Raw genomic sequence first — 144,179 nt, forward strand, 5'->3', positions numbered from 1 at the left:
AAAAAAAAAAAAAAAAAAGAAGGAGAGAGAAGAAAAAGAGTCTGTGTAACATAAACGGTCTTGGCAGTTTCCAGAGATCTACTTTTGCACAATGAACCCAAGTATCAGGACACTTCTCTGGTTCTAGTTTTCACTAAATTTTAATGAGAGGATTGAGATAATTTTATCTGAAAAGCAGCACTGACCTCTCTAAAAATCCTTTTCCATATATTTACCAAGTTTTCCTTAACAATAACATTTTTTAGGGGCGCCTGGGTGGCTCAGTGGGTTAAGCCGCTGCCTTCGGCTCAGGTCATGATCCCAGAGTCCTGGGATCGAGTCCCGCATCGGGCTTGCTGCTCAGCAGGAAGCCTGCTTCCCTTCCTCTCTCTCTGCCTGCCTCTCTGCCTACTTGTGATCTCTCTCTGTCAAATAAATAAATAAAATCTTTAAAAAAAAACAATAACATTTTTTAAAAGAAATAGAAATAAAATAAATATCTTCTAAAAGATTCTATAGTAAATAAGATATATTTGTGTGTGTCAGAGGGACAAATGTTTATACGATACCCCACTTATTATGTCTCACTTAAAAATTTACAGTACAAGTTTCACATAAGAATTTGAAAACATTTTAATTTGTTTAAATGATTTACTCAAACTACATTATTTCAGAGGGAAAGAGATAAGGTAGCCAACCTCAGCCTCCATGGGAAGATACATCATTCTTTTGCAATGTAGCAGATCTAAACATCCTATTTTCAGTATGTATTAGTTTCCTTACTTTAGTTTTTCCATCGAAATCATATACTAAAATTCTATATTCTCCTTTCAAATAAAGCAAATTCCCTGTTGTCTTGAAGAAAGTTGTTCTTAGCCACATTGAATTTAAAGAGGAAAACTGCAACAGCAGTCAACAAATAAGAAACGCACTAGGTACTTAAAAATTCTCTCTTGGGTATTGTCCAAGAGACTCTAGGGACCCAGGAAAATAGAGTATTTTAAGAGAAACAAAAACATACTTCAAAGAAAGAGGTATTGAATTTCTTCCTGAATGTTTTTATGTCTTTCCTCTGTTGAACTAGGGAGTAGGGATTTTAACAGCCTGCATCTTTTCATGGTGGATCTTGGTTGCAAAGCTTTCAAATGATAAAATCACAGGAATATTGGACATTCTATTTGATTCTTGAAAAATAGGACAATGAACAAACTAAAAACAAAGGGCTTATGAGGGGAATGTCTTAACTGGAAGCAGAGTTCTCAGTAACAGTTCATCAGGTGGGATTCAGGTCCAAACTTATTTTGTTTGACAAGGAATTATTGAGTATACACTATATGCTATGATGCTGCAGAGGAAAATTAGAAAATTTTATTCCTGATCCAGAATAATATAGATTCAAATGGTGGATGAAAGAGTGAGAAATGATCTTAAAGAACCAGAGATTCTAATGTATTAATAATACCAAAAAGAGAGAGGTTAAGAGATTTCTCAAAACTGTTATACAAGAAACAACCCCTAAAACAAACTCCCCAAACCAATTAGTATCTTTGATAATAACTTAATAGATCATACAAACAACATATTCATTACAGAAATATCACTATAGAAAACCAAAAAAGGAAAATAGAATATAGGTACACAGAGAACCACTCAAACATTAGCATATTTTCTTTCATTCTCATTTCTGTGTCTTTTCATGAATGGAATAATGAAAAATTGCTTCTCCCCATCCTTCATTATCACTATTATCCCATATCACCATTCAGACAGCAGAGTTACTTTAAATATACACTGCACCAAGTGTGAGGTTATATCATAGTTCAAAAATACTATGTTAACTTAAGTGAAAAATGGGATTTTCGAGTGTATTAAAATCTTGAGAAGAGAGCTTTTAATTGAAAGTACCAGGCTTTCATGGGACAGGACCAGATTCCAAGTTTTCAAGAAGTCAAAGCCTGGAAGCCTGGAAGTGAAAATTTATAATATAGACTTCAGAGTAATTTCCTGAAGAGAACTTTCCCTTCCCAAATCATGTAAGTACAATTAATTGACAAGGGATGTAATATCAGAGAGCATGACAATAGGGCAAACAATGTTGTTGTAGCTCCCTTCTAATACTAAACTCTGGATGTGAAGGTGATGGGGCTCTGAATAGAAGCCTTTGCAGAGTTGAATGGTGGAGGCTGCAGAGCTATGAGTTTTCACATAGGAGCCAGTACTTAAATGCAGTATAAGCCATGGCAAGAGAGGGGTCTATGTTGAAAGTCTTGAATATTCAACATGGTACAGGTGACTGAGGCTCCCAGAGTGTCAGGTTAGGAAGGGATTAGAAAATGGCAAGAAGGTCTCAGTAGAGAACTGGCATTGTGACGAGGCAATCTCAGAGAATGAAGCTTTAGGGTAAGAAGGTATGATGGAACCATGGATACAAGTGATAGATGCAATGGATACAGTGGATACCAGGCACACCAAAGATCAGACCAGGCAAGGAAGTAGGACAGAGGATTGTGTGTAAAACATAATATTATCTGTTGAATCAGGGACATTAAGAAAGCCACCTGGGAACTTAGACCATTCTGGCAGTGAAAAATAAAGAATGAGGAGAAAGAGAATCTTGATTTAACTTGGTTGAAATAATAAATTGATCAGAAATAAACTGAAATAATAATAGTTATTGTCCACCTTAATTTGAATTATCTTTTTCTGTGCTTCCAAATTGAAATGCATACTTATGAGCTAAGTTACTTTCAGTTTTCATCAAATAAAAATTGTATGACATCCCAATATTATCAGTTATTAATTTTCTAATGTAAGACATTTTAGATTATTTTTGTTTTAATTAATCTACAATAAATATCTCATATACATTTTAGTGTGTCTCACCTATTTATAATGGTTAATTTCTAGAAGTGCAATTACTGGATAAAAAATCTGATTATTTGAAAAATTTTTTTAAATTAAAAAATTATTTTGAAGTTTTCATTTTAATTCCAATTAGCAAACAGTGTAATATTAGTTTCAGGTGTACAATATAGTGGTTCAACACTACCATATGACAACTTCCATACATCCCAAATGTACTCCTTAAGCCCCATCTCCTATTTTGCCCATGACCCCACCAACTTTCCCTCTGGTAACTATCAGGTCGTTCTCTATAGAAATATTTTACTACATATTTTAAATTTTCTTTCAGAATGGACATGCCAATTTATTCTCCAATTAGCATTGCATAAGAATTTCTATTTCTCTTAACACAGGACAGTAGCAGTTAAAATTATTTAAGAATGTGGATGGCTATGACATGGTAGTTTTAATTTCATTTCTTGATTGCTAAACGATGCCAAAGCCTCTAAAATCACTGAGAATATGCTATTGACTTTCTAATGTTTTCTTCTGTTTCTTGAAGTAAAGTGAAAATATTTCACGGGGAAACATTTATTTTGATTCTCATATTGGTCCCTGCTCATGTGTCTCTTTCTGCTCATTTTAATGGGATAGGGAGGCTTATCTTCAGAAGTGGAGCTAAAACAAGTTGGCTCCAAAAGTATGTGAGTCCTCATTCAAATGTGTCCATAATGAAAAGAGAAGGGAAAGTCAAGATTTGCTGGAGTCTTAATTTGCTGCACTATAGGTCAATTTGCCCAAAGGAAGCAAGGAAGGAACTTTAGTTATATGTGCCTTTCTGGAAGGGATCTTCATTGCTGTTCTGAAAATTTTCTTTTCCATTTATGTTGCAGCAATCTGAAGTTAGTTAGAATACTGTGTGCGCCCCTTTCTAATTAGCATTTTGGTGACAAAGGGAAGAGAGTTTAACACATGGATTCAAACTCCCAGTTGGGCCAGAAGTCAGTATGCACATATTAAGGCTTTGCCTCAGAGGATTTTATGGTTTATATTCCCATAAACAATGCATAAAACTGCTTATTTATCTACACCTTCACATATTCCAATGTGCAATGTCATAGACAAAAATTTTGTCTATTTTGTCTTATATAAATTTGGATTTTATAGAATGAGTGTGATTAATATTTTATATGCTTTTTAAATTATCTCTTTCTTTTTGTATTAACCTACTTGAAAGGTGTATAACAAATTGTCTCCAAATTTAGAAGCTTAAAACAACAAACATTTATGAGCTCAGTGTTTCTGTGGGTAGGGAATTCAGAGGTAGCTTATTTGGGTTGTTCTGGATCAAGAAGTTGAAGTCAAGATATTGCCTGGTTTATAGTTTTCTGAAGGATTCAGTCTCAAGATGGCTCATTCATATGACTGTTGGCAGGTAGTGTTAGTTCTATGTTGGTTCTTGTTGGGAAGCCTTAGTTTTTCTCAATGTGAGTTTCTCCATAGGATGGTTTTAGGTGTCCTCACAGTATTGATGTTGGTTTGTCCTAGAGCAAGTAATCCAAAATAACAAGATAGAAGCTTCAATGTCTTTTGTGATCCAGCTTCAGATATCACACTCCGTCACTTCTGCAATATCATATTGGTAATAGAAGTTATCACTATTCATTGCAGAGGAGGACTCTAAAAGGATTCTGAAAGTCAGTATCTTGATCCCTTCACACATGGATGCTATTCTCACCCTACTTGTGGTACCCCATAACCTAGCTGTTCTATGTGGATAGCTTCCTCACCGCCATATGGGTTTCAATACCCTGAAGAGGTCCACCCCCTTGAGAAGGTTCTCTACTCACCCTTATTGGGCTCTAAAACCCAATTCCAGGATTACCTAGTGTGGACCCCCTTCTCACTATGGTAGAACTCTGGCAGTCCACTTTGGCCTACTGGGCCAAATCCCCCACCCTTCACCCACTTTGTTCTCTCTCACCAAGAAGGAAAAAGAAATAAATGGGAGAATTACCAATAGCATTCCCTGAACAATCAGGAAAACAAAGTTCCAAATAGCTGTATTATTACCTAACACTATACTAGGCATTACAATAAGATGAAAATGTAAAGCTTGGGGCGCCTGGGTGGCTCAGTGGGTTAAGCCGCTGCCTTCGGCTCAGGTCATGATCTCAGAGTCCTGGGATCGAGCCCCGCATCGGGCTCTCTGCTCAGCGGGGAGCCTGCTTCCTCCTCTCTCTCTGCCTGCCTCTCTGCCTGCTTGTGATCTCTCTGTCAAATAAATAAATAAAATCTTTAAAAAAAAAAAGAAAATGTAAAGCTTAAGGATTAGAAAGAACAAATCAGAGTTATTATTTAGGAATGGTATAACTCTACATAGAGAAGACCAAATAATTTATAAAATGGAATAATTTACAAACAAATTGTTAGACATACTGGAGTTTAGACAAATTGTTAGCTATAATACCAGTACATCAGTACATACAAACACATTATTACATCTCTACCCTCCAGCAACAACCAAAAGAAACAAACAGAAATTATTGAACATAATTAAACAAAACCCACAATTTATAATAGTGACAAAATTTCATCTTGAAAAATAAACCAAAAACCATGTGCAAGACCAAAAGATAATAGTTATACTAAAAGATATTAAAGGAGACTTTAATAACAAGTGATATCTCATGTTCATGGAAAGAAGACTCAATAACAAAAATTTTATAACTTCCTGTTTTGACCTCTAGAGTTGATGAAACTGTTAAAAGAGTACTTATGGGGGACACCTGGGTGGCTCAGTTGGTTAAGAGGCTGCCTTTGGCTCAGGTCATGATCCCAGCATCCTGGGATCGAGTCCCAAATTGGGCTCCTTGCTCAGCAGGGAGCCTGCTTCTCCCTCTGCCTCTGCCTGCCACTCTGTATGCCTGTGCTCTCTCTCTCTGACAAATAAATACATGAAATCTTAAAAAAAAAAGTACTTATGGATTGTTAAGAAGAATAAGGGAAAGCTTGCTTTATCTGATATCAAGACATTTTATAGAACTAGTATAGAGTAACATTAGGTCCAATGGACAGACTGACCAATAAAACAGATTATAGGACCCAGAACATATAAGCTCAATTGAAATTGACATGCAATACCTAAAAATTTTAGAATTAGGAAACTTTCTTTTTAAATAAGTTATAAAGAGCAATAACCATAGAAACATAAATTATTAATTTGATTCCATTAAAATGAAGAATGTTTCATTATAAAGAAATGAAAAGATAAGTTGTGAAATAGAAAATGTAGCAAACTAAGTAACTGACAGCATAAAAACATGCCAATTGCTAAGAAGAAAAATAACTAATAGAAAAATGGGCTAATGGCATAAATAGATGTGGTAGACAGGTGTAGCTCTCCACCAGGATTCTTGCCTCCTGGTGTTCAAGCATTTGTGTCCCTAATAGGTGGGGCAAGTAACTTCTAACCAGTAGAATTTGGCAAAGGTGATAGAATGTCACTCCCAGGATTATGTTACATTACGTGAGACTCTTTTGTTAGCATACTTGTGCTAAAGACTCTTCTTGTATGTTTAATACAGTAAACTGCCATTTTGAGAAAGTCCTTATGGCAAAGAACTCTTGACAGCATTAAGGAACTGGGGTAACTTCTAGGTATTGAGGGTATCTTCCAGGTGTGAGTCATTAAGAAGCCCAGATCCTCAGATCTACAGTCAAACAAAACAAGTCTGCCAACAACCTGTATGAGCTTGAAAATGGATTATTTTCCAATTTTGAATGTCCCAGGTGAAAATGAAGTCTATCACCTTGATTGTAGCTTTTTGAGACTCAAAGCAAAGGACCCAGTTAAGCTATGCTTAGAGTCCTGGTTCATGGAAATTCGGACATAATGATGTTTTTCTTTTAAAATACTGAATTTGTGGTAAGCTGTTTCACAGCAATAGATTACTGATACAGCATGTACTTCATGGAAACTTGAAAGACATATGGACAAGAGAAATATACTTGATCTCATTAATCATTAGGAAAATGCAAATCGATACCACAGTTAGATGTTTTTTGCCTATCTAATATATTGGAAAAATGTAAACATCTGTAAATAAAAAGTGCTAATATACTGGTGGGTAAAGTAGAACTCATTTCATTTTCTTATAAATGCAAACTGGCTCAACAGCTTTGCAAGTTAGCTTGAAATTATCTTGGAAAGGTGTGCTGTGGACTTCTTCCTAGGGTGGAGGATCAGGAGTCTGGAATAGGGAAGGAATACATGGGTAATCAAAGTTCATGGTAATGTTCTCATTCTTGTTTTGGGTGATGTTTGACAAATGTTCATTTTGTTATTGTACTTCATATATTACTTATAAATATTCTTTTGAATGTTTGATGAGTGTTTTAAATGTTATATGATTAAAAGATAATGAAGGGAAATAATAAGAAAGCTTAAACTATTTTAAATATTTAAATAGAAAAAGAGGGCACCTGGGTGGCTCAGTGGGTTAAAGCCTCTGCCTTCGGCTCAGGTCATGATCCCAGGGTCCTGGGATCGAGCCCCACATCAGGCTCTCTGCTCAGTGGGGAGCCTGCTTCCTCCTCTCTCTGCCTGCCTCTCTGCCTACTTCTGTCAAATAAATAAAAATCTTAAATAAATAAATAAATAGAAAAAGAGACAAACTTAGTTCTTGGGAAAATATCAAAACAAAATACTGACTCCTGCTATCAGTGTGTGCATGTGTGTACATGTTGGGATGGGGGAAGGAGGAGGAGAGGGGGAGAGCAAAAAAAGAGAAAAATATAAGAAATCTATAAAACATAATGAGGCATAAATAATATCATTAAAATATTCTAATACCACCTTTCTAAGAGAAAACATTTATACAATAAAATAATAAATTAATAATAATAGATAATGTTCACTTTCCTATATCTAAAACTTGATGTTTCATTGGGTTCTTTCCATCTCAACATTATATGCTAATACTCCTTCCTTGGAGATAAATACCAGGGCCTTAATACAGGACCTGAAAAGGTATAATATCCCCAAATTACTTTATTTTGTCAGATAGCTTATGGAAAACACATTAATTTGCCTCTTTCTTTTTTTAAAAGGTTTTATTTATTTATTTGACAGAGATCACAAGTAGGCAGAGAGGCAGGCAGAGAGGGAGGGAGGAAACAGGCTCCCCACTGAGCAGAGAGCCCAATGCGGGGCTCGATCCCAGGACCTGGGATCATGACCCGAGCCGAAGGCAGAGGCTTTAACCCACTGAGCCACTCAGATGCCCCAATTTGCCTCTTTTGCATAAGAATGTTCAATGCTATTCAGAATTAGATTCCATAAACCATGGCGTTATTGTTGTCAAGTAGTAACTAGAATGAAATTACTAGAGTGAACTATGGCATGACCAGAAATGATATATCAAATCTGTACCAAATTAATCTCTTTATTTTAGTTTTATTTTCTATATGTAGTGTAAGATAATGAGATCCCTCAAAATTCCAAAAATCCAGTATCACAGAGTACCTTAGATATTAGAGCACAATAAATATTAAAATTGAGTTTTTGATACTTTAGAAATGTGAGAATAGCATATTTGTTACTTGAAGTCAACTCCACTGATTCAACAACTCTATTTCTCCACCCATTTTTACAATTAAGAAAATGATATTTCAAAGAAATGCTTTATAAATGAATAGCAGAGAATTTTTTATTTGTCTATGTTTTCCATAAGTCTCCAAATTTATTCATGCACACACACATACATAACAGACAAATATGTATATGTGCTTGTTAATTTTTTTCCTGCCAGGTGGTTTTAAATAAGACATGACCGCTAAAGTAGGTAACTGTAACATTTTTTTAACCTTAAAAATAAAGAACAAACTAGAAGTGTCCTTGTGTAACTTCAAGATCTGTTTGACTTTCAGGTAAAATCAAAGACTTATCTATAGTTTATTCCCATTTTTATATTGAGCTTATTTTAGTCTCAGTAGAACTATGATATACTGTTCTCAGTGGAATAAGAAACAAGTAACATGGATGGCTTAATAGGGAATTTGACTTTGAATTTATTTCCTATTTAAGCTTCAAGAAATTTTCACAAAGACTGAAATGTTTTGGACTATTTTTAAAAGAACAAACAGAATTCTCCCTGCTCATACACTACCTACAGGCTAAAAAGCTCTGAGAGCTAAAAAAAAAAAAAAAAAAAATCCCTTTGAGATGGCAGAATGGAACCCCAAGTACAGTACTTCCCCTAGCATAATGTCATTGAACAGTTCCAAGTCCTTTGTTCTTTCTAAGCCTACTTTGAAAATGGAAAAGTTAAAGATGTGCATACGATATAATGGAATTCTTTGTGCCCTCTTTTATGAGAATAGGATATTTCATGATTGAAAGAATCCATGAAATTTTGCTATTACAGGTCCATCCTTTTCTTTGAGCTTGAACATGGAACTAGGTTACTTTTTTGTTCTTCCATGTATTTACAAATCCATTATCAATTCTCTTTGTGATGACTATTTCTCTTTCATTTAATGTCTCTATCAAGATAGATGCAACTTCTGAGCCTCACATATACAAGGTGACCTTCTGTATAACAAAAGAAAATAGATTAAATAAGAACTGATTTGTCCTATAACATACTTTTCACGTTTTAGCAAATAACAGCAGAATAATTTGTATCAATGGTCCTTAACTCTAGAATGATATAATAACATTATTAAAGTGCTTATTAAATATACTTTTATTATCTAGTTATTTATTGCAAAAGAAGAGATTCTTCACATGTCAATTCATAAAATGATATATTTTTGACCATTCTCAAATATAACATTTAACAGACACTGTGCAGAATGTAATACAACACACTTTTTAAAATTATTTTAAGTGGCAGTTTAATCGTGGTTTCTGTCAATTTGTAGAATCTGACTGTGAATGTAATGAAAATTTTTTTTTAAAAATAAAGACCCTTTACATTTCTCCCAGTTCCAAGTATAAAATAATTTTACTTTGTATATTATTCAAAAGAGCATAGCTAATTACATTAATTTTCTTACTCTTTTTAAAAAGATTTCACTTTATTATTTTAATAGTCTCAATATACCATAATATCAAGCAAAAGAACACCTTACAGCCATTTCTAAACTTGATTTTTACATTTAACTCCCTGGAAAATGTACTGCCATGCAAGGACATAGTTCAATTGCGGCCTGGCATCTAAAATAAAATATAATAAATATTTAATAAATATAATTATATATATAATATATATTATATATAATAATATATATAATATATATACATAATAAATATAATAAATAAATAAAAATAAAAAATAAAAGTAATTTTTATTTGAGATTTACATACTATGTTTCCATTTTTATAGAAGACAATTATACAAAAAGTATACTCTATTCTTACAGGTTTAACAAACAAACTCTATTTTGCTTTTCTTCTCTAATAGTTCAATATATCTGAAAGAGACTACAAAAATAAAACTAATGTTTAAGGTATAATTGATATGTGTTCTTGGCTGGTGTAGCTTGGAGGACTTATGGTATTAATTTGAGCTAAGACTAGATGGGAAGCAACTTAATTTGTTGGTAATGATTTACTACAGCAGCTCATTTACCATAGTAAATAGCAAATATTCTAATATAGGGGATAGAAATATAATTTCATTACAAGATGAAGTTATTTTTTAACATATCATCCATAGCTTGACATGATGTGAATTTATTTCATGAGGACAATGTGTCACCATTTGAATTTCCATGAGATATTAACTAGATCAAAGAGTAGCATAATGTAAATTAAATTCTATCTTGGTAGGCAATAGACATAACTAAACTGGGATAAAATATAAAAGGTCCTCCAGGATTAAGAGCAATTTAAAATGGTAGAAAAATAGTGAGAATCTAATATGGTCTTGGATTAGATAAGCTGGTAAAATAATTTGTTTGTTTGTTTGATTTTGTCCAATTCCTTATTACCTTTCAATATATCAATTGTATTTATAAATCTGAAATTCCAGTATATCTTAGTTCTGTTGCTTAAGATTATCTGTAAATGCCCCTTAGTCATATGGACCTTTTGAAGTTTCTCTGGACATGACTAATCTCTTTTCCTCAAGAGTTATTAAACTGTCATTCATAGTTTGTTTATCAAATCAGCTGGAGTTGAAATGATGAAAAAGTTCTTTTGATCCTCTATTGCATATTAACTAAATACATATTCCTAATAATTGATCTTATAATTAATATTTTAAGACAATTATGATTCACTTGGACTTTGTTGGCATTTGTTAGATGCTGCATAAATCACAAATAAACAGAAATATTCCTGGGATTATATGTAAACCTTGATTAATACATTGAAAATACTAGCAACTTTAATATAACCCCAGGATGATAACATTAAATTACTTTTAATGAGTGATTTAAAAGTTAATTGACTACTTTTACAACAGTAACAAATGGAAAAAGATATTATATCCCCAAGCATTTTTCAAAAAATTAATGAGGCAATAAGAGCTATATAAAGCAGGTAATCACTTGTTAATTGATCTATTATTAGGATTATATTAAACCTGGAATAATATATTCCCTTCCAGATTTCTTTAAAATAGACAAGGTAGTCACGCCCTTCCTGAAAAATCTTTTTTTTTGTCTGTTGCTTAGGTAACCAGTTAGCCATTTATAACAATAGGGAGAGTAGTTGACAGATCATTAGTGAAATAAATATATGATCTCTATGAACTCATATCTATCTACATGCACTAACTGTCTTGTGATGTGAGAATACATCACAGCCCTCAAAAGACATTCCTCCAAAGTGTTTGATGGGGAGAGTGTTATGCTGGGGAAAATGAATGCAAAGAAAAATTACCACCCTATGAGAATTAATTTGCTTTGATTTCATTTGAAAACTTCTAGATATATTCAGCAATATTCCTTAGTGAAGCCCATATGTGAGTTAGCTAGCAGGATAAATGGAATAATTCACCTTTCAACATTACTTTGTTGGCATCCTTCAAACATTAAAAATTATTAGGATCCATTATAGTGCTTTTACCCCCTCCCACCTCTCTTCCATATTTCAGCCCTAATTATTTCTACAAATAGGGATATGTTTTCAGATATTGCAATTTAATAGGCTCATTCTTATCTACATACCAATATCACTTTCCTTTCATCATATAATTTGTGGAAGATATCTAACTTAAGTTCTTTCTTCTCCATCTACACTTGAAATCTGAAATGCTTTTTATGATTTGTCTCCCTTTCATACACTTTCAGAAGTACTTTCTCCATAGTTTTTCACATAAAATAAAGCAAAGCCTTTTTATTGGTTTATTTTAAAGCTTGAAAGAGCCACAAGATCTGACCTGTCCAAACCAGGAATGTTGTTTTTTTCCACCCTAACAAACAAGATCATATTAATCATATAAATAACCAATAAAAATGAATGCCTGATTAACTCCCTGGCCAGAATTAGTTACAGCAGGAGCAGTTGTTCTTACAACCTAAATTAGAGCTTGTAAATGACACGGGTAGTCAGTGAATTACTGTTTTTGATATGGTGTTCAAAATTGGCTTTGGTTGTATCTTACTCACATCAATAACAGGTTATCCATTGGTGATGATATTCAAATTTGTAAAGTACATTAGTCTATAAATACAATAGCCATTTTTAAAAATTACAGTTGAAATAAGTCAGAGTTTATTTTACTTCCTGTGGCAAGCTGGCTATATTGTTAATTCTTAATGTTCTTTGTCCCTAATTATTTTATTTAAAGCCTGGGATTGTTAGTGTCAGACTGAACAAGCAGTATTAGAGTATTTCATAAAAGGCATCATAAAATAAAAGGCATAGGTCATTTGGCATAATTATTTTTGCATTCCTACAACTGCTTATTTTAATTTTCTTTTCCAGTAGATTCTTCTCTGTATCCTTTTTTATGAGGTTATTTCTTAGTTCAAAATAACAAAGCCTTTGCTATTGCTTTTCTGGACATTTATCATTGTATTCTCCTCAGAAAAAGTGAAGAAAATTTCTCACCAGTTCTTTCATTTAAAAACTTTTTTTTTTAGTTTATTATGATTGTTTTTGTGCTGTTGTATCATTTTTGGCTGTCCTCAAACTCAGCAACAATTATTTTCCCTCTAACCTACTTCTGACAATATACCATCAAAATTATTGAGATTTTATAAATTCTTTTTGTGTTTTTATTATTTATTTTTCCTTATGCCAAGTGATCTATGGCTCCTTAGAGTATTATTATTTTTTAAAGATTTTATTTATTTATTTGACAGAGAGAGAGAAAGAGATCATAAATAGGCAGAGACAGGTGGCAGGGGATGGGGGGGAAGCAGGCTCCCTGCTGAGCAGAGAGGCCAATGTGGGGCTCATCCCAGGACCCTGAGATCATGACCTGAGCTGAAGGCAAAGGCTTAACCTACTGAGCCACCCAGGCACCCTGATTATTTGTTGTGTAATATGACTATTGTGGTTTTGATTATACCTATTTTATTGCATGATTTTTTTCCTCTTTCTAAACGTTTTAAAAAAAAGTAAAAAAAATCCCTTTCAATACTTTGGCAACCTTGGAATTCTAAAAAAAAAAATCACATAATTAGTAGTTTGTAATACTAGTTAATGATTGGGAGAATTTGAAAGGAACAGTCATTTATGTTTAAGAATTTATGGAGAAGGGAGTTGAGGGAAATTGGAAGGGGAGGTGAACCATGAGAGTCTATGGACTCTTAAAAACAGTCTGAGGGTTTTGAAGGGGTGGGGGGTGGGAGGTTGGGGGAACCAGGTGGTGGGTATTGGAGAGGGCATGGATTGCATGGAGCACTGGGTATGGTGCAAAAACAATGAATACTGTTACGCTGAAAATAAATTTAAAAAATTAACAAAAAAGAATTTATGGAGATCAGTAAAATTTGCTGTGAGTTGTAATGTGCTGCACATAGGTATTCTAACTTTATTTTGTAACTTTAAAAACTTCCCAATCAAAGATATTTTAAAGTTGAAATTTAAAAATCTTTTTTTTTTTTAGAGAACTTTAAATTTTATTTTTTTATAAACATATATTTTTATCCCCAGGGGTACAGGACTGCAAATCGCCAGGTTTACACACTTCACAGCACTCACCATAGCACATACCCTCCCCAATATCCATAAACCCACCCCCCCTTGCAACCCCCCTCCCCGCATCAACCCTCAGTTTGTTTTGTGAGATTAAGAGTCACTTATGGTTTGTCTCCCTCCCAATCCCATCTTGTTTCATTTACTCTTCTCCTACCCCCTTAACCCCCCATGTTGCATTTCCACTTCCTCATATCAGGGAGATCATATGATAGTTGTCTTTCTCCGATTGACTTATTTCGCTAAGCATGATACCCTCTAGTTCCATCCACGTCGTCGCAAATGGCAAGATTTCATTTCTTTTGATGGATGCATAGTATTCCATTGTGTATAGATACCACATCTTCTTTATCCATTCGTCTGTTGATGGACATCTAGGTTCTTTCCATAGTTTGGCTATTGTAGACATTGCTGCTATAAACATTCGGGTGCACATGCCCCTTCGGATCACCATGTTTGTATCTTTAGGGTAAATACCCAGCAGTGCAATTGCTGGGTCATAGGGTAGTTCTATTTTCAACATTTTGAGGAACCTCCATGCTGTTTCCAGAGTGGTTGCACCAGCTTGCATTCCCACCAACAGTGTAGGAGGGTTCCCCTTTCTCCGCATCCTCGCCAGCATCTGTCATTTCCTGACTTGTTAATTTTAGCCATTCTGACTGGTGTGAGGTGATATCTCATGGTGGTTTTGATTTGTATTTCCCTGATGCCGAGTGATATGGAGCACTTTTTCATGTGTCTGCTGGCCATCTGGATGTCTTCTTTGCAGAAATGTCTGTTCATGTCCTCTGCCCATTTCTTGATTGGATTATTTGTTCTTTGGGTGTTGAGTTTGCTAAGTTCTTTATAGATTTTGGACACTAGCCCTTTATCTGATATGTCATTTGCAAATATCTTCTCCCATTCTGTCAGTTGTCTTTTGGTTTTGTTAACTGTTTCCTTTGCTGTGCAAAAGCTTTTGATCTTGATAAAATCCCAATAGTTCATTTTTGCCCTTGCTTCCTTTGCCTTTGGTGATGTTCCTAGGGAGATGTTGCTGCGGCTGAGGTCGAAGAGGTTGCTGCCTGTGTTCTCCTCAAGGATTTTGATGGATTCCTTTCTCACATTGAGATCCTTCATCCATTTTGAGTCTATTTTCGTGTGTGGTGTAAGGAAATGATCCAATTTCATTTTTCTGCATGTGGCTGTCCAATTTTCCCCAACACCATTTATTGAAGAGGCTGTCTTTTTTCCATTGGACATTCTTTCCTGCTTTGTCGAACATTAGTTGAACATAGAGTTGAGGGTCTATTTCTGGGCTCTTTATTCTGTTCCATTGATCTATGTGTCTGTTTTTGTGCCAGTACCATGCTGTCTTGATGATGACAGCTTTGTAATAGAGCTTGAAGTCCGGAATTGTGATGCCACCAACTTTGGCTTTCTTTTTCAATATTCCTTTGGCTATTTGAGGTCTTTTCTGGTTCCATATCAATTTTAGGATTATTTGTTCCATTTCTTTGAAAAAAATGGATGGTACTTTGATAGGAATTGCATTAAATGTGTAGATTGCTTTAGGTAGCATAGACATTTTCACAATATTTATTCTTCCAATCCAGGAGCATGGAACAATTTTTCCATTTCTTTGTGTCTTCCTCAATTTCTTTCATGAGTACTTTATAGTTTTCTGTGTTAGATTCTTAGTCTCTTTGGTTAGGTTTATTCCTAGGTATCTTATAGTTTTGGGTGCAATTGTAAATGGGATTCACTCCTTAATTTCTCTTTCTTCTGTCTTGTTGTTGGTGTAGAGAAACGCAACTCATTTCTGTGCATTGCTTTTATATCCTGACACTTTACTGAATTCCTGTACAAGTTCTAGCAGTTTTGGAGTGGAGTCTTTTGGGTTTTCCACATATAGTATCATATCATCTGCAAAGAGTGATAGTTTGACTTCTTCTTTGCTGATTTGGATGCCTTTAATTTCCTTTTGTTATCTGATTGCTGAGGCTAGGACTTCTAGTACTATGTTGAATAGCAGTGGTGATAACGGACATCCCTGCCGTGTTCCTGACCTTAGCGGAAAAGCTTTCAGTTTTTCTCCATTGAGAATGATATTTGCAGTGGATTTTTCATAGATGGCTTTGATAATATTGAGGTATGTGCCATCTATCCCTACACTTTGAAGAGTTTTGATCAGGAAGGTATGCTGTACTTTGTCAAATGCTTTTTCCGCATCTATGGAGAGTATCATATGGTTCTTGTTCTTTCTTTTATTAATGTGTTGTATCACATTGATTGATTTGTGGATGTTGAACCAGCCTTGCAGCCCTGGAATAAATCCCACTTGGTCGTGGTGAATAATCCTTTTAATGTACTGTTGAATCCTATTGGCTAGTATTTTGGTGAGAATTTTTGCATCTGTGTTCATCAAGGATATTGGTCTGTAGTTCTCTTTTTTGTTGGGATCCTTGTCTGGTTTTGGGATCAAGGTGATGCTGGCCTCATAAAATGAGTTTGGAAGTTTTCCTTCTATTTCTATTTTTTGGAACAGTTTCAGGAGAATAGGAATTAGTTCTTCTTTAAATGTTTGGTAGAATTCCTCCGGGAAGCCATCTGGCCCCGGGCTTTTGTTTGTTTGGAGATTTTTGATGACTGTTTCAATCTCCTAACTGGTTATGGGTCTGTTCAGGCTTTCTATTTCTTCCTGGTTCAGTTGTGGTAGTTTATATGTCTCTAGGAATGCATCCATTTCTTCCAGATTGTCAAATTTGTTGGCGTAGAGTTGCTCATAGTATGTTCTTATAATTGTCTGTATTTCTTTGGTGTTCGTTGTGATCTCTCCTCTTTCATTCATGATTTTATTTATTTGTGTCCTTTCTCTTTTCTTTTTGATAAGTCTGGCCAGGGGGTTATCAATCTTATCAATTCTTTCAAAGAACCAGCTCCTAGTTTCGTTGATTTGTTCTATTGTTTTTTTGGTTTCTATTTCATTGATTTCTGCTCTGATCTTTATGATTTCTCTTCTCCTGCTGGGTTTAGGGTTTCTTTCTTGTTCTTTCTCCAGCTCCGTTAGGTTGTGTACCTGAGACCTTTCTTGTTTCTTGAGAAAGGCTTGTACCGCTATATATTTTCCTTTCAGGACTGCCTTTGTTGTGTCCCACAGATTCTGAACCGTTGTGTTTTCATTATCATTTGTTTCCATAAATTTTTTCAATTCTTCTTTAATTTCCTGGTTGACCCATTCATTCTTTAGAAGGATGCTGTTTAGTCTCCATGTATTTGGGTTCTTTCAAATTTCCTCTTGTGATTGAGTTCTAGCTTCAGAGCATTGTGTTCTGAAAATATGCAGGGAATGATCCCAATCCTTTGATACTGGTTGAGACTTGATTTAGGACCAAGAATGTGATCTATTCTGGAGAATGTTCCATGTGCACTAGAGAAGAATGTGTTCTGTTGCTTTGGGATGAAATGTTCTGAATAGATCTGTGATGTCCATCTGGTCCAGTGTGTCATTTAAGGCCTTGATTTCCTTGTTGATCTTTTGCTTGGATGATCTGTCCATTTCAGTGAGGGGAGTGTTAAAATCCCCTACTATTATTATATTCTTGTCGATGTGTTTCTTTGATTTTGTTATTAATTGGTTTATATAGTTGGCTGCTCCCACGTTAGGGGCATAGGTATTTAAAATTGTTAGATCTTCTTGTTGGACAGTTCCCTTGAGTATGATATAGTGTCCTTCCTCATCTCTTATTATAGTCTTTGGCTTAAAATCTAATTGATCTGATATAAGGATTGCCACTCCCGCTTTCTCCTGATATCCATTAGCATGGTAAATTCTTTTCCACCCCCTCACTTTAAACCTGGAGGTGTCTTCAGGTTTAAGATGAGTTTCTTGTAGACAACATATAGATGGGTTTTGTTTTTTTATCCATTCGGATACCCTGTGTCTTTTGATTGGGGGCATTTAGCCCATTAACATTCAGGGTAAGTATTGAGAGATATGAATTTAGTGCCATTGTGTTGCCTGTAAGGTGACTGTTATTGTATATTGTCTCTGTTTCTTTCTGATCTACTACTTTTAGGGTCTCTCTTTGCTTAGAGGACCCCTTTCAATATATCCTGTAGAGCTGGTTTGGTATTTGCAAATTCTTTCAGTTTTTGTTTGTCCTGGAAGCTTTTAATCTCTCCTTTTATTTTCAATGATAGCCTAGCTGGATATAGTATTCTTGGCTGCATGTTTTTCTCATTTAGTACTCTGAATATATCATGCCAGCTCTTTCTGGCCTGCCAGGTCTCTGTGGATAAGTCTGCTGCCAATCTAATATTTTTACCATTGTACATTACAGACTTCTTTTCCTGGGCTGCTTTCAGGATCTTTTCTTTGTCACTAAGACTTGTAAATTTTACTATTAGGTGATGGGATGTGGACCTATTCTTATTGATTTTGAGGGGGGTTCTCTGAACCTCCTGGATTTTGATGCTTGTTCCCTTTGGCATATTGGGGAATTTCTCTCCAATAATTCTCTCCAACATACCTTCTGCTCCCCTCTCTGTTTCCTCTTCTTCTGGAATCCTAATTATTCTAATGTTGTTTTGTCTTATGGTGTCACTTATCTCTTGAATTCTGCCCTCATGGTCCAGTAGCTCTTTGTCCCTCTTTTGCTCAGCTTCTTTATTCTCTGTCATTTGGTCTTCTATATCGCTAATTCTTTCTTCTGCCTCATTTATCCTAGCAGTGAGAGCCTCCATTTTTGATTGCATCTCATCAATAGCTTTTGTGATTTCAACTTGGTTATATTTTAGTTCTTTTATTTCTCCAGAAAGGGCTTTTATATCTCCCGAGAGGGTTGCTTTAATATCTTCCATGCCTTTTTCAAGCCCGTCTAGAACCTTGAGAATCGTCATTCTGAACTCTATATCTGACATATTACCAATGTCTATATTGATTAGGTCCCTAGCCTTTGGTACTTCTTGTTCTTTTTTTTGTTGTGAATTTTTCCACCTTGTCATTTTGTCCAGATAAGAGTATATGAAGGAGTAAGTAAAATATTAAAAGGGTGGCAACAACCCCAGGAAAATATGCTTTAGCCAAATCAGAAGAGATCCCAAATCGTGAGGGGGGAGAAAGGGGATAAAAAAGGGTTCAGAGGAGGGCGCCTGGGTGGCTCAGTGGGTTAGGCCACTGCCTTCGGCTCGGGTCATGGTCTCAGGGTCCTGGGATCGAGTCCCGCATCGGGCTCTCTGCTCAGCAGGGAGCCTGCTTCCCTTCCTCTCTCTCTGCTTGCCTCTCTGCCTACTTGTGATCTCTGTCTGTCAAATAAATAAATAAAATCTTTAAAAAAAAAAAAAAGGGTTCAGAGGAAAAAAAAAAAGAAACTACTAAAAAAAAGAAAGCCAATAAAGAAAAAATATAAAAGGGAAAAAATATATATATATATATATATATATATATATATATATTAGATAAACTATTTAAAAAACATTAAAAAAGAAAACGGTAAAAGTTAAAAAAATTTAGCAGAAGAAGAGAAAAAAATTGAAAAAGAAAAAAAAATTAAATTAACTGCAAGGCTAAAGAATCATGGGGAGAAAGCCATGAGTTCCGTGCTTTGCTTTCTTCTCCTCTAGAATTCCGCTGCTCTCCTTGGTATTGAAACTGCACTCCTTGGTAGGTGAACTTGGTCCTGGCTGGGTTTCTTGTTGATCTTCTGGGGGAGGGGCCTGTTGTAGTGATTCTCAAGCATCTTTTCCCCAGGCGGAGTTGCACCACCCTTACCTGGGGCCGGGCTGAGTAATCCGCTTGGGTTTACTTTCGGGAGCTTTTGTTCCCTGAGCACTTTCTGTAGAGTTCTGGAAGACGGGAATGAAGATGGCGGCCTCCCGGTCTCCGGCCCAGCGGAGCCGAGAGCCTGGGGCCCCACTCCTCAGTGCGCCCTCAGAGCACAGCGCCCAATTACTCCCGCCACCCTGGCCTACGGCCGCGCTCTGAGCTGACCGAGCCTGCGACCGGTTCAAGGTAACCCTGAGCTGGGAGTCACTCCTCTGCTCTGTCTCTGTAGCTGGCATCCCCATTCTAATACCGGTAAGCTCTGCGACACTCAGACACCCACGATCCTTCTGTGACCCTGTGGGACCTGAGGCCGCACTGACACTGCCTGGGCTTCACCCCAGTTAAGCCTCTGGAGCGATGTCCCTCAGCGGAACAGACTTTTAAAAGTCCCAATTTTGTGCTCCGTTGCTCCGCCGCTCGCCGGGAGCCGGCACCCTCCCCCCGCGGTCTATCTCCCAGTCACTTTGGATTCACTTCTCCGCCAGTCCTACCTTTCAGATAGTGGTTGATTTTCTGTTTCTAGGATTGCTGTTCTTCTTCTCTTCAATCTCCCGTTGGATTTGTAGATGTTTGCAATCTTTAGATAAGCTATCTAGCTGATCTCCCGCTACCTGAAGTAGTCTCAGCCTGCCACTTCTCCGCCATCTTGACTCCTCTGAAATTTTAAAATTTTTAAATAATAAAGTTTTTCAGTGATTTCTTCTGGTGATAGAGAATGAAATAACTAGGACTAATTCCCCACAGGGATCAATTAGAAATTGGACAAAATGTTTATTAAAACAATTTATTTGCAGACATATTATTTACATTTTGGTGTATAGCAAATGAACCCCAAATCTAATGGCTTAAAGCAGCTTCAATTTATTTAACTCACAATTCTGTTGGTTTGGAATTTAGGCTGTCATTCTGGTATGAGCCACGGTTAGGTGATCATGGTGAAACTCATGTCTTTCAGATATTTTGTTACTTGAAGCTTCTTGGCTTATTTACCTCATCTGGAATGGGTGGGATGACTGGAGTTTCTTTCCATGTTTTTCATTCCTCAGCAGGATAGTCTGAGCTTGCTTCCATATTCATTATAAGGTTCCCATGGACAGCAAGACTATATTGCATGGGATGACTGAGTCTTGGGCATTGAACTTGTACAGTACCATTTCTCCAATACCATTTGATTAGCCTAAGCAAGGCAAAAAGCCAGATAAGATTCAAGAGGTGGGGGGCATTGAATTTGTGATTCCATCTCTTGATTAGAGGAGCTGTAAAATATTGTGACCACTGTTCACCTGGCATAGAAAGATCTCACAAAGCAGTGGAGAATTACAAGGCTAAGTTCCAGGGAAAGAAGGAAATACAAAATGATTAAATTGACATTTGGATTTGCCCTTTTCCTTGTTATCGGGTAATTCCAGAAAGGATATGGAGAGTCCAATATTCTAAGATTTATTTTTGACACCTTTGTGGGGATAGTGAGACAAAAGTGAAAATCCAGGGCCCACTGGGGAAAAAAACCTCCATAATCACCCCATGCTATGGATTGGGATTTTGACAGGCTACACTATAGCAATACTCCTGGTAGAAAATGAAATTCAGCTTAAATTTAAATTCTCTTTGGAAAGTACACCATCATGCTAGGACACAAATAATTTTGTAACTTTTCACATATAATGGCTAGCATTTAGTTTAAAATCACCAACCAAAAAAACAAAACAAACAACAATGAACACAATCAAAAACAAAGAGAAAAATTGATAGTAGAAGGGATTCAGATAAAATCCAAGGACTTAAAGAAATCTCTGTTTAATGTGTTCAGAGAAATACACTTCAAGGTTGAATATTTTAAGAAAGAACTAGAAAATATCGACAATGAAGAATAAAAAGGAGAAAAGAAGTAATTGAGAATGACAGAAAAAATGAGAGATATAGGGGATAAATTGAGAAGCTGTGACTTTTTTTAAATGACTCTCCCAAGGGGCTGTTATTATTTGTGCTGAAGCAATATTTGAAGAAATAACCACTGAAAAATTTCCAAAACTGATAGACATTAAGTCTATCAAAATTTATGCAGAATAAATAAGGATAAACACAAAACTGTATCCAGTTATATAAGAGCAAACAAATGATAACCAAAGACATACAAAAATATTAAGATAGCTAAAATAAAAAGAAAAATTATCTTTAAAGAATTGAAATCCTACAGAGTATGCTTTCTGACTGTAGTTTAATTAAGCTGGTAATGTACAATGAAGTAGAATTAGAAATTTTCATATGATTAGAAATTAAGCAATGTACTTCTAAGTTATGTATAGATCAAGAAATAACAATAAAGTAACAAATATTTGAACTGAATGATAATGGATAAAAATTAAAATATGTGACATGCAACTAAAACTTCATTGAAAAGAAAATGTATAGTTTCAGGGGTGCCTGGGTGGCTAAGTCATTCAGCATCTGCCTTAGGCTCAGGTCATGATCCCAGAGTCCTGGGATTGAGCCCCGCATCAGGCTCCCTGTTCGGTGGGAAGCCTGCTTCTCCCTCTCCTACTCCCCCTGTTTGTATTCCCTCTCACACTGTCTCACTTTCTGCCAAATAAATAAATAAAATCTTAAAAAAAAAGAAAATGTGCAGTTTGAAATGCATATATTAGAAAATAGCAAAAGAGAAAAATTGATAATTTAATAATCCATTCTATATTAAGGAATGCAAAATAGAATGAAATAAAATTATAGCAGAAAGAAATGAAATATAAATAAAATAGCAAACATACAAAAGGGAATGTGAACAGGTGAAAATGCAGTTCATTTTAAAAGTCTAATAAAATTAAGCCCAGGTGAAACTGATTGAGAAGAATTAAAATATATGAAACAATAAAAATGTGGAAAATATTTATGTAAATATTTTGAAAAAGAAAGTAGCCAATAAATATATAAAAATGTTCAATTCTATTAGTAGTTAAGTAGTCAAGAAGGCCTATACTTCTATAACAAGATGATTGTGGAAATCTCCATTACAACTGTCAACTATTCCTTTTTTCAACTCAGAAAATCAAGGGCATCCAAATAATAATCCCACTGGATGTTCTTCTACATCTCTGACCACTCTTAGTTGCATTTGGAATTCTTATCAGTCAGGATAGCTAAATTATGCTGCAGTAACAAATAATTCCCAAATCTCAGTGCCCTAAACAATAAGGTTTATTTCTTTTTCCCACAGCATGTCTATTATGGGTACTTGGTAGCTTTGCTGCATGTATTCCTCAATCCAGGAACTATCTGATACAGCAGCCATCATCTGCACTACCATGTTTATAGAAGATGTCATGGACAGAAAAAGAAAGGCAGGTTAAAGACAAAATGGCTCCTAATGCTTTGCTTTTATTTAATTTCCTAAAGGAAATTATGGTAATATCTACTGTAGAGGCAGGAAAGTGCTCTGAAAAAGAACTTTGAATATTGGTAGACACCACAAATAATTCATAATTATTCAAACTCAAAACTTGCCTCATTTTTTTTTACAGTATTTTCTTCCTCTGCTATCTGTTTAGACCTCTTTTCCTTTATAGGCTTTGTCCTTCATCTTTTTCCTCCTCATTTTTCTAGGACTTGATTTTATCAATCTTTCTCTTTTATTATTTTCTCTATATTGGCTATGTCCTTTAAAATAAAATTTTCTTATCTTAAACACAAAACAAAACAACACAAAAAATGCTGTCATTGACACTTGTACCTTTTGATATTCCTTCATCTTTTTTCTTTCCTTTCATATCCAAGACAATTTTTTTTAAATTTGATGGCTTTATTTCCTCAATATATACTAGCCCTTTAATTCTACCCTTTCACAAAGACATCACTAAAATCTTTCTAATAAAAGCCATCAGTGTTTCCTCATATATAAAAATTAATGATTTCTTCATTTTTTAATTCTGTTTAAGTTTTATTTACTGTAATTGGTGACAGTTTTTTCTTTCTTTTTTTTTGACAGTTTGTTTCTTATGCTCATGTTTAACTGTATACTATTCAGTAGCTCTTCTTATATGTCTATCTAATGGTCATTGTCTCCAATGATCAGTTTTTAAAATTTACCTTTACATTTATCTGTTCCTTGCTTTCTCATTTATTCTCTATCAACTAACATCTAATCTGAATAACAGTCTTTCCCCATTTTTCTCATATTTGTTCTATTATTTCTAATTATCTGATTGCTAACTCCAAGTTTATCTCTAGCATCTCAAACTCAAAATGCCAAAATATGGGTTTATCATCTACTTGTATTTATTTGATTTTTCTCCTGAAGTCCATATTTTAGTGAGTGGCATAAAAATAAATTATCCCAGCTTGAAAACCATGGAATTATGTTTGAATTCTCTTTTCTATTTTTTCATGAGTCCAGTTGAGTGTTGTTGGGTTATGGACATTGGGGAGAGTATGTGCTATGGTGAGTGCTGTGAATTGTGTAAGACTGATGATTCATAGACCTGTATCCCTGAAACAAATAATACATTATATGTTAATTTTAAAAAAAAGACCTAAGTCCAGTTGAATCTTCTGGTAAAATGCTATTCTAATCATTATTCTTCATTTTAACTCCTTGTTAAATTTTTGTTTATAGTTTCTCTGCCTACCTTCCTTTTTCTCTATTCCAAATGTACTTCAAGATACTCAGTACTTTTTGTAGAAATAAGGTAACACTTCTTTATTCATGGGTACTAATATTATGAATAATCTGGGGATTAACATGGGAAGCTATCCCTTTGTCCATAATAACTAATTTAGTTAGAGATATTTGAGAACTTAAACCAAATATATACCAAACCTACAGAGTTTGAAGTGCAGTTCAAAGCTTCTTTTTTTTCCCTCTGAATCATTTGAGATTAAGTTGTTGATAATGCACTATTATGCTTTAAATCTATAGCATGTAATTCATAAAACAAGAACATTCTCCTTCACAGAATCAGTACAACTATCAAGATCAAGAAATAAACATCAGTGCATTAACACCACTTATATTAGACTGCTATAGTTGCTAGATGAATTTCACACATTCATTATGTAAGAGTTCTGGAGATTGGAAGCCAAATGGGTCTCACTGGGCCAAAATGAAGGTATTGGTAAGGTTGCATTTCTTCTGGAAGGTCTAGAAGTGAATCTTATTCCTTGATTTTTCTGACTATAGAGTTGGCCAACGTTCCTTGACTTGTGGTTCCCTTCCTCCATTCTTGCAGACAGGAACAGAGCATCTTTTAATCTTCCTTTGACTCTGATTCTCCTGTGTCCCTTTTTCAATTACAAGTATTATAATGGGCCTACTTGAATAATCTGGGGTAATCTCTCATTTTAATATCCTTAATTTACTCACATCTGCAAAGTTCCTTTTACCATGCAAAGTAACGTAATCATGGGTTCTGGGGATTCAAAGTGTACATCTATAAGGGAATAGTTTCTAATCTCTAGATCCTTCTTAACTTTTATCAATTGTCCCACCCAATAACACCATTTAGAGCAAAATAATAAGTCCTGAATCATGCATTCCATTTAGTTTTCACATTTCTTTGGTTTCTTTTCATCTGGGAGAGTTCCTCAGTCTTTCCTTAATTTTCATGTCCTTGACAATTCTGAAGACTGAGTCTAGTTATTTGAAATGTGTTCCTCAATTTGGCTTTGCCTGTAAATCTTTATGAGGACATTTTCATTTGCATCCTCTCAGGTAACAATTTATTTTACTCATGTTGCTGATAATATTTACTTTGATCACTTGGTTAAAGTGGTATCTTCTAGAATTCTCTACTTTAGAGTTACTCCTTTTCCTTTTGGTATTAATAATCATTCTGTGTGGAGGCATTTTGGGAGTATATAAATATTCCTTCCTCATCAAACTTTCAATTTATTAATGTCTTTTTATCAACAGGGATATAATGGTAGAGAGTTAATTACTATTTAATTTAATCGGTTAACAATCTGTTACTGTAATTATTTTGAAGCTCACTTTTTCTCTGAGTTATCCAGTGGAAATGCCTTTAAAGGGTTAGTATCTTCATGACCCTATTGTGCTTTGAGTACCTCTGTGTTTTCTAGCTGTGCTGTCACATCAGTCATTTTTCCAACTGGCACTAGTTCATTTTATTAGAAAATGATAATCAGAGACCAATTATCTGAATGTTAAGTGTGTTTATTGCTCTTAGGGTTACATTACTTTTAGAATCTCTCAGTGAACAGAAATAAGGAATACACACACACACACACACACACACACACACACACACACACACCCTGCTATCAAAAATTATGTGTTGATACTGACCTATCATTTCAAGCTCAGTACCACATTTTAGTTTTTTTAGGACTGAACTTTTGGAGAAGGATGAGGAGAGGGGAAAGAAAAAGGGAAATCTCAGGAATAATTTTCCCTCACATTTATTGAGGTAAAATATAAGTACAAGAAAATTTCTCCATTTTAAGTTCAAGATAACATTTTCTTCATCTTCAGATGTTCCTTCATCTTTATTGCAGTAATAGCCTTTCCTGACCTCTGGTCCCAGGTAATTAATAATCTGCTTTTTTTCACTTTAGTTTTGTTTTACCAGAATTATACACAAGGAGAATGCTACAGCATGTAGATTATTGTGTTTGACCTTTTCACTTAGTATAATTCAATTTACATTTATCCATGTTTTTGCATCTATCAATAGTTCTATTCCTGAGTGGTATTCCACAGCATGGATACATCACAATTTGTTTATCTATTCATCAATTGTTAACTCTTTGAGGGCTTCTTATGTTTTGTTTTTATGAATAATTCTGTTATAAACATTTATATACAAGTCTTTGTGAGAACATATGTTCTTTCTGTTGGGCAAGTAATTAGAGGTATGATTTCTAGGGTGTATCATAAGTGTATACTTAAATTATAAGATGCTGGCAAAGAGTGGTTGTACTATTTTGATTTTGCCTATACTGTCTGAGAGTCCTGTGCTTTTCATCCTCTCCAGCACTTGGTAATGTTGGCCTTTTTAATTTCAGTCATTCTGATGAGTATATAATGATATCTTATTATGACATTTCTTTGTATTTCCTGCCTAGTAGTAATGTTAAACATCTTTCATGTGATTGTTGTCTTTTTGGGTGTTTTCTTTTAGTAAAGTATCTTTTCAAATCTTTTGCTACTTACTAATTGGGTTGTCTTATTATTGAATCATAGGAGTTCTTAATGTATTCTGGACACACACACCTTTCCAGATATGTTTTGAAAACATGTCTTCCAGGCTATAGTTTGTGTTTTGTATTCTTAACTGCATCTTTCAAAAAGTAAAGTTGTTTTTTTTTTTAATTTTGATGAAATCCAATTTATCATTTCCTTCTTCTTATGATTTATGCTCCTTATGTCTTATTCATAAAGTTGTTGCCTAATCTAATGTCATAGAGATTTTTAAATTTTTTTCAGACATTATATTGTTTCAGTTTTTATATTTAGAATAAGATATACTTTGGGGTAATTTTTGTATATATGGTGAGGTAAAATTTGAGGTTCGTTTTTTCTCCATATAGATATTCAGTTCCAATTCCACTTGTTAAAAAGACTATTCCTTCTCCCTTGAATTATTTTGGTAACATGACTTTATAAACATAGATTTAGTTTTAGACTATTTTATTACACTGACCTCCAGGTCTATCCTTTATCCTATATCACTTTTTCTTGATTACTATTATGTAGTTAAGTTATTCAACTCTGTTCTTCCTTTCAACATTAAAAAAAAATCCTTTTCCTTTTTTATACAAACATTGGAATAGGCTTTTCAATTTTCTGAAAAAAATTTCTATGTTTTATTCAACCATCTATAGGTCATGAATCTGAGATGATGTATACCTGGACCTATTATTGATACCTCATAATCATATAGAAGTTGAGAATCAAGTGAACATTGACAAATATAAAGATATGGAGAGAAATTGTGTCCAGGTGATAACTTTTGAGCCTCTAAATAAAGCAGTTGTTTGATTTTCAGTTTCTTGATGCAATAAATTCTACTTGCAAATAGTAGTCCTAAATTTTACATTACCATCACTGTTATTCTATTTCAGGAACTAGAAATATTGTTGCATAAAGTTATACATTCACAGCTATGAGATCATATAATTTTAAGAAGCTTCTCATCACTCATAGAAAAATCACAAACTTTTAACCATGAGACTTAAGACTTCTGATTATTGGACATTATTATAATTTTTACCTTTATTTTTTAACCTTTTAATTTAAATTCAATTAATTAATATGTAATGCATTATTGGTTTCAGAGATACAGTCTGTGATTCACCAGTCTTATAGAATACCCAGTGCTCATTGCATCACATGTCCTCCTTAACATCCATCAACCAGTTATCCCATCCCTCCACCACTTTTCCTTCCAGCAACCTTGTTTGTTTCCTCTGATTGAGAGTTTCTAATGGTTTATATCCCTCTCTGGTTTTGCCTGGTTTATTTTTTCCTCCCTTCTTCTATTGATCCTCTGTTTTGTTTCTTAAATTCCACATATCAGTGAGATCATATGATAATTGTCTTTCTCTGATTGACTTATGTTGCTTAGCATAATACCCTCTAATTCCATCCATGTCATTACAAATGACAACATTTAATATTTTATGGATGTGTAATATTCTGTTGTATATATACATCACATCTTTTTTATCCATTCATCTGTTTATGGACATCTGGGCTCTTTCCATAGTTTGGTTATTGTGGACGTTGCTGCTATAAACACGAGTGCAGGTACCCCTTTTGATCACTGCCTTTGTATCTTTGGGGTAAATACCATAGTGCAATTGCTGGGTTGTAGTGTAGCTCTATTTTTAACTTTTTGAGGAACCTCTATACTGTTTTCCAGAGTGGCTGCGCCAGCATTCATTCCCACCAAGAGCGTAGGAGGTGTTCCCTTTCTATACAACCTTGCCAAAATTTGTTGTTTCCTGATTTGTTAATTTTAGCCATTCTTATGGTATTGATTTATATTTCTCTGATGCCAAGTGATGCTGAGCACTTTTTCATGTGTCTGTTGACCATTTGGATGTCTTCTTTGGGGAAATGTCTGTTCATGTCTTCTGCCCATTTCTTGATTGAATTATTTTTCTTGGGGCATTGAGTTTGATAAGTCCTTTATAAATGTTGGATCCTAGCCCTTTATCTGATATATCATTTACAAATATCTTCTCCCATTCTGTTGGCTGTCTTTTGGTTTTCTTGATCATATCCTTTGTTGTGCCAAAGCTTTTTATCTTGATGAATAGTTGTTTTTGCCTTGTTTCTCTTGTCTTTGGAGACATCTCTTCTAAGAAGTTGCTGCAGCCAAGGTTGAAGAAGTTGTTGCCTATGTTCTTCTCTAGGATTTGGATGGATTCCTGTCTTACATTTAGATCTTCCATCCATTTTGATTCTATTTTCCATCAGGAAATGGTCCAATTCCATTCTTCTGCATGTGGCTGTTTAATTTTCCTGACACCATTTGTTGAAGAGACTGTCTTTTTTCCATTGGATATTCTTTCCTGCTTTGTCAAAGATTCCATACAAATTTTAGGATTATTAGTTCCAGTTCTGTGAAAAAAGTTGATGGTGTTTTGATAGGGATTACATTGAATGTGTAGATAGCTCTAGACAGATTAGATTTTTTAACAATATTTTTCCTTCCAACCCATGAGCATGGAATGTTTTTTCATTTCTTTGTGTCTTCCTCAATTTCTTTCGTGAATGTTCTATAGTTGTCTGAGTACAAATTCTTTGACTCTTTGGTTAGATTTATTCCTAGGTATCTTATAGTTTTGGAAACAATTGTAAAGGGTATCAACTCCTTCTTCTGTCTTGTTGTTGGTGTATAGAAATGTAACTGATTTCTGTGCATTGATTTTATATTCTGACACTTAACTGAATTTCTCCATGAGTTCTAGCAATTTTGGGGTGAAGTCTTTTGGGTTTTCTACATAAAGTATCATATTATCTGCAAAGAGTGAAAGTTTGACTTCTTTGCCAATTTGGGTTTTATTTATTTATTTATTTATTTTTGTTGTTGTTGTTGTCTGATTGCTGAAGCTAGGACTCCTAGTACTATGTGGAACAACAATGGTGATAGTGGATATCCTTGTTTCATTCCTGACCTTAGGGGAAAGCTCTCAGTTTTTCCCCATTGAGAATGATATTCATTGCGGGTTTTTCATAGATGGTTTTTATGATGTTGAGGTATGTTCCCTCTATCCCTACACTGGGAAGAGTTTTAATCAAAAACGGATGCTGCACTTTGTCAAATGCTTTTTTCTGCATTCATTAAGAAGATCACAAGATTCTTGTCCTTTCCTTTATTTTTGTAGTATATCACATTAATTGATTTGTGGTTATTGAACTGCCCTTGCAGCCCAAGAATAAATCCCACTTGGTCATGATGAATAATATTGTTGGATCCTATTGGCTAGCATTTTGGAGAGAGTTGTTGCATCCATGTTCATCAGGGACCTTGGTCTGTAATTCTCCTTTTTGGTGGGGTCTTTGTCTGGTTTTGGGATCATGGTATAGCTGGCCTCATAGAGTTTGGATGTTTCCTTCCATTTCTACTTTTTGAAACAGATTCAGAAGATTAGGTATTAATTCTTCTTTAAATGTTTGGTTGAATTCCCCTGGAAAGCCATCTGGCCTTGGGCTCTTGTTTGTTGGGATATTTTTGATGACTGCTTTAATTTCCTTGCTGGTGATGGGTCTCTTCAACTTTTATTTCTTCCTGATTCAGTTTTGGTAATTTATACATCTCTAGGAATGCCTCCATTTTTTCTAGATTGCCTAACTTGTTGGCATATAGTTGCTCTTAATATGTGCTTATAATTGTATTTTTTCAGTGTTGATCATAATCTCTCCTCTTTCATTCATGATTTTATTTTTGTGGGTCCTTTCTCTTTTCTTTCTGACAAGTCTGTCCATGGGTTTATCAATATTATTAATTCTTTCAAGAACCAACTCCTGGTTTTGTTGATTTGTTCTACTATTCTTTTGATTTCCATTTCATTGAGTTAGGCTCTAATCTTTATTATTTCTCTTCTCTTGCTGGGTTTAGGCTTTATTTGACTGTTATTTCTCCAGCTTCTTTAGGTATAAGGTTAGGTTGTATATTTTCTTTTTTATAAAACTTATTTTTAAAAATTTTAACATATAATGTATTATTTGCTTCAGGAGTACAGGTCTGTGAATCATCAGTCTTACACAATTCATAGCACTCACAATAGCACATACTCTCTCCAATGTCCATAACCCAGTCACCCTAGCTCTCCTTTCCATTCACCCCTCAGCAACCCTCAGTTTGTTTCCTGAGATTAAGAATGCCTTATGGTTTGTCTCCCTCCCTGGTCCCATCTTGTTTGATTTTTTTCCCTCCCTTCCCCTCCACCCCAGACCCCTCTGTCCTGGCTCTCAAATTCCTCGTATTAGAGAGATCATATGGTAATTGTCTTTCTCTGATTGACTTATTTCACTTAGCATAATACCCTCTAGATCTATCCATGTCATTGCAAATAGCAAGATTTCATTTTTTACAGCTGCATAGTATTTGTGTGTGTGTGTGTGTTTGTGTGTGTGTGTGTGTGTGTGTGTGTGTATCACATCTTCTTTACCCATCCATCTGTTGATGGACATCAGGTTCTTTCCATAGTTTGGCTACTGTGGACATTGCTGCTATAAACATTTGGGTGCACATGCCCCTTTGGATCACTACGTTTTATAATTTTAGGGTAAATACCCAGTAGTGCAATTGCTGGGTCATAGGGTAGGTCTATTTTCAACTTTTTGAGGAACCTCAATGCTGTTTTCCAGAGTGGCTGCACCAGCTTGCATTTCCACCAACATGAAGGATTCCCTCTTCTCTGCAGCCTCACCAACATCTGCCATGTCCTGACTTGTTAATTTTATCCATTCTGACTCATGTGAGGTAGTATCTCACTGTGGTTTTGATTTGTATTTCCCTGACACCAAGTGATGTTGGGCACTTTTCTACACATGAAATAGGTTGTTTATTTGAGACCTTTCTTGTTTCTTGAGAAAGACTTGCATTGCTGTATACTTCCCTCCTAGGACTGCCTTTGCTGGATCCCAAAGATTTTGAAAATTGTGTTTTCATTTTCATTAGTTTCCATGAATTTTTTAAGTTCTTCTTCAATTTCTTGGTTGACCCATTCGTTCTTTCATAGGATGTTCTTTAGCCTCCATGTCTTTGAGTTCTTTCCAAATTTCCTTTTGTGACTAAGTTCTATTTTCAAAGCATTGTGGTCTGAAAATGTACAAAGAATGATCCCAATCTTTGGTACCAGTTGAGACCTAATTTGTGACCCAGAATATGATGCATTTTGGAGAATATTCCATGTGCACTTGAGAAGAATGTGTATTCTGTTGCTTTAGGATGGAATGTTCTGAATATATCTGTGATGTCCATCTGGTCCAGTGTGTCATTCAAAGTTTTTATTTCCTTGTTGATATTCTGCTTAGATGATTGTCCATTGTAGTGAGGATGGTGTTAAAGTCCCCTGTTAGTATTATTATTGATGTGTTTCTTTAATATTTTTATTAACTGGTTTATATAATTGGCTGCTCCCATATTAGGGGCATAAATATTTATAATTGTTAGATTTTCTTGTTGGATAGGCTTCTTAATTATGATATGTCTTTCCTTATCTCATTACAGTATTTGGTTTAAAATCTAATCTGTCTGATCTAAAGGTTGCCATCCCACCTTTCTTTTGATGTCCATTAACATGATAAATAGTTTTCCATCCCCTCACTTCAAATCTGGAGGTGTTTTTGGGTCTAAGATGTGTCTCTTAGAGATAACATATTGATGGGTCTTGCTTTTTTTTCCAGTCTGATACCCTGTGTCTTTTGATTGGGACATTTAGCCCATTTACATTCAGAGTAACTATTGAAAGATAAGAATTTAGTGCCATTGTAATACTTGTAAAATGATTGTTACTGTATATTGTCTCTCTTTCTTTCTGGTCTGTCTGTCTTAATTTGTCTGTACACAAATTCTTTTAGTTTCTATTTGTCCTGGAAGCTTTTTAATCAATCCTTCTATTTTGAATGTCATCCTAGCTGGATAAAATATTCTTGGCTGCATATTTTTCTCACTTAGCACCCTAAGTATATCTTGCCAATCCTTTCTGGACAGGTTAGGTCTCTGTGGATAGGTCTGCAGCCAGTCTAATGTTTCTACCCTTGTAGGTTACAGACCTCTTGTCCCGAGCTGCTTTCAGGATTTTCCCTTTGTCTCTGAGATTTTTAAGTTTCACTATTTTAATGTCAGGGTGTTGACATATTTTTATTGATTTTAAGTGGGTTCTCTTGGCCTCCTGGATTGTTGATGCCTGTTTCCTTCCCCAGATTAGGTAAGTTTTCAGCTATAATTTGCTCCAATATACCTTCTGCTCCTCTCTCTCTCTTCTTCTGGGATCCCAGTTATTCTAATATTGTTTCAGTTTATGGTATCACTTATCTCTTGAGTTCTCCCTTTGTGATCCCATAGTTGTTTATCTTTCTTTTTCTCAGCTTCTTTATAATTTTTAGAGCACATCTCTTTTACCGTCCCCTACCTCCTTTTACACAATCTTTGGGATAATTATATTGCCTTTCTCATTTTTTTCTCTGTTATAACCTGAACTAGCACTCCTCTGTTATTATTGTTGCTGCTTTAGAAAAAGGGCAGTATCTTTAGTCAAGATAATTGTCTCTGTCTTGCTTCTTTTATTACCGTTAGGTTATATTAGCACCATAGCAGAGATGCCTTGTGCATTGCTCCAGCTCTCAGGATCAAGTGTTAAATATTCAGAATATTTTTACATACTTACTTCACCTACATAATTGACCTTGATGTAAGTAATCACACAATGAATATTGACAAATGTTAAAAACTAGGGTTCCCACTCTCTTGGTCTGTTTGGATATCTATAACACAAATACCAGAGACTAGGTGATTTTAACAATAAACAAACAAACAAAAAAGTTCTTTTCTCACAGTTTTGGAGGCTGGGGAGTTGAAGATCAAGGCACATAATCAGCATCTGGTGAGAACTTGCTTTCTGTTTTATAGATGGCCATCTTCTTGCTGTACCCTTACAGCATTGATGTGATAAGGGAGGTTTCTATAGTCTCTTTTATAAGGGCACTAGATACATTCATGAGGGCTCCACTCACTCTTATAATCTAATCACCCACCAAAGTCCACATCTCCAAATTCTATCACATTAGGGTTTAAGTTGTACATACGAATTTGGTGTGGATGATATAAAAATTCAGTCTATAGCACTCATTCATATAGTAAAGTGGTTCACTATTAGTGATGCCACTAACTGTAATAGTTATGTGTACTCTTAGTTTTGTTTTATGCTGTTCTTGTACATCCATTGAAGTCTGTCTGGAGAACCTGCTTCTTTACATAATGTAAATGCTATTAAGCACTAACTTATCTCAAGGGTCTTTTCAGTGTAATTAACATCGTGGGTGCAGGGAACTATCTTCTTTAACAGGTGGGTGTTCAGGAAGCAACCGCACACCTTTGAGAATCTATGTGACCTTGGGAAGTTAGGGGTTGTTATCCAAAACTGATTAATGTTAAGCAAAGCTTAGCAGACCTGATGGGCTTTGCTCGTGCAATTTAGACAACCAATAAAATGTTTATGCAGACAGTTTCAATTGAGCTTAGCTGACTGGGACTAAGTTTTCTAAAGCTCTTGGCAGAAGAACAGTTTATCAGGTTCCTTGTTATTAATTGATTATTGATAACCGGCTCTATTCTACCTATTCCTTTCCCATGCTAATCTAAGCTTCTTCCTCTGTTTGTGGTTCTAAAACAAAACCTAAAATGGTCTTTCCATATATTTGCAATTGCTGAACAGCTCGTAATTTCATTGAGTTAAATTCTTTCTCACAGTTAAATATTTTCCAGTGTAATATGCTGAATATGACTTATCTAAGGATTCTCTTTCTAAATCTGCAGCATAGACTTTATGAGCCAAATTCTCTGATACCTCAGTTATCAGTGCTCAGCCACCATTGGGTTACATTTGTTGGGGTTGAGAAGCAGCATGTAGGAGAACTAGAGCTGGAAGTGTGATTAGAGCTATGACCCTTGGTCATCACTGTGGGCAAAGGTCCTCCTGCCATCCAGCCTCTGTGGTAAGCAGGGTTGGTCAGAGAGAGCATTTATTTTGAGGCAGAGGAAGGAAAGAGTGAATGCCCATTCTTCAAAAGTACTCTGACCTGGGCGCCTGGGTGGCTCAGTGGGTTAAGCCGCTGCCTTCGGCTCGGGTCGTGATCTCAGGGTCCTGGGATCGAGTCCCACATCGGGCTCTCTGCTCTGCAGGAAGCCTGCTTCCCTCTCTCTCTCTCTCTCTCTCTCTCTGCCTGCCTCTCCATCTACTTGTGATCTCTCTCTGTCAAATAAATAAATAAAATCTTAAAAAAAAAAAAAAAAAGTACTCTGACCTGAATTCCTAACCCCAGCAAAACCATACAGAGTCTGGCTTAGTGTGCTGCCTGGGGTGAAGTAGTCTGTTCAACTGATGTTTGCATGAAACTTCTGCCTTGAAGGAATTGCATCACTTGCTTTTTCATTACTGCTGAGGATGGGGGACTGAGTCAGGGAGATCTCAGAATATGGAGGAGTTAGTTACCTTTTCTGGGCAGTATAGAGTTTAACATTTAGCTTAATCTTGTTGCAATTCTTTTTTTTTTTTTAAGACTTTATTTATTTATTTATTATGGAGAAAGAGAGTACATGAGCAAGCATGAATGAGGGAGGGCAAAGGGCGAAGCAGACTTCCCACTGAGCAGGGAGCCCACTGGGGCTCCATTCAAGAGTCCTGGGATTGTGACCTGAGCTGAGGACAAACATATAATGTATTGAGTCACCCAGGCACCCCAGTGTTGTTACAACTCTTAAGGGCAGGGATCATCTTCACCTAGCTGTTCTTCTATTGAGGGATGGTTTTATCTATCTATCTATCTATAGGTAGATAGATAGATAGATATAAATATAGTCTTTGTGAGTTATTTTACATAGAAACCTCCTAGGGAAAACAAAACAAAACAGAGAGTGGGCTCTGCCTTTCTCAGCTTTCCCCATTTTTTTCTTGTATATTCTTTTTCCTCCATTACCATTTTGCATTTATTGGTATTTATGGGAAATTTTGTTTTAAAATAAAAATTAGTTAAATTTTAATTTAAAAATTAATTATTTTAAAATAGAAGAGAAGGAAGAAGTTTGTATGGGGATGGAGGGAATTAACTAGAATGGATTTTAAAAATTTAGACAGGATGATATTATGTCTATTTTTGTCTGACCCTTTGTAATGGATTTAAGGACTAGAATTGGATGGATCTTTTTTTTTTTTTTTAATATGGGAAGCTTTAAGTCTTTCAAGTACAATCACTGTCAAACCCTTGCAGCTTCTAGACTCTTTAGAAGATAGCAAAACATAAAGATATATTCAGGTAATTTATCTGACTTCATGAAATTAGGGGGGTCATGTGAGAATGGTTTTAGAATGGTATAAAGAATGCATCATCTATCACAGGATATGGATCCTGAACCCATATATACTCAGACATTTAACTTAGAATTCAGAAAACTTAAGTTTCTGAATGAGAAACCTCTACTTCCTTTTTTCCCACCTTCCTATTTAGCTTTTCTTAGCCCAGAGAGTCCTCTCATAAGGCCTAAAAGCTATAGAAGCTAATCTAAGAAAACATTTTTCATAGAAAAAGGAAACATTTATAAAAAAAATCAATCTATTATTCTACTTAAAACTTTGTTATATTCCATACAGATATATTTTAAGTCCTAATAATGAGTGGAGTGGGATTTTCTAATTTTAAATACTTAAATGTTTGGGAATATGAGTGAAAACATACTAATTAATAAAAAAATGAAACAGATTCACTCACATTTCTTGCAGAATTCATATTGTCTTCATAGGTAGAGCTCTGTTCTTTGGTTCTTCACTCATAAAAAACAAAGACATTTAAAAAAAAGCATTTTACTCTAGGGTAGAAGGTCTTTTTTCTATAGATTAGAGGGGTTATCTGTAAACTAAAGTTTACTCTTGGTCAGATATAACACACTTTTAAAAAGTAGTTTAGGATGGATAGGTTATCCTTTAAACAAATTCAGCATCTGGAGACAGATATATAGATGTAAGAAATTAGGAGTTTATCACTTCAGTGAAAAGTTTCCGCCAAGTGATTTATAGAGAATGCTATGGTGTGTCAACTAGAAAACCTTCAGGGATCAATTCCTCTGCTATTTTAAGAGTTACTTGCTTACTGTTCATAGTTAATTCCACATTTAAGGGTTGCTCTCAGCTGAAGAGAGTTGTGTCACTCATGTTTATGCTCTTTTCCCTTGGGTGGTTTATTTGTATTGACTGACTCATGTTGGGAATAAATATGTGCTGCTCCCCTCTCCTTTTTTTTGGTGGTGGTGGGGGAGACAATTATGGACCACTACAAATTCAGAAGTCTCCATGGAACTGGCTGAGTTTTTGTTAGAATAGCACTGTAGCTCAGTTTATTCCTCTGTCCATTCTTGCTGCCCTCATTCCTCCACAGGTGTTAATCCTAAGCAAATTAAACTTTTTGCATTCAAATCTTTGTTCCAGACTCTGCTCTCCAGTAAATGAAGACTGATGTAAGAGAGTTGGTACCAGAATTGGGGTGGTTCAAGGCAACTGATTCTGAAAGAGATATTGAAGTTTGGTCACCTACCAGTCAGAGGGCAATGCATACTTCATTATGAATGATGAATGGAGTGCAGATATTCTGGGCATACTAAAGCAGCACAATTGTTAAAAAGTTTTACTAGTGGTAAACTGAGATAACATACCAGTAGAAGGAAACACACAAGTGGGCACAGTAACTTCAATGTGTGAGAGGCTTAGGACACGCAGTAAATACAGGGCAATACAATTGGAAGTCTACAGCCAACTGGCAAGAATTTACTGGGAAACACAAAGGCTTAGGTTATTAGTCACCAATTTAAAGTGAAACATGAAAACCAGAGGGTGGGTCTTGGCAAAATGTGAAGAAACTCTCATTTCTTACAGCTAAATATAAAAAACAGAGGATCAGATTCAATTTTAAGGGTAGCAGAGCTCTAGAGAAAACTGAATTTTCCATCTCAGCAAATAATCTATTGCAAGCTTGGGGTCCCAATTAGGGAAGAGTGGAAACTGTCTCCCCACCCCTCCCAGGTTTAGTGAGCTAGAATTATATATAACATTGTTAGATTTAAAATGCACAACATGATGATTTGTTATACATATGTATTACTAGATTATTACCACAATAAAGTTAGTTAATGCACTCATCACCTCATATAGTTTTTTTTCATTTTGTGATTAAAACTTTTAAGATCTACTTCTTAGCAACTTCCAGTAAATAATATTGTTAACTCTAGTCATTGTGCTGTATATTAGAACCTCTGAACTTGTTCCTTTTATAGTTAGAAGTTAGTACACTTTGGCCAACCTCTCCTCATTGCCCTTATCCCTACCAGCCCTAGACAATCACCAATTTCTCAGTTTTTATGATTTCTTTAGGAGTCTACATGTAAGTGAGATTATAGAGTATTCATCATTCTTTGTCTGATTTATTTCACTTAGCATAATACCCTCCAGGTTCAATTATGTAGTTGCAAATGTCAGGATTTCCTTTGTATTATGGCTGAGTAATATTCCATTGATATATATACCCTATGTTTTTTTATTATTATTATTTTTAATTTTTTAATTTATTTTCAGCGTAACAGTATTCATTGTTTTTGAACCAGACCCAGTGCTCCATGCAATCCGTGCCCTCTCCAATACCCACCACCTGGTTCCCCCCAACCTCCCACCCCTCGCCCCTTCAAAACCCTCAGGTTGTTTTTCAGAGTCCATAGTCACTCATGGTTCACCTCCCCTTCCATTTCCCTCAACTCCCTTCTCCTCTCCATCTCCCCATGTCCTCCATGTTATTTGTTATGCTCCACAAATAAGTGAAACCATATGATAATTGACTCTCTATGCTTGACTTATTTCACTCAGCATAATCTCTTCCAGTCCCGTGCATGTTGCTACAAAAGTTGGGTATTCATCCTTTCTGATGAAGGCATAATACTCCATAGTGCATATGGACCACATCTTCCTTATCCATTCGTCCGTTGAAGGGCATCTTTTCTATCCACAGTTTGACGACCATGGCCATTGCTGCTATGAACATGGGGGTACAGATGACCCTTCTTTTCAATACATCTGTATCTTTGGGGTAAATACCCAGTAGTGCAATTTCAGGGTCATAGGGAAGCTCTATTTTTAATTTATTGAGGAATCTCCACACTGTTCTCCAAAGTGGCTGCACCAACTTGCATTCCCACCAACAGTGTAAGAGTGTTCCCCTTTCTCCACATCCTCTCCAACACATGTTGTTTCCTGTCTTGCTAATTTTGGCCTTCTAACTGGTGTAAGGTGGTATCTCAATGTGGTTTTAATTTGAATCTCCCTAATGGCTAGTGATGATGAACATTTTTTCATGTGTCTGATAGCCATTTGTATGTCTTCATTGGAGAAGTATCTGTTCATATCTTCTGCCCATTTTTTGATATGATTGTCTGTTTTGTGTGTGTTGAGTTTGAGGAGTTCTTTATAGATCCTGGATATCAACCTTTTGTCTGTACTGTCCTTTGCAAATATCTTCTTCCATTCTGTGGGTAGCCTCTTTGTTTTCTTGACTGTTTCCTTTGCTGTGCAGAAGCTTTTGATCTTGATGAAGTCCCAAAAGTTTATTTTGGCTTTTGTTTCCTTTGCCTTTGGAGATATATCTTGAAAGAAGTTGCTGTGGCTGATATCGAAGAGGTTACTGCCTATATTCTCCTCTAGGATTCTGATGGATTCCTGTTTCACGTTGAGGTCTTTTATCCATTTTGAGTTTATTTTTGTGTACAGTGTAAGAGAATGGTCGAGTTTCATTCTTCTACATATAGCTGTCGAGTTTTCCCAGCACCATTTATTGAAGAGACTGTCTTTTTTCCACTGTATATTTTTTCCTGTTTTGTCAAAGATTATTTGTCCATACAGTTGAGGGTCCATATCTGGGCTCTCTACTCTGTTCCACTGGTCTGTGTGTCTGTTTTTATGCCAGTACCATGCTGTCTTAGTGATCACAGCTTTGTAGTAAAGCTTGAAATCAGGTAACGTGATGCCACCAGTTTTATTTTTGTTTTTCAACATTTCCTTAGTGATTCGGGGGTCTCTTCTGATTCCATACAAATTTTAGGATTAATTGCTCCAGCTCTTTGAAAAATACTGGTGGAATTTTGATCGGAATGGCATTAAAAGTATAGATTGCTCTAGGCAGTAGAGACATTTTAACAATGTTTATTCTTCCAATCCAAGAGCATGGAATGGTCTTCCATCTTTTTGTGTCTTCTTCAATTTCTTTCATGAGTGTTCTGTAGTTCCTTGAGTACAGATCCTTTACCTCTTTGGTTAGGTTTATTCCCAGGTATCTTATGGTTCTTGGTGCTATAGTAAATGGAATCGATTCTCTAATTTCCCTTTCTGTAATTTCATTCTTAGTGTATAAGAAAGCCACTGATTTCTGTACATTGACTTTGTATCCTGCCACGTTGCTGAATTGTTGTATGAGTTCTAGTAGTTTGGGGGTGGAGTCTTTTGGGTTTTCCATACAAAGAATCATGTCATCTGCTAAGAGAGAGAGTTTGACTTCTTCCTTGCCAATTTGGGTACCTTTTATTTCTCTTTGTTGTCTGATTGCTCTTGCTAGGACTTCTAATACTATGTTGAACAAGAGTGGTGAGAGTGGGAATCCTTGTCATGTTCCTGATCTCAATGGGAAGGCTGCAAGCTTTTTCCCATTGAGGATGATATTTGCTGTGGGTCTTTCATAGATAGATTTGATGAAGTTCAGGAATGTTCCCTCTATCCCAACACTTTGAAGTGTTTTAATCAGGAACGGATGCTGGATTTTGTCAAATGCTTTTTCTGCACCAATTGAGAGGACCATGTGGTTCTTCTCTCTTCTCTTATTGATTTGTTCTATCACATTGATTGATTTGCGAATGTTGAACCATCCTTGTAGCCCAGGGATGAATCCCACCTGGTCATGGTGGATAATCTTTTTAATGTGCTGTTGGATTCTGTTTGCTAGGATCTTGTTGAGAATCTTAGCATCCATATTCATCAGTGATATTGGTCTGAAATTCTCCTTATTGGTAGGGTCTTTGCCTGGTTTGGGGAACAAGGTAATGCTGCCTTCATAGAAAGAGTCTGGAAGTTTTCCTTCTGCTTCAATTTTTTGAAACAGCTTCAGGAGAATAGGTGTTATTTCTTCTTTGAAAGTTTGGTAGAATTCCCCAGGGAATCCATCAGGTCCTGGGCTCTTGTTTTTTGGGAGGTTTTTGATCACTGCTTCAATCTTGTTACTAGATATCGGTCTATTCAGGTTGTCAATTTCTTCCTGGTTCAATTTTGGGAGTTTATAGTTTTCCAGGAATGCATCCATTTCATCTAGGTTGCTTAGCTTATTGGCATATAACTGTTGATAATAACTTCTGATGATTGTTTCTACTTCCTTGGTGTTAGTTGTGATCTCTCACTTTTCATTCATAATTTTATTAATTTGGGCTTTCTGTCTTTTGTTTTGGATTAGTGTGGCCAATGGTTTATTGATCTTATTGATTCTTTCAAAAAACCAGCTTCTAGTTTCATTGATACGTTCTACTGTATCTCTGGTTTCTACCTCATTGATCTCAGCTCTAATCTTGATTATTTCCCTTCTTATGTGTGGAGTTGGTTTGATTTGTTGTTGATTCTCCAGTTCTTTAAGATGTAGAGACAGCTGGTGTATTCTGGATTTTTCAATTTTTTTGAGGGAGGCTTGGATGCCTATGTATTTCCCCCTTAGGACTGCCTTTGCTGTATCCCATAGGTTTTGGACCAAAGTGTCTTCATTCTCATTGGTTTCCATGAATTGTTTCAGTTCTTCTTTGATCTCCTGGTTGATCCAAGCATTCTTAAGCAAGGTGGTCTTTAGCTTCCAGGTGTTTGAGTTCCTTCTGAACTTTTCCTTGTGATTGAGCTCCAGTTTCAAAGCACTGTGATCTGAGAATGTGCAGGGAATAATCTCGGTCTTTTGGTATTGGTTGAGTCCTGATTTGTGACCCCGTATGTGATCTATTCTTGAGAAGATTCCATGTGCAGTTGAGAAGAATGAGTGTTCTGTTGTTTTAGGGTGGAATGTTCTGTATATATCTATGAGGTCCATCTGGTCCAATGTGTCATTAAATGCTCTTGTTTCTTTACTGATTTTCTGCTTCGATGATCTGTCTATTTCTGAGAGAGGCGTGTTAAGATCTCCTACTATTAATGTATTCATATCAATATGACTCTTTATCTTGATTAACAGTTTTCTTATGTAATTGGCTGCTCCCATATTGGGGGCATAGATATTTACAATTGTTAGATCATCTTGGTGGATAGTCCCTTTAAGAATGATGTAGTGTCCTTCTATATCTCTGAATACAGTCTTTTTACACTATATTTTTGTTACCCATTCATCCATAGACACTTAGGTTGTATCTAGTTTTTGGATATTGGAAACAATGCTGCAATGAACGGGAGGGTGCTGATAACTGTTCCAGAAAGTAATTCTTTTTCATTCTGATATATCCAGAAGAGTGTGTGTATGGGTGTGTATGTCTATATATTTTTGATATTAACCTCTTTTGAGATATATAATTTTTTTTAAGATTTTATTTATTTATTTGACAGAGAGATCACAAGCAGGCAGAGAGGCAGGCAGAGAGAGAGGAGGAAGCAGGCTCCCTGCTGAGCAGAGAGCCCGATGCGGGGCTCGATCCCAGGACTCCGAGATCATGACCTGAGCCGCAGGCAGCGGCTTAACCCACTGAGCCACCCAGGCGCCCCTGAGATATATAATTTGCAATTATTTCTTGTATTCTATAGGTTGACTTTTCAATTTATTGATCCTTTCTTTTTTTCTGTAGAGAAATTATTTGCTTGGTGTAATCCCACAGATTTTTTGGCTTCCTGTGATTGTGGTGTCCTACCCAAAAATTCATTGCCCATACAATGTCAAGGAGCTTATTCCCTATGCTTTCTTCTAGGAGTTTTATTTCAGGTTTTACATTCATGTCTTTAATCTGTTTTGAATTAATTTTGGTTATAGTCTAAAATATTGGACCAGTTTTGTCCTTTTGCATGTAGGTGTCCAGTTTTTTCCAACACCATTTTATGAGGAGACTATCATTCCCCCCTGCATGTTCTTGGACTTTTTGTCAGAAATTAATTGATTATATGTGCATGGGTTTATTTTTGGGCTTCCTATTCTTTCCATTGGTATGTGGATCTGTTTTTATGCCAGTATTTTATTTTGATTAGTACAGTTTTGTAGTTTAATTTGAAATCAGGAATTTTGAACCCTCCCATTTTGTTCTTTTTCCTTAGGAATGTTTTGGATATTTGAGTTCTTTTGTGGTTCCATATATATTTTAGGATTGCGTTCTATTTTTGTGGAAAATGCCATTGGAATTTTGATAAGGATTGCCCTGAATCCATAGATCACTTTGGGTATTATGGACATTTTATCAATATTAACTCTTCTGATATATGAACACAGAATAACTTCTCATTTATTTGTATCTTTTAAAATTTCTTTCATTAATGTCTTACAGTTTTCAGTTACAGAGGTTTCACCTCCTTGGTTAAATTAGTCTCTAAGTATTATATTGGTTTTGATGCAATTATAAGTGGGATTGTTTTCTTTATTCCTTTTTCAGATAGTTCTTTGTTAGTGTATATAAACACAACTAATTTTTGTATTTGATTTTGTATCCTGCAACTTTACTGAATTAACTTATTATAACAGGGTGGGTTTTTTTTTTTTTTTTTTGGTAGAGATTTTAGGTTTTTCTACATGTAAGTTTATCTCATCTGCAAACAGAGACAATTTTTTATATATGTAAATAATTTGGATGTCTTTTATTTCTTTTTCTAGCCTGATTGCTCTGACTAGGACTTCCAACACTGTGTAGAAGAGGGGTGGTAAAGAGCATCTTTGCCTTGTTCTTGATCTTAGAGGAAAGGTTTTCAAAAAGTTGAGTATGATGTTAGCTATGGGCTTGTTATATGTGGATTTTATTATGTTGAGGTACATTCTGTGCAAAACTTGTTGAGGGTTTATATCATGAAGGATGTTGAATTTTGTCATGCTTTTCCTGTATCTATTAAAATGGTCTCATGATTTTTAACTTTCACACTATCAGTGTGATGTATCACATTGATTTGTGAGCCTCCTTGTATCCCAGGGACAAATCCCACTTGATAATGGTGTATTTTTTTAATATGCTATTAAATTTGGTTTACCAGTATATTTAGAACTTTTTGCATTTATGTTTATCAGAGATATGGACATATAATTTTCTTTCTTATAGTGTTCTTTTATATTTGGAATCAGGATAATGCTGGCCTCATAAAATGTTTGGGTGTGTTCTCTTCTGGTTTTTGTGTGTGTTTTTTTAATAGTTTGAGAAAAATGGTATTAATTTTTCTTTAAATGTTTGGTAGAAACATTTAAATGAAGTCATCTTATCTTGGGCTTTTTTGTTGCTGTTGTTAGGAAGGTTTTGATCACTCTTCTATTTTCTTAGTCATTATTGATATGTTCATGTTTTCTATTTTTTCATTACTTAGTCTTGGTAGGTTGTTACATTTCTAGGTATTCATTTCTCGTAGGTTGTCCAATTTGTTAGTGTATAATTGTTCATAGTAGTCTCATGATCATTTGTATTTCTGTGGTATCATTTTTAATGTTTCCTCTTTAACTTATAATTTTGTTTTAAGTCTTCTCTTATTTCCTTGGTTAGTCTAGTTAAAGGTTTGTCAATTTTGTTTATTTAAAAAACTGTCAATGTTTTTAAAATATTTTTTGTTTTCTTATTCTCTATTTCATTTATTTATAATCTAATCTTCATTCCCCCCTCCTACTGATTTTGAACTTAATTTGTTTTTCATTTTCTAGTTCATTTTCATTCATTCTAGCTTTAGATGTAATGTTAGGTTGTTTGGGATTTTTTTCTTATTGTATGTATTTATAACTATAAAATTTCCTCCAAGAATTGCTTTCATTGCATTCTATAAGTTTGGTATGCTGTGTTTTCATTTCTGTTTGTTTCAAGATATTTTCTTTATTTTCCTTATGATACTTTTTCTTTGATCCTGTGGGTTTTGGGAGACTTTCTAATTTCCATTTTTATTTTATTTATTTATTTATTTTTTTAAAGACTTTATTTATTTATTTGACAGAGAGAAATCACAAGTAGGCAGAGAGGCAGGCAGAGAGAGAGGAGGAAGCAGGCTCCCCGCTGAGCAGAAAGCCCGATGTGGGGCTCGAACCCAGGACCTGGGATCATGACCTGAGCTGAAGGCAGCGGCTTAACCCACTGAGCCACCCAGGCGCCCCTAATTTCCATTTTTAAAGAAAAATTTCCAGCTTTCTTCCAGCAATTGATTTCTAATTTCACACCATTGTGATTGGAAAAAGTACTTGATATAATTTTTATATTTTTGAATTTATTGAGACCTGTTTTATGTCCTAACAGAAGATCTATCCTATAGAATGTTTCACGTACACCTGAAAAGAATATGTATTCTGTTGCTGCAAATGGAATGTTCTATTTATGTCTGTTAGGTCCGTTTGGCTTACAGTGTTTTCCAAATAAATTGTTTTCTTATTGATTTTATATCTGGAGAATACATTCATTGTTGATAGTGGGCCTCAAATATTATGTTTATTTCTTCTTTTAGTTTTGTTAGTATTTTCATTATATAATTATGTGGTCTGATGTTGGGTGCATAAATATGTACAATTGGACATAAATATGTACAATATGGAGCTCTTTATCATTATGTAATTAATTTTTTATTTCTTTTGACCATGTTTAGCTTAAAGTTTATTTTGTCTTATATGAGTATAGCTATGCTTGCTTTATTTTGGTTACCATTTGCTTGGAGTATCTTTTTCCATCTCTTCATTCTCAGCCTATCTGTATTAAAGCTGAAGTGAGTCTGTCTGAGGTAGCGTTTCTTTGGCTCTTGGTTTTGTTGTTTTAAATCCAATTAGACTGTCTATATCTTTTGATTGAGGAGTTTTATTCATTTATGTTTAAAGTAATTATTGGTAGGTAAGAACTTATTATTGCCATTTTTTTATTTGTTTTCTGATTGTTTTGTAGTTCCTGTCTTCTTCTCCCTCTCTTGTTGTCTTCCTTTATGATTCGATTTTTTTTTCATGGTGGTGTGATTTGACTCCTTTTTTGTAATCTTTTGTGTATCTACTAGAGATGTTTCCTTCTTGTGAAATAGAGTTATGACATCCTATTTTATACTGGTAACAACTTAACATTGATAGAATATAGAAACTATACTTTTAATATTCTGGGCTTTACATTTTAGGTTATTGTTATAATTTTTTATATTGTGTAGCTAATAAGTTATTTATAACTGCTTTTATTAAGTTTGTTAGCTTTTAAACTAGAGGTGCAAGTGATTAATGCAGTGCCAATATAATACCAGAAAATCTGTTTATATATTTACATTTACCTTTCACATGTTCATATAGTTTTGGGATGTTAATGATCCTTTCATTTCAGGTTGAAGAACACCTGTTAGCAAGTTTAGCAGTGATGAACTCTCAGCTTTTCTGTTTGGGAAATTCTTTATCTCTCCTTCATTTCTGATGGACAGTTTTGCCATATGGTGTATTTTGGTTTACAGTTTTATTCTTTCAACATTTTGACTGTACTATCCCATTCTCTTTCAGCCTGCAAAATTTTTGCTGGGACGTCTCCTGATAATCTTATGAAGGTTCCCTTGTATGTGATGAGTTGATTTTTTTCTTGTTGCTTTCAAAATTCTTTCTCTTTGGCTTTTGACAATTTAATTATGTGTCTTGTGGCCCTTTACAGGTTCAAACTATCTGGGGTCTTTTGGACATCATGAATCTGGGTATATATTTTATCCCCAAGTTTTTGATATATTTAGCCATTATTTCTTTAAATAGAATTTCTGTCCTTTCTTCTTTCTCTTCCTATACAACTCCCATAATGTGTATTTTATTTCCTTTTATGGCGTCCATAGGCATTCTACTTTCCTTTCCATTTTTTTTTCTTTTGCTTCTCTGACTGGTTAATTTCAAATGATCTATCTTTGAGTTCACTGATTCTTCTACTTATTGGATCTGGCACTGAATATCTCTATTGAATTCTTCAGTTTAGTCATTGTATTTTCCAGCTCTTAGATTTTTTTTTTTTAATGACAGTTTCTTTTTCTTCTTTGAATTTATCACATTTTCCATTCATTATTTTAATATTTTGTTTAGCTGTGTGTTATTGTAGTTTATTGAACTTTAAAATATTAATCTGAATTCTTTGCCAGACAGTTCACTGTTCTCCATTTCTGTAGTGTCAGTATTGGGGTTTTATTAGTTTCTTTTCTTGATTTCATGTTTAGATGATTCTTCATGATTCTTGGATTCTTGCACTGATATCTGTGCATTTGAAGAAGTAGTTCTTTCTTCCAGACTTTATAGGTTTGCTTTGGTGGGGAAAGACCTTCACCACTCAGATCAGCTTGGTGTTCTGGACAGTTCAGCTGGTAGCATCTGGTTGACGTTTTCTAACAGGGTCTTTAATTGGACAAGTCTACCACCTGGGTTCTGAGGTTAGTAGAGGGTGCCACTGGATGGGAGAGACTGCTGGCTGTGTTCTGTTGTTAGGTGGACCCTTGAACTGGTCTCAGCAATCAAGTCTGTTTGGGCAGTGCAAACTTGTTGGATTCTGTAATCAGGCAGGCCTGTGGGCTGGGCTCAAAAATTGCTCCTGGCCAGGTGGAGCTCCAGGCTGTGTTTTCTGTCTGGAAATTGCCACTGGTTGGACTCCATGGAGGGGCTTCATGGTCAGACAAGGACTGAGGTTGAACTTTGTGAATGGGGGCTGCAAACTGTGCTATGAATTTGAGTATTTGAATTAATATAGAGCATGAAATCCAGTCATAATATCTGGCTTGGTAAAATGTAACACAGAGGCCACTGAAGGCAGGGAAAGTTTTGGAGAAGGGTGTAAGCCTTTGGAATACCAAGGCCTACACACCACTCTGCCATTACAATGCCTTGGGGAATTGCTTTCATCCAAGCTTTCTTAGCCCAAATAGCTACCCTGTGATCTAAGAGATGTATGCTTTGTCTCTTAGGCTATGTTTAGCAGAACTGTAGAACACACAGATTAACATATCATATTTTTCCCATAAATGGATCCTCCTAGTTCTGATAAGACCCCTTGTCACACATCCTGTGTTTGAGAAACAGTGATAAGGATTTGTGATTGTCCTGAAGGACCAATAAAAGTGGGATCAATACAGGCTCCCATGCCTGAGGGTTAATGCCTTTGCCTTCTCTCCTTCATATCAAAGTATGGAGTAATCTTTCATCTGTTGGCACAGGGATTGCTGGCCATTCCCAGTGTTTTGGTGGGGCTGGTGGAGGTGCTTCATAATCAGACTGTCTGATGAATGTATTCTGCTGTTAGGTGAGCTTGCTGACCTGGCTCTCTGTTTAGCCCTTCCTATATCCTTCAGTTAGATGGAGTTGGAGACTGCTCCTGATTGAGTGGGATTACTGTCCAGGCTTTTTGATTGAGCAGGGCTGCAGGCTAAGTTCTGTAATTGGATGAGGTCACCAACCGGGCTTTTTGCTTAGATTAGGCTTCAGGTTATGTTCTGCAATATATTATGGCCATAGCTGGGCTCTGCTGTTGGGTGAAACTTTCAGTGGGGCTCTGTAACTGGGTGTAAATGGTGCTCCAAGGCTGCCTGAGGTCACTGTTCTGACTCCTACGTCATGTAAAACCAGAACTATGCTCAGTCTTTGGTTAGGGCAACTGATTTTATGCCTTACCTAAGCAGAACTGTAGGATGAAACTTCACTATGTGGGCTCTCTGGCCAGTCTTCCTAGTCAGGTGGGACTGGAGGCTATGCTCAGCAATTGGGTGAGGCTGTTGACTTACCCCCCCTGTTCAGGCAGGCCATAGGGTGTACTCTTTGGGTGCTGGGTGTCTATGGTCAAGTTTTCCAGCAGGGGAAGACTGGAATCAATGATTAGCAGTTGGACAATGCTTTGAACTTGCTTCCTTGCCCAGTTGGGGCCACAGAATGGGCTCTACAGCTGCTTATGGCCTATTGTCTGGACACCCAAATCAGGCAGAACTATAGCTCAAGCACCCTAGGCAGATGGGGCCACTGACTTGGCTCTGAAAATAAGAAGAGCTACTGGCTGAGATCTCTGTTTGGGTGCAACTGCAAGCAGTAATGTGACCCACAAACATCTGAATGCTGGTTGCTGAAAGCCTTGTCTCCATCTTCATCTGTATCTGATCATTAGTGATTGAGTCCTGCACATTCCCCCAGTGATCCCTGGGATGTGAGACCCAAGTGAGCTCCCAGAAAGCATCCTTCAAAGCGAGGGAAACTGAACATCCACTTTGGTCTTTCTTTTTCCTACCAGAGAAACTGCATGTCCAAGGAGATTCTCTCAGTGTGGTACTGTATTCGACTGAGGAGAGATGATGTGGTTAAAGTGCAAACTCTCTTTTTATCCTACTAAAGTAGTCCTTCTCAGTCTCTGTGGTCCAGGGTGAATGTTTCAGCCTCCCCCTTGGGTTTGGGGATTTTCACAATGGTGTTTTGTCTGTGGATAGTCGCTAGTTGTTGTTCTTATGAGGAGAGCCAAAATTGGGAATGGCCTATTTTGTCATCCATTAGCTATCACTGTTCCACCTCCTCACAAAATCTTAAGATGAAGCAATCTAGGTGAATGCACTTGGAAAATTTTCACATCCATAAATTCATCTGTATTGCCTGAGTCGTCAAAAGTAGTTACTCTTCCATATTAAATGTCAGTCTTTCCCCTTTGCTTAAAGAGAGTGCAAGGCTCTGTCTTATAAGAAAATGCATATCCCATCCCCTCAGGATGTATTCTACCTCCAGTCCTGACCAAATACTAAAAATTAGGGCTAAATACAATATAATGTACCGAGATATGTGTTGGACTTGATGAAAAAAAGAAGGGATGACATATCAAAGGAACTGTAGGATTTAGCTAACGAACTAGCTTAAGTTAACTAATTTAATAGTACTGGCAGGAATATATGGAAGTGGATCTTAAAAGAGCTAGATGAATGGCAAGCACTCTCCCATGACACAGGTAATGCATTTTGAGAAGGATGAGAGAAGATACAGCTAACATGCTAGGTGGGCTCTTGAAGGTTGAAAGAAATTGATAGCTCTCAGTGAGATGCATAGTCCAAAACTAAGATGGCAGATGGTAGAATAAAGGATAAAAGGAGTCAAAGAAGTTGGCCCCTTAGACTGGATAAACTGCATAAGGCTGACAAACTCACCAGCTATATTCTGCAAGAGTCTGGAGGACAGTGTTTTCCACAGTGGTAAGAGGAGAGATACTTTCCAATCGTTGTGAAGATCAGTGGTGACTATCTTCTGAAGACCAAGATTGATGGCAGAAGATGTTGGTACCTAACACTGGAAAGAGAGCAGAGTTGATGTTGATAGCTGGGGATTTGAAACACCCCTGATAAAATAAGAAATACAGAATCTTGAAATAATACAAGTTAGGTGGCAGTACTACAACGTCAGAGTGGCAGCCTGGGAGTTTGAGTCACATGGAAATATAGAGATGTTTGATTGAACATGGGTAGGCTTAAGGAAGCCATGAAGGAGTAACTGGCAAGGATATTGCTCAACTTATAAAAAACAAAGGAATTCAAAAATGAATGATCAGGAGGTTGAGGGTAACATGTCATAACATGTCATAATCTCCTGCCCAGTTTTATATGAGCCAATTTTAAGTTCCACATTACACAGTGAAAGAAAGGCCAGTTGCCCAGAAGGAAGGGATTTATAAGATTGAAGCAAATGTACTGTGCTATAATGATTCAGAGTCCTTATTCAAAGGGACCTAAATCCATTTACTTGGATAACCATACATTGAGGAAAGGGAAATAACCAGACGTTTAGAGAACAGTAAGGCATAAGTTTTGAGTTGATGTTAATACACAAGTGCCTGATCTCCTTGTTAGAGTAGAGCATATAGAAGTCAGATAATAAACAGAATCTCGAGTATACTAAGTACATCAGCTCACCTACTAGACATTTCTCTGGTCTTCAAATGTATAATTAAAATGCAAAGACTACATTTAACTTCATTGTCTTGTGGAATAAGAACTACTAGAATGAAGAATACCGAGTAGAAACTTCTGAAACTATTCCTGAAGATGTCCAAGATGGTCAAAAGTAAGGTAATGGTAGATGACCATAAACTACCACAAAAGCAACAGCCCCAGTTGCAGGTTCTTTACCAGATATAATGAAATTTTAAATTAGAATAAAATCAGAAACAGGACGATGCCAAGGCAAAAGGATATAAGTAATATTGATTCTGTCTTTACTAAAAAAAATGATACTTTGTTCATGGATTTTTTGATTGATGATTTTTTATTTGCATTGAAATATTATTTATCTTGATTGTTGAATTTTTAATGTTCCCTTAAATTTTGCTACTGATGCAAGTGTCTTACTCACCTCACTCTGTTTTATTTTTGTATAACAGGGTTTCAGGAACTTGGTAAGCAGCCATTGTTCTGACGAATGCATTATTTCTCAGTTCTAATGGGAAGGAGAACTAGAAGTTAACATTCACGTGTGATAGGCAAAAATAAACATTTATATTTCTTTCCCAGTGCTATATTAATAGTTTCTTACCCTACATCATAAATAGAGCCTGAGGCAATTGGATAATTTTGGCAATCCATATGATATCACATTGGTCCTCTCTTTCAATGTCATTATATTAAGCAGACTACAAGAAGCAGAAATGTTTGTGTTGGTGGCCTTGCTGAGACTCATGTATTCCAGAGTGTGGGAAATAAACCTAGTGGAGATTCAGGGACTTCTTATATCAATGAAGTTTGTATTCAGTGACCTCATATATATGCCAGATCATTTCCACAGTAAAAGACAATTTATTGTGTCTTTTATCTTACACCACTAAGAAGGAAGATACAGTCCTGGTAAACAAATGACATGGAAGGCTAACAGCTTTGAGTTGAACATGGAAACAGGAAAACATTCTGCTGGAGTTTCTGGCTAGAGTATAAGTAGCCCTGCTACATGAACCCCTTCCTTGAAGATCATACAGAAGGCTCTATGGTATTAAAGTTGTCTATAGTAGGCATGAATCACCATGTAGAGTTATGGCATGACTTAAGTGGATAGTTCTAATGTACACCCTTTAGTGTTCTGGAGCAAGGCTTTGCCATCTGCAAAAGAAAATTAACTTCTATTAGATTAACCGTTGTGACATGCTGGGGATCTTGAAGAGACAGAGAATGTAAATAGAAATCAAATAACCTGTGAAACTCATCTAGTCCTAGGTTGATTAAGCATCATCTACCACTTTTGCATTGGAGTGTTTCATTTAGCATGCACCTATGGTGTATGGGGAATTCATTATGAATAGCTCATAAAAGAGGTAAAGGCTGAGCTTAAGTCATAGATGGGTTGGTTTTGTATGTTAGCTAAAAATCAATGTGCTGTTCTATAAACCAACATAAGGGTGGGCCTGAAAGACAAAGGTGAGGAGAAATCCTCCCAGGGGGTATAAGTTTGAGCAGTACCCATATAAGTGGAAGAAAAAAGTGGCTTGATATTAAAATATATGTGGGTTCATGGGCAGTGATGAATGAATGAGGATTGATTAGGGGCTTGGAAGGAGGGAAAAAATGAGGATTGGGAGAAATGATTTTTTGATGGGATGAGGTATATAAATGGGCCTATGGGAGGCACAAAGTATAGGAAAATAAAAACTGTAATACATGATAATTCCTGCCATAAGTGATCCATCATAGAAGAAACACTACAAAAAATAATCAAATTTACAGGATATCTTGGCAGTGGACATCAGTCACCTAATTTGGCAAAGGAGGAGCATAAATGGAATAGTCATGAGTGGCAGGGATTTTGATCAAGCCTGGGTTCAGCTGAATGAGCTTCCATTCACTGAGGCTGATACAGTGACTGCTGCTGCAGAATATACTACTTTCCAGCAACAAAGAATGATGCTGAACCATTAACAAGGCACCTTCTCTCAGGAGGCCAACAAGCTATTTGGTAGCAAAGTGATTTCACTGGACCCCTAGTTCTGTAGGGCACCAATTCAACTTAATTACAGGAAAACATGCTCCAGATATTGGGGTTTCCTTATCAACAAGCCCTCATCCAGCTCCACATTCCAAAGGTTTATAGATTATTTGTTTCACCAGCAAAGAATTCTTCTTAATATTGTTTTGGATCAATGAACCCACTGTATAGCATGCAGAATGTGACTGTGGGCATATGGCCACTGGGTCATTTGTCTTATCATATACTATACCATTCAATTTTTTCAGCATGACTAAGCAGCGGAATAGACATTTGAAAGTGTATCTGAGGCACCAGCTTAGAGATGAGGTCATCTAATACTGGTATTCCATCCTCCAAAGTTCAGCAAAGAATTTAAATCAGTTGCCATTATATGATGCTATATATCCAATAATAATTCATGCATTTGAGAATAAAGGAGAAGGAATGGCTCCGTATAACTTATTCCCAATAACCCACATGGGGAATTTGTATTTTCCATCCTCTCATCCTCATAACTTTGGACTCTGAAGGTCTAGAGGTCCTGATTTCCAAAGGGGAATGCCTCTACTAGGGAAACAGTAAGTGTCCCATTACACTTTAACCTATGGCTGTTACCTCATTGCTTTGAGGTTCTTTTACTAAAAGACCAGAAGCATAGAAAGAGGCCCTAGGGAAAGGGGGAAATTGATGCTCAACACCAGGAGAAGATAAAATTGGTGACATACAATGGATAGAGTTGGGGAGGATATGTTTCATATTCTGGTGATATAGTAGGCCATCTCTTAGTACTCCTTTGCTCAATTTTGAGAGCAAATGGGCAACTGCCTGAGCACATATAAGGCTAGGGACTCTTTCTCATAAGGGCTGAGGGTCTAGATCACCAAATAAGCTACTCTTATTGGAAGGAATTAATCTAAAATGGGTAATAGAAGAGGGAAATAATGAATATCAGCTATAGTTCCCTATAGCAGCAGGAACTGGAATTATTTCCACTAGCTTTGTTACCACAAAATTTCCTAGAAGAGACAAAAAAGAGACAAACTTGAATCTTGGAGTAGCTTTACCCAGGTGGGGTACATTTACCCAGGTGGGGTACATGACTTAAGTGACTCTGAGGGGCATAAGGAGAGGACAGTAGTGGATAGTATGGGGCATTATTCAGATTCCTTTTCAGGAATGAGACATACTATATCTGTTGCCAAGAAGAACTGCTGCTGAAGGCAAATGAATATCTCAAAATTTCCCTCAGCTTAGTCCATTCATTGGTTGAAGTGGGAGTACAAAGCCTAGTCCCCTTGCCTTAAATGGGAACAGTTCTGAAGGGACATCCAAGCTCCATAACATCCAATCCAATTAAATGAATCTGTTGCAACTGTGTGACAGCTTAATTTTTCCCTCTGCCCAATCTGATGCTTTTCAAATATTCCCAGATATTGCTCTGAGACCACACCCCAATAAACTTCCTACCTACAAATCTCTGATGTTCAAAGTCCATTCTCTGGGGAAGTTGAGTTAAGATAGGATTTCTTCAAATTGCAGGATTCATTTAATGTAAAATAATTTAAAAAGAAGTTTCGCGCATAAATGTTGAAAAGTAAATCGATTGTATAAAGTAAACTTCTCTTCTGATGTAGTTTTTACTCTGGGTTTTTCTGTGTTATTTTCCTGCTTCTATTTTCCTTTTGCCAATTCAATTAACTTCAAACATCTTGGAAAAAGGTAAAATTTAGAAGGTTGTTTTGGTTTTTTGTTTTTCCCTTGGCCTCATCACTAACCAGTCATGTGAACTTGGATGAGTTAAGTTTCCCTGGGCAAGAGTTGATTCACTTATTCATTGAGAGGATTGTATTAGGTGATTGATCTTTAAAGCATCTTGGAACTTTGCAGGCTAAATATTCTCCTTTTCACTATGTTTTTATACTTTAAATGTCATTACAGTTCAGATTACAGAGTTACTGAATACAAAGGGAAAATACTAAAGAAATGTTTGAATCCTATGGGGTACGGGTTTGGTCATCCTAAAAATAGGTGCAATTAGTATGAACAATGTTCACTAATGCTAATGAGACAAAAGAAAGATTTCTCTATGGAAGATGACTTGCTATATAGGCCATGTAACAATAATGCAAATAATTTATTATATTCTTCAAGCATCTGTAGTATTTGTGATGTGAAAATTTATAGATATGATTGAATTCATGATTCCTTCAGCAACTATTCACTGAGTGCCTATTTTGTGGCCAGAGTACACTAGGCCCTGGGGATATAGAAATTAATAAAATAATATCCTAATTCTTGAACAGCTCAGACTCTAGTGGGAGAAACTGACATATACAGAAATATTATGGTATGAAATATATGCTATAATAGAGTATAAACAATGTAGCTGACGAATTTTGTAATAATTTTATGTGGACAAGATACATTCTTTCTATAAAGATTGACTGTCAATCAGTTTGAGTACCTCTGGATTATAATAAAGGCAAACCTGATTACCCTAGCATAAATTCATAAATCGGCAAGGCACCTCCTCCCTACAAGTAACAATTGCTAGGGCAAGTAACAATGCTACAACAATTATGGTAGCTATTTACATCACCTCTGTAGGACATTTTCTTCCTCTTTCTCTAAATCAGTGCACAATGTGGTCTCTCTGTTAACTAAAAAATAGAAGCTGCCTGAAGTCAACAATTCTACCATTTTATGAATCCAAAACTTTCTGGAGAGGTAATGCTAGGGGACCTGAAGGGGTGGTAGTTGATGGGGCTGAGTATGTGAGGAAGGAGACAGTGTAGCAAACTGGGGAGTACTTTTGAGATAAGAGAAGGAATAGAGGGAGGATTATCCTGTACTAAAGTGTAATAGAAGTCAGTGTACCCTAGAGTAGGAAAAAACCTTTATAGGTCATCCAGACTGAGACAATTTTGACAGTGAAAGCTGGTGTAACAATAATAATAATAAATTCAAGTTTAGAAATATTTACTTAGCAATTGATCAATTGGCTCATAATATTGGTTGGCTCTTAAATAATTTTATTAAAAATTGCCTATACCTTTCTAAAAGATAAAAATAATATATACTGGATATATTAAATCCAAGTTAAAAATCTTTATATTGATTATATATGTATTAAAAATAAGCAGAATATCCTTTTTTAAAAATATTTTATTTATTTATTTGAGAGAGAATGAGTGAAAGAGACCATGAGAGAGGAGAAGGTCAGAGGGAGAAGAGGACTCCCCAAGGAGCTGGGAGCCTGATGCGGGACTCAATCCTGGAAGTCTGGGATCATGACCTGAGCCGAAGGCAGTCGCTCAACCAACTGAGCCACGCAGGTGCCCTAAACAGAATATTCTTAGAACATAATCATATACTTTCATTCATTTTATTCTCAAATCCTAAATTTTTGGCATTTTTCTGAAAATACAGGTTTAATTATTATTAATTACTTAATTAAAATTCCCAGTCGTCATACCTTCAAGTGACTTCTCTCTGAACTATGATATGCTTAATTGAAGAAATATTCTTTCTGTGAGTACTGAGGTACACATAAGTTTGATGAGCATTCTGCTAAATGGAGGCTATTCTCAAATTCTAAGTCTTCTCACACTGAAATTTGTGATTATTTCAGACTAAATATTTTCAAAGTTAGTGTCTTTTTACCACCAATCAAAAGCCCTTTCTTCAAAATATATTTTAGGTAATCTCAATTTTATTTCACTTAGGTTGAGCATATCAATTTTCAAATGAAAAAATGAAGCTCCATCAAAAAGTCATTTTTATGAATTGATATATTCTGAAGCACAAAAACAGAATTTTCAAAATTAAATTATATATACTTTTTGTATTCTCATTATTTAATGTGTTTGGCACCTCCAAACACATTAAATAATGGGGATTTTAAAAATGTGGGGATAAATTTTAACGTCGTTCTGCCTGCAAGCTTTTGTTCAGTAATTTTAGTTTGCAAAAGATTTAAAGTTGGAGATTTTTAGTGATGTATTGTCTAAGTCCATTTGAGCTTCTATAACAAAAATAGTGTAGACCTTAAACAACAAATATTTATTTCTCACAGTTCTGGAGGCTGGGAAGTCCACAATTAAGACAACAACAGACTTAGTGCCTGGTGAGAACCTGCTTTATATTTCATTGATGGCTGTCTTCTCAGTGTATCCTCACATGGCAGAAAGGGTAAGAGAGCTCCTTTACAAGGGCACTAATTCCATTCATGAAGGTTCCACCTTCATGATCTAATTACCGCCCCCAATTTTTGCCTCAAAATATTATCACAATGGGGCTTAAGATTTCAACATATGGATTTTGAGGGGACCCTAACATTTATTACATAGTTAGGAGTAAGAATTGACAGCTAACCTTAAAGAAAGTACAACTAAAATCCATTGCCATTGTAGGAAAATTAGAGTGAATTATAAAGTCATTGTTAAAATGTTCAAACATTCTAAAATCTGATTGATACTGGGCAACAGACAGAGAGCACACAATTCCTTCTAAGTTCATTTCTGCTCTATAGGTTTACTTATTTAGCAAGAATATTTTCCCCCAATGAGCTATGGTCATCTTAAATTTGAATTCACATAATAATCACAAAAGTAATAAATGGATATTCAATTTGAGGTTTTTAAATGATTTTATAACATTAAAATAATATAGTATTTTAATCTTTGCGTGAATGTTCAAAAGCTATCCAAGTACTCCTTTACTCTCTCCATCCACGAGTCATGTTAGAATCTGTAAAGTTTAAGTGGGCCAACAGAAAAAGGACGAACTTCTAATATCTAGTCTAGAGTACTCATTGATGGTATCCTTAGAATCCAGTCATACGTGACTCTTCCTCCATTCCTTGTTTGTGTGGTTCCAGAGACAGCTAGGGGTGTGCTACAGTCAGCTCTTACCTACTTGCTGAAACAGATATGTACATCTCTTCCTAACTCCACATTCACTGATTTCAATTTGATAGCCTGAATTTGTCCTTGGTGGGACTATTTACGCCACAGAAATTGGCAAATAGTACAAGTCCAATTTCCCCACCCATGCACCCTATCAGTAGAGCTGGTTGTTAAATGTTCATCAGCACATGACTGCAAGAAACCCTAACGTGAATTGTTTCTGGGCACAGCATGTTTCTCTGCCTTGCTGAAAAGTCTCCACTTGAAAAGGATTCTTCATTAGAGTCATTCATGGTCAGGGTGAACAACTCATGCTGGTTTGGCCAGGACAATCCTAGTAAATAACCCAATATGCCAGTATCCTGTGCTGTTGAGCACTTAAACCTGAAAAAGTCACCTTGAAATAAAATATAAATTACAAATAAAATTAATGGTTGCATTAAAATTAGGATGGGTTTGGTAGAACTTCAATTTTTTTTTAAAGACTTTATTTATTTATTTGACAGAGAGAGAGAGATCACAAGCAGGCAGAAAGAGAAGGGGAAGCAGATTCCCCACTGAGCAGAAAGCCTGATGCAGGTCTTGATCCCAGGACCCTGAGATCATGAGCTGAGCCAAAGGCAGAGGCTTAACCCACTGAGCCACCCAGGAGAGAACTTCAACTTTTACTTGCAGCTTCTACCTTGATTTTGCCTAATAGTGTGTAAAGCACATATGCTGCAATCAGCATTCTCTCTGGATATGTGATTAAATTAAAAAAAAAAAAAGATGACCAGCAACACCCAATGTTCTCTTCCTGTACCCTCCCCCACACACCATAATTTATACTTCTCTTTCAAGGATGGCATGCTGAGTGCTCTTTGATAGTAAAATCAATGTACTCACATGTGAGCAGGTTTAGATTTAGCTAACTTCAGGTGGGTATGTGTGGTAGGGAAGAAATAATTCCATATTGCTGATCCTGCTGGACACTTGGTACATTAGAGTCCTGTGTTACAAATACCAGTTTAGGCAGGAAGTGAAGCAGACTACAGTATCAATTTCTTATAAATTACCACAGTTGAAAAAATATTTTGTAGTCTCACTGAACTGAATTTATTAGAGGGCTGAAACTCAGCTTTTGAGTGATTAGGTACAAGCAGTATTTGCACTACAATTAAATGTTATGTGCATAATTTATAAATGCTATGTTCTGTAGCCAAATGTTTTTATATCCTACTAACCAGGGAGGATGGACTCAAAATAATATTTCCATAAAATACACACTAGTTAATTGAAGTTTATATAGCACATCTAAGGAATAATCAGGAATTTAGAAATAAGGTATTGACCAAGGTATATTAGTTTCCTATAATATTATTTATAATAATATTATAGGAAACTTATAGGAAACTTATAAGTTCCTATAAACTAAACTTATAGGAAAATTATAATATAATATTAGTTTCCTATAATTTCTTATAATAAATTATAAATATAGTGGAAGAAAACAATATTAAATTATTATTTCATAGCTCTATAAATCAGAAGGTCTTACATAGGTCCCAATGGGCTAAAAATCAAGGTGTTTGCAAGGCTGCAGTATTTTCTGCAGGCTTCTAGGAAAAATTCTTACCTTGTTTTTTGAAGCTTCTAGAGGCCACCTGCATTTCTAGGCCCATGGTCTCTTCCTCCAGGCTCAGAGCCAGCAATGTGGTATCTTTCTGACCAGACTTCTACAGTCACATCTCTCTTTCTCTCTCAGTCTCTACCTTTCAAATATTTTTTTCTGATTTTATAGAACTATTCTAAGGACACATCTGGATAATTCAGGATAGTCACCCTATGTCTACATCTCAATCTAATCACAACTGCAAAGTCCTTTTCTCATATAGGTACCAGTATTCACAGGTTACTGGTATTAAGATGTTCATTGTCTCAAGTGGGGGTTGCCTTAGTCTACTTACCACACTGAGTGATACTTTCAGCAAAGAATATATTGTGCTCTTGAGGCACCTGGCTGGCTCAGTTGGTGGAACATGTGACTTTTGATCTTGGGATGGTGAGCTCGAGTGCTACTTTAGGTATAGAGATTACTTTAAAAAAATAAAATCTTAAAAAAAAGGTTATGCCATGTTCTTAAATGATCTAGAGCTTATTCTTCTTTCATTACTTGAAGAAATAAAAAAAATTATCTAAATTTAGAATAATTTCTCAGAGCAATTAATCACAAATGAAAGTATCAGTTATTTTTTTGCATGCATCAAGTACTAATTTCTTACATAAAATCAAGAGGAGTCTAGCTAGCTAGTTAAAAGATTCAAAACTGGATAATTCCTTCATTTCTGCAATTCTTTGAAACTCGTGTTCCTGGTGGTCAGATGTCTATTATTTGGTTAGGAATTAATAGTGTAATCGTTTAAAAAAAAAGTTTGCTGTCCAAGCCCACACATGTGGTTCAGGTGCATTTTAACAGCTCTGCCTTTAGTGTCTTTAATTGGAGCTAGGATTCTGAATGTGAACATATTCCCACCATCCCCTACCCCCAAAAGAAGCCTGCATGCCCACTCAAGTAAATGACAGAGATAATCATTAAATGGAGCTCAATCTATTTTTTAAAAAAGATTTTATTTATTTATTTATTTATTTTGAGAGTGAGAGAGAGAACATGTGTAAAAGCAAGGGGGAGGGGCACGGGGAGGGGAGAGAGAGAAGCAGACTCCCCACTGTTTAGGAAGCCAATGAGGGGCTTGATTCCAGGAACTTGGGATACTTTTTTTGGTGGGGGCCAGAGTTCAACATGTAACAGTCCTATTGTATAAAAAGTTTGGTTCTCTTTTAAGGCTTAAAGAAATGATCATTTAAAAAAATCTCATTCTTTAATGGATCAAGAATTACTCTAAATTATTAAATGTATGTTTACACTGATTTACCATTCAATTTTCTGATTATTACATTTTTTTTAACAAGCTTGGATATGGTTTTAGAGAACTGATAAAGTTGAACATATTTTAAAGTCTGTGTTAAGAGGGAGTAGTATATATATTCGATAAAAGAATGAAGATGCTGACAAATGGGTCAGATTGTATATTTTATCTTTTAATCTCAATTCCAATTCAAAATAAGTAACTATCATCTCTTCTCTTCTACTTACTTAAGGAATTAAAAAAAAGTCATGGTTTAATGTTGTTCAGCCTGTTCCATGAACCTGATAATATGCTAATCCTATGAAAATTATATACATGCATATGATTACCTCAAATAGTTTATGGAACAAGGCAAGATATGAATGGATAAATAGTAAAAGTCATGTACATGTTGAAAAATCATATTTCTTAAGCAATGCACAAGGTATGATAGATTCCTATTAGAGAAAACTAGGCTAAGATGTGACACTTAAAATTGACCATGGATTCTATTTTATGGAAATGAACACATGCAGCAAAGCAACCATTAAGAAGTTGCCTGTGCAAAAATATTCTAAATCATCACGAAGCAAACTTTATAAAGAGCTTGAGAGAAAGAAAAACCCATACAGTTTTCTCACTTGACCAGAGAACTTTGTATTATGTTAGAAAAATAGATTCATTATTTATATTGTAAAAATTTCTACTTCTATATAAATGTGTTTTTTCTTCAAGCTGCCACAGATCATTTTTAAAGTGAGACAATGATCAAATTAAATAAATAAATAGGCTTCCTGTCCAGCATAATCTCCAGGATTATATGACAAGACAAGCAAGCCTAGTAGCCAGCATTCTTAGTACACCATGCAACTATTTCTGAGTCTTACCTGTTGCCAAGGCACTATCATAGAATAAACTAAATATCCTGCTTTGCCTGGGACAATCCTGTCAACACTTGTATTCATTTGTATTGTACGTTCCTGAAATGTTAATTTTGTAATGAAGTATGACTTATAAATAAATAAATTAAAATAAGACAGAATAGGTTTGGTAGACTTTCAGGCAACTTCTGCCAAGTTTTATCTACTTGCATGTGAAGCAACAGTCAGTGTTCTTCTTTAACATGTAATTGAATAGAAAACATGATCAACAATAATTCATTATTCTTTCCTGACTCCTCCCAAACATAAAACACTGTCTTCAAGGGCATAATATGAGGTTCTTGCTGATGCTAAAACAAAATTCACTTTGACATTGTGGGCCTCAGTCAGTTAACTCCTTCTGACTATGAGTGGTGGTAGGAAAAAAAAAAAAAGAATTACACACCATTGCAGTAACAGTGAGATATTTATATTTATGGTCAATAGTCTTAGAATTTTTTTCTTACCAGAGTATCAGGATGTTACATAAAAAATCACATGCATACTAAATCAGTCCTACATTTCAGTAAGAATACATTCCCCAAACTATTTTTCATTAAGAGGAAAGGAATACTTTTTAATTTAAAAACTCAGAGCAAAACCCTCTTGGTTATGACTAATTTGTCTAGATGTTCAATCATCCAAAAAAAAAAAAAAAAGAGAGAGAAACAAGGGACCATATAAAATAGCATTCAATAACATATCAGCAGAATTTGAAAAAAATCAGACAGAATAAGGCCCCCCCCCAAGGGAAATGAAAGCTATTTAACTCCTTGACTAATTATATGCACTAATAGATTTTCCACTGGGTCCTCTGGTTTTTAAGAGTCCACTTAATTGTAGGATCAAATTAGAAGTATTTCTCAACTCTTCTAATGGCCAGGTATATATGCAGAAATACAACAAAATCAGGAATCAAAAAACTTAAATTCAGATTCTTCACTTTCTAGTTTCCTTTAAATATTCTGAGTTTCACTTTTATTAACCTATAAAATGGAAATGATAATAATAACCAAAAAAGAATCTGTTCTGAGTATGATCATGGGAAAAACAATTACAAAATGTAAAGAATTATATAATACAAATATAATTAATCTGAATTAATTTGAACTATATATTCAAATCAGTGACAGTGTTTTAATTTACTCTAATATGTGAATAAGTTTCATTCTATTGTGGATTATAAAAAACTATCACGTTTAGTGCTATGGTGAGTGCTGTGAATTGTATAAGACTGCTGATTCACAGACCCATACCCTTGAAACAAATAATACATTATATGTTAATAAAAAAGTTTAAAAAATTTAAAAAATACAAGTATCATCCCTCACCAAGATTTTTTGTCAACTTTATTGTTTAGAGCCCTTTTAGGTTCATTGTAAAATTGAGCAGAAGGCATAGATATTTCCCATAAACCACCTGCCCTTCAACATGCATGTTCTCCCCAATTATCAACATCCCCCACCAGAATGGTATATTTGTTAGAATCAATAACCCTACAATGACACATCATCATGATTCAAATTCCATAGTTTACATTGGGGTTCACTCTTGGTGTTATATTCTATCAGTTTGCATGAATTTATAGTGATGCATCTTTACTATTATAGTATCATACAGAAAAATTTTATTGCTTTAAAAATCTGTGCACCACTTATTCATCCTTTCTTTCCCTCTAACTCCTTGTGATCACTGATCTTTTAATTGTCTCCATAGTTTTGCCTTTTACAGACTGTCATAGGATTTTAATGACAGTATGTAGATTTTTCAGAATTGGCTTCTTTTATTTAGTAATGTGCATTTAAGTTTCTTCCATGGGATCAAGCCCCCCATCAGGCTCCCTGCTCAGTGGAAAGCCTGCTTCTCCCTCTGCCACTCTCTCTGCTCGTTCCCTCTCTTGCTGTGTCTCTCTCTCTGTTAAATAAATAAATAAAAATCTTTAAAAAAGAATTATTTCAAAGATTAGTACAGTTGTAGGATGCAAAACAACATGCAGAAATCAGTGTTAGCTCATTTCTTTTTATTGCTGAATAATATTCCATTGTCTGCATATACCACACTTTATTCAGTTACCTACTGAAGTATATTTTGTTCCTTCTAAGTTTTGGCAGATATAAATAAAATTGCTATAAACATCCGGGTGCAGGTTTTTGTGAGGACATAAGATTTCACTAGTCTTGGGTAAATGCTAAATAGTGTGATTGCTGGCTTCTATAAAAGTATATTTAGTTTCATAGGAAATTGCCAAACTGCATTCCAGACTGACTATACATATGGCATTTCGAGCAATAATAAATGACAGTTTCTGTTGCTCCATATTCTCACCAGCATTTGGTGTTGTCAGCGTTCATTGATTTTGGTCATTCTAATAGGTGTATAGTAGTATCTTGTTGTTTTAATTTGTATTTTCCTGATGACATATGATGTGGAGATTCATTTCATATGCCTGTTTGCCAATTTGTCCATCTTCTTTAGTGGGGTGTTTGTTAATGTCTTTGACTAATTTTTTTTAATTAATTAATTTATTTTTTATTTTTTATAAACATATATTTTTATCCCCAGGGGTACAGGTCTGTGAATCACCTGGTTTACACACTTCACAGCACTCCCCATAGCACAAACCCTCCCAAATGTCCATAACCCCACCCCCCTTCTCCCAACCCCCCTGCCCCCAGCAACCCTCAGTTTGTTTTGTGAGATTAAGAGTCACTTATGGTTTGTCTCCTTCCCAATCCCAGCTTTTTTCATTTATTCTTCTCCTACCTCCTTAACCCCCCATGTTGCATCTCCACTTCCTCATATCAGGGAGATCATATGATAGTTGTCTTTCTCCGATTGACTTATTTCGCTAAGCATGATACCCTCTAGTTCCATCCACGTCGTCGCAAATGGCAAGATTTCAATTTTTGATGGCTGCATAGTATTCCATTGTGTATAGATACCACATCTTCTTTATCCATTCATCTGTTGATGGACATCTAGGTTTTTTCCATAGTTTGGCTACTGTAGACATTGTTGCTATAAACATTCGGGTGCATGTGCCCCTTTGGATCACTACGTTTGTATCTTTAGGGTAAATACCCAGCAGTGCAATTGCTGGGTCATAGGGTAGTTCTATTTTCAACATTTTGAGGAACCTCCATGCCGTTTTCCAGAGTGGTTGCACCAGCTTGCATTCCCACCAACAGTGTAGGAGGGTGCCCCTTTCTCCGCATCCTCGCCAGCATCTGTCATTTCCTGACTTGTTCATTTTAGCCATTCTGACTGGTGTGAGGTGATATCTCATGGTGGTTTTGATTTGTATTTCCCTGGTGCCGAGTGATATGGAGCACTTTTTCATGTGTCTGCTGGCCATCTGGATGTCTTCTTTGCAGAAACGTCTGTTCATGTCCTCTGCCCATTTCTTGATTGGATTATTTGTTCTTTGGGTGTTGAGTTTGCTAAGTTCTTTATAGATTTTGGACACTAGCCCTTTATCTGATATGTCATTTGCAAATATCTTCTCCCATTCTGTCAGTTGTCTTTTGGTTTTGTTCACTGTTTCCTTTGCTGTGCAAAAGCTTTTGATCTTGATAAAATCCCAATAGTTCATTTTTGCCCTTGCTTCCTTTGCCTTTGGTGATGTTCCTAGGAAGATGTTGCTGTGGCTGACGTCGAAGAGGTTGCTGCCTGTGTTCTCCTCGAGGATTTTGATGGATTCCTTTCTCACATTGAGATCCTTCATCCATTTTGAGTCTATTTTCGTGTGTGGTGTAAGGAAATGATCCAATTTCATTTTTCTGCATGTGGCTGTCCAATTTTCCCAACACCATTTATTGAAGAGGCTGTCTTTTTTCCATTGGACATTCTTTCCTGCTTTGTCGAAGATGAGTTGACCATAGAGTTGAGGGTCTATTTCTGGGCTCTTTATTCTGTTCCATTGATCTATGTGTCTGTTTTTGTGCCAGTACCATGCTGTCTTGATGATGACAGCTTTGTAATAGAGCTTGAAGTCCGGAATTGTGATGCCACCAACTTTGGCTTTCTTTTTCAATATTCCTTTGGCTATTCGAGGTCTTTTCTGGTTCCATATCAATTTTAGGATTATTTGTTCCATTTCTTTGAACAAAATGGATGGGATTTTGATAGAAATTGCATTAAATGTGTAGATTGCTTTAGGTAGCATAGACATTTTCACAATATTTATTCTTCAAATCCAGGAGCATGGAACAATTTTTCCATTTCTTTGTGTCTTCCTCAATTTCTTTCATGAGTACTTTATAGTTTTCTGTGTTAGATTCTTAGTCTCTTTGGTTAGGTTTATTCCTAGGTATCTTATACTTTTGGGTGCAAATGTAAATGGGATGGACTCCTTAATTTCTTTCTTCTGTCTTGTTGTTGGTGTAGAGAAACGCAACTCATTTCTGTGCATTGCTTTTATATCCTGACACTTTACTGAATTCCTGTACAAGTTCTAGCAGTTTTGGAGTGGAGTCTTTTGGGTTTTCCACATATAGTATCCTATCATCTGTGAGGAGTGATAGTTTGACTTCTTCTTTGCTGATTTGGATGCCTTTAATTTCCTTTTGTTGTCTGATTGCTGAGGCTAGGACTTCTAGTACTAGGTTGAATAGCAGTGGTGATAATGAACATCCCTGCCATGTTCCTGACCTTAGCGGAAAAGCTTTCAGTTTTTCTCCATTGAGAATGATATTTGCAGTGGGTTTTTCATAGATGGCTTTGATAATATTGAGGTATGTGCCCTCTATCCCTACACTTTGAAGAGTTTTGATCAGGAAGGGATGCTGTACTTTGTCAAATGCTTTTTCAGCATCTATGGAGAGTATCATATGGTTCTTGTTCTTTCTTTTATTAATGTGTTGTATCACATTGATTGATTTGCGGATGTTGAACCAACCTTGCAGCCCTGGAATAAATCTCACTTGGTCGTGGTGAATAATCCTTTTAATGTACTGTTGAATCCTATTGGCTAGTATTTTGATGAGAATTTTTGCATCTGTGTTCATCAAGGATATTGGTCTGTAGTTCTCTTTTTTGATGGGATCCTTGTCTGGTTTTGGGATCAAGGTGATGCTGGCCTCATAAAATGAGTTTGGAAGTTTTCCTTCCATTTCTTTTTTTTTGGAACAGTTTCAGGAGAATAGGAATTAGTTCTTCTTTAAATGTTTGGTAGAATTCCCCCAGGAAGCCATGTGGCCCCGGGCTTTTGTTTGTTTGGAGATTTTTGATGACTGTTTCAATCTCCTTACTGGTTATGGGTCTGTTCAGGTTTTCTGTTTCTTCCTGGTTCAGCTGGGTAGTTTATATGTCTTTAGGAATGCATCCATTTCTTCTAGATTGTCAAATTTGTTGGCGTGGAGTTGCTATTAATATGTTCTTATAATTGTCTGTATTTCTTTGGTGTTAGTTGTGATCTCTCCTCTTTCATTCATGATTTTATTTATTTGGGTCCTTTCTCTTTTCTTTTTGATAAGTCTGGCCAGGGGTTTATCAATCTTATTAATTCTTTCAAAGAACCAGCTCCTAGTTTCGTTGATTTGGTCTATTGTGTTTTTTTGGTTTCTATTTCACTGATTTCTGCTCTGATCTTTATGTTTTGCTTCTCCTGCTGGGTTTAGCGTTTCTATCTTGTTCTTTCTCCAGCTCCTTTAGGTGTAGGGTTTTGTTGTGTACCTGAGACCTTTCTTGTTTCTTGAGAAAGGCTTGTACTGCTATATATTTTCCTCTCAGGACTGCTTTTGTAGTGTCCCACAGATTTTGTACTGTTTTGTTTTCATTATCATTTGTTTCCATGAATTTTTTCAATTCTTCTTTAATTTCCTGGTTGACCCATTCATTCTTTAGAAGGATGCTGTTTAGTCTCCATGTATTTGGGTTCTTTCCAAATTTCTTCTTGTGATTGAGTTCTAGCTTCAGAGCATTGTGGTCTGAAAATATGCAGGGAATGATCCCAAATTTTTGATACTGGTTGCGACCTAACTTAGGACCCAGGATGTGATCTATTCTGGAGAATGTTCCCTGTGCACTAGAGAAGAATGTGTATTCTGTTGCTTTGGGATGAAATGTTCTGAATATATCTGTGATGTCCATCTGGTCCAGTGTGTCATTCAAGGCCTTTATTTCCGTATTGATCTTTTGCTTGGATGATCTGTCCATTTCAGTGAGGGGAGTGTTAAAGTCCCCAACTATTATTGTCTTATTGTTGATGTGTTTCTTTGATTTTGTTATTAATTGGTTCATATAGTTGGCTGCTCCCACGTTAGGGGCATAGACATTTAAAATTGTTAGATCTTCTTGTTGGAAAGATCCTTTGAGTATGATATAGTGTCCTTCTTCATCTCTTATTATAGTCTTTGGCTTAAAATCTAATTGATCTGATATAAGGATCGCCACTCCTGCTTTCTTCTGCTGTCCATTAGCATGGTAAATTGTTTTCCACGCCCTCAGTTTAAATCTGGAGGTGTCTTCGGGTTTAAAATGAGTTTCTTGTAGGCAACATATAGATGGGTTTTGTTTTTTTTATCCATTCTGATACCCTGTGTCTTTTGATTGGGGCATTTAGCCCATTACCATTCAGGGTAAGTATTGAGAGATATGAATTTAGTGCCATTGTATTGCCTGTAAGGTGACTGTTATTGTATATTGTCTCTGTTTCTTTCTGATCTACTACTTTTAGGGTCTCTTTTTGCTTAGAGGACCCCTTTCAATATTTCCTGTAGAGCTGGTTTGGTGTTTGCAAATTCTTTCAGTTTTTGTTTGTCCTGGAAGCTTTTAATCTCTCCTTCTATTTTCAATTATAGCCTAGCTGGATATAGTATTCTTGGCTGCATGTTTTTCTCATTTAGTGCTCTGAATATTGATATATTCAGATGATATATTCAGATGATGATTGCTAGCTCTTTCTGGCCAGGTCTCTGTGGATAAGTCTGCTGCCAATCTAATATTTTTACCATGGTATGTTATAGACTTCTTCTCCCGGGATGCTTTCAGGATTTTCTCTTTGTCACTAAGACTTGTAAATTTTACTATTACGTGAGAGGGTGTGGACCTATTCTTATTGATTTTGAGGGGGATTTTCTACACCTCCTGGATTTTGGTGCTTGTTCCCTTTGCCATATTGGGGAAATTCTCTCCAATAATTCTCTCCAGTATACCTTCTGCTCCCCTCTCTGTTTCCTCTTCTTCTGGAATCCCAATTATTCTAATGTTGTTTCGTCTTATGGTGTCACTTATCTCTCGAATTCTCCCCTCGTGGTCCAGTAGCTCTTTGTCCCTCTTTTGCTCAGCTTCTTTATTCTCTGTCATTTGGTCTTCTATATCGCTAATTCTTTCTTCTGCCTCATTTATCCTAGCAGTGAGAGCCTCCATTTTTTATTGCACCTCATTAATAGCTTTTTTGATTTCAACTTGGTTAGATTTTAGTTCTTTTATTTCTCCAGAAAGGGCTTTTATATCTCCCGAGAGGGTTTCTCTAATATCTTCCATGCCTTTTTCGAGCCCGGCTAGAACCTTGAGAATCGTCATTCTGAACTCTAGATCTGACCTGTTACCAATGTTTGTATTGATTAGGTCCCTAGCCTTTGGTACTGTCTCTTGTTCTTTTTTTTGTGGTGAATTTTTCCACCTTGTCTTTTTGTCCAGATAAGAGTACATGAGGGAGCAAATAAAATACTAAAAGGGTGGCAAAGACCCCAGGAAAATATGCTTTAACCAAATCAGAAGAGATCCCAAATCGTGAGGGGGGAGAAAGGGGATAAAAAGAGGTTCAGAAAAAAAAAAAGAAAGAAAAAAAAATTAAAAAAAGAAAACGAATAAAGAAAAAATATAAAAAAGAAAATAATATATATATATATTAGATAAACTAGTTAAAAACGTTAAAAAAGAGGGGCACCTGGGTGGCTCAGTGGGTTAAAGCCTATGCCTTCGGCTCAGGTCATGATCCCAGGATCCTGGGATCGAGCCCCACATTGGGCTCTCTGCTTGGCAGGGAGCCTGCTTCCCTCTCTCTCTCTCTGCCTGCCTCTCTGCCCACTTGTGATCTCTCTGTCAAATAAATAAAATATTAAAAAAAAAAACGTTAAAAAAGAAAAGGGTAAAAGTTAAAAAAATTAGCAGAAGAATAGAGAAAAAAAGTTGAAAAAGAAAAAAAAATTAAAGTAACTGCAAGACTAAAGAATCATGGGGAGAAGAAAGCCATGAGTTCTGTGCTTTGCTTTCTCCTCCTCTGGAATTTCGCCACTCTCCTTGGTATTGAAACTGCACTCTTTGGTAGGTGAAGTTGGTCCTGGCTGGATTTCTTGTTGATCTTCTGGGGGAGGGGCCTGTTGTAGTGATTCTCAAGTGTCTTTGCCCCAGGTGGAATTGAACTGCCCTTACCAGGGGCCGGGCTGAGTCATCCACTAGGGTTTGCTTTTGGGAGCTTTTGTTCACTGAGCACTTTCCGTAGAGTTCCGGAGGACAGTAATGAAAATGGCAGCCTCCCAGTCTCTGGCCTGGAGGAGCCGAGAGCTTGGGGCCCCACTCCTCAGTGCGCCCTCAGAGAATAGCACCCAATTACTCCCGTCTGCATGGCCTCTGGCCGTTCTCCAAGCTCACTGAGCCTGCAACCGGTTCAAGGTAATCCCGAGCTGTGAGCTCACTCCTTGGCTCTGTCTCTGTAGCCGGCTTCCCCATTCTAATACCGGCAAGCTCTGCGACACTCAGACATCCCCAATCCTTCTGTGACCCTGCGAGACCTGAGGCCACGCTAACCCCATCTGGGCTTCACCCCAGTTTAGCCTCTGGAGTGATGTCCCTCAGTGGAACAGACTTTCAAAAGTCCTGATTTTGTGCTCCGTTGCTCTGCTGCTTGCTGGGAGCTGGCCCTCTCCCCCAGCGGTCTATCTTCCCATCGCTTTGGATTTACTTCTCCACCAATCCTACCTTTCAGAAAGTGGTTGATTTTCTGTTTCTAGAATTGCTGTTCTTCTCTATGATCTCCCATTGGATTTGTAGGTGTTTGCAATATTTAGATAAGCTATCTAGCTGATCTCCTGCTACCTAAAGTAGTCTCAGCCTGCTACTTCTCTGCCATCTTGACTCCTCCCCCTCTGACTAATTTTTTAATCAGGCTGCTTTTTTTTATTGTTGAGTTTTAAGAATTCTTTGTATATTTTGGATAACATCGTATTATCATATGTCTTTTGCAAGTATTTTCTCTTGAATTTATCTTTTCATTCTCTTAATAATGTTTCTCACAAAGCAGAAATGTCTAATTTTAAAGAAATTCAGCTTATGAAATGATTTCCTTTATGTATTATGTCTTTATTGATGTTTCTTAAAAGTCATCACCATACCCAAGGTCATTTGATTTTCTCCTATGTTATCTTGTAGGAGTTTTATAGTTTTCCTTTTTACATTTACATTTGTGATGTATTTGAATTAATTTTTGGAAAGGGTGTAAGGTTTGTCTCTAGATTCATTTTTTAAAAACTTCTCAACAAGTTTTAATTAGACTAATTATGTACAAGTGGAACATTTTAATTACTTTCCTACATAATCTGACCTAACATGAAGTAATATATATAACTATATAGAGATAATTATAATTAAAACCCTAAAACATAGGAAACATTTATTTCAAAGATATTACCATGATATAACTCTAAAAATGAAATTATGACAATTCATAATAATATGTGAGATATTTGAAAATGACATTAACGGTCCATGTTAATAACTGCAACATTTCCAACAATAATATAATTTAAAACATACAATTAGTTTTTTCTAACAAATGAGGAAAATAACTGTCCACTAATCCTCCTAGAATATTTTCCATGTTTCTAAAATCATTTAGAGATATCAAAACATCCTTAATGAGAGAATGCAAACAAAGGGACTAAACAAAGCTCATTAATGTCATCTGTACATTTCACAGATGTATAAGCCCTTTCATGCAAAAGAACTCTAAGTTTCTATAAGATAGAGACTATTTCTTTTTTATCATTATATGTTGAACACAGTACTATTTGTTAAAAGAATCAATTAAGAATTAAGAAAACTGATTATCAATGTTAACTATTACCAACTAACTATTCTATGTGATTCTATAATGGTGGTACATGTCATTATACATTTGTCCAAAACCAAAGAATGCACAATATCAAGACCGTATTTGTTCCATTGTGTTGTCTTTGCTCTTTTATTAAAGGTCAATTAACTATATTCATATGGATCTATTTCGTGTTCTTTAGTTTGTTCCATGAATCTGTTTATTTATTCTTTTATCAATATTGTCTTCATTACTATGCCTTTATAATAAGCCTAGAGTTTGGAGGGTGTCAGTCTTTTAATTTTGTTCTTTCCTTTTAATATTGCATTGGCCAGTCTGGAGCTTATGTCTCTCCCTATAAACTTTAGAATCAGTTTGTTGTTCACAAAATAACTTACTGGGATTTTGAATGGGATTGTTTTGAATTTATAAATAAAGTTGAAAAGAACTTCCATATTAACAATTTTGAGTCTTTCTTTCCATGAACATAAAATATCTCTCTTTTTATTTAATTCTTTGATTTCTTTTACTAAAGTTTTGCAGTTTTCTTCATATAGGCCATACAGATACTTCGTTAGATTTAAATCTAAGAATGTCTTTTTTTGCAATGCTAATGTAATTGGCATTATGGTTTTCATTTCAAATTAACCTGTTCGTTGCTGATATATAAGCCAAGAAATGGATTTTTCTATATTAACCTTATATCTTGCAACACTGTTATGATCACTTTTTTTTAAGATTTTATTTATTTATTTGACAGAGATTACAAGTAGGCAGAGAGGCAGGCAGAGAGAGAGGAGGAAGCAGGCTCCCTGCTGAGCAGAGAGCCCGATGTGGGCTCTATCCCAGGACTCTGAGATCATGACCTGAGCCGAAGGCAGAGGTTTTAACCCACTGAGCCACCCAGGCGCCCCTGTTATGATCACTTTTTAACTCTGGAGTTTTAAATATCATTTCTTTTGGATTTTCTACATAGATAATAATATCACCTGCAAACAAAGAGAGTTTTATTTTTTCCTTTCCAGTCTGCTCACATTTTATTTCCTTTTCTTATTGCATTCCCTCATACTTAGAGTATGACATTGAAAAGCAGTAGTGACAGGGTATATTTTTGCCTTGCTTGTGACCTTAATGGGAAAGTTTCTATTTTATAAAATTACGTATTAGGTTTTCCTAGCTATTCTTTATCAAGTAGAAGTTTTCCTCTATTCCTAGCTTACTGAGAGTTTTTATCCTGAATGGGTGTTGAATTTTATCAAATGCTTTTTCTGCATATTGATATAATCATACAATTTTTCTTCTTTAGCCTGATGATGTGATGGTTCACATTAGTTGATTTTCAAATGTTGAATCAGCCTTGCATATCTGAAATAAGTCTTACTTGATTATGGTGTATAATTATTTTATACATTGTTGCATTTGATTTGCTAATATTTTGGTTAAGATCCCTGCTTCTGTATTAATGAGAGATATTGGCCTGTAGATTTCTTTTCTTGTAATGTTTTTGTCTGAGTTGGCGTTAGGATATTGCTGGTTTCATAGAATGAATTAGGAAGTAATCTCTCTCCTTTTGTCCTATGAAAGATTATAGAAAATTGGTTTACATTTTATCTTTAAATATTTAGTAGAATTCACTAGTGAGAACATTTGAACCTAGTGCTTTCTGTTTTGGAGGTGTTATTTATTTAAATCAATTTATTTAATAGATATAAGCCTATTCAGATTGTCTATTCTTTTAAAAAATTAATTAATTTTAGAGAGAGTGGGAGGGGGCAGAGGGAGAGAAATAGGGAAAAGAAGTTTTTAAAAATATTTTGTTTATTTACTTGATAGAGATAGCACAAGTCAAGGGAGAGGTAGAAGGAGAAGTGGACTTCTTGCTGAACAGGAAGCCAGATAATGGGCTGGATCCCAGGACTCCCGATATCATGACCTAAGCCAAAGGTAGAAGCTTAGTGGACTGAGCCACCCAGGAACCCTCAGACTGTTTATTTTTGTGTGAGTTTTAGCAAATTGTGTTTTTCAAGGAATTGGTCCATTTCACCTAGGTTATCAAATTTGTGGACCTATAGTATTCATAGTATTCCTTTATTATCCTTTTTATGTCCATGCGATATATAAGCATGTTCCACTTTCATTTCTGATACTAGTAATTTGTGTCCTCTTTCTTTTTTTTCTTATTTAGCCTAGCTAGGGGATTATTGTTTTTTGTATCTTTTCATAGAACCAGCTCTTTATTTCATTGATTTTCTTTACTAATTTTGTATTTTCTGTTTCATTGATTTCTAATTTCTTCTTTTTTTAAAAAATTAAATTTAATTTTTTCCCAGTGTTGCAAGATTCATTGTTTATGCACTTCACCCAGTGATCCATGCAATACGTGCCCTCCTTAATACCCACCACCAGGCTCACTCAACTCCTCACTCCCCTTCCCTCCAAAACCCTCAGTTTGTTTCTCAGAGTCCACAGTCTCTCATGGTTTGTCTCCCATGCCATGGGGTTGCCTCTTTGTTTTGTTGACTGTTTCCTTTGAAGTACAGAAGCTTTTGATCTTGATGAAGTCCCACAAGTTCATTTTCACATTTGTTTCCTTTCCTTTTGGAGACATGTCTTGAAAGAAGCTGCTGTGGCTGGTGTTGAAGAGGTTACTGCCTATGTTCTCCTCTAGGATTTTGATAGATTCCTGCCTCACGTTGAGGTCTTTTATCCATTTCAAGTTTATCTTTGTGGATGGTGTAAGAGAATGGTTGAATTTCATTCTTCTACACATAGCTGTCCAATTTTCCCAGCACCATTTATTGAAGAGACTGCCTTTTTTCCATTGTATAATTTTTCCTGCTTTGTCAAAGATTATTTGACCATAGAGTTGTGGGTCTATATCTGGGTTCTCTACTCTGTTCCACTGATCTATTTGTCTGTTTTTGTGCCAGTACCATGCTGTCTTGGTGATCACAGCTTTGTAGTAATTCTTGAAATCGGGCAACGTGATGCCTCCAATGGACCCAAATTAATAAAATTATGAATGAAAAGGGAGAGATCATGACTAACACCAAGGAAATAGAAACAATCATCAGAAATTATTAACAACAGTTATATGCCAATAAGTTAAGCAACCTAAAAGAAATGGATGCATTCCTGGAAACCTATACACTTCCAAAACTGAGTCAGGAAGAAATTGACAACCTGGATAGACCAATATCTAGTAATGAGATTGAAGCAGTGACCAAAACCCTCCTAATTTCTTCTCAGTTCTTTTCTTCTGCTTACTTTGGATTTAATATGTTCTTCTTTTTCTAGTTTTTAAAGTGGATGATTAGCTTATTGATTTTAGATCTTTCTTCTTTACATATACATTTAGTGCTAAAAATATCCCTCTATACAGTACTTTTGCAGCATCCCACAAATTATAAGTTGTGTTTCTACTCTCATTTAAAGTACTTTAAATTTTTTCTTGGATTTTTTTTTTTTTTACCTCTTGCTTTAAAATGTGTTGTTTAATCTCCACTTATTTGATTATCTTCCAGCTGTCTTTCTGTTATTGATTTCTGGTTCAATTCCATTGTGGTCTGTTAGCAGACACTGTATAATTGCTATTCTTTTAAATTTGTTAAAATGTGCTTTATGGCTCAGAATGTGGTGTATCTTTGTGGATGTTCTGTGAGCTTCAGAAGAATTTGTGTTCTGCTGGTCTTTGCTGAAAGAGTCTATAGATGTCCATTATATTCAGCTGGTTGGTGGTGTTATTGAGTCCAGTGTATCTTGACTGATTTTTTTGACCACTGGATATGTGCATTTCTGAGAGAGGGGTGTTGTAGTCTCCAGCCATGATAGTAGATTCATCTATTTCTCTTTGCAATTTTATTAGTTTTTGCCTCACATAATTTGATGCTTCATTGTTGGGCATATACATCTAAAGATTTTTTTATAGCTGTTTGGGGAATTGATTCTTTTTACAACTGTGTAATTCTCTTCTTTATTTCTCCATAAACTCTCCTTGCTTTGGAGTTCACTCTGCCTGTAATTAATATAGCCCCTCCCACTTTCTTATGATTAATGTTTAGCATAGTTTTTCTTTCTCCATCCACTTATTTTTATTTTCTTATTTTTATTTAAGTTACCACATATCGCAATATTGTTTTCTGGAGTAGAATTAAGTAATTCATCACATACATATAATTCCCAGTGCTCATCACAAGTGCCTTCTTTAATACCCATCATCAGCCTAGCCCATCTCTTACCCACTTCCCTCCATTAACTCTCTATTTGTTCTCTGTCATTAAGAATCAATTATGGATTCTTTCCCTCTCCTTTTTTTCTTTTCCCACTTCCCCTATGTTCATCTCTTTTCTTTCTTAAATTCCACATATGAATGAGATCATACGGTATTTGTCTTTGACTGACTGGCTTATTTCACTTAGCATAATACACTCTAGCTCCATCCTTCCATTTGCTTTTAGTCTATATATGTCCGTATATGTTTTTTTTTTTAATCTACCCTAGCAATCCCTTTTACTTAATGCATTCAGACCATTGATGTTCTAAGTAATTATTGATATCATATTTGTTACTTTTTCCTGTATGCTCTTCTTTGTTTCTATTTTTGTCTTCCACTTTCTTTTTTGCCTTTTGTGATTTTAATTAAGCATTTTATATGATTGCACTTTCTCTCCTCTCTTAGTATTTCATTTGTAATTCTCTTTTTACTGTTTTTAGTTGTTGCCCTGGAATTTTCAATTTACATTTATGAATAATCCAAGTCCACTTTCAAATGTACTGTATTACTGCATAGGTAGTGTGAGTACATTGTAACAAAATAATCCTAACTTTTCCCTTGTATCATTACTGTCACTCATGTTCCTTTTACATAAACACACATAAGGATATCTATATACATAATCATACATAACTGAATACCTTGTCACTATTATTATTTTGGACAAATTATTGTCAGATCAATTAAGAAAAATAAGTTTTTGTTTTATCTTCACTTATTTCTTCTCCAATGCTCTTTTAATTTTAATTTTATTTTTTTAAAGATTTTATTTATTTATTTATTTGACAGAGAGAGAGGGAAAGAGAGTGAGCACATGCAGGGGGAGCAGGATGAGGGAAAAGCAGGGTCTTGACTGAGCAGGGACTCTAATGTGGGGCTTGATTTCAGGACCCTGGGATCACAACCTGAGCTGAAGGCAGACACAACAAAGGAGCCATGCAGGTGCCCCTGCAGTGCTCTTCTTTATTTTATGTAGATGTGAGTTTCTGACCTATTTTATTTATCTTCTCTCTAAATAACTTTTTTTTTTTCTTAAAATGTTTTACAAGCAAGGGTGCCTGGGTGGCTCAGTCAATTAGGCACCTGACTGACTCTTGATTTCAACTCAGGTCATGATTTCAGGTTGTGAATTGAGCCCCTTGATTTTCTCCCTCCCTCTGCCGCTCCCCACCTCTAATTCTTTTTTCTTTTCTTTTCTTTTTTTTTTTTTTTTTGCAAGCCAGACCTGCTGGCAACAGATACCCTCAATTTTCATTTGTCTGAGGAAGACTTTATTTTTTTCATCATTTTTAAAGGATGATTTCATAATTTTAAAAGGGTATAGGATGTAGGTAGTATTTTTTTTTCCCTTTCAACACTAAATATTTCATCTCACTCTCTTCACTTGCATGGTTTCTGAGGTTCATATATAATTCCTGTATTTTCTTCTTTCTAGGTAAAGTGTTTTTTACCTCTGGATTTTTCTTTAACTTTGACTTTCTGTGGCTTCAAAATAATATATATATATCATGGGTGAAAGGAGTCAAAAAGTACAAACTTTTTTTTTTGTTGTTGTTGTAAAATAAATAAATCATAGGGGTGTAATGTACAGCATGTCAACTATAATTAACAATATTGTATTGTTTATTTAAAAATTTCTAACAGAGTAGATCTTGAGGGTTCTTATCACAAGAAAAACAAAAGTTCTGTAACTGTGCATGATGACAGATGTTAACTAGAGTTGTTATGGTGATTATTTCACATTGTATACAAATACAGAATCATTATGTTGTACATCTGAAACCAGCGTTATATGTCAGTTATAACTTAAATTGAAGAAAAAGCCCTGATTTTTCTACTGCACAACACTACATATAACATGTATGTATGTATATGTGTATATACATGTGTAGATTTGTATATGTGTGTGCATGTATGACAAATGACCATTTCCTATTGATCCTAGAGCCTAATTTTAAAAAATCCACCTTTAGTTAAGTATAATTGACAAATAAAACTATAAGATATTGGGGAACCTGGGTGGATCAATTGGTTAAGCAACTGCCTTCAGCTTAGGTCATGATCCTGAGGTTCCAGGATTGAGTCCCATGTCAGGCTCCCTGCTCAGTAGGTAGTCTGCTTCTCCCTCTGACCCTTCCCCTTCTCATGCTCTTTCTCTCTCAAATAAATAAAATCTTAAAAAAAAAACTGTAAGATGTTTTAAAAAATGAATGCCTAGATTTTTTTTTTTTTTTTGAATGGGAAGAGGAACTCATTTATTCTGCATGCTATACTCTGAGCTTCTTGGACTTGGCAGTGATGTCCAGCATTAATTTGGGGACATTCTGAGTCATTATTTCACGTATTCTCTGTTTCTTCTTCTCCTGATATTTTCATTATGCATATGTTACACCTTTTGTTATTAGCATCCCACAACTTTTGTATATTCTGTTTCTTCAGTCTTTTGTCTTTTTTGTTTATAGTTTTGGACTTTTTAATTAAGATGTCCTCAAGCTCAGAGATTTTTTTTTAGCCATGTGCAGTCTACAAATAAATCCATTGACATTGTTCTTCATTTTTGTTTTTGATCTCTAACATTTCTTTTTTTTCTTAGAATTTCCATTTTTTTCTGCTTACTTTGCCCATCTGTTAGTACATGCTGTCTATTTTATCCATTAGAGTCTTATGTTTTTAATCATAATTGTTTTAAATTTCCAGCCCGATAATTTCAACATCTTTTTCATGTCTGAACCTGGTTCCAATGCTTGTTCTGTGTCTTCAAATTCTTTTTGCTTTTAGAATCTCTTAAATCCTGTCCAGCAAGACATAATGTGCATGGCACTGGTTCCTGTGGAGATTTTTCCTAGTGTGTTTCTGCTCTACTAAGTTGTGATTGTCTGTATTCACCAGCACTCTACAATTTGAGGGCATATTTTACCTCGTGACCTCATTTTTCTTGTGGATCTAAAAAAAAGTTGTTTTTTAGTTTGGTTGGCTTTTCACTTGTTAGTAGTACTGACTGGAGATTTCCAAACTTCTTACATGTTGGACCAGGAGCCAGAAGTCCTCCTGACTGATTTTGCTTAACCTAGCATATCAAAAAAGATACCTTTCACAGTTGATGCATAATAAATTCAGTCTTATTAAAAAATGAGTAAAGTTTGTTACCTGAGGATTTTAAAGCAGTAAAATACAGTGTATTTTTCCTCTACAACCAAACAAGAAGATGAAACTTTCCTGTTAATTTCATTTGGGTTCCTAAATGAATTTATCTAAATTCACTAGAAATTTAACAGTGATATGAATAAATGACCTTCAACTGTATTTCACATAAAGTTCATTTTATCTGTTTTCTCCATCAATATAGAAATTTATGCAAGGCAGGACCATGTCTTCTATTATTATTTCTTGTGATATTGATCATCTTTAAAATGCAATATATTTTGAAAGTTTGACAATCAGAAAGAATCTGTTTGAGATTTTTTTTTTGCAAATAACATGTAATGATTGAGTAACAGCTTATATAGTGTATAAGATTACTAGATATCACTATATAAAGAAATCTGGGACAGGTGACATGGTGATAAGTATGACTATATACAAATGGAGAGAGAATTATTATGGGCTTATTAATAGGCTTATTCTTATTAGTGTATAGAATTTCTGATGGTATTTCTCATCTACATTTATACACATATTTTCCACACTGATGGAAATTCATAATGGAGGGACATGGGATATAAAATTAACTTCTGATAATTTTCTTGAATTACCAAAATATACCAGGTTTCACTAGCAAAATAAAATGAATTCAGGAACATTAATCTAAAAAACAAGCTAACTGTTATCTATCTACCTAGATAAAAGCCTCATACTTCCATTTAATCCTCCCCCATTATATTCATGGCCTCTGTTAAAATACTATTGTCCAAATTGAAAAGAACAACAAAAAAGGATTGTCAATTCCATACACAGATTTGTAACCTAGTATGGCTAGTGAGCTCATAATGAACTACATTATGTGAAGTAGCATTTTGTTATGGAACATGGTTTTTACTTGCTCTCTTACTTCTGTTCATTAAAACAATGAGCACATCATAATGAATAAAACATTCGTATGCCATTTATTACATCCAGTACTAAGGTGCCAATACTGACCATAAATTGAACTCATGCTCCCCCATGTTCATGCCAAAATCCATTGAATAGATGTCTAAAAATTGTTGGAAAAACAAAAGGTTGGTGTCCCACGGGCTGTCAACATCTGTATATCTTTCGGAAACCTAAACACAATTCATTTTGGAGAGTAGAGAACATGAACAGATGGCATTTGACCTTATGTGACACAAGGATAAAGTAAATGTAACTTACTTTGTGCTAAATATAATTCCTTAATTATTAAAAAAATGTGCTTTTTCCAGGAATGAAAATAACTAGACAGGATTTTAAAAGGTATAGGGAATTCTGCTGCTATCTAAGTTATTAGATTGTTCAATATTTCTAAAGAATATTAAGTCACAGGTATGAATATAAAATTATTGTCTCCCTGACTTGACGCCCTCAGGACTAAGGTAATGGTAATTTTAAAATCCTGACTCTTACCACTTTAAGCACCAATTTTTTTTTTATTAACATATAATGTGTTATTTGCTCCAGGGGTACAGGTCTGTGAATCATCAGGCTTACACATTTCATAGCACTCACCATAGCACATACCATCCCCAAAGTCCATAACCCAGTGAACACCAAATTTTAAAGTGTTAACCATATTTGATAGAAATCTTTCTGACATATGTTAAATGTTTTTCAGCTGATGAAAAAAAATACTATAGTTTTATATTATCCAAAATTAAAATAAAATAAGTATTTTAAATTTTTGTATCAATAGTTAAACTTTCAAAGAATCCAAAAATATGAACAATATGCATAAATAAGACAGTTCACATAAGTGAAGAATATCACTAAAATTGTAGTTCTTGCCATGGGAGCTAGGTGGACTTAAAATGATCAAGATTCTTAGAATTCTCCTTATAGGTTTTGTGATGTTAACTAATTATAAAGATGAAATTAGCATGACTGAAAAGAATACCCATCTATTCTTACGTTTATTTTAATGTTAATTATGTCCACTGATTTTGCTGACTTGCAATGTAATATAAAGATGGGAATCGAGAGAAAATTTCATATAAGTAGCAATGTTGGAAGAAGAAGAATGGCAAGTAGTGATAGCCAATGCTCTCAAATCTCTCAAAGGGATTTGAGAGATCACCCTCATATGTAATCAGTAATTTCTTCACAAAAATGAATCCATAGTTAATAGTATCATCATTAACACTTAAGAAAGGAGATGAGATAATCAATATTAAGTTCCAATTAAGTGGGCTGGAGAGGGTCTACAAAACTCTTGTGAAATAGGTAAGAATTTGACTTATAAGAAAGGAAAGGTCTTAGAGGAATTGAAAGGGAGGCAGGCAGTGCTCCTTACCTGAACATTGGTGTGAACAATAATATTAAGAGAAAACATATATTTCTCTATTTTGAGGAAGGTATACAACTTATTTCTCATAAATATGCAAGATAATATATATAGGAAGTGAGTTGAGTAAAAACATATTTACATAAACTATTAATTAAATGACCCAATTTGCATATCATTTGCACCTCATTATCATACCTGTCCATCAGTTCTGGACACAAGCTATTAAAGCAGCAAACACTCAATCTTAAATTAGGGGAAGAAAAAAAAAATCAGTGACTTTAATATGACTATATCATTTATTTTTAATGGTAGAATATATGGATTCAGTTATGATAATGATCAAATCATTTTGGTATTTTCTGAGAAATGGGTTATCAGTTACATTTAAAATAAAAATTTCAGGCAAATTTTACATATCAGTATAATCACATACTTTTCAAGGATGGATTCAAGTTAGTTAACATAAAGTGTTGTTTTGTCTTCAGTAGAATTTAGTGATTCATCACTTACATACAACCTCATTGCTCATCACAAGTACCCTCCTTAGTGCTCATCACCCATTTAGCTCATCCCCCCAACCTTGCCTCGAGCAACCCTCAGTTTGTTTTCTGTAGTTAAGAGTCTCTTATGGTTTTCCTCACTGTTTTTATCTTATTTCATTTTTCTTCTCTTGCCCTATGTTCATCCATTTGATTTCTTAAATTCCACATATGTGTGAAGTCAAATAATATTTGTCTTTCTCTGACTGATTTTGCTTAACATAATACCCTCTAGTTCCATCCACATTGTTGCAAATGGCAAAATTTCATTCTTTTTGATGGCTGAGTAATATTCCACCATATAATATATATATATATATATATATATATATAACTTCTTTATCCATTTGTCAGTCAATGGACATTTGGGCTCTTTCCATAACTTGGTTATTGTTGATAGTGTTGTTATAAACAGCAGGGTGCATGTGTCCCTTCGAGTCTGCATTTTTGTAGCCTTTGGATAAATAACCAGTATTCACAAGGTAGTTCTATTTTTAACTTTTTTAAAAAAGATTATTTATTTATTTGACAGACAGAGATCACAAGTAGGCAGAGAGGCAGGCAGAGAGGGAGAGGGGGAAGCAGGCTCCCTGCCAAGCAGAGAGCCCAATGCAGGGCTCGATCCCAGGACCCTGGGATCATGACCTGAGCCAAAGACAGAGGCTTAACCCACTGAGCCACCCAGGCGCCCCTGTTTTTAACTTTTTGAGAGACCTCCATACTATTTTCTAGAGTGACTACACCAGTTTGCAATCCCACTAACGGTGCAAAAGTGTTCCCCTTTCTTTGCATCTTTGCCCATATCTATTTTTTCCTGAGGGAGAGGGAGAAGCATCCTTTCCACTAAGCAGGGAGCCCAATGGGGGCTCGATCCCAGCCCCCCCCCAATGGGGGGCTCGATCCCAGGTCCTGGGATCGACTGACCTGAGCTGAAGTCAGTCACTTGACTGAGCCATGCAGGCACCTTTTAAGTTTGTTATTACTTGATTTATATATTCTGGTGCTCCCAAGTTGAGGGCATAAATATTTACAACTGTTAGATCTTCTTGTCAGATAGACCTCTTTATTATGATATAGTGTACTTTTTCATTTCTTATTACAGTCTTTGGTTTAAAATCTAGTTTATCTGATATAAGTATGACTACTCCAGTTTTCCTTTGATGTCTAATAGCATGATAGATGATTTTCCACCTCCTCACTTTCAATCTGATGGTGTTTTTGGGTCTAAAATGAATCTCTTATAAGCAGCATATTGATGGGTCTTTTTTCTTTTATTCATTCTGATACCCTGTGTCTTCTGATTGGTGCATTTATTCCATTTACACTCAGAGTAATTATTGGTAGATATGAATTTAATGCCATTATATTTCCTGGAAAGTTGCTGTTCCTGTAGATTGTCTCTGTTCCTTTCTCATCTTTGTTGTTTTTGGTCTTTTTTTTTTTTTCACACTTAAAAGGCCCCCTTTTTTTAACATGGTAATTGATGAACATTTGAAGGATTGTCTCTTTCCACTAAGTTTATACAGAGCTTTGGAAAGAACACACAGAGAACAAGGAAGGGAGAGGGAATATCTAGTGTCTATTAGAGTAACTGAACTGATTTTGGCAAAAGATAGGATGGTTACAGTGCAACAGCCCTCACAGCATTGTCATGATATCTTTGTGGATAAGATGCAGAAACATACCAGATGCTGGTAAAGGACTGTAGATTGAAGGACAGGTGATTGCTGATTAATGCATCATTGTCTACTAAGATAAGGTCTTCAACAATATGTTTCAGAGCTCTGTTACTTTAAAAATGTCCCACTCAACAGTTCTATCAATGGTTTTTCTGAACACACAGAAGTCATTTGTGGATGACACAAATCTAGATTGGTAGTTAATACATTATGTGCTAAATTCAGATTCTAAAGATCTTGACAAGTGTGAAGAACACCCTGAATCAAACAAGAAGCAACTTGAGAATACAGAACTCCATACTTAGTCTGATACACATTAAAAAGAAAAACAGAACCACAAGTCTGTTATAATGAAATTAACATCAATGAACTAATGACATTTTATGATTTTGAGGACCTGGTTAACTCCAAGATTGTTACAAATTAATATGACCTATGACTACCACAAATAAATTTAGGATGCACTGATGGAGACATTACTATGATCACCATTAATAAATTTGTAGTGCATTCTTGGAAATAGGGTGCATAGAATTAAAATGAACTTACTCTCTTTTACTTTGTGTCCAGTTACTTGAATCACACTTCAAGGGAATTGCAAAAATAGTAAAGATTACTTAGGATGATGAAAAAAAAATGGTACTATATGGAATACCCCTATGAAATAGATATTGAAGCATATGTTAATTGTTTTGTATGGGAGAAGTGGCAAGTATCGGGCTTGAGGGATTAGTGAGTAGGACACAGTGAATGACTCACTGGGCCTAAGTATAAGATCATGCCAGGAAGAAACACAGAATATTTAAAATCCATGCCCATCAAATGACAACTTTGCTCAAGAAATGTCTTTTAGTCACAGATGTTATCAGTTGAGACTAGACTGCCCAGAGGGAACAACATAATTAAAGTGACAATAGGTGAGTTGCTGCAGGGAAGCCAAGAATTATCAATAACATACCTTAAATGTCAGAAATAATTTTTCTGACAATTTCCAACTGTGGTAGATTACATATTGTTCCCAATTATCAGAAAAATCATCTCTGACATTTAAGGTACATCTCTCCCAGGGAGGTACTGCAGTCATATGGCAACCAGTTGAGATATATAATCCTCCTTCAGGGAGAGCTACACAATTTGTAGTGTTTCCCTGTGAGAAGAGTGTCCTTTACTTGGGCTTGGCCATGTGACTTGCTTTCATCAATAGAATATGAGCAGAAGTGACATGAAAAACTGGAAAGAAGTTTTAAGGGCTATTAGGTTCAGCCACTTCATTTTTCCTTTTTCCATGAGAACAAAATAGGAACTGTACACAAGTTTGGTCTTCAAGAAATAGAATATAACTGAAAACTTGTTACACATGCCCAGCTAAAGTACAAAGTGAGGAATAAATAAACCTTTGTTGTGTTAGGCCACTAAAATTTGGAGATTGTTATTGAAAACTTCCCTGGAAAAATATGACTGATGAAAAAGTACAGATCCCATGGAAATTATCTTGATAGGGTATGGAGATTAGGCTCTTGGAAAAGCCACGTGAAACTTCCATGGTGCTACCTGGCTAGTTAAGACGCTTGCCACACTAGAGCCTTGTTAAGAGAAGGCCTGGGGGAGACAGATAACTACCTACACCAGCCAAAAAGGGATTATAAGTATTTAGTTGTCTCCAGAAAGAAGAGGTAGAACAAGTATAAAAGACCCACTCTCAACTGATTAAGAAATTAGTAATTAGAAATTTTTTCGGTTTCCTTCTAGGTAGATGCTTCTCATGGAAGTCATGTGAAGATAGAGTGATTGCTTTTCTGGGATATTGGAGAGAAAGCACTGGGCAAAGTGATTCATTTCAATTTCACAATATAATACAACAAATAACTAACACTCTCTCTTGTTTTTTGTTTGTTTGTTTGTTTGTTTTTGTTTTTGTTTTTTGGAAAGTCCCCCAAAACTGGTCTAAATAAAATGGAAAAGACGGTTAAATTGATTTTTGATGTATCTTTTTCTTAGTGTCCTTTTCTAGGATAATTAAACACCTACTAGGAAATTAAACACCAGGGAATTACTAGGAAAATTAAACACTGGTTTTTTCCCCAGTGCATCTTTCTCTACCATAAATAACATTTAAACACTTCATCAAGGTAATGGGGATCTTGTGGTAGAATATCAGATAATTGACCTAAGCTTGTTTCTGCTTTACATATATACTTACACTCCAGGACAGGCCTTTTAATCCCTCTAATCTTTGCTTATTTATATTAACTAGGTGTAATAATACTTCCCCTGCCTACTTCATAGTGATGAAACAAATGATATAGATAAAGGCTTTTGTAAATAATTCAGGGATATGCAAATGTAGATAGTTATTATTATCTTAATCTTCTTCATCATCATCATCCCTCAATAGATAAACTCTTAAAAGAAGGTTTTATTCCAATAAAACTGATAAATAGAAAGAAATGATTACTTAATGTAGAAATAAAAATAGAAACTTTTTTTCAATAGAGAGGATATCCTTACCAGAATCTGTCAATCTATAGTACTTAGGTAGCAGCATTTTTTTCCTATGTGTAAGATTTTCTTAAGGGAGAAGTAAATTTGTCATTGAAACCAGGCAATGAGGACCTGTTTAAAATGCTATTTCTTATAATTCACTATTTGATAACATAAAAGACTTAATGCATGTTTGGTACTCATTTATGTATACTCAGGGTCACTGTTCCCATTAATGACTAATGAGTAAAAATTGAAGGATCAGAGTGAACTAAACCAATAACAGAAACTGATCACAACATTGAAAGTAGAAAAATGAAACTGCAAGGAAATTTGGAAGGGAAGATTGGAAGTACATATTGTACAAATATAATTTGGTACTAACCAAAAGTTACTAGAAGTAATTCAAAGATATGCATATGAAGAAAATTGATGCTAAACAACACACACCGTGTCTATGTACTGTTTATACTGTCCGCTTCATTGTGTACTGATATCCAACTTCCTAGAATTGTTATTTCACAATCTTTAGGTGCCATATACCCTAATTCTTCTATCCTGGTATATATTTGCAAGCTACACTCATCTTTTTCTCAGCTTTTATCTATACTTACGTACTCACAGACTCATAGACAAGCAGTGAAATTGCCTTGTCTTCATCACATGCCTCATTCCCTCAATGTTTATTTCAAGGAAATAGTCAAGTAACCCACTAATATGTAACTGGTAACTAGGAGTTATGGCAATGTGAAATAGACCATTTATGGTTGAATGTAAGATAAAATTTTAGACAGTATGATAAAGTGAAATGAGTTATTAAGAATAGTTAATATATATAGTATCTGAGACCAGGTAAGTCTTTCAAATATCATTTGGTCAAATTATAAAATTAGTGTAATTTAGAGAATTATCTGTATATTTGATTTCAGCAATCAGATCAATCCTTAAGAGGGGTAAAGATTAGGCACTACAGTTAGAAAAGGTTCTTTAAAGAGCACCTGGGTGGCTCAGTTGGTTGAGCATCTGGCTCTTGGTTTTAGCTCAGGTCATGATTTCAGGATCCTGGATGAGCCCTGCTTTGGGCTCTGCATTCAGCGAGGAGTCTGTTTAAAGATTCTCTGCCTCGGCCCTTCACCCTATTGATGCTCTTTCTTTCAAATAAATTAAAAAAAAAGAGAGAGAGAAGAAGAAAATGTTCTTTAAGTTTGTTCCCTTTCCCCCCTCCTTTGGCACTTGATATATGGGAGATAAATTTTCACTGTTATTGTTATTCTGTAATTCATGTAATTCTTTTTGATAGTTTCTAAGTACCATCTATTTTCATGTACAAAGTTAGCAGAAGTAGATGAATTTTGGTTTGGCATGGAATATATACTTCTCATGGGCAACATACCCTTTGAAGACAGGAGTGTTTGATAAGTTCACTTCAAGAGAGATTTTTGTTAATGCATGCTGTATTCTCATTGTGATGTGTTTAAGATCCTGAAAATTCATTCATGTTGTGATAGGAGGAAATATAAGTTTAAAAATAGTTATTAGTTTTATCGGGGCACCTGGGTGGCTCAGTGGGTTAAGCCGCTGCCTTCGGCTCAGGTCATGATCTCAGGTTTCCTGGGATCGAGCCCCGCATCGGGCTCTCTGCTCAGCAGGGAGCCTGCTTCCCTCTCTCTCTCTCTCTGCCTGCCTCTCTGCCTACTTGTGATCTATCTCTGTCAAATAAATAAATAAAATCTTTAAAAAAAATTAAAAAATAAAAGTAAAAATAGTTATTAGTTTTATTTATGTTCTTTCTATTTATTGTATATTGTCAAAATGTATGTGAGATAGTGTAATAAATGTAACCAATTTCTTGAAGGTAATAACTAATCCTGAGTGAATCTGAACCGAAGCTATAGTCCATTAAGTTTCAAACTATGGTTATAATTTTCTTTAGCAGAACTAGATACACGATATATTTTTTCATTATCATAAACCCGAAGAGCAGACTGAGAGTGGAAAGTTACAGAGGTTGCCTGATTCTCACAAAGGTTCTTGTTAAAAGGCCAGAAGTAGTGGATTAGAAAATCTAAACCTGCTTTATGGTTCTGATATCCTCTTTGACTATTAAATATGTAGGTCTTTCAAGTGTGAGACACTTATGGAAATAAGTCAGGAGGGAACCAGGGCTCAACAACAGTACAAACAACAGAAAATAAATGGTCTTTAAAGACTTAATAAATGCACATGTCACTGTCACTAACTGGATTGTGTGAAACAGAACAGAAGGTACCCCTACTAGAGCAAAATATTTGGCTTTAATACCGAAGCACAAAAAAAGCACATCTCTAGTGTTAGCAATACCTTAAGCTTTACTATTAAAAACATATTTGGATTGTAGCCACATTTAAAAGAGAAAACTAATATAAGTCAAGTGCCCTTTCTTTTCTGGCACACAGCTTATAGAAATATGTTTATTTTGCTTCCCTGTATTTGCATACATACCACTCTCCTTGTTTCTTTGATAAAAGTTTTATGGGGAATAAATTATAAATCATGCTTATGTATAATTTATCCCTTTAAATACATATTTTATTTTTTGGCTTTTTAAATGAAAACCATCTTTAGCTTTGTATTTTTAAGAGATTCAAATTTAATACTTTAAGAAATTCATGAATAAGGCATGCTTCAACCTTAATTTGCATTTTTATAGTGTCTGCTGTAGAACAGTATAGATTTTGCTTTCTGAGTGTACTCTTTCAAGCAGACACGATTCCCTTAAGAATAAGCCTTGAGAAAATTCACTTGCCCTTCATAAAACATACATTTCATTATCTCCCTATAAATTGGACACTTCCCTAACATGGTTGTGCATTTGTGCCTACTCCCTGAATATTGTAATATCCTCTAGTTCACATACACACACTAATACAAACAGAAAATGACCATTTTATTGTGTTGAATTGAATGGCAAGTGACCTGACATGAATCCAAAATGCATTCTACCTTCAAGAAGATAATCTCGAAATTGTCCAATCCTTTAAGAAAATCATGTGGGAGAAATTAATTTTACTGAGCTATAATCACATTTTAAACTTGGTTTAATATGCTAATACATTGGTTAAAATAGCTAATATATTCTATGAGTTTAGAATATATTTAGAATACTGAACCAAAGAACTTTTGTTGATAAACTACAAGGGAATAGACCTCTCATACTGTTAGAAAAGGAAACTAAGGACTATGGTGATACCAATAGCAGAGATAACATTCTCTTTTCTCTCTCTTCCCTTCATACAAGCCTATTCTTAGCAATCACTGGAGTTCGTGAAGCTTTTGTTTCATAATTAGGAGAGGATAGGCATTCTCCTTACAGCTAGGGCTTTGAGTAAGGAGGAAAATTTAGGTATCATCTGGGGGCACCATCCTATTATACAAGAACCAAGATTAGGAAACTCTAATAACCCCCTTTTTTTCACTCATACTCTTTTCTAATGTTAGAATACCCTACAGTCATCATTTTGTAATAATCTGGTCATTTCTCTCATTCTTACAGAATTCTCTAATTGTTTCTGTTCTTGTTTTTCTAATTGTATCTCCTCCCCTAAAAGAACATATGTTGCAATGCTATGCTGAGTACTTCAGAATGTGACTTTATTTGGAAATAGGGTCTTTACAGAACTAATCAAGTAAAATTGAAACCAACAAGGTGGGCCCTAATCTAATATGACTGGTGTTCTTACAATAAGGGGAACTTTAGACATAGAGACATGCATAGGGAAGACCAAGAGAAGACCTACCTGGAGGATGCTACATGAAGACAGACGATTGGAATCATGTATCCACAAGACAAGGAATACTTACAGCTACCAGAAGCTGGGAGAGAAGCATGGAATAGCAGTTTCCCAAGCGCCTCCAGGGGCAGTATGGCCCTGCCAACATCTTTATATTGAACTTTCAGGCTCCAGAAGTACAAAACAAGATTTTTTGTGTTTTAGGTCCAAATGTCAATATTAATTTTTTCTTCAGAAGTCTTTCTTGTTCTTCTAGTCTTCCACAATATGCTAAATACCTCTGTCATAAAAATCATCTCACTTCACTAATTTAATGTCTACCTTCATTACATGATTGAACATGATTTTAGAGAAAGAACTATGTCTACGTGGTTCATGCTTTAGCTCTATTACTTTCTAACTGCCCAATAAATATGTATTTAACAAATAAACACCATAATGGTAATATGTCCTCTTCCTCCTGCCCTGCTCTTGTGCCTAGGTTTGTGCTGTGTTGGAAGGGGCATGTATTAGCTTTCTACGGCTACCACAAAAATTTGCCAAAAACTTGGTGGCTTAAAACAACACAAATTTATTCTATCACCGTTCTGGAAGCCAGAAAATTAAAATCAGGTCTTGGCAGGGCAATGCTCACCCTGAATTCTGTAGGGGAGAAACTTTCTTTGTCTCTTCCAGCTTCTGGTGGATCCTGGCATTCCTTGGTTTGTATGTCATAACTCCAACCTCTATTTCCCTCTTCAAATGGCTTTTTCCCTTGTATCTCTGTATCTCAGATCTTCCTCTTTCTCTTTCTTATAACTGTCATTGAATTTAGGGTACAGTTTAAATCTAGGATGACCTCATGTAGATCTCTTTTTAACTTAATCGCATGTGTGAAGACCCTTTTTCCATATAAGATCACATTCACAGGATACAGAGGTTAGGATTTGAACTTTTATTTATTTTATTTTATTTTTTGATGACCACTATTCAACTCACTACAAAGTGAGGCTAATTAATTTTATAAGATTTTGAGACTGAGTGTGAGTACAAACTCAGCTGCTCTGGGTTCTAGATGAAAAGTACTGCATGGAATGGACAGAGTTATTCTCTCCATCATTGCATGGGATTCAATAGTCTGGCACCCAGAGGCATGGTGACTTTGCTAGCAAGAGGAGATATTGCCTTTTGTATGGACATTAGTATTCTTTCAGTGGCAGAAAGTACAGTAACATTAGTGATGCTCCTTCTAACAGCTTCAAGGCAGAGGATGTGGGTAAAGTTTGAGCAGGAAAAGAAGTTGGTTGGTGGACACCTGAGGAGACTGCAACTGAGAAGAGGGGTTTCTCAGGACTTTCTGAAGTGACAGGGAAACTGAAGGGGGAAAGCGGTGAGCACAGATCCACTGAAAAAGGGAGTAAGTGTCATGGTAAACCCATTTTTTCCCCCACAGCCTTGTAAGGCCAGGTGACATTTAATTTACAACTGAAATTCAAATAAAAAATGAAATATTTCTTGATTACATGAAATAAAATATAAGGAATTTCCAAGAAATTACATTAAGGAGGATGAGATGTGTAGTTGAAATTCACAGGATAGTCCACTTAATTTTAGACTTAAATTTACCCTTTTTTCCTCATTAGCAATACTATACAACAGAATCAATGATTGATTGAAATCTCCTAGTGAGCCTAATTAGAAATAGCAACATTAAAAGGCATAATCAATCTTATATTTAGGTAGAATAACTCCTTTGACTTGACTAACTGCTCGGTATGGTGTCCTAAATTACTCTGGGTTAAAAGAGAAAATATCACTGGAAAGTATCAATATTTCATGTTAACAGCCATTTCCATTTGCCATAAATGATTTTTTTTTTCTGACGCTTTGCAATATGATAATACACTGGGGCAATTGTCTTACATGCAAAAGACTTAGTGTGACATGATCAGGGGAAAAAAAAAGTAAAAAACAAAAAACTCCATAAAGAACAAAGAACATGGAATCAGAACTTCTGTTTGGAGTCCTAAATAGTCACATAACCTTGACCTAATCTTTCTGATAAATCCAAAGGGCTCCTAGCTCCACCACTTTATGATTCTAAAAGAAAAATGTGTTGTAAGACCTGTCTGACTTTTGCAACAATCTCTTTAGAGGGCAGATCTGTTTGTGCCACTGTGGATGAAGTTTTACATACCAAAGCATCAGCTGAAAGCTTTTGGCAAAGTCTCTGGAATCTACAAGGCATAATTTTACAAGGAATCTCAAAGGGAACCGAATTAGCCCAATTTGCATGGGGCTAACTCCACCAGGGAATCAGGCAGAGAAGGAGTTAGTAGAAGTTCTTAGATCTCATATGGAGAAGAAAATAAGTCTGTCAGCTATTTATTTATTTTACCTTTTATTGGCTAAATATTGGAAACTATTATTTAGTTTGTGAAGAATCTATCATTTTTCAATACTTTCATTATCTTTTGCAAATCATATTATTTGTAGCTTGTACAAAGTTTGGCACTTTGCTCTCCTTTTTCTCCCCCTTCCTTCCTTCCCTTCTTCACTGCCCTGCCCTGTATTTTCCTGTCGTTCCTTGTCCTTCCCTCCCCTCCACTCCCCTTCCCTTCCCTTCCCTTCCCTTCCCTTCCCTTCCCTTCCCTCCCCTCCCCTCCCCTCCCCTCCTCTCCCCTGCCCTACGCTACCCTTCCCTTCCTTATCCATTTTTTAAAAGATTTATTTGAGAGAGAGAGAAACAGACTCCCCACTGAGCAGGGAGAGTGACAGGGGTATTGATCCTGGGACCAGACAGCCACCTGAGCCAAAGGCAGAAGCTTAACTGACTAAGCCAACCAGGCACCCCCTTTTTTTCCCATCTTAAGGCTTTTGCATAAGAAACCAGGATTTTATTCAATTTGAAGTCAATTTACTTGGGGTTCCTCTCTAACATCAGGGGTGAGCATTTCTTATTCACTTATGACAAGTACATATTTCAAACTTAAAACAATAACTTAGAATCCATCCTGGGGTGAAAAAGAAATGAAAATGAAATATTAGTAGCATTTTCTTCAGAGAAATATTTAAAAACAGGAGGTTTCTACTTTCTTTTGTGACTAGACTAAGCTAGCTAATAAAAGTAAAGTTCTTATCAATATTTGATATCAAAATCAGTTCCCTTCTTTAAAACATCATTTTAAAGAAGTTATATTGCCTCATATTTTTTGGCTGATTCAGCAAATGAAAACTAGATTCATTTCAATAAGTCTTTACATGATTACTATGTTATAAAACATAGGGACGCCTGGGTGGCTCAGTGGATTAAGCCGCTGCCTTCGGCTCAGGTCATGATCTCGGGGTCCTGGGATCGAGTCCCGCATCGGGCTCTCTGCTCAGCAAGAAGCCTGCTTCCCTTCCTTTCTCTCTCCGCCTGCCTCTCTGCCTACTTGTGATCTCTCTCTGTCAAATAAATAAATAAAAACTAAAAAAAGAAAAAAAAAATAAAACATAAAAACATTTTTTTTTTACTATGCAGTCAAACTAAAAGACAATGTTCTGGCTTTTAATTACTATCTATATCAAATGTGAAGATGCCTCCATTTTTCTGAATTATGGCTTTACTGAATTCTACTGTATTATATAGCATTAAGGGATTATGACCCTCATGGAATCATATAAAATATGATTAAAGTGAAGTCTTTATTACCTTAGTTAAAATATCGGCTTGGGCTGTATTTACAGAACAGATACCCAACAAATGTATGAAAACCTGTTCAGTTTTATTAGTAATGAATGAGAAATGTTCAAACAATAAGATGTATTCATTTGTTAATAAATTAGCTAGTATTAAAAATAATGGTAACTAAATTTATGAAAAGTCTAAATTTTTAGAAACTTTCAAGAAAGTATTTTATCAATAAATAGTCTTATGATATATAGGCAACAATTTTACTGGAATTTTATTATAAGATAGATTTTTTATATATAGACAATAAATATAAAATTATATAATAATTTCTCACATTTTCTGTTATTAGTATATTTCCCAATATTGACTAGCCCCTTTCCTGCATTATTTCCCACAATCTTTATATGTCCCTCATCTCTTCTGGTTTCCTGTTTGACATGTAAGGAGCTGAGAAATTTCCACTCTATCTTAACAACAAGTAAAAAGCTGAACAAATTGAAAATTAATAACTCTTCTTAGATTTGTCAGGAAATTGAGGTCACAGGGCCCCTAAATTTGGAATAACAGACAGGCAAATGCAGAGTTACAACTTAGCAGAAGCTCAGGAGCAGAAACCTCCATGAGAAGCAGTGCTAGGGGAGGGATTCCTGAACCGTGATTGAAATATTTCTCAAGGCTCTGTGTGGACGAGTCTGAAAGTTGAGAATTCCAGCACGACTCAATCTTTTTGTGAGTTTTATCTCCAGGAACCCAATTTCTCATGGTGAAGACTGGAGAAAAAAAATCCCTTCATACTTCTGGCAGGAAAAGAAGAAAAGTAGCCATTTTGAAAATAGCCATTTTGAAATACATGGGAAATATTCTGTTCTTCTCTATAAGGCCTGCCCTCAGGAGGATTACTTTACTAGAGCTTAACCTGTTGGGGTTTTATTGAAGTTTAACTGATCTGGGAGAGGGGCAGTGCCCAACTCCAGCCCTTTCTTGCCATTATATCCCTTGTAAGGGGGGAAAAACTGAGAAACACTGGTGAAGGCCATAGTCCAATGGCACATACTCACTAAAGACTACCTAAACACAAGACTGTAGGTGCTGCCTTTCCCCCCACATCTCACCACCATATCAATAAGGGCCCATTTATCAGAGTACCTTTTATTCAGTAGGCCATATCCGGCTTTCACAAAATTTACAGTGGATACTAAGAGGCAAAAAGCAGTTTGAAGAGGCAAAACAAGCATTAGAACCAGACTCAGAGATGGCATGGATGTTGGAAATATCAGACTGGGAATTTAAAAATAACTATGATAAGTATGCTAAGGGTGCTAAGGGAAAAAGTAGACAATATTAAGGAAGAGATGGGCATATAAGCAGAGAGATGGACATTCTTAGAAAGGATCAAAAAGAAATGCTAGGGAAAAAAAAACACTGTAATCAAAATGGAGAATGCCTTTAGTAGGCTCCTTATTAGACTGGACATGGTTGAAGAAAGTGGACTTGAGGGTATATCGAACCCCTGTCTGAAGCTGAGATGTAGAGAAGTATAGATCACATAGCTTTCAAGTGACAGACACCATATTCTCATCCAGATTTGTTTGATTCCAAAGTAGATGATCACTGACTCTCCCCACTTTCTTCTTCTCTCTTTTTACTGTAACATAATGGAATTAGCAATTAATAATGAAACAGTAGAGGAATGTATGCTGACAAGAGAAATGTTCACTATACATTTTCAAGAAAAAAACACTAAAAAATATGTTCCATTTGATCCAAATTTGTCAAATATTATTTTTATCTGTGTTGAAAAAAATGAAAGGATTATACCCACATGTCTAATGGTGTTTAGTTCTGAACCTAGGAGTTATAGTTGACATTTTTTTCTTATTTTGTTAGGGTTTTCTGAATTTGTGGATATTTCAACAATGCATGTATATGATTTGTGATTCTAACAGTTAAAAACTATGTTGAAAATAACAATAATAAAAACATAAATGAAGAGGAAAAGAATCTTAAACCTTATATTCTAAACAATATTATGAGCAACCAAGCCCAGAAGGAAATGCTAAGAGATTGGTGTTAAAATTTTTATCATTATATTAGTGATGAATAATAAATATTTTCCTATACAAAGTAGTTATAGGACTTTTTAGAATTGCAGATTTCTATATTAATAATGAATCATAAGAAAATATGTCCTTTTTCTCCACATGTTTTCTTACCTACTACTATTCTGTAATAATGGTGGCTAAGTAATATTTGAGGATAGTTTTGTTCATGCAGGAAAAGTGATATAACGTGCTCAGCTACTACCTTTTCTTCAGTTTCTGTGGTTCACATGTTTCAAAAGTTCATGTCATCCAGGTAGAAAATATAATAGATAGGGAGAGATGGAGATTTTTATTTCTATTTTTTCAAGCTTGTCACCTTGGAAGAGAAAATAACTCTTTATTTTGTAACTTAGACAGGAGGCAAACAGCACATGGCATTGCTGACTGAGCTGTAAAATCAAAATTGACAAATCCTGGAGGAGAAGAAACTTACCATTGCAAAGTCAGGCATTGCTGTGCACACTTCCTGAGCTCTCCTGGTGTCTTCTTGTTGCTGCTCAGCAGCACTCAGGATCCAGCTGACAATAGTTTGGCTTCTCAAATGAGTTAAAAGGGAAAAAAATAATTTTATCATAAGGAAATGAAAGGGTTGGCACAGAGGACCAGTCGCTCTTGCTGCTCTTGTTATGATGAAGGGTCAGAGAGAAAGGCTGATGAAAAAACTCAGCATGAGGTATGAGAAAAGAAGGAGAATTAGAGTTCTGTTTACCTCCAATTTTCTTAAACCCAAATGTGGTTCAAAAGTTAGTAGCAAAGACTCACTGATGACATTAGCGCCACTAAAATAAGATGCTCAGATATCACCAGTGGAGTGATATTCACTACAACCCTTTGCAAAGTGTTTTGACAAGAGCTACCAACATCCATATGTATGTTCACGTACTTTGGTATGTATAAAATGCTGTCTACACAGATCCAAATACATTGGTGTTACATACTGGGAAAATGGAAGTTAAGTAAATATACTTTGAGTCAGGAATATTTGTTCAATGGTTAATGAAAACATGGTATATCAATTTGATGGAGTAGGCAGAATGAATAGAAACACAGAAAATGCTTAGAGAGCAATGCTTAGAGGCATTATATAGATAGCAGGTATACAATGGTTTAAATTGCATGAAAAAATGTGGGTATTTAAAGAAAAGGAATGTTAGTAGCAAGCAAAATAACACTGATGAATAGATGAAGGGGATTAAGGGTACTTATCATGATGAATAATGAGTAATATATAGAATTGTTGAATCATTTCATTGTGTCCTGAAACTAAAATAACACTGCGTGTTAATCATACTTGAATAAAAAGAAAAGACACACAGATGAACAAGTTTAAGCACAAAAACAAAGAAATGCTCTTTAGAATTAAGAGAATGTCAATTCATATTAGCAAGTTAATATTCTAATATTTAGAAAAATAAAAATGTACTATGGAAAAATAATAATAGTGATGAATTAAGAGAGTAATGAGTTAATGGAGATCTTACTCTACTTCCTATATTTTAAAAATTTTATAATGTTATATTTTCTTATATTAAGGAAATCATAAAAATGATAGTTAATATCTAATTTTTGCTTGCCAATAAACTAGCATTTAGATTAATCTCCAGAAAGCATTTAAGAAATGAATCATTCTAAATCTGATCTTTATGACTTATGCAATAACACTGAGGAAATATGCACATAATGACTTCTGCTTGTATTAACTTACCTGTTATAATGTGATGTGCACAGTTTGAAGTAAAAAGAAGAAATAAACACTGAAGCAGGTAAGTTGCACAATTAAGTTGATGCTCTTCAAGATTTCTCAAGTTAACATAGAACTGGAGAATGGGAATGTTTCTATGGTACACTGTGGTACACTGAAGGAGATGTACTAATCGGGTAGAACTGTGAAGGCATGGCTGAGTAAAGCTTCATTTGCCAGGGTTGCCCCAGGCCCCACCACTGTTTGAAGTCTATCAAGGGATTAATAGTTCAACATACTTGAAATTTATTGAGAAGTTCCTCTTTGAAACATGGTTCAGGAAATAAGTAGAATACAATGACAAAAGTAAATTTGGTAAGAAAATTGTTCATGTGTGTGTGTGAGAGACCCTGGCATGCTTGGGCTTACAATGGGACTGGGTGAATTCAGGCTCATAGAAGTTCAGTTCTGTTGTGACCTACCACTACTGTCTAAATTTAGTTTCAGTAGATAATCATGTTAAGACCGCCCCCTGCCGCAGGGGCAAATCTGTAGAGAGTCTACTAATCTACCCTATGAAGTTGAAAGCAAACAAATAGGCAGCCCCTAGTTACTTAGGTAACACATTAACAGGCTTATAATATTTCTTTTTCTATTCATTTGTTAATAAAGTCTGCAGGTAAGAAAAGCTGCTGAGATTCATATCTTGTATAGTTATAGATGAGTTTATGACCCTTTGCTGTTAGTGAACAGAGAATTATTGTTAGAAAATGTATGCTAGGGATTCTCCAAATGTAGAAAGTGATAATTTTTCTAATTACAGCAAATGACCTTGAAACACTTTAAAGAGAAGTAAAGCAGTACAGCACTGTTTTTAAATCTCTGGAGGCATCAGACCAAAAAATGTACCTTATTTGCTATTTTTTTGTGTAAATTTATTTATTTTTAGTTTTTTTAAAGATTTCATTCATTTATTTGAGGGAGAACCTGGCAGGGCAGAGGGAGAGGAAGAAGCAGACTCCCCACTGAGCAGGAGCCGTACACAGAGCTTGGCCTCAGGACCCTGAGATCATGATTAGAGCCAAAGGCAGACACGATACTTAAGAGGTGGTCAAGCTAACAGAAGCTGGAAAATTTACTGACCACTATTTTATCATTTTCCTCAGCATGTAAATTGCTATTCAGGGGTATTCAAGCCTTTTGAACACTTGTGAGTTAAAGGAAAATATTGCCATGGATCTCCTACTATCATCAAGAATAATTTACAAATTATTTTCTTTGGAGCTGTGTACCTCAGAGATTCTGCATACTTTTAACCCAGTTTTAATTTTATATATACTGTAGTTATTAAAAATTATGATGAAAGTAACATGTATTCTCAAATATTTACAATTTAAAAACTATTGATATATTGTTTTATCTGCATGGAAAATTTTGTCTTTCTGTTCTTACCTTTTTGAACAATGTTATCAATTATTTAGAAAGTAATACAGTTTTAAGTTTCAACTGATCATCAGATTTCCTAGATTCTTTACAATGGGAAAAAACTCAAAATTATAATTGATGTTGGAGTAGTTATAAGACTATCACTGTCATTCATAACTTGTAATTCTAAATGTCTGTTTTCACTAAAACAGTCTCATGGTTCTCAATGATTAAATTTACAATAAATACATATAAATTTGATTTTATGGAATAAGATTTATATTAATAAAGTAATTCTTACTTTCCTCTTTTTTTTTTTTTTTTACAGCATGGGAGTTTTTTGTGATATTTCATTTATATAAGTGGTTTCTGTGACTAACTAGACCAGACAAGTGATATAAATGCTTTGGGGAACACATTTGTATTCTAGATCTCATAATTGTAAGGCAAACGTCCTTTCTGAAAATTCACACTAGGTAAGTATTATAACATCTCCAAAATACACTTTACTAATACAGAAATGTTTTATTATTTGGTGTGAAAAGAAAGCACTTGCATTTTACCTATGTGCAGTGCCACTGGCTGACATTTTCCAGCCACGTATGGGATCCTTTTGACTTTCTTGCCAAGGCACAAGAAGCCCGCAGCTGGGTGGCACAGGGCAGCACAGAGGTCCCTACTGGGTTGGCTGAAAGTTTTTTGGATTAGCCCAATTCTGTTTCACCCCTTTTATACTCCACAGACATTCTCTCTCCCTCCCATCTCAAAGCTACTATATTTATCTCTGCATCTGCTTTTTGGAGGGACCTGGAAAGATTCATTTAGATAAATGTTTATGTATATCTTTTTATTACTCAAGCATGTAAAAGTTACTGAACAAATTATTATATAACCAAGTTTGTTGGGGGACACAAGTGCTCCCTGCAAATTCTTGTGCTTGAGACAGGTATTTCATGATTATTCAACACTTTAGTTGTAGCTTTTCACATTTTATCCTCTGATATAAGATGAAACACATCAAGAATATAAATTTATCTTAATCAACTCTGTAGGCTAGTTATAGTCACATGCTTAGAAGTATAAAAATGTTAAAATGCAACTTTAAATTATTTGGCACAATTTTAGTTTTAATTTTGTCAAGTTTTTATTTAAATTCCAGTTAGTTAACATACTGTGTAATATTAGTTTCAGGTGTACGATTTAGTGAGTCAACACTTACATACAATACCCGGTGCTCCTCACAAGTGCTGTCCTTAATCCCCATCACCTGTTTAACCCATTCCCTACCATGTCCCCTCTGGTAACCATCAGTTTGTTCCTATAGTTAAGAGTCCGTTTCTTTGTTTACCTCTCCTCCATGTTCAGTTTTTTTGGCTGTTTCTTAAATTTCATATATGAGTGAAATCACAAGGTATTTGTCTTTTTCTGACTGACTTATCTTGCTTAGCATAATACTCTCTATCTCCATTCGTGTCATTGCAAATGGCAAGTTTTCATTCTTTTTTGTGACTGAGTAATATAGTCCATGGTATGTATATACCACATCTTCTTTATCCATTCATCAGTTAATCAGACATTTGAGCTCTTTCCATAATTTGGCTATTGTTGACAATGCTGCTATAAATGGGGGTACATGTATCCCTTCAAATTAGTTTTTTTCTATCCTTTGTGTAAATACCTAGTAGTACTATCACTGGATCATAGGGTAGTTCTACTTTTAGCTTTTTGATGAACCTCCCTACTACTTTCAGAGTGGCTGCACCAGTTTGCATTCCCACCAACAGTGTAAGAGAGTTCCCCTTTTTCCACATTTTCACCCATATCTGTTGTTTCTTGTGATACATTTTGATAAAATATATCATAATTCAAAACACTTATCTGTTTTTGTTTACAAAGAAAAATACGTAAAATTAGGAAGATGTGAACACAAAATAAAACCAGTTGTATAATGGGGAATTCAGCTACCATGGGATAAAATTAATGGCAAGCTTTCAATTTTCTGATTTTTTTTTAAATTTATTTATTTGTCAGAGAGAGAGGGAGAGAGAGCAAGCACAGGCAGACAGAATGGCAGGCAGAGGCAGAGGGAGAAGCAGGCTCCCTGCCAAGCAAGGAGCCCGATGTGGGACTCGATCCCAGGACACTGGGATCATGACCTGAGCCGAAGGCAGCTGCTTAACCAACTGAGCCACCCAGGTGTCCCTCAATTTTCTGATTTTTAACTTTTATTTATTTGATAGATTCTAGAATTTAAATAGCTGGACATATTTCATAGTTCCTATACTATATTCTTTGGTCCAAATATATTGCTTAGAAAATACCTTTTCTAATTTGTATCCCACATTTTTAGCAACTAACTAGATACTCAATTAGACTAATCTAATTAGACCAGGTCCAACTGGTCTGATCTGGAAACTTATCTATATCATAATTATGTACGTATAGGTATGTGGTCTAGAGAGTGAGTTCAATGTCTTCTTAATGCTAATTGGGTCTGTATGTGTGACATGAGGGTAGGTGAGAGTTATCCTTTCCAGTTCTCCAGGCTTAACCTTGGACACATTTTACATGTTAGATGACTGTTTAGTTCCTGTCATTTTGTGGCTACTACTTTAAGGTAATCAGGATGAAATTAATCAGGATGGATCCCTTCTCCCTATCTCTGTATTATTATGAGGATTTAATAAAAATGATCACTTACAAAGTGATTTACTTTCTACAGTATCCAAATTTCTAAGTTCAAATCCATTTCTGTGGCTAAAAGTACAAGCATCCCTTCATTATGTGGGTTTTATTACCTTCACTTTTTTTTTTTTTTAGTTATTTTTGATGAAATTTAGGTACCAAAACAAACAAAAAAAGCCAAAACTTATTATGGATGTCCTTTAAAGAAAGCCCTCAATGAATAAAGTGGAATACATTTTATAATCTTGAGTCCCTGCATCTGTTTTCATATAAATAAACCCATTAGGGACACCTGGATGGCTCAGTGGGTTAAAGCCTCTGCCTTCAGCTCAGGTCATGATCTCAGGTTCCTGGGATTGAGCCCCACATCGGGCTCTCTGCTCAGCGGGGAGCCTGCTTCCTCCTCTCTCCCTGCCTGCCTCTCTGACTACTCATAATCTCTATCAAATGAATAAATAAAATCTTTAAAAAAATAAATAAACCCATTACACTTACCTTATGTACATTTGAAAACCCAATGTATTTGAGAAAAAAATTATAATGCATAGACTATGAAAAATACACATTTTTTAATTCCTTATTTACTCACCAAAGGAAAATTCCTATAAAGTTTGTGATCTTAGTTTTGGTAAACAGAATACCGAAAACCACATAGCCATATTTTTTGTTATGGCATTAAAAAAATAAACCTTACTTTTTTCTGTCTGCATGGTGTAATTATCTAGGTAGCTGGCAAAACACACTGCCCATTCAGCAATTATACAATTCTCTCCTGGTATAACAAATGTATTCTTTGTGTCTTTATTCTTAGGATTATTATACTGAGTTAAGAGGATTAATCTACTGGTGGAACTCTATTATTCTCTACATTAGGTAGAGATTAGTTTTGTGGAGAAAAATTATAAGGCAGTAGTCACATTTGATACTTTTTTTCTGTTGTTTTAATTAAGCTATATTCTGGATTTTAAAAAATAAATATATTAGGAATGAAATTATTTTGGAAGTTGGAGTAAGCCCTGATACCTGGAACTAACTAGGCATGTGACCTTATTCAAAACATTTAATCTTCATGTACCTTACTTTCCTCATTCATGTCCCTTTACACATCTTAAATCTTTTTTCTACTCTGTGTAGCATGGCACTTAAATACTCTGTTATGTGACCTTCCAACACTCCAGGCTTTCTTCCGCCAACAGTTCTCCATACAGGTACCCAAATTATCTTTCTGAAATGCATGCTATTTTCATGTTTGCCCTATGAGTAGAAATGTCAGCAGTTTCTCATTGCCAAAAGTATCATCTATACCTCTAAAACCTAGTTGCATCTATTGCTACTTCCTGATTGTCTTCCTATACTTTAGTTGTAGTCATTCTCAACTACTTACTGTTTCTCAATCATCATTTCAGAACTCCACCATTTTCCATAGATCTGTCCATCTGTTTTAAGTACTCTTTATGTCCTAGATATTTTTATGAATCCCACAGCTCCCACATTAATAATTCCTTAAAAAATATTCCCTGAATTACACAAATTCTTGTTTTCTTTCTTTATGCTCCTTTCATTTCGAATAATGGTTATTTTGTCACATCTCATAAACTAAGGGACTGTGAGCATTATATATGTCTTATTATACAGTCTTTGTAACACCTAGAAAGAACATCCACTATGACAATGGAAAAGCTTGTATTCCTTGGTACTGCTTCTTTGACGTTGGTCAAGTTGCTTCGCCATCTTAGAAATGGGATAATAATTCCTGAGTAGGAAGGAACATGCATGTATGTCATTAGCGAGCACAAGCACCAGTTTCAGGTAAGCAATTATAGACTTTTTTGCTGATTTTACAATTATGTTATGGCTTTGCAGTAGAATTGCTCTGAGAGTAGAATGGCTTTTTTTCTTGATGTACACATGTGCAGCTCATTTTATTAGTTAAGGTCTAATTTTTACCTTTTATATTCAAAATTCTTTTCACTGGACTGGTATTTACTTCTCATTAATTCGTGGCAGAGAAGAAAAATTTAAAAATTTACAGGTTCTGCTTTTATCAGCAGTATTACCCCTTGTTACCAATGGCTTTGATATTTCCATTTCTGGCATTGCATAAAACTTTCCTTTGTTGTGAAAGGGTAAATATATGCCTTTCAAAAGTTATATGATATAATTAGACCAATTTCTATGTTCTATCATTTCTAGAAATGTAATAATTAAAAAAAATCCTTTCTACTGGTTATACTATTAAATCAAATACATTAAAAAAACAATTTGGGAAATAAATATATTTCCCTCAGAAAAGCAACTGGCATATTATATAAACTTAATAAATGATAGATAAAATGACAAGGATACTACTAATTATAATTTCAGTATACTTAATACTCAGCTCAGCTTTGACAAATTCCAGGTGTTCCAATAAATAATCAAGAGATTAAGTGAATGAGTAACTGAATTAAATGAGGGAATTAAATCAAATTAGTGGTTGTAAACTGTGGTTGTTCATCAGAGTCACCTTTAAAACAATTTTTTTGAAGGTGGATGTCTACTTCTAAATAATGACCTACTATAAGAAAATGGATGTAGGGTATTTTTAAAACTTCATGATGTAAATGTACTTACTGCCACTGAACTGTAAACTTAAAAATGGTTAAAATGATGAAGTTTGTGTTATGTATATTTTACTACAATAAACAAATAAGGAAAATAATTTATGATGTATATTCACTATGGCAATGATTCTTTATGGTAGAATACCCTTGGGGAAACATTAAAAGTGTCAATCTCAAGAGTTGGAAGATCACATAGAGATTGAAAAAAAAAATACAGTCTCCACAAATTCTGAATGTTTTCACAGTATGTTGTTTTCCTATGGTCATGAGGTAATGACATAGAATGCACTAGGTCTTTCACTGACTTGATCAATTTCTTTGTCATATTATTTTATCTCTATGATGCTTCTTTTTTTTTTCTTTTTTATCTGAATTTAATTAACCTTCAAGTTTGAAGAGCTAACACCTGGTTAAGTAATATCTAATCCCAATGTCAAAGGGAGGCATAGAGGAAATGAATGGTGTCCACACAAAACCAAAGGTCTCCAGAGAAATTCATTCTTTGAAGTGTGCTGTCACAACACAATACATAAATTTGAAACATGCCTTAATTTATTTTAGATATTCTTAAATTGGTAGTGATAGTTTTGATAAAGCAGGACTTTTAACTATGACTACTTCTCTCTGCTCTGTCCACCAGTGACATAGGTAATTGCTTTAGTAGTGTTTCTGAACCTAGTTGTATTTAAGTCAAGTGATGCAAAGCTTACATTAAAAGAAAGAATAACCTAGTGATAAATCGTTCTTCAACTTTGCATAAGAAACACTCAAGTTTCATTGTTAAAAATGCAAATTTCTGGGCCCCTGGGTGGCTCAGTGGGTTAAAAATGCAAATTCCTAAGCCAAACTTCAAAAGATGATTTTATAATTCTGTAGTGAAGATGGATTTTTAATCATATGAGTGACATAAATGGTTTTAAACAAATACTAAAACCCAAGTAACCACTCCAATGTCATACACCTACCCTGGTACACTGATATTAGATTTGGATAAGTCCGTGGAAGAAAATATATTATTTTCCTTCCTCACCTTATAATTAGATATTTTTCTTCAATATAAGTACATGAGCAGATGATTTAATGAGTAAATGCTATTCCATTCTTTCTATTCTTTCTAAATGTTTCTCTTATTTATACTAATAACTAGTATGTATATAGAAAGTATTATTTTTCCTTTCTAAATAGTGTTTTATTTTTAACTTTAAGTAGTTTTGTTTTAAAGTTGTATTCATGAGATCATATTGCAAATAACAAAAACCGGCAAAATGTGTTGTTTGTGGTGGGAGAAAAAAAGTCCACCTGTTACAGTAATATGCCTGTGCATGTGTGTGAGTATGTATATATTTACTTAAGTATACATATAAATTCTACATAAATTACTTATTATAATGAAAAAATAGTGTTTCTGAGTTTCTGAGATGTTGCTAATTATTGTTTAAAATTTTATTTATAGCCTATGTTAAATTACTTCTGAAATGTGTCTTTCTGCTTTCCTACACTTACACCAAAGCTGTTAAAACCAAACCATGCCAGTTATAAATATTTCTAAAGTCACATCACATCATGATTTTAAAACCACATGTCATTTTTTCACTACTTTGTGGTAGTGACTAATTTGAACTAAATGGAAACTGCCACTTTACTGATTCTTCAGTTTTATGATTTATAATAAGTGAAGAGAGATGGAAATGTGTTCTTAAAAGTAATTCAGAAGATACTCATGTCTTTGACTTGCATTATGTTTGATTCACCTCAACTATTCCTGACGCCTTCTCCACTGTTTTCCCACTGATTATGAAGTTATTTCTTAAGTAGTTCTTCTTCAAACTATGAACAACCAAGAGTATTCACTATCATCCATTCAAACTGGTAGAACCATGTGATAACAAAAGCAAATTTAGGAAATGTATTTGTAAATCAACAGGCAAAGTTCCCTACAGTTAGAAAAAGGCTGGGAATTTAGGTGGAAAGAGGTAATATCTAATTAGACTACAAGATTGGCAGCAAGAGACGGAGCCTAACTTTACTTGCTTTTTCTTCAATCCTTTCATTAGTGCCCTTGCTTTGAAAAGTGGGGAACTGAATTAAATCCTCAGGCTGTTTCTTAAATTAATGGAGAAATTATCCCACCATTTTGAACTTCCCTTAGAGGCCCACTCTGAGGAACACTGATTCAATGGAACTAAGCTATGAATTAAAAAGGCATAGTCACCTAAGTTCTCCTCCCAGCATGAAAATTAATTACCACTGCCCTGGTGTAGAGAAAATAGAGCTTTTGTTTTAGCAATACTCAGGAAAATTACAGTCATTTTCCATGATTGACCTTTGCTTAGTGTTTCAGTTAGCTGTTGCCTGCTCTTCCTTATTAATTCCTTTTTTTTTCTTTTTCACGTTCCTTATTGGTTTATAATGAATTTTCTTTATCAAAGATTTTTTCCCCAAGTATGACCTTGTACCAAAGCCTTTCAAGAAACATGATTTTATTGTGTTTTATTTATATTATAACCAAATGAATTATTGAATTGTCCTTAAAAGTTGAGGTTGGATAAACTCTGTGGACTCTGGTTGAGACCTCTTTTAAGAGTGCCTCCCAATCTCTATCCCAATGCGTGTCACTATTTAAGACCCTAGAATTATGGAATTATCCTGGGGTAGATGAAGAGAGCTATTAAAGCATGAAAAATTATTTTTTTCATTAGAAACAAAGAATGGATGCATAGACCCAAATTAATTTTCCTTATAGAAAAATTAGAAAAGTGCTATGTCTTAACCTCTGATTTTGTGGACTGAGCTGCATACCTGCAATACATGTTATATATTCATTTGGACCTTTTATAGTTTAGTGATTTTCTTCATCTATAATTTAGCAGTATTAACTACTCACTAAACCAATGCAACATCTGAAAAGATTGCACAGAACAAAACACGAAAGTAGTGAAGACTTGAAAGAAATGAATAAGGAAGGATATGTAACCAATATCTCTTTATTTTACTACTTTAGAAGAAAATTTGCAAAGGAATGGTCATTACCCTTGCTTCATTTTCATGTTCTAGAGAATGAGGAATTAATTTTAAAATAGACTTTGATCAAAAAAAAATAGACTTTGATCTAACCAAATCAAGCGCTGCTTTTTGGCTTTCCTTTGTGAATACTGACAATTCCCAACTTAACAATGGTTGACAACAATTTTTAGGCTTTACAATCATGTGAAAGTAATACCTATGCATTCACTATAAACCACTACTTCCAACCTGAATTTCAATCTTTTCTTGGGCTAGTGATACACCATAAGATCCCCTCTCCTGACACTGGGCAATGCTAACTTCCAGTCAGCCATGTGATCCTGAGGGTAAACATAGTACACTTACAACAATTCTGTACTCATACAACCATTCTGTTTTTCACTTTCAGTATGGTATTCAATACATTACTTGGGGTATTGAACACTTTATTATATAACAGTCCTTGTGTTAGATGATTTTTTCCAACTGTTGGCTAATGTAAATGTTCTGAGCCTGCTTAAGTGGGGTGAGGCTAATCTATGATGTTTAATAAGTTAGACATATTAAAGACATTTTCAACCTATGATATTTTTAGCTTAGGATGGGTTTATTAGGATGTAACTCTGACAGTCACTAAAGCTCTGTACATTAATATGCTGGCATATGAGGTCTGGGACAAAGATAGGAGGGGCCTATTGTACAAACTTTAAGGGAGTCCTTAACTTATTCCCTTCACCTGGGTCTCAGCCCTTTGACTCTATTTGCATTATTGTTAGACTACCACGTAATGTAAAAGCACACTTGCGTTTGAAATTAGGCTAATATATTAATGGTTAGCATTAGAACATCTTACTCACAAAAAAACAAATTGCTATAGCGTTGTTCATCTTTCACTGTTCTTATCGGAGTTTCTCACAAGTTGGGATATTTGGATGCTGTATGTCTTGACTTATAATATGATTAGTTCAGCATAGATTTTTCAGAAAATTTGTATTTGGATATCTGTTTTTCCCTGATTTTTCTTTCCGGAAACTAAAGAAAACATTTGATAAAGATAAAATGTTTTTTAACGCAAGGTGAAATTTCACTTACTTGGTGTGTGTTTTGAAAGTCATATAGACTCCCCTAAAGCCTGAAACATCTCTGGTGCTTAATATACTGATTTGTGCCATACAGGAGATTTCTCTGCCAGCAAACTTGTTTCAGGATACATAGACTGTCAAGGCTTAATTCCACTAATAATATATTATTCTGAGTTGAAAAGTCATTAGAAACAAACAAACAAACAAACAAACAAAAACTCTGTAAGGCTAAATAGTAGGAACTCTGGTAAGGTCAAGGTAAGGAAATTTCCCTGAGCACTTCAGTGTGATGAAGGAAGTCCTCCTATCTCTAGACTTCTTCTTGGAACTGACTTATTCACTAGGCACAGAGCTATTGGGTGCCCACAAAATATATTTTAGTTTATTTTAAAATTAAAAAAAAAATGATGCCTGGGTGCTTCAGTTGTCAAGCGTCTGCCTTTGGCTCAGTTCATGATCGCAGGACCCTGGGATCGAGCCCTGCATTGGGCTCCCTGCTCAATGGGAAGCCTACCTCTCCCTCTCCCACTCCCCCTGCTTGTGTTCTCTCTTTTTCTATGTCTCTCTCTGTCAAATAAATAAATAAAATCTTAAAAAAAAAAACAATCCAGCCAGGTAATATTTATACTAATATAGTTATAAAATAGAATATTTTTTTAAATAAAAAAGACCATAAAAACAATGGTTCTTAGACCAATGACAATCATAATGAGACTTTGTTGTCACTGGAGGAGATTTACTTCTTGGTAAGAGTGTCTCATACATGCCCATCTGATTGGCCAAGTGCCACCAGAGTTTGAAATTAAGGCACAGTTTAAAAAGTGAGGTGGAAACCAGATGATAAGCAAGTCAAAAATTGCAACAAAAATCTATTTCATTTAGTGGTTGAACATTACAAATCTTGAAAATAGATCTGCATTTGTATCAAAATTTAAGAAATTATTGGATGAAAACTGTCAGTTCCTCTCATTATTAGGCCTGTGTTTCTGGCAAAGGATGATAAGAGAGATACATTTGCTATCTGTGCTTGAACTGGACATGGAAAAATACAGACAAACCAGTTTTTCATCCAATTTGTTCCTCTGTATTTAATACCAGAATTTAGTTGGTAAGGCTTAAATGATTTTCTGTGATATAGTACTGCCAGTTCTCCCTGAACTCTCTATTTAAGTCAGCTTTTATCAGGTGTATTAGTTTGCTACAGCTACTATAACAACATATTAGACTGGGTGGCATTAATCATGGAAATTTATTTCCTTAAAGTTTTGGAAACTAGAATTCTGAAATCAAGGTATTGTCAGGGTCACTTTCTTATGAAACCTTCTCTTTGGATCATACATGGCTGTCTGCTCTCTGTGTCCTCACACGGTCTTCCCTCTGTATGATTTGTGCCCAAATTTCCTATTTCTATAAGGATACCATTCATACTGGAAAAGGCCCATATTAAAAATTATTTTTAACTTTGACTTAATCATCTCTGTAAAGCCCATCCCCAAATACAGTCATATTCTGGGGGTTATGACTTCAACATATGAATTTTGGAGAGGACACAATTCATCCCATGACATGACATAGTTGAAGCAGATTGAGTATATGGCTCTAAGTACATATTATTTTAGTTATTCTTGCTACAGATTTAAAAATTTTAAAATTTAGTATGTGGTATGCGTTAATATAAACTATATGGTTGGAACAATGGACTGTCATTTAAGGGCAGGAGGAAATTCAAGCCACAGAGTTAACATCATAAAGAACATTAAATTTTTAGGGTGCCTGGGTGGCTCAGTGGGTTAAGCCACTGCCTTTGGCTCAGGTCGTGATCTCAGGGTCCTGGGATCGAGTCCCGCATCGGGCTCTCTGCTCGGCAGGGAGCCTGCTTCCCTCTCTCTCTCTCTGCCTGCCTCTCTGTCTACTTGTGATCTCTCTCTGTCAAATCAATAAATAAAATCTTTAAAAAAATAAATAAAAATTAAAAAAAGAAAAAAAAAGAAAAAAAAAGAACATTAAATTTTTAAATGTGTAAGCCTGACAATTCACAGATCTGTATCCCTGGGGCAAATAATACATTATATATTAATAAAAATAATAAATTAAAAAATTAATTTTTTAAATTATGATAGAACCAATAATAGCATTTCCTATAAAGCAGTTTTTCTAATACTGTGATCCATGTATCACATCAAAATCACTGAGAATGCTATTTTTTGGCTCTACTCATATCCACTACACAGAATCTCTAGAGGTAGGGGCCCAATTACCTGAATTCTTATAAAACGTGATGCTGGCAATAACAATTTGAGAATCGCTCTGTAACCAAATAGTATTTATTCTCTTCCACTTTTTTTTTAAGATTTTATTTATTTGAGAGAGAGAGAGAATGAGAGAGAGAGAGAGAGCTTGACAAGGGGGAAGGTCAGAGGGAGAAGCAGACTCCCTGCTGAGCAGGGAGCCCTATGCGGGACTTGATCCTGGGACTCCAGGATCATGACCTGAGCTGAAGGCAGTCACTTAACCAACTGAGCCACCCAGGCGTCCCTCTCTTCCACTTTTTAACTTAATGGCTCCTATAACTGAAATTTTGTATCCCCCTAAAATTCATATGTTCATCAAAATTCAATTCCCAATGCAATGGTATTAGGAGGTGGGACCTTTGGAAGGTGACCATGTCATGAGGGCAAGGCCTCAGTACCCTTATAAAGTACTAGATAACTCCCTAGCGCCTTCTACTATATGAAAACACAGTGAGAAGATGGCAGTCTATGAACTAGGAAATGAGCTTTCATCAATGGATATGCACCTTAATCTTAGACTACCCAGCCTCCAGAACTGTGAGAAATAAATTTCTGTTTATAAGTCACCTAGTCAATGGTATTCTGTTATATCAGCCCAAACTGATAAAGATAGTGGCTTTCAGAATCACAGAACTGGAATAATCAGTCGTCATATTTATTTATAATTGCTTTCATGGGGTTATCTATCTATCTATTATCTATCATTCATCATTATCATCTATCTATATCTATCATCTAAAATACATTATATGCTCTTGAACTCACCAACCAAACCAAGAACTAACACACTGACAGCAGCCAATATCTACTTATATATTCTTATATATGAAATACATTCACATAACATATATATACACATACATACACACATGTGTATATTTCTCTGTATATGCAGCCATATGTGTGTGTGTGTATAGCTTTTACTGTTTAGAACTTTCCTTTTATAAAAAGGGTATCAGACTATTCATAGTCTTCTAGGATTTGCTCATTTCCTTTTCCCTAATGCCAACATCGTATTGAGTTTTATTTCAAATTGCTGCAAATAACCTTTTACCTGTTCATTTTCACTGTTGTAGGTGTATTTGTTCAGTTTCACAGTTATAAGATTATATTAAAATGATACACTATAATTTAATTTTTCATTCTTTTCTTCAATTGGGTTTATTTCTAGTATCCCCTCTCATAAATAGCCTTGCTGGTAATATTCATGCATATGCATCCAAGTGTACATATATGAGGGAGATTCTTGGATATATACCTAGAAGTGAAAATGTTGACTAATAGGATATGAGAATGATAACTTTAAATAATATTGCCAAATTATTTTCTAGTCATTTTAGTTATTTAAATTCTGATCAGTAATGCTGAAGATAATCACTGTAGCATAAGATATTATTACAGTTCCTAATATTTGTCAATCAAATGGATATGAAATAGTTTCATTGTGGTGTAGATTTTCATTTCCCTAATCACAAAGAGATTGAGCATTTCTTTATATTCTTCCTGGTCATCTGTGTTTTGTCTGCTCTGAAATACCTGTTCATGTCTTTTGCCTATTTTTCCATGTTGTCTTTTTTTCTTATTGATTTTTAGAAGAGTTTCTTTCCTTTTTTATGTACCCTTTATCCTATTACCTTGTCAGTTACATTATTGCCAATATCTTCTACCAGTTTCTACTTTGTATTTTCTCTTAATCTATTTTTGAAAAAGTAGGAGTTTTCATTTAAATAGTCAATTTAACAGTCCTGTCTTATATAACTAACATCTTTTCTGTCTTCTTTAAGAAAATCTTTTTTATCCCAAGGTCAGAAATGTATTAACTTATATTTTATACTAAAGGTTTGTTTTTGATACTTATGTTCTTAACCTATCTGGTTATAGTGTGTAACTATGAGATAGGCATCTAATTTCCTATATATTTTTTACACATAGATGATCGTTTTTCTTCACCTCCATTGACTAATTTTTTAACTGATCTTTCATACCACCAGAGTCACATAGTAAGTTTCCATGTATGTTGTGTCTCTAAATTCTTTATAATATTTTATCCGTTAGTTTGTAAATCCCCAACACAAGACTATACTACCATATTTATTATAGCATCATAATAAAACATGATATATGGTAGAGCAAGTCTCCATTCTATTCTTTATCTGCAAAAAATTCTTAGCTATTATTGACCTTTTAATCTTTCATATAAATTTTAAAATCAGTCTCTCAAGCTTCATAAGAAACTTGTTGGTATCAAGTGCCAAAAAAAAAAAAAAATTCTATTCAATCTGTGCACTTATCACAGTCACAAAGAAAAGAAAACAAAATATGATTCTGGCCTCTAAATCTACTGTACTGAAATCACAGTACTTACTCATTTCATTTAGAATATGTGTTCTTGGGTATAGATAGGGTGGTTGAGTTATGGACATTGCAGAAGGTATGTGCTATGGTGAGTGCTGTGAAATGTGTAAGCTTGATGATTCACAGACTTGTACCCCTGGGGAAAATAATACATTATATGTTAATAAAAATAATGAAAAAAAAAGAAAATATTTTCTTAAATAGTATTTACCTGGAGGTTTAAAAATTTACATTTGCTTAGGGTGTTAAAGAAAAAGATTTTATTTTATTATTATTATTTTTAAATTTTATTTTATTTTTTCGGTGTTCCAAGATTAATTGTTTATGCACCACAACCAGTGCTCCAGGCAATAAGTGCCCTCCTTAATACCCACTACCAGGCTCACCTAATCCCCACCTCCCTCCCCTCCAAAACCTTCAATTCATTTCTCAGTGTCCACAGACTCTCATAGTTCATCTCCCCCTCCGATTTCCCTCAATTCACTTTCCCTTTCCTTCTCCTAATGTCCTCTGTGTTGTTCCTTATGCTCCACAAGTAAGTGAAACCATATGATAATTGACAAGATTTTACTTTGAAGCTTATATTTTTCTCCTATATTTGTGGTGTGCAGATTGTGAGGATTTAGAATGATGCTATTTCAGCTTTATTTTTATAACTATAATGGACTATGTTCTTGGATGTTTCTTCATGTCTCTTCATTTTATAGACGTTCAAGAAGCAAGGACTATAGTTTTGGTTATAGGATAGCTTATTTATTATTAATTGAAAATAAATGAACACTTCTTCCACAAAACTTAAAATGTTGTTATTTAGGTACATCTCAATTGGTTTAACATTCACAATCCTCTTCATAATAACAGAATGTTACCTATCACACCACCCTTATCCTTGTAAGGGAAATAATTTCTAACATAATGTATAACTTGGAGGCACCCACAATATGGCAATCATAATATGACTTCATTCTCTCATTGCCTCATACATTCACTGGTTGTAAGTTAAGAAGCATGTAAATCCACAGCAGCAATTTATGGAATATAAATCTAGTGATCAAAGGGAGTTTGTGTAGTTTCTTAAAGTGCATTATTTATGCACGATACATAGCTTAGATAGTGGTAGAATTTGGCTTAGTGCAAATGTATGTTATTTCATTGTACATCTTTTAGCAAAGAGTTTTTGTCTTTCACTTCAAATTTGCTCAAGGACATAGAATGTGAGGACATTTAGTATTCTGGTACAGTGCACTCTGTTCTGCTAATCCTTTTTATGCTGAGAAGCTGGAATGTGAAAAGGTTGTAAAACAAGGAAACAAACTCAAATGGTTATTTCTTGTTTAGTCTAATCTCATTATGATACAGCACCAATAAACATGGTGGCTAAGATAATAAGAGTCCAACACTCTACTTGTGTCTTAAATTCACTAAGACATCAGTTCTAATTGACATTAAGTGAAAAAGTATTTACAAACACAAAATAAAAGATAGAATTAGAAAAATGCAACTCATTCTTCTGACCATGTTCTTTGCAGTGAGTTTTATTTGGGTTTAAGCTTTTACTTTGGACTGAAATCAGTTAGAAAAAATTAGATTCTAGGACTTGAGATCTCCTCATTGAAAAATCAGTAAACAGAAGGGAGGGAGAAAAGCAAACTTCTTAATTGGGAAAAATTAAAATCCTCCCTGTAAGTGAGGGTTGCACAACATCAGACGACAAATGAGCAACAACTGAAGTCAAAGCATGAGTCAGAAGCACACGGGACATACTTCAGGACAAATTAAGTCTGCTATATAGGTGAAATCAATTTCATGCACAATTTATTAGTGCTGTCATAGATAGTCTATTCTAAGATCGAATCTAGGTGAATTGAGTTATTTACCTACCACAGTACCAAAAGGTCTTTTAAAGCAGTGTTTCATAAACTTTCTTGCTCCCTAGGGTACTTATTAAAAATACAGATTACAGGGGTGCCTGGGTGGCTCAGTTGGTTGGGTGTCTGCCTTCGGCTCAGGCCATGATCTCAGGGTCCTGGGATCGAGCCCTGCATCAGGCTCCCTGCTCAGTGGAGAGTATGCTTCTTCCTCTACCTGCTGCTCCTCCTTCTTGTGCTCTCTCTCTATCAAATAAATAAATGAAATCTTTAAAAATAAATAAATAAAAATACAGATTACCTTGCCCTGCCTGTGATCTACCAATTCAGAATATATGGTGTAGGAATTTTGGAATCTGTATTCATTATTAGCTAAGTTCAGAATTCTGCTCTGGAGAAAGGTAATAGAGGAACTAGCATAGCACTAGTCATATAGGTGTTTGCATGTGTGTGTGTAGTAGTAGTAGTACTTTATAAAAAGTAGGACTTTAGTTCTGAAATATCTCCCTAAAAATGCTCAAGACTTCAGGAACAATCTACTTAATACTCAAGTGATTTCAGTGATTTTCCTACAGATGTAATGATAGTTCTGGCTTTTAATTTTTATGTTATTTTTTGTCATAAGAGCATCTATTGTGGAGTGAGAATAGGGCCTTCTCATTAGCTAATAATGCATTCAAGCTTGTATAGATTAGGTAAGTTCTAAAATTTTATCTTCCTCTGATAAGGGGTAAAGGATGATCTAAAATATGGCTTTTTACTTACCTCAATTAAATTAGCCAATATTAAGGGCATTTCCCATGTCTGATATTCTCTAATGGTAAATAAAATAGAAATTATTTAAAGCAACCACCAAGACATGGCACATCCATTTAATAATTTCAGAATGTGTTCTTAGAGGTAAAATTTTTTAAAGAGGATTTCAATTTAATTGTTTATGTAACAAACACACAAACACATTTTCCCTTGAAAATTAGCGTATTTTGCATATGTAGCACTTCTGTTTAGAAACATTTACTCTCTGGAAGGTGGTATATGTTTTACAGCAAGATATCCATTTTTTCCAGTAGGAAGATAGGTTCAAAGAGATTTAGCAACTTGCTTGGAGGCACACATCAGTCAATGGAAAAGTCAGAAGTAAGGGAACAATTCCTGACTGACGGCCTGGCCTCTCGTGGAAATGTGTTTGTGGATGTTGCTCTGTCTGAGACAACTTAGCCCTAGGGAAATCCACGTTTCTTGCTTTGTCGTCCACAGTAGCCCTTCCTTTCAGCATTGTAGGTGTCAAAAATGCTTTTGAGGATGATTAGTCAAAATAAATGCTTTCCCCCCTACATTTTAATCTTTGTAGAGCTTTTCCACAGAAGCCAATGTGAGGGGCAGATGCTCCACAGCACAAGCCTCATCTTTTCTTCCTCCTGTGACCACCTGCTTCCTGCCTCAGCACTTGGCTCCACCTCACAACCCAGCTGCTTCCTCTGTTCCAGGCCCCATAGCTCCCTCAGTCATGGCACAAGTGCTGTGTGAGCAGTGACCCTTGTGGCTTCCCTGTCATCGTCCAGCTGCCTTCAGCCTGAGCACTGAGTTTAACAGATTCCCCTCACATTTCTGCTGTCAGCCTGACGCCAGACTTCACAACTTCCCCAGTCCATTTTGCTGGCCTCCTGCCTCTGTTAGGAGCTTTGGAGATTCTCAAACACACCCCATCTGCCCACTGATGCCTCCCAACTTAATGGCTGCCCACTTCCTTGGACTGTGCCCACTCTCATCTCTAAGGAGAGAAATAATTCTCCTCCACAGAGGAGGAAATGAGCTGTACAGGGCTCCTCCACAGCGCAGTTGACAATGTTGTTCAACTAAGCTTCAAATTAATTTGAATTTTGTGAAAATAAGCATTAAAAATATGCCTACATCATACTTAAGTCAGATGCAAAGGTTATCTCACAGCAGGCTTAAAAGACAAGCATAATAAGAGATAGGTAGCATAATTGCAGTAGAGAAGGCACTACAATAAGAACTGAAATATGCCAGGGTACTGGTTCTCTAATTTCTCCCCTAACTTTAGCAACATTTCTGGCCTTGGGAAGTCGCTTTGCTGATGCAGGTCTCAAATGCCTCATTAATAAAATGTAAATTGTAAAATTTTGTCTGCCTAAGGATCATGGCCTTTGCCAGGTAAAGGTTTAAATTAAATTCATTATAAAAGCAAGAGAAAAATATTTAACATTTAACAAAATTTGACATTTAATTCTGTTAAAAAGATAACATTTTATGTTATAGTAGGAATGTGAAAACAGTATTTTGAAAATATATAAAATAAGAAGCAAATATCTTGTAATAAGATTGTTGGAAAATTTTTGCATGGGTACATAGAGAAATATATTCTCTTTCTCTTTCCCACTTCCTTTCATATGCACAAAATTGTGTTCTTCTAATTACTCCTTGCTTTTTCACTTATATTTTATATCATAATTTTAATTTTATTATAAGTATAATCTCATTTATTTCAGTTTTTTTCTTAGCTGTAAATGCTTACATTATGTTCTATTAACAATTCTCTTTTGATTTAAATTTTTGGTTTTCATAAAGTTACAATCATAGAAATTCAGTAAGTACTCATTACATTGTAGGTTCTGTTAAAATTATTTTCCCTATAGCATCTCATTTGATGAACATTTAATATTTGAATAGCCTGTTTTACTTCCAAAATGCTTAAATAAAGTAGCTTACAAGAAATGTAAAATAGCATGATGAAAATAGCACCTCATAAAAATCACTGTTAGGAAACTAAGCATTCAAAAACTGAAGCAAGGAGTATGAAATGCATGCATGAAGTTTTATACATTCATTAGAGTTGTACTCAAATTAGGTTTGGGGGTTTTAACAGCTAAATGGGAAGGAGGGAGGGAGTATTGGTTAGCATGAAGGTATAATTATTAATTAATCAATTCCTTATAATATAAAATGAAATCAAGCCAAATCCCTGAAAATTCACAGCCTCTTGGTAAAGACATGGAACTCAGACAATAAATATATTTATCCATATACTTTTACTATGATTTTTTAAAGTTAAAAATATGAACATATTAACAACTCATGACACATGTTATCAAATTTCTTTTCCAAACCAGCACTGGGCATTGATTGTCGCACAAATTGTCCAATGCAATAGGTGGAAACATCTCTTTGTTTCATTAATCTCTATTTCTCTGATTCTAATAAGATTGAGTGTTTTTTATTTTTCTCACCGTGTTTGCCTCTTATGAGTAAATATCTACTGGTTTGTTAAGATACAGCTCATTAGGGGTGCCTGGGTGGCTCAGTGGGTGAAAGCCTCTGCCTTCGGCTCAGGTCATGACCCAGGGTCCTGGGATCGAGCCCCGCATTGAGCCCCGCATCAGGCTCTCTGCTCAGCAGGGAGCCTGCTTCCTCCTCTCTCTCTGCCTGCCTCTCCACCTATTTGTGATCTCTATCTGTCAGATAAATAAATAAAATATTAAAAAAAAATAAAGCTCATTATATTGAAGTTTCCACAACTGAGGCATATATTTCTAAATCAAGTATGATTGATTATGACAGGATCTAGTCCTTCCATGTATGTAATTATTTTAACAGAAATATCACTTCGATTTTGATATGCTCTTGGTTTTACCATATTATTTAAAGTTGAAGAAAAAGAGGAGATAACAGGGTGACAGTGCATTTTGTCATTTTGTTTATTTAGGCCAAGCAGACCTCCAGTAAGCTTGAAAACTAGAAATATTTTACATTTTGGACTAGATTCAAACTTTTTATTCATTGTATTTTCAATCAAGGCACATGTTTTCTCTCATCCTATGACAATCAATCTTTGCTGTAACCCACTAGTGAAAAAGCCATTATCTAATTTTCCTGATACTTTTTCCTGTTGACAGATCTTTGGGGAACAATATTAGATCTGTGATTTAAGGGCTCATTATATGAACACACTATTCTTATCACTTGCTTTTCTGTGTTGTGTTGATTCCCAAAGAATTTAACTCATCTGCAAAAAAAGGGTAATTTTTTAAAGGTTTTATGTTTTATGTGTTATGCTAGCATTTATATTACAAACAAAGCAGCATGTTTTCAAGCACTGCTTTTAATCAGATGGCTCTCTTAGCGTGTGGCCTATTTAACCTAGAGCCTTCTGTAAAGATGCATTTTTTTGAATATTTCCAAGAAATGCTGGACACAGTTTTCTCAGAAAGACACCCTCTATATTCTATCATGTTGACTACATCTGCCCCAGACACATGCTGTGTGTACTTGGACTGCTAGTGTCAGGAGAAAATCACCTCTGCCATGTGTTGTGATGTTTCCCTGGAAAGGCATATTTGTGAATATCCTATTCTATGTTTTCTATAGCAAGATGACAGTGTAGAAAAACAGCACATGCTTCTAAATCCAGTCTAGGTCTTTGGAAGATTACTACCTGATTTTTTGCTACAGAGCTTGAAGGAGATGGAGAATGTCGATAAGCCTGGGGGATAGAGCAAAACAACAAAGGAAAGAATTTGAATTCTTTAGTCTGGAGACAAGGTTGGAAGGTTAAAGACTGTCTTATTAATGGAATTCAAGTTATATAGAAGTTTTGTAATTGAGTCAAAATGAATTAACCTTTTTCAAAGGCAATTTTGATTTCTGTCCCAGTGTCTTTAAGTAAGAGAAGGGGGGGTAGGTGTGGAGAAGGACAGGATGATAGAATGTCTGTTCGTGGGCAACTTTCCCAGGGTTTCCTTTATCTCACCTCCTGATAGTGCTCTCAGGACTCCTCAATCTAATTTTTCCCCTTTCCTTTCTATCTATCCTTTCACCACTTCCATCCAGAATGAAACATTGTCCTGACAAACTGTCCCATGAGCACTATGGCAAAGAGATATTCAGAGATTGGTACCACTGCCTTCTGATGTTAGAATGAGAGAAATCAGCTTGTCAGAAGTTGCCAAGCAGGATTTTCATTTGGTATAAAGTAGACATTTCTGACAGTGATGGTTGTTTAACACAGGAGAGCTACTGGGAAAGGTAGCTATGCATTCTTCTCCCTGCGTCAAGGTAGCCAACTTTACATTATAGAGAAAGTTGACTCGAAAAGCAAAAATTGCCCCAAATGGCTTGTCAAACTTTCCACTCCAGTTTCCAGTATCCAAACAATAAAAATCTCTTTTAATCTATTCATCGTACTTTATTAATTTTGGAAAATACTGTGCTGGATGATTTTTACCGATTTTGGTCTTCAGCTTGCCATTCTAGTTTAAAACCAAACCTTAGGGACAGATTTATCTTTATCAATCAAGAGCATATTCTAAGTGATCAAAATATGCTTACAAAGTAATAGAGCTTTTTTGTTTTTGGAAAGCAAATGCAAGCATATCCTTCCAAATTTTCTTAGTTGTTAAATTATATCAAAGTTAACTTCACCTTAAGATTTTTATTGTTACTCATTACTAGTGAAATATTCTAGATTTAAAGCTGGTCAAATTTATGTCTAATACATATGCTGTTAGATGTTTTTGATGTTTCTGATGCCTACTCATAATAGTATGCATTATTTACTTGTTTCTTGAAAGACTGTAATGGAAATCTGTAAATGAAGTAGAGCAAAGTTTAGTAGATATGTCGCAGTGAGTAAGACTATCATCTTGACAGGGTCTTAATGTTTCAGGTATAAGAAGAAGATAATTTCACCAAGGGTGCAAGAAAGTTCCTCTATCTTCCCATCCTCGCCAACATTTGTTGTTTCTAGTGTTGTTGATTTTAGGCATCTGACAGGTGTGAGGTGGTATCTCCTTGTAGTTTGGATTTGCATTTCCCTGATGATAAGTGATGCTGAGCATCTTTTCATGTGTCTGTTGACCATCTGTATATCTTCTTTGGGAAAATATCTACTCATGTCTTCTCATTTTTAATCAGATTATTTTTTGGGGGGGGGAGTGTTGACTTTGATAAGTTCTTCATAAATTTTGTATACTAACCCTTTATCAGATATGTCATTTACAAATATCTTCTCCCATTTCATAGGTTGCCTTTTAGCTTTGATGATTGTTTCCTTACTGTGCAGCTTTTATTTTGATGTAATCCCAATAGTTTATATTTGCTTTTATTTCCCTTACCTTCAGAGACACATCTAGAAAAAAAAGTTGCTACGGCCAATGTCAAAGAAGTTACTGCCTGTGTTCTAGGAGTACCTGTGACACTAATATTATACTGCGCTAACTAACTGGAATTTAAATAAACTTAAAAGATATTTATAGAGTTTCAAGTGTGGGCCGGGTTTTTTTTTTTTTTAAGATTTTATTTATTTATTTATTTATTTGTCGGAAAGAGAGAGAGAGAGATAAAGCATGCACAAGCAGGGGGAGTGGCAGACAGAGGCAGAGGGAGAAGTAGACTTCCTGGTGAGCAAGGAGACCAAGGTGGGACTTGATACCAGAACCCTGGGATCATGACCCAAGCCAAGGCAGATGCTTAACTGACTGAGCCACCCACATGTCCCTGGGCTGGGTGATTTTAAGGCAAGTCTTGCGAAGTTGGGAAACTTGTAGGGGTTGTCCAAAGTTTAGGATTAATATGTTTGTATTGGTAGATAATGGGAGATGATATCATTCATAAGAGATAGATGAGCAAGCTGTTAGTTTTGATAAGTAAATTCTTCAGTTAGTACACTCTTACCTTGAGGTAGCAGATACTTTATGGAGCAAGGAATCAAGCTTTGTCTCAGCATTATGTACCACAGAGATGGGAGAACATATCTGGCCCAGCATTAACACAGGGCGGAGAATTATGTCTCTTTTAATTTTTTGATCTCATATTGAATCTTTCAAATCAGTAGCAACAAAATAGAGTGCTAAAATGCTTAATTATCATTTATTTGGAGCCCCTGGCTGGCTCAGTATATTGAGCAAGTGAGTGTCTGCCTTTGGCTCAGGTCATAATCCCAAGACCCGGGATCAAGTCCTGTGTTGGGCTCCCTGCTCAACAGGGAACCTACTTCTCCCTCTCCTCCCCACTTATGCTGTCTCTTACTATCTCTCCTCTCTCAAATAATACAATCTTTTAAAAAAATTTAAAATCCTTAATTATTTATTAAAACAGATGAAAGTTTAATTTTAAAATTCATTTTCCTTCATAATGAAAAAACAATTAAGTTTTATTTTCATGTTGCCTTTATCTAATATTAGTGATTCTATTGCAGTTTCTAGCTAATACAATATATTAAATCATAGTGTAATTTTTAATACATGAATTCTATATTTAATGGTGCTGAAAAAAACCTAAACCTTTTTGAAGTTTGCCTATCCCAAGTTGATTTTAAGAATATTCATTAAGACAATAATTTGAAATGATGTAAAAACTAAAGATAAAGCTAAGCAGTGAAATATGCTTATAGAGTATTTACTAGAAAATTTCTTATTAAAATAATGTATTTTTCATGTTACTGGAAAGAGGACAGAATATAAAATAATACTTATAAATTTAAAATACTGACATATTAATTGACATAATACTTTGTATAGAATATTATGAACCACATATATTTTGAATTAGTATTAAAATATTTTAATATTAATATGAAAAACTTTAATGTCTGTTCAACAATAATGGGATGAATAAATGAATGACCAAGCAGACATATAACCATTATAGTAATGTTTATGAAAACTCTTTGATCATGAAAAACTATGCATTGGATAATTTAAATAAATCTGCAAAAATTACATTTGTAGTATGTATAGTCTTGTAGCAGACATTGTGAGTTGTTTGCCTAATATCCAATGTATTCCTTTTCTTTCTTTTTTTCTTTTCTTTTCTTTACACTGTTTTAAGGGGAAAATGCCCAGCTAAATACTATCTTGCCCCAAATGATATTCTTCTGTAATTTCTGGAAAACTTCCACTTTACTAATATAAGCATTGTCTCATGCTCTTTGATGCTTCCCTCTTCCTGGCTGGAATGTTGGGTGTAGTTATCTTGCCAGCATTAAGTTGCTATGTCGATAAAGCTGCACACTAAGGATGGAGGAGTAGAGAGAAGAGGCGTTATCCTTGTAGGCGCTGTAACAACCCTGGACTGCCTATCTTGTTATATCAAGACAAGCAAAATAATAACTAAAATTTTGAGATATATTAGGAAGAGCTTTTTTGTTAAGTTACCATAATCAGTTTTCACTGCATGCTACTGAACACAATCTCTAGCTGATATAGATCTCTATTCTAAAAGTAAATAAATACACAAATGGAAGAAAATATATCAATTATTAATTATAATTCCTGTGTGTTGTGATTACAGGCAATTTGAAAACTACAATCCTCTTTTTGCTACACAATTCTAAGCATGCATGAGATATTTATTTTACTATTAAAAATAATTGTATTTGTGTATATTAAAAGTAAATATATTTTTTATTTAAGGTGTAGATTTGTAGGGTGACAAAGTTTATATACCTATATATTATCATGACACAGATGAGATATACATTTAAAAACATGGAGACTATGATGTCTTATTTACCAAAGAAAAGTCTATTAGGAAACAAATATATTTTTTGGACATAGTGAGAGTCTGCCCAAACAAGTCTAAACAAATGTATAAATAAAGAAAAGTCAATGAATTTAAGCAGAGCAACTATGAAATTCCTCTATTTCTTTCATAGGTTGTTTACAAATTAAATCAGTATAGAGCCTTGTAGCACATTATGTTTAGCAATGTCCAAGGACAATTAATAAATGCTCCTAAATATAAGTGAGGGTGGTGGCAAGGTGAATGGAAAGGGGGTTATTATGTTGATCAGCACTCCACAGAAATGATTCACAAAATATTCCAAAGCTTTATTAGTGTTGGATTGAAAAGTGTTCTTTATTTGGCTCATGATTGGTCTCTTGTAGTGTTAATATTTTTGAAATGAACCTGCTTTTGTTTTGTTATGAAGTAATCATCTTAATGAGAAGCTCTGCTAGCTAGAGACATTCTTTTTTATTCCCAATGTCTCTAGCTTCCCCAGCCCCTCCCTGTGATAATTTAGGAGTAAGTCAAACAAATGAATTTGTTCTGCTCAAGTGGTTTTTATGTCAAAAATATTTGAGAACCATACTGAGTTCTTAAAGTGTAAGAGATTCAAGATTGAGGTAAGAGAAGGTCATGTCGTAAACTTTACTTATGGAGATTTATTTTCTTTTGCTCCATATGCCATTTCAACACCACTGGATAGGACCTCTATGGATATCACATTACTCCATTAGCATTGCAGAAGGTTAAAACAATCAACATTTCTTTCTGTCAGTGTTTGAAGTAGTTCTGGAGGCCAGACCAATAGGGCACCAATGTTTTATATAAGTTTTAGAGCTAGAAGAGTGATCACTTAGTCTACTCCTTTTATTTTATGAAGGAGGAAACCTAGCACCTCTTCAGTCCCAAACTGAAGTGCTCTCATTTTCCCCAACATTTCAATCTCACCTCAGGACCAGAATACATGCTGTTGCCTTTTGCTGGCATACATCCCAATTTGCGGGTAACTCACTCTCTCCAGGAAGCTGTCCCTGAACCCTACCTCATACAAGTGTGGATTCGGTTTCTTTCTTTGTTCTTTGAGAGAAACCTGTATGCCATTTCTTTTGTTAGTCAACACATTGGTTCAAAAATGCTATTTTGCTTTTCTCTGTGGCCCTCTAGATTGTAAACCTCACTGGGGAAGTTTAGGGACTCCGTTTTCTTCTGTTCGTTATAACTCTAGTGCATAGTAAAATAGCTTGCACATAGTAGGTGCTCAAACATATTTATATATTGAATGAATTACTTCCTAAAAGCATGTGTATATAATCTTATGTTCTGTGGAATATATCCAAATACCTACATATAAAAGCAAAAAAAATTGAGATGCTTGGATGGTTCAGTCAGTTGAGCATCTATCTGACTCTTGTTCTCAGCTCAGGTTTTGATCTCAGTGTCATGGTTCAAGCCCTTTATTGGACTCCACACTGGACGTAGATGCTACATAAAAAATAATGATAGTATGCCAAAAAGTGATTTTGAGAACATTAAATTGGAGTTGAAAAAAGTCATTATTGTTTCAATTTAACAAGGAATAGTGGCTTCTTTTGATTGCATGTAGCTGGAAAAACAATTTTATTCTAAACTGTGAAATTTAAAGTTCTCAAGAAACACTGCAGTTCTGTGTGGTAGCAGTTTACATTTGCCCAGAAAAAATGATAAATTATTATACTTACACATGGAATTCTAAGCTGCAATGAGGATAAATGAACTACTTTCCTCCATGAAACAATATGAATGAATCTCATGAAAATAATAGTGAAAGAAGCACAAAACTAAAAAGCATATATTTATTATCCTACTTATTGTGTTTAAAGTAGGTAAAACTAATTTATGATGTTGGAAGTCAGAATAGCTGTTATCCTTTGTAGGAATAATGACAGGAAGAAGGGATGAGGGCATTTCTGTGGTGCTGATCCTGTTCAACTTCTTGTTGTGGGTGTTGGTATCACAGGTATTGAACTGTATAAATTCATTGTGATCCACTATTACAGTTTGTTTACCTTTTGTGACTACCTTTATTGCAATAAAAATACATACATGTGGCTCTCTCTCCACATACCCCAAATCTTTCAAATTTGAAAATTTGAATTCTGCCAATGAAGTAGAACTGACCATTAACACAATGACTTATATTTCATAATTACACATATACACACACCAGTTTATACTCATTGCCATCATCATATCAACCAGCTATTTCTTTTTTCCTATATAGTTTGTACCAAGCCATGCAAATTAAAGCTTTGTAAATATTAACCTAATGAATATCAAAATTGCATGTGAAAACTTCCATGGATTTCAGCTTTACCCAATGTTAAATGTCTTACTTTACCAATCTTATCATTTCCATATAAAATAAAGGTATTCAACTAAAATGATGATTATAACAAGCAATTTTCATGTTTTTGCTAATTTATAAACTTTGAGTATACTCAGAATTTATCAAGTTCTTTTGATGCCCAGCCCTCAAATTCCTTGATCCACCTGAGTTTGGTTATAGTTTTGGACAGTGTACTGTAAACTCATGCCACCCCAAGGGCCTGTCTGTTAATCTTTTCCAATAAAGGATTTCTGCAGTATTAAAGGAATTTTCAAGGAATAACATAAGTCAGAGGAATGCTCAATGCCTGGGGGGATGGGAATCTGTAGAAAAATGCTCCAATCTCCCTAGCTATCCTTATGATGATTGCACTATGTTTTGGAGTTCCAGTTGATGCACACTTTATTGGATTTTCTACCTACTGTATCCCCCCATTTCTCCACCTTCTCCTTGTGTTTTCCTGCATCGCTTCCTAAATAGACTACCTGAACCAAAGTTCTTGGCTCAGAACCTCTTTTGGGAAAGCCACAAGAATACTCTTCTTCTATGATAGCATGCACTTATCACTTACAATTTTTTAAAATTATGAGTTGTCTTTCTTCTTCCATTATTTTCTGAATTTCATGGACATAGAGCTTCAGTAGACATGGAAATCATAAGACAGTTTCATTCTACCTCCTTTCAGCAGTTTTATGAATTACCACCAGATGCATCCCACAGAATAGGAATATTTGAGGAGCTCTTCTTCTTCCTAATTTTTTCTCACTCTTCTTTAAGGCTAAGTGCCTGAAAATAAATTAGTAGTAATGTTCCTCAGTGTTCAAGATATATAGCCAGGAGTCTGTAGTTAAAATACCAGGGATGATGCATTACTACATTATTAGTCATTACTCTCCAGCCACACACAAATGTCTCCAGCCTCACTCAAAGCTCTTGAGAGGACAGTTCAACAATGAATTCACAAGGAAGCCTCTCATGTCCCCCTTCTGTTTTCAGCCCATGTAAGCCTTGTGTCTGAAAATCACTGTGTAAGGCTCACAAGACTACCATATCAGAATACCAGACGGGGTGGCTTGAACAGCAGAAATTTATTTTCTCACAATTCTAGAAGCTAGAAATCCCAGATCAAGATGTCAGCAGGGTTAATTTCTCCTGAGGCCTTCCTTAACTTGTAGGTGGCTTCTTTCTTGCTGTGTCCTCACATGGATCATGTCCTCACATGGTCTTTCCCTCTGTGTACACATCCGTGGTGTCGCTGTATTTCCTAATCTCTTATTATAAGGACACTACTTATATTGGATCAGATCTCAATTTAGTTACTTCTTTAAAAGCTTTTGCAAATATGGTCATGTTCTGAGGTATTGAAGGGTTGAGCTTCAACACAAGAATTTTAGGGTGCCATAATTCAGCCCATTAGAGCCACCTTTGTTCTAGAGAATATGAATGAAAGCAAGGTAAGAGGCTGGCCATTGATGTGGCTAAGAAGAGAAAAGAAATAGAAGGATCTGCCCAGGCTAGGTATGCATGGAGTTGAGGAGAGGAGAGGGATTCAAAATAGAAGCGCACATCAGTAATAAAGAAGGTGACTTTTCTGGAGTTAGATGTCACCTCTGCTACTCTGGTTTTGGTTTTTGTTTTTTTGTTTTTTTAGTTTTTGGCTGTCACAGATTGTACCAATATAATCAAGAAGGACACAGTCCTCTACATTACAAAAGAACTTACCAGTTTTCCAGACTGGTGTTATAGAAAGAACGTAAGGTTTAGATACATACTCTGCAGAGATTTTGAGTTCCATATCTATCAGCAACCAGCTCTGATATTGTGCCTGCTACTTAATCTCATGAGCCTCTTGATTCTTTATATATGAACTCAGGATAATATCTCTCTTAAAGTATTCCTTGAGGTATAAGTGAGACAATGTATGTAAATTACCAAGAACATGCTAACCTTTAATAGATGCTCAAATTTTTCTGTATATACACAATTATTTTACAAATCCTGGGAAAATAGCTTATAAGCCATGCAAGTTTTACAAGGGTAAAGAAGCCTGAAACAATGGAAATTTTTGGTGGTTAGGGGCATGAGATTACCTAGGAGCTTAACAATAGAAAATATTCAGAAATAGAAGTGTACATATGTGGAAGGGCATTGATAGAAATGACATAGTTTATGGAAGCCAGTAATAGAGGCTAATCAGGCACCAAAAGATTAATCAAAGGAATTCATGGTCATCCACAGAGAACAAGAGCTTGTCAATCATTCTATATTGCCACCCTGACATTATATAGGAAACTGGAAGGCCAAAGATGAACATCATTTTGCCAAGCATTGTACTTATTTGTTGATGCTTCTAGTTGCTTCCTTTCTATACTTTTTTAGGCACTTGCTTAATGGGTGTGGGGGCATCAGTAGTTGTAGAGCCGTGGATTTGAGCCCGCAGAGTAAATACTTAAACGTTGGTTTGTTCTGTGCACACACTAAGAAAGCAAACGTGGGTGTCTTTTAAAATTATGAACAGCTAGGATAGAATAAGTCAAGTTAAGACAGAGTCTAAATCATCCTCTAAGATAGCAGCTTACTGCTGGTTAGCTGTTTTGTGCTGACTACTGCCATGTAATTCCCAAAATATTGCTCCTTCAGTTTTGTGTGCATTCTAAGCATGTTACCCTTTCCTATCCTAAAGATACTTCAGACAATATAATTTACCTCAGTAAATAAACCTCTGAAAATTTGTATTTTTCACAAGTTTCATTGTTAATTGCCCAATGCCTGCCAACTTAGGGCATACTAAATAATCTCAAAAGCTGAGTGGTTTTCTCTCCATTTCTTTTTGCTTGTGTCTCATTAAATTATAGTGGAGGAGAAACTACGACATAATGAAGGCACACAGAGATATATTGGAAAATCACAGGGAAGAAAGATGAGATAATGATATAGAGAGGACAACAAGTGAAAAGAGAGATTTTCACATTATCAGGGCTTATCATCACTTCCAACTTCCCTCTAAGTAACGGCGTTTCAGAATAGTATATTGAGTATATTCATTCTTGAGTTCTGCCCTGAATTTTTGTGCTGTTATTTAACCAGGGACAGTTTGTTTAGAACATATTCAGCCTTTGTTCATTTAAAAACAAAAAGGACGGGGGTGCCTGGGTGGCTCAGTGGGTTAAGGCTCTGCCTTAGGCTCAGGTCATGATCTCAGGGTCCTGGGATCAAGCTCTGCATAAGGCTCTCTGCTCAGCAGGTAGCTTGCTTCCCACTCTCTCGTTGTCTGCCTCTCTGCCTACTTGTAATCTCCATCTGTCAAAAAAATAATAAATAAATAAAATTTTTTAAAAATAAAAATTTTTAAAAAATTAAAAATTTTAAAAAAAGGACTTTTCCATGCACACAAAAAGTCATGGCACATAACTGATAGCTTTATAAACAAGCTTTCTCCACTTCAACAGAATAATCACTGTTCTAGTTACAGTGGGGAAAGGAAGACAAACCCTTCAAGTTAATAAAAAGACTTCACATTTAGAAAAGACTCCTTAGACTTTGTATTTTACATGAATAGTTTTTGCCCAAGGAATTAATTATTTAATAAGCCAGTAATATTTATTGGTGTCACTAACAGCAACAGCACACCCTTCTCCATAAAAATGCAGATATCACACATTTCTGTGTTGAGAGCAGATAAATTTGACCATGTAAAGTTCAAAAATATTCTTGTGATCCACCCTTTGAAAAAGAATAAGCACTATAAGTTCAACATCCAGCATACTAATTTAAAAGCACATGTTATTAACAGCAGCAAAAAACCTGATTAAAAAGTGGGTAGATTTCCAACAACATGGATGGATCTAGAGAGTGTGATACTAAGTAAAAAAATCAGTTAGAGAAAGACAACTACAATATGATTTCATTCATATGTGGAATTTAAGAAGCAAAATGAATGCATAAAAGAAAGAAACAAATAAAAAATATTCTTACCAAATATCTGATGGGTACCAGAGGGAAAGGTAGGTGGGGAGGATGGATGAAATAGGTGAAGGGGATTAAGAGTACACTTATCATGATGAGCACTGAGTAATGTATGGAACTGTTAAATTACTATATTATATACCTAAAACAGTATGTTAACTATGCTGCAATTAAAATTTAAAAAAAGGTAAAGAATCTGAATAGACCTTTTCCCAAACACATCATATAGATGGGCAGCAGGCACATAAAAAGATATTCAACATCACTCAATATCAGGGAAATGCAAATCAAATGCAATGAAATATCAGCTTAGACCTGTTAGAATTTCTGTCATCAAAAAGACAAGAAGTAACAAGTATTGGCAAGATGTGGAGAAAAGGAAACCTTTGCACACTGTTGGTGGGATAGAACTACTGTATGATCCAGCTATTCCACTTCTGGGTATTTATCTAAAGAATATGGAAACACTAATTCAAAAAGATATATTCACCCTGATGTTCACTGCAGCATTATTTACAATAGCTAAGATATGGAAGCAACCTATGTCTACTGATGGATAAATGAATAAAAATAATGTAGTATAAGTATACAATAAACTATGACTCATCTATAAAAGGAATGAAATCTTGCCATTTATGATAACATGGATGGACCTTGAAGTTACTATGCTAAGTGAAACAGGTCAGATGGAGAAAGACAAATACTGTATGCTTTCTTTTATTATAGAATCTAAAAAGCAAAGCAAAACAAATAAAACAAAAACAAACTCATAGATAAAAAGAACAAACTGGTGGTTACCGGAGAGGAAGGGCATTGAGAGTGGGCAGAATGGGTGAAAAGGCTCAAATATATGGTGTTGGATAGTAACTAGACTTATGCTGGTAATCACCTTGTACTATAAGGAAGTATCAAATTATAATCTTGTACACCTGAAACCTATATGCCAATTTTCTCTTGATTTTCTTAAAGTATATTTTTATTCCATAAAATAATTTTATAGGTCAGGCTTAGGTATTACATTCCATTCTCTTTACTCTCTCTCTGTCTACCTAATCTATCTTTTATATATTAATGAAATGCATACTTCTATTTTCATCAAGATCTGATTTGAATATTGACACACCTGCCTGATTTTTTCTGATGACTGCACATTCAAAAGCATGCATAAGGGATGTTAATCTGTATTGTTTGTTTTTAAAACTGTCCTTACCCATTAATGGCAATGCTTTTAACTATATGGGATGCTGCAAAAAATGGTGATAAAATGCTTGACAGCTATTAGAGTCAAGCGGACCATATTTTTTCTTTCAGAAAGAACCTGAACACCAGGGATTCTTCTCCTACTGCTACTGTCTTTTGGTGATTTAAGTGGCTTGCCATTGCAAGAGAAAGCTGACATTGTGGAGTGGTGGCCCTTTCATGCTTTTTCATTTATTTCATTTTTTTTTTTGACAACTTATATTCAGAGTTCCTTTTTTGTTGTTTAGGTGAGGCTCTATAAACAGCAGAAAAAAAGCAAGAAATAAAGAGAGTTTTGATTATGTTTTCTATCTGAATTCTTCTCCTAAACGAAGGATATTTAGTAGAGGAAGATTAAAATTTAAAGTTAAAAACGTTTTTGAAATTCTCTTTCAAGGTGAAATTATTTATTGTTCATTTAAAATATATTTGTTTTATATCTTAATCACTTAAGAACTCAGACATGAATATATTTTATCAGTTTGTTAGGTTACAAATCTTTTTTAGAAAACAATAAGATTGACAAATCATCCTGGTCATTGTAAGCAAGTCAGGAATAAAGACAGTAAAAAGTTATTTTTCTCATTAATTATTATTTTCCTTCATGACAGAAGTATGAAGATGAGAGATAATCACACAAAACTTACACTTTGTATTTGTGTGTGTGTTGTGTGTGTGTGTGTGTCTGTGTGTGTATTTTAAACACAGGCATTTTAGAGTCAAATAGTCCTATTGTGAGATAAGTATTATGTTAGGCCCTGAGATTGTCTGATTAAATATATACAATTTATGTATATAGTTTCTCTTTTTCCATCTCTCTAAATGTATGAATTGCCTAAGTGTCTGCCCTTAAGCACTTGTCTCTCTTTATACTTTCTCTCTGCAACACAATCCACTCCCAAATATTCATTGATACTGTAAGCTGTCATAATTCCTGGGACCTTCTGATTCCCCTCCCTGTTTACAGGGAGGTGAGCAGTCAGTTTCTCTCAGACAGCTGAAGAGGAGATTGCTACCTGTGGCTGGTCCCCTGGTTCCAAACAGAGTTCCTTTGTCTAGAACACAATGGAAATTTGTCATTGCCAATGCTACAAAATACCCCATTATCTATCTACCTGTCTTTTGCATGATGTATATGAAAATTTCAAAACATTTCAATGATGTTTATGCCCAAAAGAAGGTGTCGTGTAAGCATAAACATCATGAAGGTGTGAAGATCTACAAAGAGAAAAGGCAATAAAAATGGCTTCATAATTTTGCAAAAATATCAAAGCAATTCCTCAGCTACTTGCATCCTATGTTCTCTCTCACAAGGGCATTTATTTATACTGATAAATTGGTGTTCTAAGACCTATAAAATTTCAAAAACTGAATGCCTTTATAAAGTACATTGTTTGATCGTAGCCCCACATGATAACAAAGTACTTCTGACTCACATATTCATAAATATGGGATATTATAAAGTCTTAAACTAGAACTAGCCCTTCTTCAGGGGTTAGAATTATAATTCTTTAGCAAAAGGGAATCAGCCACATCATGTCATAATTAAAAATATAAGAATGAATCATTTTCTGTTTGAAGAAGTGTAGTAAACAGAAAGAAAAAGTTGTAAGACTAAGTTTGGGAGACTCACTAAAAGAAGGGTAAGTTCCAATTTTAGACTTTATATTGTATTTTTTGAGTGTTGTGGAATATTATATATTTTTAAAATAAAAAGCCCAGATGTCCATAAACAGATGAATGGATAAAGAAAGTGTGGTATAGATATACACGTACAATGGAGTATTAGTCAACATCAAAAAGAATGAAATCTCATAGCCATTTGCTATGAGGTGGATTGAACTAGAGGGTATTATGCTAAGAGAAAGAAGTCAGAGAAAGACAAATACCATATGATTTCACTTGTGGAATTTAAGAAACAGAATAGATGAACATAGGGGAAGGGAAGGAAAAATAAGATGAAAACAGAGAGGAAGCAAACACTAAAAGAGAAACAAACAGGTTTGCTGGAGGGGAGGTTGTTGGGGGGGAATGGTGTAATTGGGTGATGGGCATTAAGGAGGGCACTTGATATACTGAGCAATGGGTTTTATATGCAACTGATGAATCACTAAATTCTACCCCTGAAACTAATAATACAGTATATGTTATCCAAGAACAAACAAACAAACAAACAAATAAATAAAAACTGTATTATTATCTCCCACCACACCTGCTCTTACAAGGTGGTTTGTCATTCCTCCCACTGACAGTTGAGGTCTGTATTTTTTCACCTTGCATCTGGATGAAGAGTTATGATTTTTCTGACCATTGGAGTACTGCAGGAGTGATGCTATGTGACTTGTGAAGAATAGAGATCCACATGATTCTCTCTTGGGAAACTTGCTTGGAAACCAAGGATTAATGCTGTGAAGAAGACAAACCTAGCTTACCTGAAAAAATCATAGAGCGGAACTGAGACCCCCAGCCAAAAGCCACCATCATCCACCAAACATGAGGGAACAAACGTCAAGATTCTTTCTTTCCTCAGCTTTTCAGTCTTCCAGTGAGTGCCCCAAGCAGTATGGAACAAAGAAAACATTCCTCTTTCGTCTGAATTCCCAGTGTTAAGAATTCATGAACACAGAAAGTCTTCTACGCCATTGCATTTTTAGGTATATTATTATATAGATATGTGGTTGGAACACCTGCCTCTTCTTAAGTAAATAAAACTTTAGAAGCAATAATAAGAGTGCACCTGGCTGGCTCAGATGGTAGAGCATGTGATCTTCATCTTGAAGTTGTAAATTCAAGCCCCACATTGGGTGTAGAGATTACTTCGAAGCAAAAATGAGACTCAAGTTATTGGTTATTTGCATTTATCTATCTATCTATCTATCTATCTATCTTTCATCTATCATCTATCTATCACCTATCTATCTTCAGTTACCCAGCATATAGCGCATCATTAGTTTTTTTTTTTTTTAAAGATTTCACCTATTTATTTGACAGACAAAAATCATAAGTAGGCAGAGAGAGAGAGGAGGAAGCAGGCTCCCCACTGAGCAGAGAGCCCGATGCGGGGCTCGATCCCACCTGGGATCATGACCTGAGCCGAAAGCAGAGGCTTTAACCCACTGAGCCACCCAGGTACCCCCATCATTAGTTTTTGATGTAGTGTTTAACGATCTATTAGTTGCATATAACACCCAGTGCTCCTGACTACACATGCCCTCCTTAATACCCATCACCCAGTTACCCCATCCTCTCAGACCCTCCCTTCTATAACTCTCAGTTTGGTGTCTAGAGTCCAGAGTCTGTCATGGTTTTTCTCCCTCTCTGATTTCTTCCCATTCAGTTTTCCCTCCCTTTCCCTGTGGTCTTCCATACTATTCTTTATGTTCCACATGAGAGTGAAACCATATGATAATTATCTTTCTCTGCTTGAATTATTTCACTTAATATAATCCCCTCCAATTCCATCAATGTTGATTCATTAAATATACATTTCGAACCATCTGCCAGATCTTTTTATTTGATGATATGTACATGTATTGTTAATAATTTTATAAACCAAATAAAACAAAACAAAAATTAATGAAAATTCATAATTATGTGAGTGTGTGTGTGTGTTTGTGTGTGTGTGTATGTGTAGACAGTAACATTTTCATCTGTTCCCCAGTTCCTTGACCCACGCTCTACCTAATCTTGGGTCTTTTTGTCCAGACTACAGGGTCTCTCCATGTAGTCTGATTTTCATTGTCACAACAAACTATTCTGTCATATCAAAAAGCACTAAGCTCCCCATAGTTGTGCACAAAATGTGGGTACTCTCTGAGAAGTTATTCCCAGGGAAAATCTGCTTCAAAACTCCCTGAAGCTCTCTAAATTCTACTCTTTATTAATATCCTCTGTGGTAGTGGTATAGGATATACAGGGTTGAACATGTTTTCAATTTTTAATATACTATCTGATTTCATTTCTGTCTATAAGAGATTATGAGAAAGATAGTATTTGAAATGTTTGATTTGCTCAAATTGAATATTGGGAAATAATCAAATAGCTACAGTTAGGATAATTAAAGAGGGAATGTACAGAAATCAGACTTGTAGTAGAATGTCATTTTAGAGTAGAGTTTAGAGAAAAATACTCTAATTAATGTATATTTTAAACAAAATGAAGATAATTTGAAATTTGAACTTCTTTAATTGCTTGTAGCATGATTCAAAATGGTTCCCTAAAGAGTGTTTTTCCCGTCCACAGATGGATTTCCATTCAGGACTATATTCATTGAAATCTTTCTTTGGGGGCACGTGGGTGGTTCAGTCAGTTAAACATCCAACTCTTGATTTTGGCTCAGGTCATAATCTCGGGGTCCTGGGATCCATGCTCTTGAGGCAGTCACCTTGACTCCTTCTTTCTTTACCTCTCCCTCTGTTCCTTCCTCTGCTCACACAGTCTCTCTAAAATCACCCACTCACTCACTCACTCAGTCAATCTTAAAATAAAGAAATCTGTCTTTTAACGAGTTAAGTAACAATAACAACAACAAATCCTTTTTTTGTTTGTTTGTTTTTAATGAGTCCATGGGGTAACATTTTCTCCTAAATATCTGAATATCTTCCTGTCATAGTTGCTGAAATATCATATCACCAAAGGGTCAGTAATGCAAGTAAGTACATATAGGCACATTTTACATATTAGAACCCAGATCTGAAGGTAAACGCTCAAAAATCACTTGCTAGAAGAATGGTGCCATAATTAGGAATGGGAAGAAATTATTCTTAATGACCAATTTTCTAAAAACAATTCTTTTGATATAGTTTTAAAATTAAATTAAAAATCAGAGAAATAAGAACGTTTTAGTTAATTTTCAGAGCTTTGACTAAGATAAAATTAAACCATATTGTAAAATTTAAAAACATCTATTATATATTTATATATGTCTTTGTACATATGTATGTATATGTGTGTGTGTATATATATATACACACATGTATAATATTTTGAAGGATATCTTCAATGTTTTTTAACCAATTTTAAACAATGTATAAAAGAAAATAACTCATAATAGCTCTATAGGAGTTTGGATATTTCTGGGGTTTGCAAAAACACAGATGTATTTATTGCAATGATTAGATATTTAAATAAATGCAGTTAAGTTATTTGAATTTCTGATTACTCATTCAAACTGTATGAAAACACAAACTGTATGAGAAGCAGATCCCATCTTATATTTTATTTTTTTTTTTAATTTTTTTATTTTTTCAGCATAACAGTATTCATTATTTTTGCACCACACCCAGTGCTCCATGCAATCCGTGCCCTCTACAATACCCACCACCCGGTGCCCCCAATTATATTTTATTTTATTATACATTTCTTCATTCAGTGGTCTCTGAACAGAGATTCTTGTCTTGAGACTGAATTGTCATGTAGACAGACTAATTCAACTTTTCTCCATGTGGGACTAATTCCAGGGGGTATAGCTCAGTGGTAGAGCATTTGACTGCATGTGAGACTAATTCCTCATAGAATTATGTAAAATTATGAAAATATTTTTTTCTTTGCCTAACCCATTTGATCTTGTACCTTATTAAAAAAAAAAATCTTCCTAGAAAATGTCTGTGTTTTTTTTCTTTCCTTTTAAAAACTGTTTTAATGTAACTATTTGGCCATTTTGAACATCATGAGTGATTTAAGGAAACAGTTAAGTACTGGGATAAGTGTGTCTCATCTAAGTGCTGGGTCCCAAGAGTTTAAGGAAGAAAAACAAATCAGGAAAAATCTGACATTATTATTCAATGAGAAGTAATGCAAATTGAGATCTATTTAATTTGAAATACTTTTATGTAAAAGATAAACTGAGAGATGAAAGAGTAATTTTACAAACACTGATGACAAATGGTGTTGTAATTAGAAAGAACATGTGTATCAAAGAATGTTCCTTCTCTGGATCATTTTGAATGTGTTAATGGCATTGGAACCATGCATTAAATACTGAATGAAATAGTAAATAGAAGCATGAAGAATAAAGTGAGAATGGTATATACAGGATATTTTTTACTTTTGTTTTCTGTTTATTCATTTTGGTGACTTAATTTTATTTTAAAGATTTTATTTATTTATTTGTCAGAGAGAGAGAGAGAGCCAGCAGAAGCAAGGGGAGCAGCAGGCAGAGGGAGAAGCAGGAGAAGGAAAGCAAGATCTCCACCGAGCAAGGAGCCCAGTGAGGGACTCCATCCCAGGACCCTGGGATCATGAGCTGAGCCAAAGGCAGATGCTTAATGGACTAAACCATCCAGGCGTCCCATTTTTGGTGACTTAATTTTAAAAGAACTTGGAACAGGTAATGAAAAAAAGAACTAATAATATACATTCATATTTCTATTAATACATTTAAGTTGATAAATTATAAAATATCCCCTATTTTAGGTAAGTTCCATCAGACAAAAAGAACAATGAATAATATTTAGAAAAATCTCTTATAGGTATTTGTCCATACTCAATTGTGGGGGGTGGTAAAGCAGTCTAAATCAAGTTCTTGCTTTTGCTTCTTGGGTTGAGGAAGTCGACAGGGCCAGCAGTTAGAAAGAAAAATGGATGTGAAGTGGAGTCAGTCAATGAATAACAGCCTCAAATTTGGGAGAATAGACTGAAACCCAAAAAGATGATCTGAAACCTGTGTTCCCCCTCTCACCTCTCAAACCTTGATCACATGGGTGATGTGCAGAGTAAGCTAGTACTCTCCATCATCACTTCTCGCCCAGGCCTTACAGAAGGTGAAGGAGGAAACGTAGCAAGAATGGACAGAGCTGCTGTCCTCAGGACAACAGGACAAGCTTGCATTGATGGCAATGTTCATAAGCAGCAGCATTACTTGACCCTGCATTAATGCATATGATATCCTTTCCAAGGGGACAAAAACTGGTTCAGGGGTGGAGTGAAAAACATTTTATTATAGTAGTATTTGGTCCTCCAAAGCTTAACCCAACTGGACACAGTCTTATTCCTTAGTATTTAATTTCAAGAAGATGGGAGGTTTAATCAGGAAAGCAGAAGCCAAAAGAAGAGTCTTGTGGAAAGCAATAATGAAAAAGGTCATGAGAAACAGCATTGACAGTGACTCTTAAATATGGTGACTGCTTCACTTCTGCTTTCCAAGTCTCAGGCAGATTTCTATAATGGCCAACCCTAAAATGACACAGCACAAGGACACTGTACTTAATGTATCATGGAGTTCTGTATTTCTAATGTTTCTATACCACAGTGGAAATATCTCATCCGATAGGAACTTAACTTCAAATGCACATCTATACTCTGAGCTAGTTGTTTGACGTTGAACAGATTATATAATGTTCCCAATCACAAAATACAAATTATGTTGTTGCCTCCTACTACTGTTGTGAAGTTTAAAGGAAGTGCCACAAGTGAAAGGACCTGGTGTGAGAGTGACATCAAGGTAAACAGATGCTTACCACTAAAAAATGTATACCATGTACTATGTAATCCTATACACTGCCTATTTTTTTAAAGATTTTATTTATTTATTTGACAGAGATCACAAGTAGGCAGAGAGGCAGGCAGAGAGAGAGAGAGAGAGAGAGGAAGGGAAGCAGGCTCCCTGCTGAGCAGAGAGCCCGATGCCGGGCTCGATCCCAGGACCCTGGGATCATGACCTGAGCCGAAGGCAGAGGCTTTAACCCACTGAGCCACCCAGGTGCCCCTCTAAGCTTTTTATTATTGAATATAACCCTTTCACTTTACAGTGGTATAAACTTGTTTTTAGTTAGGTTCGGTAAATCAGACTCTCGTTGGTTAGGGGCAGAGTTGTGGGTAACCCTCAGACTTCTAAAATCTCAATCCATTTTTTTTTTTTTTACAATCACATAATCTCTTTCTCATAAGAATATGGAGCACTATTTTTATTTATGTATTATTTGAAAAATTATATCACTATTTTTAATTAAATTACTTATTTTTTTCTAGGATTTTGAGAGAATATTTCCTTTGGATGTCAGACAAAAGGGCAAAAACAAGAGTGGCAAGTGGTCTTGGTGTTGAGTCCAAGCTTTGAAGTCAGGACTAGATTCCTATGACCCAGGTTTCACAGTTCACTGATCTATAATATCCTCCAACTTATTTCCCCTCATTAAATATCAGTTTACTTATGTAAAATATGTGCAAGAATAGTGAGATGAGGAAGGCCAGCATTCAGGGCAGTGGCACACTGTAAGCTCTAAGTAAAGGTAGATATTACTCTTGTTTTACTCCTGTAGTTTTAATATCAATGTGCTAATGGCAGCAAAACAGGCTTGCTTGATGAAAACCTAGGGAGCAAAGTTGTGTCTGAGTTGGTTTAAAGAAGTAATATTATGCAGAAAGTCATGTCCTTTGTGAATTACTTTAACTAAAGATACAACAGCTAAATTCAGAGAGCCACTAGTGCAAGACATTTGAAAGCCATTGGAGCATGAGGCTGGACAAAGGATGCGTTGCTTTGTGAAAGGCTGGCTGCAGAGGATATCAGTTGAAAAATTATTATTCAAACTGAAAGTTCCATATGATACTGCACTATATTATCCTGAGAAAGTCTTTTTAAAGTAGGTTTTGTTATAGGACTCTGAAAAATTATTACTACCCACTAGAAGATGAGGAATCTTTATAAGGATAGACTTCCTTCACAGGGATCAGAGGATCCAAACTTAAGCCGAACAGGATTTACTGAATGAAAGACATTTATCTATTAGTTTTGCTATAGATTTCTCAAGTGCAATTATACTATATTTGATTATGTCATACCCTTTAATGATGCTTATAACTTCTGCCTGTATTAGCTTTTCTTTTTTTAGTCAGAGAAAGTGAAATCACAATATCTAAATATAAAATAATCTAAAATTCCTAACTGCCAAACTTTCTGATTGTATTCAACAACTTCTAATACTACTGATCTATAAAATTGTACATATATACTTTAATATTTTCTAGAGCTACAAATTAGTGTCAGGAGAATTATCTACTTATAGATAGCAACAGCCTTGCTGTTGTCATTATCATCTCATTTTACATATGAAGACTAAAGTTTGGGGAGATCAATTCACTTTCCCCTGTGTAGTAGGAAAAGGAGGTAGAATTAAAACCCAGGAATGCTTGGCCCAAACCCCACACACCTGCCATACCTCAACATACCCCTCATTTTTAAATGTCTTTCAAACTTGCTAGAATTTTCTCATTGACGTTCTTTTTTCATTTTGGAGTAAAAAATTTTAGGTCAGGGCTTACCAGCATTGTTTCTCTTGCTTAATTCCCCCTTTCTACGGACAATGTTCAAAATCATCCTCAATTATTATGGAGTATATAAATTTCTTGTCCAGAAAGCATTAGTGGCATCTAGCAAGACTGTATGCCTCAGTTTGCCAGAGATCATCTTTGTTTATGTCTGCTGTCTACTAGGATTGTTTCTGAATTGTTCATTTTTAAACAATGTATTACTATTATTAACTGATGCACTAAAATAAGCCCAGATAGGTTTGCAAGACCTTTCCCCATGTACTTGTAGCCTTTGCCACAATATCACCTGCTAGTTTGTGATATTTGATTGCAAGGAATAGAATTCTCACTTCTAACACATGGTTTAATCTGAAAGAGTAAATTCTCTGTTTTTCTGACCACATTTACTCTGCTTAACTAAGTCCTTCCTTTCAAGACCGCATACAGTAAGCACTCTAACTGAAGGAAAGTTGCTTACATAGGAGAAGTGGGGACACCTAACGGTGTCTGGTTTATGGCAGTGTTGAGAGAAATGGATGTTACTGCATTCCTCCTGGCTTTTTCCAAACCAGCCAGTTGGTATGAAACATACATGGGCCAGCAAATGCAAAAAAGCACAAGGCCAGCAGTCAGTGGGGTCACTGAAAAATTTGGTAAATGACAGGTTAAGTGTACATGAAATATGTGTGAAAAATAAAAGCTGAGCTGTCATGATGTGGTTATATAGAAAAAAAAATCTGGTTATACTCACTACAGGGGAATAAATCTGCAACTATTAATTTTAATGTCTACTAATACTTTTTTTACTTTGTAATAAACCTATTTGCCATCAGTAAGTAATAAGAAAAATGAAAGTGATTTTTTTATAATGCAAGAGTAAGGAAGCTTTGATGATGAAAAAGTAACTTGCACAAAATGCACCTCAAAATTTATGATCCAACATAAGGAGCGCAATGGCCACATGAGAATCAGAAGACACAAATCTGTTTGAGAAATATAAAATCCAACTACAAAAATCAGTTATTTTAGAAGAATGTGTCTGAAGATGACAATTTAACACATGCAGCTGAAGAAGTTGTGTTTACTCATCACTCTGTGAAACATATTTCATTTAGTCCCAAAAATGTTGTTCTAAATTATTTTTGTTAATTGATGATGCCACGTTTTCTTGGTTCATATATAAGTGAATCTATAACTGTTACTTAGTTGACTATACTAGCAGAAGAAAACCTTTGAAAAGAAATAAGTAATTAGGAGCTTATCTCAATGTAACCTGATGTTTCAAAAAAATATGAATGAATTCCAATCAGAGGCCATTGCAGCTCTGGGGTGCATTGCTCAGCAATCCCTTCAAGAAAGCCTGGCATAAGGAGCATAATTTAAACTAAGCTTCCTAAGATCCACCATGACATTCCTGACAAAGATGCTTCTTCCCATTTGTTTCCATCCAACGTCTGAGCATGGCTATGGTACCTGAGCCACATAATTCCTGCCCAGCATAGGGCAACTGTTGGACAATCTTTGACTCCCCATTGGCCTGGATGAGACTCTCAGCACAGCAATAAAGTGCATATTGAAGTTCTTTCTACCCACTTCTCCTGCCTTTACACTTTCTATTCACAAGTGTCAGATATGCATTATAGCCTGAAGGCTCTCCTTGCCTTCTCTTGCCCTCTGCCCTGTATCCTTTGCCAGAGATTCCCCAATTATTCTCTTGCTCATCTATCCTATCTTGGCTTCGAATTTTCAAAGGAGCTAAACTGACATGAAGGTACTTGCTACCAATTAAAATAGAAGCTGTGACTTTCAAAGAAATATTTTTATGCATATAATGAATAACTGAGCAACAATAAGTAGAAAGCTGATTTTTTTTAATTTTATATTTTTTAATTTATTTATTTGACAGACAGAGATCACAAGTAGGCAGAGAGGTAGGCAGAGAGAGAGGAGGAAACAGGCTCCCTGCCAAGCAGAGAGCCCGATGGGGGGCTCGATCCAGGACCCTGGGATCATGACCTGAGCTGAAGGCAGAGGCTTTAACCCTCTGAGCCACCTAGGTGCCCCAGAAAGCTGATTTTTTAAGATGAGAACCACTTTCAGTGTGATAGTATATACTTTCTTTGCTTGGTTCTCATTACAATTTTAGAATTATTTGAGCCCTTGAAGTTCTATGACTTTGATTTACAATGTATCAGCTTGTAGGAAAATATTTTGATACTGTCTGTTTTGTTAGGATGAATATATGTCTTATATAAAAGTGGAATTAAGTTGAGAAGTCCTATGATTTTTAGCCTCTGAAATTGGTAAAATATTTTTAAATTATTGATAAAGATAATTTATTTGACAAATTTTGTCTTGCAAAAGTATTTGTCAAAGAGCTGTACTTTTAATGGCAGCAAAAAAAGACCATACCTTTAAAAATACTTGGGCTGAAATATTTATACATTTCAATCTGGAAATTAGAATCTAGGACATTCTCCATTTAATAAAGTTTGCTCTGAGCTTTCTAGGTACTTTGATGATTGCTGGCAATTTAATAAAAAAACTGAACATGACTAGTTAATACTGAAAAAATATACCTTCAGAAATTATAGTGGCAGAGTATAAGAATATGATTAAAATTGGTGATTATGAAGTATCTTAGTGCTTATAATTGACTACACTAGAAATTTTGGAATCAAGCTGACTCTCCTTTTTCTATCATCCAACCTGAAGAAACCTTGCCAGGTCCATTTTCAATATATATTTCAAATCTAACAACTCAGCACATATACCACATAATCCAAACGCCATCGTGCCTTATCTGGACTACTGCAGTCAACTCCAGATTTTCTAGCTCCCAGTCCTCTCACCTACCCTTGTTCCAACACAATCCTTTACAAATTTATGTCATTTTTAGTTTTCTGGTCAAATCTTCCAATGGCTTCCAATGGTTTCCCATATTAGAATAGTCCTTCAAAGACCTATAAGGCTTTGCATGATCTCCTCAACACCAGCTACCTAATAGCACCTTTTATTACTTCCTGACTCCCATATTCACTGTGCAGCAGCTGCACTGGACTCTGTAATATTCCTCAAATATGCCAAGCACACTCTCCTTCTGAGCCTCGAATTTCAGTCCTTCTAAGCAAAAGGCTTCCCCTACGAGATTAATCAGATTAATTAACCTTTTTTTTTTCCCTTTCTTTTTGAAAGACAGAGTCAATGGAAGTAGGGGTAGGGGCAGAGGGAGAGAGAATTTTTTTTTAAGTTGTGTTATGTTAGTCACCATACAGTACATCATTAGTTTTTGATGTAGTGGGGAGCCCAGCATGGCCCATCTCAAGATCATGACCTGAGGCAAAACCAGTTAGATGTTTAACTAACATAAGGAGCATAGTTGAACTATGCACTCCTAACCATGCAATTTAAATAAGCATTTATTTTTCTTTTGCATTCCTTTGCCTTGTTTATATTCTCACAGATTTAACACCTTAACCATGCATGCCTCCCATGTTTATTTTCTAGTACCCTCTTTGTAGAATATAAATTTCCAGAAGGCAACAGGAGAGGAATTCTGAGTCTAGGGCACTCCAATCTTTTACTATGAACAGAGAGTGTGTCCAAATTTTGTCCTGAAGAAAAGATCTTTATTACTCTGTCAGGAAATAAGTCTGTTCTCTGCCCCAGAGGGAGAAATGGCTTCTGTCTTTCAAGGCGATTTACAAACATCCTTGGAAAATTAATCCAAGGCAAAGATAGTGAATCTTCTCAGAAGTTATGCAGAAAAGCAAGAAACCAATTGAGAATTGTCTCCTAACACTTATTTATATCCATAACATTTTGATGGCATGAGTAAGGGGCAATTTCAAATGCAGGAAACTGAAGAAAGTCCTCAGAGTACAAGTTACAACTATCATTCAGTCACTCATTAGTTCAAATAATATCTATTGAATATCTGTTATGGACCAGACACTGATCAAAGTTGTGGTGATACAGCAGTGAACAAAACAACATGTCTGCCTTCTGGAAATTTACATGTATA

This window comes from Lutra lutra, chromosome 1 (assembly GCF_902655055.1).
Source record: "Lutra lutra chromosome 1, mLutLut1.2, whole genome shotgun sequence".
In the NCBI taxonomy this organism is placed as follows: domain Eukaryota; kingdom Metazoa; phylum Chordata; class Mammalia; order Carnivora; family Mustelidae; genus Lutra; species Lutra lutra.